Raw genomic sequence first — 116,024 nt, 5'->3', positions numbered from 1 at the left:
TGAAGGTGCAAGCAAAACCCCGAGCGCAAACAAGCAGTCAAGGGCAGGCACATTCATAGAGCATATGGCAGTAGGGGGAAAAGTATGCGACAAAAATCAAAGACTTGTAGCCGAGTGGTGGTGGCACACGCCTTTCATCCCAGTACTCGGGAGGCAGAGGCAGGCGGATCTATGTGGTTTCGAGGCCAGCCTGGTCTACAGAGTGAGTTCAGGACAGCCAGGATTGTTACACAAAGAAATGCCTTAGAAAAAAAACAAAACAAAACAGCAACAGGAGACTTTTTTCCCAGGGTGGTTTCTCAGAACAGGGGAGATCTGTGACCAGCTCTGAAGAATGAGTAGAAGAATTTAAGATAAAGAAAGTCTTGGGCCAGCAGGAGGGCTCAGCCAATGAGTACTGGCCACCAAGCCAGATGACCTGGGTCAGATCTGAGACTCACGTGGTAGAAGGGGAGAAATGACTCTCTGACCTCCACATGCATACGGAGACATGGATACACGCACACACTACACACACACAATTTTTAAAAACAAACCAGCAAACTAAAGAAAGTGTGAGAGACCATCAGAAACGACATCTTGCCTTTGGGGTCACTGGCAGAAGGGTTCTAGAGGGAGCGTGGGGAGTGATATCATATAGGCAGCTCCCAAGGTAGCTAGGAACGCTGGGTGGCCTGGTTTTCTGAATCGCTGTCTGCTGATGCCTGTATGTTCTGGGTTCCATTCCTGGTTGTGGAGGCATCAGGGCGTGGCAGAGTGGGGCTGCTCGTTCAGTGGTTCCAGGAAGCAGAGAGAATGCCTGCACCAGGGAAAGGCAGTGTTAAAGCAGTGTGTGCGGTAGTCATCTCTGAGTCACACGGAATTTCAAATTACCTAGTAGCCTCAAGGCACGTACCCCACTGTTGGTTTCCTAAGCAGATATAGGCAGAACACTGCCTTTTTATTGTTGTTGTTTTGTTTTTCAAGGCAGGGTTTCTCTGGGTAGCTCTGGCTGTCCTGAAACTCATTCTGTAGCCCAGGCTGGCCTCGAACTCACAGAGATCCGCCTGCCTCTGCCTCCCGAGTGCTGGGATTAAAGGAGTGCGCCACCACTGCACCACATACTTCTTAGTATGTCACCAACATAATGATTACTAGAAATCAACATAAATGATTACTAGAAAAACCTTGTTCACATTTTTAACTAAGTCTCCCACATTCCGTGCATATAGTATAATATCATTCTGTCACTAAAATTTTGGCCAGAAACTTAAATTGTATTTAGACTTCATAAAAACTAAGATTGAGCCGGGCAGTGGACAAACAAAAAACAAGACTGAGCGAAGCAAGAGATTTGCCTACTAAAGTTGTTTTCAGAATAATTCTCTAATAATTAAATTGAAAATTTTTAAGTTTGATTAGTTTCACCAATCAGTTAGCACTGTGAATTCAGTTCTTTCAGTTGCCCAGTGGTCATTTTTGAAGTGCTCAGTAGTCACTTGTGGCTGGCCAGCGATCGTTACCATGGCCATCAGAGTTCACTATGTAGACCAGGCTGGCCTTGAACTCACAAAGATCTGTCTGCCTCTGCTTCCAAGTGCTGGGATTAAAGACATGTCCCCCCATACCTGGCATCAACAACAGAGTTCTATACAGAGGGAACGGTGTGCTCAAATGCCCTGTGGCAGAAAGGGGGCTGGTGTTCAAGGACCTGAAAGGAAGCCAGATGGCTAGAAAGCCCAGGGCACAAGTGAAGTGATTCTGCGGAGAGTCTCTGAGCTGGGCTTGCTTTAATTCTGCAAACCCGAGTCACAAGTAGCACACTCTGGGACTGTATTGCAGTTTGCAGAGCTCCTGATGTCTACTGTGTGACTGGAGAGGCTGCTCAGGAGGTTGTCACAGTCATCCAGGAGAGAGAGAGAGAGAGAGAGAGAGAGAGAGAGAGAGAGAGAGCACTCAGAGGGGCTTGGACCAGGAAAATGGTGTTGCAAATGGAGAGAAATGAGGAAATGAGCAAAGTCAAAGGCATTTTGACAATAAAGGGGGGTTTGGTGATGCTGTAGGGTGTGGTGTGAGGAGAGTGCTGTCAATGTTTAGTTCAGACACCAGATAGACGTGGGACAGCATGCTGAGAGGGAAGCCTAGGAAGGAGACCAGTGTGAGAGGAGGAGGAATATACCTCTGACTTTAACTGTGCTGAGTTTGAAGTGGGAGCAGGCACTGCCTGACTTAAACACGGGTCCCATGAGGTTCTGACTAGAGAAGATCACCAAGGCTGTGGGTTTGGAAGAAGCTAAGTAAACAGTGGCATACAGGGTGAAGAGGGGGCTCGAGACGCAGCTGTGATGATCTGAGGTCAGGTGCGGAGGACCAGCTGACAAAGAAGCTGGATCGGGGCAGGTGGGAGCAAGCCAGAGGGATGGCTGCTGCCGGGAGACAAAAATAACAATAGGGCCAGGAATGGGGGCTTGATGCCCACCACTGACCTCCTAGCCAGGGCTGTTTGAAGTGTGGGCGGATCTCCAGCTAGGAAAGGGAAGGAGGGTAATACCACAGGGGTGTGACTTGGGTCCAAAAGGTCTTGTTTGTTTGCTTGTTTTTGAAATAGGGTCTTACTATATAGCCCTGACTGTCCTGGAACTTACAGAGATCTGCCTGCCTCTGCCTTCTGAGGACTGGGATTAAAGGTGTGCACCACAACTCCAGTCTTAAAAACAAAACGGAATAGACTAGAACATATTTAAGGTCTTCCAGAAGAGTCCAGGGAAGGGAAAGGTTGAATGCACAGGAAAAAGGAGGAAGTGGGTAATAATAGGTTTGGGAGAGAGGCGTATTCTTCCTGGGACTGGATGTGGGGAGGCTAGGGTGCAGGTTTGTGCTCCGGTTTCCTCGCCATCATTTCGCTCAGGGCCACCATCCCTTTACTGCTGGCTGAGACTGGGAGCCTGTGTCAGCACACGGCTGGTCCCCAGCTGTCCATAGCAAGCTGTAGCTTCTCCCCTCTTACATCTTGCCTCCTTTCCCAGTCTTTCTGGACTGGTCAGTTTTCCATGTTTTTGTCTCCCAGCTCCTCTTAACTGTCTCCTTAGGTCTTTTTGTTTCATTTTTGTTTTGTTTTGCTTTTATTACCCTGTCTTTCTGTATTTTCATCCTGGTCTCTGACTCCATTTACACATCATCAATTTCCCTTGGTTTAGCGCTCTTCTAGATTGATGTCTTGGCTGCTTCTACTTGGCATTAGTCAGTCTCCCAGATCCTCAGGTATTTCCATGTGTGGCCATTAGCCTGCAATTGTGGCCTCACCTGGGAACTTAATAAAAACACAGAGTCTCAGACCATACATAGATATAAGGAACTCAAATTTGCTTTATTCCAAGTAGCCCCTGGGGAACTTCAGTACATATTCCAAGCTGACATTTATATTCTCTCTCTCTCTCTCTCTCTCTCTCTCTCTCTCTCTCTCTCTCTCCCCCCCCCACAAGACAGGGTTTCTCTGTAGCTTTGGAGCCTGTCCTGTAGGCCAGGCTGGCCTCAAACTCACAGAGATCTGCCTACTTCTGCCTCCTGAATGCTGGGATTTAAAGCATGCGCCACCACTGCCTGGCCGTTAGCTTTCTTCTAAAACTACATCCAAACAAGTCCCAGAATAAGGGGGGCTGTGTCTCCTGTTGCCTGTGTCACCCTGACGATGCCCTGGGGAGGGGCTCGGCTTCTTTTTATCACCTCACCCATCCCCTCACACTCCCAGAAGCTGCTCCTGGAGTCTGAACGGCTCAGGGAAGGAGTGTGTGGCTCCCCAGAAGTCCTGAGTACATAGATGCATAACTCAAGCCTCAGCTCCCACAACTGGTCAGGGGACATTCTCATTCTGATACCTCGTGAACTTCTAGATTCAACCCTAGCATGATGTGAATGCAGTGAACCCTGGGCCTGCTCTTGTCTGTTTCTGAACTGCATGGTGAAGTCGGTTTAAAAGTGACGACCGGTTATCTGCTCGCAGCCCTAAAACACCCACCTGAGACTGAAACCCTAGGGCTACCAAGAGCCATGGGTGGTCCCGAAATGGTCCTTGGTGCTTTGGAGGCTGATGGGTGCTGAAGGGACCATCTATCTGTGTCGAGATGCCTTTCCCTGCCCCAGGTTTACATAATGAAAACACATAGTTCTATGTGGTCATTCGCCCACGTGGGTTGGAAAATGTTAGCTCTCTGCCCTATGGGGTCACGCACTTAACAGACCAGCACACTCTGGTCATCTTTCCCACCCCCAGCTCTGGTGTGTTTCCCATCCAATTGTTTGGGGTGATGAAGTTGTATATTTTCTGGATTTTTTAAAGTAGGGATTTCCCCTTCTTCTCTGGTTTGTTTGATTTGGTCTAAGAGGACTGGGTGAGAGCTCGGGGTCAGGGCCAGCTCTAAGGCCCTGCTCCATGTCCCTGACTCAGGGCCAGGGCCCCCGTGCCGGCTTTCAGCCTCAGATCCCTCCAGCTAAGGGTCTGCTCTTCATTCACTGGGTAGCTGGTGGAAACCCTCACTGTGGTGGGGAAGGGGAAACAGGCTGCGAGAACAGGTTCTATCTGGCAGGACTGAGTGGGCTCACTGGAAAGGGAGGCTGGTCTGTACCACAGGTGGAAGTTCTCAAGAACAAAAGCCTTATTATAGGAGAAGGAGGCGATCTGGAGATTGATCACCTTGGGGGATGCTAAGACGCAAGCATACCAGGGTTGGGTGCACCTGCTTTGGTGTGGCCTACCTCCATGCTCTTCCAGAGAAAGAACCAGCAGAGTGAAGAATAAACACCTGGCAAGGTGCGGGGTGGAACCCCCCACAGTGGAGTCAGTGACCTGCTCTGACTGGAATGGATTCTCATTGGTGGGGTGCGGGAGGACTAGCATGGTGAGCCCCTTCCTACCTCCAGCGGGCATTGCCTACCAGGTTGGTGCCTGGCCAGTGGCTGGAGAAGGTAGCTTGGGTCAATGCCCTAGAGCCTTCCAGAACTTGAGTAGGAAATTGCGAAACAGGGCTGCATTTTGAAAGAGAAAGTATGTGAAAAATGGTTCCTCCCTCGCCTGCCCTCCCCGGGGCTCGGTGCAGGGAGGTGGGTGAGATGGATTCCTGACTGCGCCTACTCATGTGGGAAAGAGGGCAGGGGCAAACTCCCAGCAGCTGCCAGCCTCTGATTATTGATTATTGATGGCATGGTGCACTTTCCCCAGCTGGTGAGCCTGGTCTATGGACAGGGCCAGCTGCTTCCTCCAGCTGAGTTTTGTGTCTTCAAAGGATGGCTTCTAAGGGTTCCCTTTCCGACCTCATATGGACCATGGCTGTTGACTGAGTATTTGGAATGTCTTCAGGTTGAGCCAGGCCTGTCCATAAAATGGGAGGCATTTGGCGGTTCCACTGCCTCTGGCTCCCAGTCTTGGCCCTGGCCGGGCTGTCTTCTTCAAGGAGCTGTGTGGGCCTCCTGCCAGCATGCTTCCCTGGGAAACATTGAAGTGAGTTAAAGTCAACAATGAGTTCATCTCCAAAAAGAATAAGCCAAGAGCCCCAGGGCATGGAGACAGGAGAAGGCCTACTGGAGACTGGGGACAGAAGAGGGGCTAGGTGATGCTAGGGCAGCCGGACCCAATCCAAGTCTGACAAGGGAGTTGGTGTCGCAAGGGACAGCAGAAGCACTTTCTGACACCAGCCCTGGAAGACAAACTTGGCACAAGTGGTGGTGATGAGGATGTCACATCCCCAAAGAACATGCAAAGTGCTCTTTAGTGGATTAGGGGAGGGGGGCTGAGGCAAGGCAGAGAGAAAGAAAGAGCCTGGGGTGATGGGTCAATGAGTTGTGACCCAGCTGTCCTCGGGCTGCCTGGAGGGATGGGGTGTGCACCAGGATAGACATTTGGACAGGGACAATGTCCTGCCGCCATCTCATCTCAAGTGTTGGAACTGGGGATAGTATGACGTCAAGGTCAAGGGCAGAGTGGCCTCATGCTTGTTGCAAAATCTGACATGTGTGTGCATGCCAGGTGCATGCGTCTGCAGATGTACATGCATGTGTGTAGGGTGTGTGTGCGTGGTATGTGTGTGTGTGGTGTATGTGATGTGATATGTGTGTGTGTGTGTGGCATGTGTATGTGTGGTGTATGTGGGGTGTGTGTGTGTGTGTGTATGTGTATAGGCTAGAGGACAACCTTGGTGTCATTCCTCAGGAGTATTTACCTTGTCTTTTCAGACTGTCTCCTCACTGGCCTGGAGTTAACTACTAACTCCACTCCTAACTACGTAGGTTAGGCTGACTAACCCCAGAAAGCCCCAGAGATCTGCCCATCTCAGCCTCCCCGGGGCTGGAATCACAAGTGCATGCCACTATGCCCAGAATTTAAAAGTGGTTCCAAGGGAGCAAACTCAGGTCTTTGTCCTTGCTAGGAAAGCAGCATTTTACTGACCCTGCTGTCTCCCCAGTGCAGGACCCGACATCTGAATCTGCACCTCTCTCCTTCTAGATATGTCCCTGAGGGCCCTACACAGGATCAGGGTGTCTGACTGCTTCTGATTGCTCTTCCTGAAGGGCACTGGACTGGTCTTGACTCACATGGCCAGACTCTCTGTAGCATTCAGAAGGCCCAGTGGAAACACTGGAGCCAGCTGAAGCTGGAGCCGTTCTCTGTGGGCACCAGAGTGGAATCCTACCTCACTCCACCAGCTCAGGGGCTGCTAGAGGAGGGCGTCCATGCCTCCCTGATAAAAGATGGTCGTGCCAGGTTGAAATATACATAAGAAACCTGGCTCAGACCTTCACTACGTGCCGGAGGCTTGGAGATTCTGGCAAGGATTGCCTTGAATATACACTTGGCCTCTCTCCCAAGGGCAGGATCGTTGCCGATAGACTGTGTTTGATTTCTCCCCTGCCCTCACATTCATTCTCCCAGATATTTTATTGTACGAGGTATTTGCCTGACACGCATATTTACAATTCTTTCCCTGCCACCAAACCAACAAAGTGTCCACAGACATTGAGTCTCGGTTTCTTCCAAACACATTCTCTCCAATTCCCATGGCTTACCCTTCTCCTATTTCTACCATTTCTTTTTCTTTTTTTTTTCAAACATATTTTCATCCTCTGATTTTTCTGAGCCCTCTCCATGCTGTCTGAGCTGGGCTTCCCTGCTCTTCTGGAGAGCCATTGCTGTCACACGCACCAGAAGCCTTAGTCTGCTTTTTTAATTTTTTTTTTAATGTGCACTTGAAAGTTCTTCAGGTTATGGTTATGACTTACCTTCTCCATATGTCTCCCGGATATTTAACTAATGACGTTTGCCTTCTGCTATCATGAACTAAATAGTGGATGAATGGGAAAAAGAGAATTGACAAAAAGGTTCCACTTGAATTGTCTTCCTGTGTACATGGTGTGTACAGGCGTGCACACCAGCATGTGCACATGCATGTGGAAGGCAGAGGTCAGCCTTGTGTGTCATCCTTCAGGGCCATCCTCTTGTTTTTAGAGATGAGGTCTCTCATTGGCTTCGGCACTCGCTAATTAAGCTAGGCTAGCAGACCACACCCTCCCAGTGCCGGGACGTCATGCACAAGCCACCGCACCCAGACTTTTTAGTTAGGTCTTGGGGATTGCTTGAGATGATAATCGTTGATGGTTCTGACTCCTTTTCCTTTCTAGGAGTAAAGGGGTGGGGGATAGGGTCAGCCTGAAGATAGTTGGAACCCTGGACCCAAAGCAGTCTGACTTCCCATCTCCCTGTCATTTGCCAGTACTAGTCCTGACAAGCCAACTTTTCAGGGGTATGGCCTGCTGCTCCCACCCCCTGCCCCATTGTCTCTTCTTATTACTCACTGGTGCCCAGTCCAAGGGGACTGTACTGGTTGGGTTTTGGTTAGTTGGTTGGCTTTTTGTCTACTTGACTGACACAAACTAGAATTACCTGGAAATAGGAACCTCAGTTAAGAGGTTCCACAGATTAGCCTGCAGGCAGGTCTGTGGGGGCATTCTCTTGATTACTGATTGACATGGGCAGGTCCAGTTCACTATGGGCAATGCCAGCCATAGTGTATGATAGGATGGTCCTGGGTATATAAGGAAGCAGGCAGAGCAAGCCATGGAGACTAAGGTGATATGCAACATCCCTCCGGGGCTTTTGCTTCAGTTCCTACTTCTAGGTTCCTGCCCTGTTTTGAGTTCCTGCCTTGACTTCCCTCAGGAGGGGACTGTGATCAGGACATGTAAGTCAAATAAACCCTTTCCTCCCCAGGCCGTTTTGGGTCGTGATGTTTATCACAGCAATAGAAAGTAAATTAAGACAGGGAACATCACACATCAATATACTGTACAACATGATCCGCCCCAGACACACCTGTAGCTAGCCCACTCCTGTTTAACACCGAACAAATGACCATCCTCTGTGAAGCACCCCTGCCCTAGGGAGTAGCAGCCCCCTCTGCATTGCTGTGGACCGTCCATCCACTGTCAACTTATCTACGACTGCACCCTCTAATTGAATGTCCCCTCCAGAAATCAGGGCTTGAGCCCATTCCTGTTTACAGTGGCTTGAGTGGTGATCCCAGACACCCGATCTCTTTCTTGCTTTCATGGCACAGACACCTCTACTGCAAAGATGGTCAACGTACCTAAAACCCGAAGGACTTTATGTAAGAAACGTGGGAAGCATCAGTCTCATAACATGGCCCAGGATGAGAAGGACTCGGGCTCCTTGTATGCCCCAGGAAAGCAGCGCTACCATTGGAAGCAGAGTGTGGTTATCATGGGCAAACAAAGCCAATTTTTTCAAAAGGAGGCCAAAATCGCAAAGAAGATGGTGCTCAGAGTGAGTGTGTCTAACCTAACTAAAGATTCAAGGGGCTGCTGGCCCTTCAGAGGTAACAAGCAAGGGCTGGAGAGTTGGCTCAGACGTTAAGAACGTTGTCTGCTCTTCCAGTGGTTGTGAGTACAGTTTTCATCAACCACATGGTGGCTCACAGCCATCTATAGTGAGATCTGGTGCCCTCTTCTGGTGTGCAGACATACATGCAGGAAGAACACTGTATACATACTAAATAAATAAAGGTTTATTTAAAAAAAAAAAAGAAGTGCAAGCATTTTGAACTTGGCAAAGAAAAGAAGAGAAATGGCTAAGTGTTGTCTGAGAGGAAAATACTAAAGCAGTAGAAAAATTACCTGTTAGAGAATAAAATCATTGTTAGTCATAAAAAAAAAAAAAGAAGAAAGAAAGAAAAACGGAGTGCTTGAGCTCCGTTGCGACCCAGGACTCCCAAGGATGCGCCACCCAAGTACCGTGAACATTTATACGGTGCTTATCCCTGCTCAGCCTTGGCTTTGGGTGTTTTACTTAACCCTCGACTCAGCCTTGTGTAGTGGACACAGAGGGCGGAAAGAATGGAGCCAAAGGCCCACCCACAGCTAATACAGCAGAGGACTGGTGCCCAGCTAGCTGGGCCCTGCTATCGCCTAAGCTGAGGCAATACACGTGCTATGCCTGGTTTCCTGTCTGCACGTGTTCGTGTCCTGCCGTCAGTCACACACTTCGACTGGAAGAGGGATGATGCACGCGCGTGCTCATAAACCGTGTCTACGGTTCGCAGGGCCTTCTACCAGCTCCACCTCTCTACTCCAGCCTACCTACAACCATTGGTCGCGACTGCTCAAGACTAGGGCTCACCACGGCTGGAGCTGGCAGAATGTATCCCAGTGCCATGTCCCAGTGGTTGACTTGGCCTAAAGACCCCAATGTGCCAGGACCATATTCGACAGAACAGGCTCTCAACCTCATCCTTCGACTCAAGGTCACCACAAGTCTCAGAGAATCCAGTTAAAAGGATTTTTTGAGTGGAGTCCCTTCTTGAAGTCTCCTTCTCTGAGATCAGAGTGGAAAATCCTGAGTCTCCTTGGGGCCACGGGGAGGGGGCCCACACCTGATAGACCCTATTTGGCCTCAGACAGCTTCTCTGCCCCTCCCCATGAAATCTAAACTTCTGCAAAGAGCCCTCTGCTGGCCCACAAAAGCATCAGCTACACTCAGATGTACAAGGGATGCCTGGTTTGAATTTCCAGCGCCTGCGGGGGAGCGGGGGGGGGGGGGGGGGAGCATATTCCCTATTGGGATGGGGAACACTCTCGGAGAACAATGGCAGCTGCATCATCTGCCTGTCGTATGCCTAGTCAGCTCAGGAAATGCACACCAGTGTCCTTGGATAGGGATGTGGGCAAGCCATCTTGTAAAGGGGCTGAGGAGCAAAAATATTTTTAGGCTCTGTGGACCATATGTTGTCTGCTGCAGCCGCTCATCTCCCCCTTGTAGGGCCGAAGCAGTCAAAGGCCATGTGTAAACAAGTGGTGTGGCTGTCTTCCAGTAAAACTGTATTTATGAACCCTGAAATTTGAATTTCATATCACTTTCATGCGTCATAAAACGTTATTTTTATTTTGACTTTTTCAGTCATTTAAGAAACTAAAATCCATTCTTAGCTTTAGGGCCATATAAAAATAGGCGGTGGGTGGGATTTGGCCAGTGGGTTGTAAGTCTGCCTACCCCTGTGCTGGGAAATCGGCTAAATGGTTTGGTTCATGGTTTGTTTGGTTTTTTTGTTTTATTTTGTTTTGTTTTTTATGGGCACTGATGGTGTGGGAGGTGGGAAGCATGGTGGAAATCCAAAGCCCCAGTCCTGGATAGAGTGGAGAGGCATCCTAGGATCCCAGACAACTCTCAATCCTTCAAATTTATTAAAAGTTACTAGCAAGTTCCTTTATCCCGATTTGTAGGATATATTAGTATATTAGAAGGATAGCTTTTCCCCAAAGACATGATCAGTTTCTTTTCTTTTTCTTTCTTTCATTTTCTTTTTTCTTTTCTTTTCTTTTTTTTTTTTTTTTTGATTTTTTAAGATAGGATTTCTCTGTGTAACAGTCCTAGCTGTTCTAGAACTCACCTTGTAGACCAGGATGGCCTCAAACTCACAAAGATTCACCTCCCTCTGCCTCCTGAGTTCTGGGATTAAAGGCGTGTGACACCACCTCCAGCTATGACCATTTTCTAGTGAGGCTCTTTACACAAGTTACGCAAGGGCCAGATGTGGTGGTGCATTTTATTCCAGCTATTCTTAAAGTGTGGAGATTTTTATTGTAGATGTAATGGAGAAAGCAGGCAGAAGGAAGAGTCCAGGCTGAACATGGCCAGCAGACTAAACTGGACCATGGGAGGACAGAGGGGGAGGGAGACCAAGAGAGGTGGCTCAGGCTAAGAGACCGGCCAGAGACTGGTATAGCCAAAATGGCTGAGTTATACAGGAATCGTGCTGGGGTAAGGGAAACAGAAGCCCAGTCCTTGGAAAGGAGGTGGTTAAGGAAGGGGGTGCAGTGGGGAGTGCTGGGAGGGGTCACAGGTGATGGGCAGTGCATGCTGGGAGACCTGGTCAACATCATTTTGATATGTTAATAGACACCCCAGTTACCTCTTTCTCCTAAGGTCAACCTGGAGGTCTCCACAAAGCATGTGCACGCGTGTGCACAAACATCCACTGTTACATATGCAAACATCCCTCCCCATCCCCATACCACACATACACACAGAAAAAAAAAATAAGTGAAAACAATACAGATTAGGGTTGGACCACTTTCTCATCTGCCACTTGAGAAGTTGTTCACCTTAACGTTTTGCCTACAAATCTCTACTTTGCCGTTAAGGTTTCTGTTCCCCATCTAGACCAGAACTGACACAGCAGCAAAGGGATGCAGGAGGTCACAGAAATCTAGTGTCTTCTCAGGGAGGAGCTGTCCTAAAGGTAAAACTGACCATCTGATAGCGTTTCCTGGGGCACAATAGTTAAAGAATTGACGTCTCCGACTCTTCAGTGGGGCAATATTCAGGGAATGAGCCAAAGAACCTGGTGGTCACTTTTTAAAATGCATTTTCCTAAGAAAAATGGGGAAGGGGAAGAATTACACAGAGATTTAGTCTAACAGCTTAAAACTCAAAAGGATCACTGACTGGACAGATAGATATCAAATATAATAAGAAACACACTGATCCTGGAGAGATGACTTAATATGGGCCTCCAGCCTGCTTGGATCTTAACAGTTGTCTACAATTTGGAAGTAGACTTCCAATTCCCACATCAGTGTGCACTCTGGGTGTAGCGGCTCTCAGTTATCTAAACCAGGCTGGGAACGAAAGGCTGTTAAAGGCATCTTAGGTTAAGTGCATCTCAGGTTGTTCATGAGCAGCTGGGAAACACAGGAACCCAGCATAGGCTCCCAAAAGGCCTCTGTTTGTTTTTCCAAAGCTTAATCTAGGGACCTTTCTGAAGACCTTCTTAACCCTGAAATTTGAGCAATGCCAAGAGAGTATCAGTCTCTCTATCACTTCTCATAGGGAGACAGCTTGCCAGCTTGCTGTATCCTTGTCTAAAAGCTTCTTGGGCATTTTAAATTGAAAGTGGAGGCATGGGGCTGGAGAGATGGGCCAGCAGTTGGTTAATAAAAGCACTTGGTGCTCTGGCAGAGGACTGGGGCTTGGTTCCCAGCAGCCACATCAGATAGCACCCAACCATCTGTAATTTCAGTTCCAGGAGATCTGATGCCCCCATCTGGTCTCCATGGGTACTGCATACACTGGATGTGTTTGTGCACCTAAACTTCACGCAGGTCAGGCTGGCCTTGATCTCACAGAGATTCACCTGCCTCTGCCTCCCTCTACTGGGATTAAAGCCATGCGCCACCACGCCAAGCCAGAAATCCTATTCTTTAAAGGAAGAAATGGAAGATGATTTGACCAGTGAAGCCCTAACTTTAAGGTGATATTTTCTGGTTAGCAGTTCAGATTGTATATAAAGGAGTTTTGTTTGGTTGTTTGTTTTCTACAGATGAAACAAAGCAGCCAAACCCCACTGAAGCCACATGAAGAATCCTTTGCTTTGGCATCTCCTGCTTTGGCATTTGAACTGTTTTGCACTGAGTGGAGTCACTCTAGAGTCTGGCGTATTTGTTTGTTTGTTTTTAAACAGAGCCTTGCCAGGCTGGCCTCAAACTGGCTAAGAATGACCTTGAACCTCTGACTCTCCTTTTCCCCACCTCCTAAGTGTGAGATCACAGGCACACACAGTAACATGCCAGGCTTTATGTAGCGCTGAGGGTGAAACCTGGGGCTTTGCACGTGCTAAGCGAACATTCTACAGCTTGAACTGTGTCTCCATTTCTCTTTTCGTGTGTTTGCTTGAAGATAAGGTCTCTCTATGTAGCTCAGGCTGACCACGAATTCACAGCCATCTTCCTGCTTCAGTCCTCTGACTTCTGGGATTACAGGCCTGTGGCACCTGATCTCCCTAGGTAGCTCAGGCTGGCAGTGAATTCACAGCAATCTTCTTGCTTCAGCCCTCTCACTTCCGGGTTTCTGCCTGTGGCACCCCACCCTCCCAGGGTGCAATACTTGCTCCATCAGACGGGAATCTGCTGCTGGTGAAGAACCTAACAAGGACACGCGAGAAGTCTCTGTAGCAGTTCAACTGAGAATCATAAGCCAACAAGCTGGCACTAATTAAGAGATGATGGCCTTGTAATGGAGCATTTCCAAAGGATGAGGACCCTGGGCTGCAGCAGAAATACAGACACTTGGGGCAGAGCCAAGATGTGTTTTTCAGAGTGCAACAGAGCCCACTCCAGCCTTCCTCACCTTGGCTCTGCTGGAGAAAATGAAGAGGAAGCCAGGTCTTCATGAGCCAGCTTCTGGTCAGATCATCAGAGAGCCCCATGGTGATTTTTTTTTTAGGGAAGAGTTTAATTTTCAGGGCTAAAACTTCTGTGTGGGGTTGGGCATGTAGCTGTTGGTAGAGTGCTTGCCCAGCACACACAGAGTCCTGTATTTGATCCTTGGCACTGCATAACCAGGACTGCAGAAACCACTGCTTAATCACAGAGCTTGGGAGGTAGAGACAGGAGAACCAGAAGTTCCGGGTCATTCTCAGTTACATGCCAAATTTGAGGCCAGCCTGAGCTTTATGAAATCCAGTATCAGCAAAACAATAACAGCAAAAAGACTAAAATTTCTATGTATACAAAAATCACTAGGGGACCTGGGAATATCTCTTTGTAGTAGAGTGATTACCTAGCATAGGTGAGGCCCTAGATTCAATTCCTAGTGTCACCAAAGCAATCGCTAGGGTCACTAAGGCATGAGCATGTCACTTAGTGGTAGCGCACTTTCCTAGCATGTAGGTGACCTAGTTGATCCTAGTGCTGGAGAAAAAAAATAAATCATTAAAAAGCAGATTATTGCCGGGTGGTGGTGGTGCACACCTTTAATCCCAACACTTGGGAGGCAGAGGCAAACTGATCCTTGGGAGTTCAAGGCCAGCCTGGTCTACAAAGCAAGTTCCAGGACAGCCAGGGCAGTTACACAGAGAAACCCTGTCTCTAAACACCAAAAACAAAAGTAGACTATTTTACTTTTGAGCTCCTATTTCCAATCCTGTGGAGCAGGGAAGCTCTGGGGAGAGGCTCAGGAGGCTGCATTTCAAGCCCACTTCCCCAAGTGATTCTGATGCTGGTGGTCCACAGTGGAAAATTCTTCTTTAGAAGCAACTGCTGTTTACCCATCTGACACCCATGACAGGATGAAAATGAGGTCAGGATTCTCCACTTCCTGTGAAAACATCAGTTCGGTATACAGCGCAGGCTTCTTTCAAGGAGGCATTTCTAGCTGGCCAATGGGGGACTCTCCCCATGCACACAGACCCATGGCTATGAGCAACAGGATGGCCGAGGATACGGCACTAACCCTGGGTCTGGAGAGAGAGGGCTTTGCATCTGCACAGGATGAACTGTGTCTGCACTGTGCTCGTGGACCATAACTCATGGTGTCATCCTGAAAGTGTCCAGGGAAGTTAAACTATTCTGTCTGCTGCAAAGCTGAGGAATCGTAACTCCCGGAGGAGGAGGTGTCGTGCCTCCTCCGATTGCCATACATTAGGGGGAAGAAAAGAGTGAAGAAACAATCGCTGCCTTACAGTTGTGGGAAGGAGGATAAACAAAAGGCACCAGGAACTTGAGCTGAACTCACCTCCGTCATCAGGTTCTTCATCTGCTGGTAGAACCCAGGCTGGCTGTCAGGCTCCGCAAATAGCGCTTGGAGAGTCGATAGGTCAGACTGTAAAAGTAGATGGGAAACTGGTACCATCAACATAAGCAGGGTCGGAGAGTAGGGGAGAAACAACACACCGTATCATCTGGGAAAATAAAACTCTTTGGCAAGACTTCACAACAGCCTGATTCAAAATTTCATAATGAAATTATGTCTCTGATCAAAGCCTGCATGAGCTCATGGGCTGATTTTTGCCATTCGTGTTTATTCTGGTTTGCACCAAGTTGAGGCATCAGAAACACATTAATCTAATCATCTCTGTGGGAGGAGGCTCTTGTACCCTCATTTGGGGATCAAAGGGACCATCTTAAGCCCCTCACTGAATGTGCAGCTTTCTTTGATTGGTTCTCAGCGTTTCCTTAGGCACATATCAGGGGTATAACCTTCCTAGCAAGGTTGAGGTTTGTGACACTGGCCCGTGAGGTAAGAAAAGCAAAGCTTCAGGGAAAGGGAGCTGCACAGCAGTGGCACACACCTTTCTTCCAGCACTCGGGAGGCAGAGGCAAGCGGATCTCTGTGAGTTTGAGGCCAGCCTGATCTACAAGTGAGTTCCAGGACAGCCCAGGCTACACAGGGAAACTCTGTCTTGAAAAACAAACAAACAAATAAACAGACAGACAGACAAACAGACAAACAAGATAATGTCTCTTATATCCTGACTTGTACCTACCTCATTATATAGTCCAGGCTAGACTCAGGGCAATCCTACTGCTTTGGCCTTGCAAGTGCTGGATTACAGTCTCACGCCACCACCTCAGCTTTGTTTTAGGTTCTGAGGACGCAGAGGTGGAAATGTGTACAAGGCTTCTGCCTTCTGAAGCTTATGACCTAGATTCAGGCAAACAGCCAATCCTCTTGTGAGTGAGACCATTTCACTTAGCGGCGTGCGCTGAGAAGTATGGTGGGATGGAATAACAGGAAGGTTTGGTTGGTTTAAATCAATAAATCAGGAAAGACTTCCACCGATAGGATAAATTGCCAGATAAATCAAGGGCATGTAGCTCAATTAGAAAACGACAAGTGAACAGCTAAAAAAGTGTGATGTAGGCTCTCTGTGTGACTCAGGCTGGCTTTGAACTGTGACAGTCCTCCTGCCTTAGCCTCTCAGGTCTCAAGTGTATCATGTTTCCTTAGGGTTTTTTTCTTTTTTGACATAGACATCCTTAGATTCTTTAAGTTATCCCGAACAAGGCTTGAAATATAAACTAGAAAGTATGCCTATTTTTTTTTAATCTAAAGTTCAAATTTCAGTGTGTCCTGCATTTTTCTTGATAATCTCTCTCTCTCTCTCTCTCTCTCTCTCTCTCTCTCTGTCTTCCTTCCTTCCTTCCTTCCTTCCTTCCTTCCTTCCTTCCTTCCTTCCTTCCTTCCTTCCTTTCTCTTTTTGAGACAAGGTCTTGCTATATAATTTGGACTGGCCTGGAAGCAGTGGCAATCTTCCCTCCTCTGTCTCTGGAGTGTTGATATTACAGGTGTGTGCCACTATACTGATTTATTTGTTAGGTAGGGTCTGCAATTCCTATGGATAGATGATATTTGAGCAGGGAACTAACCAGAAGGAACCTGCTATGCAGATTCGGGGAAAGAGTGATTCAGTATAAACGTCAGAAGGAGGGACAAATGAGGTCAGAGGAAACGGAGACAGGTCACAAGTTTTGTCTGGATGGAAAGGAGTTTGGATCTGTCTTTCTCTTTGTGATAATAAGTCATTAGAGAATTAGAAGTGTTTGTTTACTTGTTTGATTTGGGCTGAGGCTTGAACTCAGAGCCTAGTGCGTATTAGATGCAAGCGCTACTGCGGCCTAAAATTTGAAGGAAGGGGATGGCCTGTTCTGGTATTTTCCTGCTGCTGATGGGCAGCTTTTGGAAGGGTTCGGAGGGTAAATTCCGATCAGTTTATGCATTGACCTGAGAAGAGGCTTTTTCCTTCGGGCGGGACTCACAAGGAGCCCAGCGCTGTTGGGCGACCCGGATGTTGCTATGGAGGAGACGCTTGGCGGTTGCTAGGCCAGGAGCAGAAGGGAGCCGGGCGGAGGCGGAGCTGGCCCAGCTCAAGGAAAACGCCGCTCGTTCTCAGGAAGTCGTTCTGGGCCGCGCGTGGCGCGAGCGGAAGTGACGTCACCCGCGTTCGGGGCCCAACGTGTTTCACGTAGGTCGCCTTTCCGGCAGGGAAGTTCTGAAGTGCTCACCCCGCGTGTAGCAGAGTGGGGTACTGTCGCCAGGATGGTGAAGCCCAAGTACAAAGGACGGAGCACCGTCAATCGGTCGTCAGCCAGCACCAACCCGGGTACGGCGGGCTGGGCGGATCTAGGCCACGGGAACCCGGGGGAGGAAGGCCCGGCCTGGGTGGCGAGCCCGGGGTGTGGGCACCCACTCCAGAGTCGGGGCACGCGTCATGCCAGCCTCTGGCAGGTCTGCGGCCTCTCAGGCTGAGGTATAGAGAAAGGCAGGTGAAAAGTGGACGAGGAGCCTGGAGTCCTGGCACACGCCTGTCATCCCAGCCCTCGGCAGGTGCATCGCGAGTTCGAGGGTGCCTGGGCTTCAGGGCACAGACTCTGAAAACACAAAGTGGAGTAGGTTGACCCAGGGGACCTTTTACCCTTGACCATTACATTCGTGCCACGTTGGCTTTGACTATTAAGTGATAGATGGTAGCATTGGCTCTTGATACAGATGTTTCATAGGCAGATGTTTCATAACCCTGCAGATAAATATGACGATGATTTTAGTACGGGTGTTTAACACTGGGAAGGCAGAGCAGGCATAGCTCAATGAGTTCCAAGTCAACCTGGTCTACATAGTGAAAGTCTGTCTCAAACTAAAAAAATAAATAAATAAAAAGTTTAGATATGCTCTTGTCTTCATGGAGCTGCAAGGATAGCTGATCTCAGTATTTTCTTTCAATTTGCATAATTAAGGCCTTAGAATTATAAAGGCACTCAACAAGGCTGGAAAGACCACTGGGAGATTAAGAGCTCACTCACGCTGTTCTTGCAGGAGGACCAGAGTTCAGTTCCCAGCACCTAGTTCAATTGGCTCTCAACTGCCTGTTACTTCAGCTCCAAGGGGTGTGTGATGCCTCAGGCCTTCAAGACATCTACACCAACATGCATATACTCACATACATACATATACTTTAAAAAAAAAACACAGACACACTGTTCATGTAGTAATACTAAATGGAAATATACAAAAGTTTAAAGTTGCTGCCTTATTTTGCTGTCTTTCATAAAGGTATTTAGTCATATAATACCATTTATTTGGAAAACATACTTAGGATTGGTTGGCCATTTGTTTGATGTTGTTTTTAAGGAGAGTTTAAGTTCATCAATAATTTTAAAATACAGATGTGAGCCTTAGGGATGAGTAGAAAGAGGTAGTCAGCAAAAGGGCCCAGAGCCAGGTGTGTGTGTGTGTGTGTGTGTGTGTGTGTGTGTGTGTGTGTATGTGTGTGTATACACACGCGCGTGTGCGTGCATGTACTTCTCAATAAAGAGTTCTAGTAATTTAGTTTTATTTTGGGTTTTCTCTTAAAATTTAGATGAGGGGCTGGAGAGATGGCTCAGGGGTTAAGAGCGCTGGCTGCTCCTGCAGAGAACCTGGGTGTGATTTCCAGCACCCGTGATACTGACAGCGTCTGTAATCCAGTTCTAAGGGATCTAACACCTGACACTGTGTACATTTGGGTGTGATTTCCAGCACCCGTGATACTGACAGCCGTCTGTAATCCAGTTCTAAGGGATCTAACACCTGACACTGTGTACATTTGTTACACAGATATTTGGGCAGGGCACTCATACATAAAGTATAAATGGATAGAATTATTAACAATTTAGAATAGGAGAGCTAACTATGTGTTCAAAAAGAGGGTTTCTAGATACACAGCTTCTAAACCCAGAAGCTTCAGATATCAGCATATAAACCATAATTTATGTGGAATATAACCCAATTTTTTTAAAAAAGCATCATTTCTTGACCTTTAAGACTACAAATAGTTCTTTGTCTTTTTAAAATTTATTTGTTTTTATTTTGCGCGCATTGGTGTTTAACCTGCTTGTAAGTCTGTGTGAGGGTATCAGATCTTAGAGTTACAGATAGTTGTGAACTGTTTTGTGGGTGCTAGCAATTGAACTTGGGTCCTCTAGAAAAGCAGTCAGTGCTGTTTTTCTAAACCCCCCCATGTCTCCAACTAGAATATTTCTTTTGAAAATATTTATTTACACAGGGCAGTGGTGGCGCACACCTTTAAACCCAGCACTTGGGAGGCAGAATCTCTGAGTTCTAGACTAGCCTGGTCTATAGAGTGAGTTTCAGGCCATCCAGAGCTATATTCTTTTCTTTAAAGAAATTTTTGATGTTTGATACTCCAAAGTCTGTTTTACCATAGATATTTTCTTTTTCTTTCTCCTTCCTTCCTTCCTTCCTTCCTTCCTTCCTTCCTTCCTTCCTTCCTTCCTTCCTTCCTTTCATCTATCCATCCATCCATCCATCCATCCTTTCTTTCTTTTTGGTTTTGTTTTTGTTTTTCAAGGTAGGGTTTTTCTGTGTAGCAGTCCTGGCTGTCCTGGAAATCGCTTTGTAGACCAGGCTGGCCTCGAACTGATAGATACCCACCTGCCTCTACTTTCCAAGTGCTGGGATTAAAGGCATGTACCACCACTGTCCGGTCACAGATACTTTTTTTATTCTGGGGCAAGGCAAGGTAAAATGGGAAGAATAAGTTCCCCAAATTGAAATATTGAGTTTAATGAAGTATTTAGATAAATGTGCCTCAGCGTGCTATGAAGTTGCCTTGTGAGGCTGCTCTATGCTGCTGCTCGGGTTGGTCTTCAAAGTCCTTATTTAAGAGAGGGTAGCTGGGCGGTGGTGACGCACACCTTTAATCCCAGCAGAGGAGGCAGAGGCAGGTGGATCTCTGAGTTTGATGCCAGCCTGGTCTACAGAGTGAGTTCAAGGGAAAACAGAAAAATCTTGTCTTGGAGAACAAAAAAGGGGGGGGGGCGCCGGGTGTGTGTGTGTGCAGACTGGTAATTCACTTCGTTAATTCCTGTACTTGAGAGGCAGAGGCAGACTGATCTCTGTTAGTCTGAGGCCAGTGAGGCTACATTGAGAGACCCTGTCTCAAACAATCAAAAAGACAGGGTCTGGAGAATGCATGCTGGCTGCAGGATGATTCTTTGAAGATTGGCTCTGTGTAGTTTTTTTTTTCTTTTCTCAGTTTTGCCAATACTCCAACTATACTTTTAAAGATTATTTTATGTGTATTTGTGTTTTGCCTGCTTGCACGCGCACGCACACACACGCACACACACATCATTGTGTGTGCCTGGGGCCTGCAGAGGTCTGAAAAGGGTGTTGAGTCCCCTAGACCTGGGTTGTCAGCTGTCACATGGGTGTTGGGAACTAAACCTTTGTCCTCTATAAGAAAAACCAGTGCTTTAAATACTGAGCCATCACCCCAGTCCCTATTGTTTTGTTGTTGTTGTTTTATTTTATTTATTTGTTAACTGAGACCTAGACCTATCCTTTGTGGTTGAGAGCACAGGCTGATCAGATGCTTGTGTTTAAATTCTGGCTGTGCTGATTAGCAACCGTATGACTCTGGCACAGCATGACCACTCACTGTGTCTCACTTTCTTAGTCTGTAGCACATAACGTCAGTATGACATCTCCTTATATGGCTGTTGTGTGGATTGAGATGAGGCCAGTAGTGGGGACAGCAAGGAGCCAGTGCCAAAATGAAAACTGGTGATAACTGCATCCCATTCTTTCAGAAGTCTATAGCCTTGTCTTACCACATTCTCATAGTCATTTATTGGAGCAGCATGCAGAGAGAGACATTCTTTGACGAAGTTAGCTTGGCTAGTTGAGTAAGCTGTTCGGTGTGTTTTAAACAATGACTATACTTAACCAATTGTTGGTTATCAAATGGTTTATTGTCTGTTTCTAGATCGAGTACAGGGAGCTGGAGGCCAAAACATGAGGGACCGTGCCACAATTCGGCGCCTGAATATGTACAGGCAAAAGGAGCGCAGGTGAGCGTTGGGCATGGCCAACCTTTCCTTTTGTTTATGCCCTGGATTTAAAACTGAGACTTAATCACCGCTTGTTCCCACCCCTACTTTCTCCAAATAGGAGCAGGACGTCATTTCCTATGGGGATGGCTTTGATAGCACAGTTAAAGGCGGGGTAGTAGATGGTGAAGCGGTGGTTGTTTCCTAACACTTCCCGGCAAGTGGTCATCCTGTTCCTCACATGCTGATCTCCAACAGTGCCGTGTCAAATCTCAATTAAATACCCATCAGATACAAGTACAGAGTGTATAGACTACTTTGAAAACTGCCAGGAAACTCGACTTTTAGAGCCAGACTTCAGATCACAGCATTGTGGCACTGGGATGCTCTTGACAGCCCAGAGTTCTGCTGAGGCAGCCTCCACTCCAGGGACTTGCTGAGAGTGGCATTTTGCTAGCTGGTTTTAATTTGTTTGGTAATTAGATTCATTTCTTCTAAAAGTTGTGTGTAAAACACAAACGTCAGTAACCTAACCTGCCTTTGTCGCCTACTTTGCAGTTTGTTTTAGAATTTTGAGTTCCAGGATAAATCATCCTCTACTTAAAATTCATTTAAACCAGCCTTTAAATAATTACCAAAAAAACTCAAGTATGTGATTTTTTTTTTAAAAAAGCAAACAAACAGTAAATGGATTTTTAAACATCGGCATTGTTACTCATCTAGCAGAAATCATTACGTGCTCTGTTGCAAGAGGTTAAACGGCTTTTGGGCAATCTGTTTCAAATGTAGAAAGACTTTTTGTTTACTGAGTCTGTATTTCATGATCATCTAAACCCCCCCCCCCCAGTCCTCTGGATGGAAAGCATGTTCTGTACGCCAGCCTGTGCTGTTGCTGCCTTTCTTCTGTCGTCAACCCAAATCTGTTATTTCCTCAATTTAGGAACAATCGTGGTAAAGTGATTAAGCCACTGCAGTATCAGTCAACTGTGGCTTCTGGCACAGTGGCACGAGTGGAGCCAAATATTAAATGGTTTGGTAAGTATCATCCCGTATCTCTGCTCTACAAATGTATGTCGCATGAAAAAGTCTCAAACGCTGAAATGTCCAAAAGAAGTTTTCGGTGAGTGAGACTGCCAAGGGCTCTAAAAGGGAAATAAAGAATACCCATAGTGGGAAGAGAGCTGAGAGAGTGGTGGGCTCCTCACCTGTTCCTTTGGAAGAGCACTCATTCTTAGTCAGAAGTGGGCCCTCGAGACCACAGAGGCAGATAACACCTTCCTCATAGCATCTGCAGAGCTGGGCCGCAGTGGCGCACACCTTTAATCCTAGCACTCAGGAGGCAGAGGCAGGCAGATCTCTGTGAGTTCAAGGCCAGCCTGTTCTACAAGAGCTAGTTCCAGGACAGGCTCCAAAGCTACAGAGAAACCCTGTCTTGAAAAACAAAACAAAACAAAACAAAAAGTGTCTGCAGACCTGGGACCATTCACCTCTTCGTTTCTAGTTACCTGGGAGATGGTTGCACAAGAAGTGGCTTTGCAGGTGCTCTGCTCCATTTGCCTTGCAGCAGGGTGATGCCTTTATTGGTCCTTGAAGTAGTGAAGAGAGTTTCTCCAGTCACGGGGATTGAAGCTTCTTTAGGAATTCCTGCTCTCCACTGTAATGTGGAGATAGTCATTGTTTGCCTGGCCTCTGACCCCTGTGCTAGGTGCAGGTGACCCTTGCCTGTTACACTCTGTTTAATGCCTTTTGATGGGCTGTCCCCCCTAAGAACTGAAACAGAAAGAGTCCAAAGAGTCAGGAGGAGCTCAGGGGAGAGTGCTTACCTGGAATACACAGTCCTAGGGGCTACCCTCATCACCACCAAGGAAGTAAATATTGATGTATATGAATGCCAGAGAAGGCTGTGGAGGGGTTGTTTATCATGGAGCTGAGTACTGGGACTCCAGGTCCAGAGTATCTGAATTTGGAATCAAATTGTGTGTGTGACTGGAGGCAAGTTATTAAGTCTCGGTCTCTTAATTTCCTAATTTCTAAAATGGGGATAAGAAAGGTACCATCTCAAGATGGTTGTAGTGGAGCACATCTATAATTCTAACACTTGGGAGATGGAGGCAGGAGAATCAGAAATTCAAGGCTAGCCTGAACTACATGAAATCTTCGCTCAAGAAAAGCGGGAGTGGCTAGTGAGATAGCTCAGTGGTAAAGATGGTTACCCTCGAACTTACCTGAGTTGTCTCTGGAAGCCACATAATGGAAGGAGGAAAGGACATCAGTAACTCTTGCAAGTTGTCCTCTTATCACACCAGGGCTGTGATCCTCCCCATCATAAATCAATATAAGAAGAAATCCATGTGACGTGCTTACATAGTGCCTGGCAAATAGTGTGAGTGCTTGACGCTTGTGTCTGCATGTGCTGTATGGACCTGAATGCTTTCTTTAACCGCAGAAGTCTGGCGTTCTCCAGACGCCATTGTCTCCTTGTAGATGTCCTGAATATCTTAGCAGTCCCTTCGAGCTCTCTTAACTCCTGAGTTTTGGGGTTTCTTCTCTGTCTCTGTGAATGATCAGCTGCGATTGGCTCCAGATTTCTTTGCCAGGACTGGCAGGAACTAAGACATTTGTCAGATCTCAGTTCCATTCAGTTGTTTAATTTTTGGTTTCATCCAATCAGGAAGTTGGGCTTGGGAAACTGTTGAAACCCGTTATGTGTCTGAGTTGGTGGGTGAATTCCTAGTGTGCGAGTACAAGAGAGGCCCATTACCCCCTTTTCATAAGTGGCAAAGAAGTGGCTGGATGTGCAGGCGCTTGAGTAGTTCAGAATGACCTATCATCTTGCCTTCTCCACGTCATTGAGAAGATGAGGGCAGAGGCAAAACCAATTCCTTATTAAATGGCAATATTTTTATCTGTGAAATAGGAAACACTCGTGTGATCAAGCAGGCATCATTACAAAAATTTCAAGAAGAAATGGATAAAGTTATGAAGGATCCATACAAAGTTGTCATGAAACAAAGCAAGTTACCGATGTCTCTTCTGCGTGATCGAATCCAGCCTCATGTAAGATGAAGCGCCGTGTTGGTGGTAGGGTTTTGTGGACCAGCTCTGAGCAGATACCTCTGTTTGTCTTCGGCTTTCATGGGCAGCAGAGGAAACTATGAGACTTGGCTCTCTCCTTAGCCACTCTCTGTATGGATTGAGTCTGGCCCAGGAGGTGCAGTGCTGCGTGACTCCAAACGAGACTTTGCAACCAGACTTGAGTTTCGGTCTTCACTCATCCCCTTCTCTATCCTGTTACCTTTCTCCATGAATCTTAACTTCCCTGCCATAAAGAGAATGTGCCTCTTTTCATGTTTGGATACACCTGAAGCACCTGTGGATGGCCCAGTGAGCATGCAGCACCCTGCTAATAAGGCTAAAGAAGTGATTGCTGTTAGGAATGTTACCTGTGTGTATGCATGCATGCCTTCGCATGTGCTTGTAGAGACCGGAGACAGCCTGAGCACTACCTGCCTTCCCTTTTTTGCTTTTTGAGGCAGGTTTTTTCACCAGCCTGGAACCTACTAAGTTGGCCAGACTGGCTAGGAGGCCCCTGGGATTGGCAGTGATAGCTCATCATCTCTGGGGAGATGTAGAATGAAGGCTGAGATGGAAGGAGTCCTTCAGTGTTTTATGCTTCTCGGCCTTTGTGAAATCTTGGAGGTGGTTTCAGCTGAAGCAAAGGTTGTTGTTCACTGGAGTTTTGTACAGTAAGGGCTGAGTCTGGCCTGAGCAGAATGAGTTCGCACAGAACAAAGAAGTGGCCTAATGTTTGCCTGCACATTTTAACTTGCGTTGAATAATTCCCAGAAACAGCCAATGCACATGCTTCAGTGCCAGTCTGAGGAGGGGAGGAAAACACTGACATGCATACAAGGATTAAACAGTTCAAAGAAAAGTGTTTACTTAGAGAACAGAAATCAAAAGCAAAGCTGCCTATTGCCTCAGGTTTTGTCAATTATGTTCTGTTTTATGACGGGCTAGAAGAATGGCACCTATTAGTGGAGTGACTGTTTTCTTTCAGGGAAACATATGAGCGTAATTCATGAACCACAGACAAGTTGCTCATTTCCCTTGTTCTCTTTGTCTCTTCTCCCTAAAGCCATCTTCTAACCAACTATTGAATCCCATTTCTGGGAAGAACAGAGATTCTATTGTGAATTTATTGCTTTGTTGCTTGTTCCAGTTGTTCCTAGCTCAGATATCTGATGTGTGGAACGAAGGAACCTTCAGTCATAGGAGGCAGCTTGCTTGTGTTTTTGTTGTTATTGTTGGTTTTTGTTGTTGTTGTTGTTATTTTGGGTTTGTTTTGTTTTGTTTTAGTTTTTCAAGACGTGGTTTCATAGGTATAAGATTGTGTGTGTGATGTGTGTGTGCATGTGAATACAGGTGCCCTCGGGGGCTAGAGGTTTCACATCCCTTGGTATTAGAGTTAGGAGCCATGTGATGTGGGTGCTGGAAATTGAACTCGGGTCCTCTGGAAGAGTAGTATGTGTTCTAAATTGCTAAGCCATCTCTCCAGCCTAGTTAGGAGTTCCCTAAGGATATTTTTGCTCATACTTGTTTTAAAAATTGATATTGATTTTGTATGTACTCGTGCGTGTGCTGTTAGGCAACTTTCAGAACTGGATTCTCACCTTTATTCAGTCTTGTGAGGCAGGGTTGCTATTGTTTCTGATGTACTGTGTACTCTTCCTGCAATTACAAATTCACACCACTGCGTCTTTTTTTTCTTTTATAATTTTTTTTTTGCAGGAATTTATTTTTATTTTATTTACTGGTGTTTTGCCTGCAAGTTTGTCAGATCCCTTGGAACAGGAGTTACAGACAGTTGCTAGTACCTTGTGAATGCTGGGAATTGAACCCAGGTGCTATGGAAGAGGGCTCTTACCCACTGAGCCATCTCTCCACCCCTACAATGCATCTTCTACATAGTTTTTTACATGCCTTCCAGAGGTAAACTGGCTTTACTGAGTGAGCCCTCTCCCCAGCCCACGCATACTGACTTTAGAACACATCGCCACAGAAAGTGCTGTTTTCCTTGTGGGTGGTCCCTCAGGTAGAAAGTAAATGTGGCCACTGAAAGACCAGAGAAAGTTGGGGGTTGGTGGATGTTAGGAAGGCATGGGCTGCTGCATCACTCTGGACTTTCCTAGCTGGTCCTTACCAGGGCTTTGTACTAAGGGGAAGAAGGTGTGTTTTTGTTTTGTTTTAAAGAAGTCTCTGCAGGCTCTTAACATTCTGATATGTGGGAGATCCTAACTCAATCTTGGACTTTTATCCTGCTTCAAGAATTCCTATGCCTGTAACTTCTTTACAGGCGCATCAAGTTCTAGTTAGTATCAGATTCCTTTATCACATCTAACCTATTATTTTGGACTTTTGCTAGATGTTTTTCATCTGAAGAGTTTCCATGTGCATTTAATAAAAACGTTACCTAAATTAGGGAGAATGTTATCTGAAACTAAAATGCATCTTCTAAAACAAGCAATTCCTTTTAGCCATGAGAGAAATTAATTTCCAAGAAAAAGTTGACATTTACAGTTAGTTTAAAAAAGAAAAAAACACAAATTTGACTGATTGTCCTTGACAAAACCTGTGAATTTGACGAATTTTATGCACCTTGTTTGAAAGCTCCAAAGAAGGGTCAGAAAAGATGGGTTAATTTTCATCTTTGTAGCCCTGATTACGTTTGACTGGAGGCTGTGATGGGGAAGGAAAGCAGAGTTTGGCAAGTCTCACTTGGCTGTTCATACTCGGTGTCTGTATTGCCTTTAGATTCCTGCGGGGAAACTCATAGCATTGCAGAAAAGAAGAAGCCCTTGTGCAATTTAAACAAGCATTGCAGATTTAAATACATACTGGGTCTTTGCTCTCCTGGGTTTTGGTGTGGTCTGGAAAAAATAAGTGCAGACACCTTTCCCTTTCCCCGGGTGGTTTTAGCTTTGTGCTCAGTGTTTTCCTACATCTTACCTGTGCTTCTTCTTTGTCTTCAGAATGCAAAGGTTCACATTCTTGATACTGAAAGTTTTGAAAGTACATTTGGTCCAAAGTCACAGAGAAAGCGGCCAAACTTGTTTGCAAGTGATATGCAGTCCCTTCTAGAAAATGCTGAAATGTCCACTGAGAGCTATGACCAGGGCAAGGACCGTGATTTGGTGACGGAGGACACTGGTGTAAGGTACGCATTTGATCCTTGCTGCTGTGCTAGCTACAGGATATCTTCTCTGGGCCCTTTGTGCTGCTGTGGGGCGTGGTAGTGGCGCTCACAAGTAGTTTCCTCAGACTAGAGGCGTCAGTACAGTGGAGGCCAGACCAAAAATAATTCCACATGGCTTCATCACCGCATACTGCTCTTCACTCCCAAGGAAAAAGGAATGATGTTTTCTTCTTCTGTAAGTCAGTGGTGTACACTGCCATTCGAAAATTACAGAATGTAGTTAAGTTGGAGATTGACTCTGGTTTCCTGGGTCTCTAGACCACTGCGGCTATATGGTTGATCTTTTTCTATGACCTTTCAAAGATAATATGAAAATGTGATGAACCTATATAAAGGTTTCGGGGTTTACTCGTTTGTTAAAATTTGTTTCTTTTTATTTTGTGTATGCCTGTGTTGGTGTATGAGTGCCACAATAAGGAGGTCAGAGGAGTTGATTCCCTCCTTCTCCATGTGGGCCCTAGGGATCCGACTCGGGTTGTTGGGCTTACAGCGACCATTTTTACACACTAAGCCATCTTGCCGTCCTCAGCTTATTTTTAAATTGTCACACACAGTAATGGTTTTCTTTATGGCATTTTCATATGTATGTGTCCTACTTTGTGTAGTGAGTTTTTATTTTCATTTTATATTGTTTGGGAGAGGAAGAGGGAAAGGAGAGGAAGGATCGTAAGCTTTCTTCAGTCTTGTGGGGAGTCATATGCTAAAGATGGCAAATCACCCATCAGGATTCCCCGCAACACCTCTTTCATGAGATAGAGTCCGCTATTTAGCCTTGACTGACCTGGAACTCACTATGTAGAGTTATTACATAGCCTCAAACTCACAGAGATCCTCCTACTCTGCCTCCCAAGTGCTAGTCTTAAAAGCGTGAGCCACCACATCTAGCTATAGTAATTTTTTATTTACAAATATACCTTTTTCAGTCGACTTTCACTGTGGCACGCTTTGTTAATTGGATAGTTGTACTGTTTCTAGGTTCTCCAATGGTCATCAGTGACACTGAGACTTCCTCATTCCTAAGGATTATTGAGAGACAAACAAGGCATAGTGGCACACACATTTAATCCCCCAGCACCTAGGAGGCAGAGGCAGGTGGATCTCTGTGAGTTTGAGACTACCTGGTCTACATAGCGAGTTCCAGAACAGCCAGAGCTACATAGTGAGTCCCTACCTCACAAAACAAATGAAGAAACAAAACAAAACCAAAAAGGATTACTGATTGACAAGTCATGATATCAAATCAAAGGGTGTGCGTACTTTTGATAGGCAGCTGCCACCTTGTCCTGTAGACAGCCTTAGTTTCTCTTAGGCAGTGCTAGAGGACTCTTGTTCTCCCCACATCCCTGTAACGATGTGCGGACAGGTTTGGCTGTCTCACAGAAATGTGAAGATTATGATGGTGTCACCTCATTGCTCTTGCCATCCCATCTCAGTAGAGAAAAGAGCAGGCCATCTGAGACCAAACAGAGAGAAGTAGCATATTCGTTTATTAGAATTACTTGACTCTTTATGTTCATGTGGAGGGGTGTGCCTGTGCACTTGGACAGAGAGAGGTCAACTTGAAAGGTCAACCTTTTAAAAAAATTTTATGTGTGTATGGTATTTTGCATGTCCGTATGTGTGCACCAAGTATGTTCTTGGTACCCATAGAGGCCAGAAGAGGGCATTGGAGCCCCTGGAACTAGAATTTAAAGACAGTTGTGAGCTACCATGTGGATACTAGGAATTGAACCTGGGTCCTCTGGAAGAGCAGCCAGTGCTCTTCTTTCCTGAGCCATCTCTCCAGCCCGCAGGTATCTTCTATTGCCCTTCACCTTGTTTTTTTTGTTGTTGTGGGGTTCTTTTTTTTTTTGAGACAGTTTCCCTTGTACCTGGAACTTGCTGGTTGCTTAGACTAGCTGACTAGCAAGCTTCAGAGATCTTCCTGCCTATGCCTTTCCCTGTGCTGAGATTACAGGCACATTCCACCATGCCTAGCTTTTTTCTTGTTGTTATTGGTGTTTTTTGGTCTGTTTTTTTTTTGTTGTTTGTTTGTTTGTTTCAAGACAGAGTTTCTCTGTGTAACAGTTTTGCATGACCTTGAACTTGCTCTGTAGACCAGGCTAGCCTCAAACTCACAGAGATCCACCTGCCTCTGTTTCCTGAGTGCTGGGATTAAAGACATGTGCCACCACTGCCTGACTTAACTTTTTTATTTAATTATTATTTGTTTGTATGTACATATACATGTGTGCCACAGTATACATGTGTGGTCAGAGGACAACTTGTGAGAGTCGGTTCTTCCACCAGGGATCAGACTCAGATTGTCAGACTTAACAGCAAGCATCTTTACTCAGACATCTCACTGGCCAATATTTGAACTTTTTTGTTGGCTTTGCTGTTGTCTTCCTTTAAAGGGTAGAGTAGATAATTGGGGAGGACAGACTATTTTTGTTTCATTTTTCTTAAATAAATGTCCTTGAGGCTAGTAAGTAAGCAATTAGAAACTTTATCCAAAAAAGTGCCTCTTTCGAGAGCTGTGAAGTGTAGGTTGTGACACAGGTCCTGCTGTGCCCTTCTTAATTCCTGGTGACAGTGTCTAACTACAGCTGTGCCCTTTCCCTTTTTATTTACTTATTTTTTTATTGTAGTAACATACATGTGGCATAGAATTTGCATTGGTGCCCAGCCATATCACTGTCAGCTCTGAATTCTCATCACCCTAGTTTGACAAGACTATGTATGGATGAAGGAAATCACACATTGTTTATCCTTTTGTTTGGCTTATTTCCTGTGGCATGATACCATCAAGGGTCACTCAGTCTCGTGACAGTATGGCATAATGTCCTTCTTTTTATTTATTTTTTAGTAGCATTCTTTTTGTGGTTTTTAATTTTTATTATTTCTTTAATTATGTGTGTTTATTTTTTAAATATGTGTGTTTAATGTTTTGGGGGGAGTTGTTTGTTTTGATTGATTGATTTTATTATCTTAGTGTGTTTTGCTGGCACATAAGTGTATGGACCACGTGTGTGCAGAGGCCAGGAAAAGGTTTCAGATCTTTCAGGACTGGAGTAACAGACAGTTGTGAGCCAGCCATATGTGTGCTAGGAAATGAACTCAGGTCCTCAGCGAGAGCAGTAAGCGGTTTTAACTGTTGAGTCATCTTCAGCCCCTACCTTTACCAACCTTTTTTTTTTTTTTTTTTTTTTTTTTGATTTTTCGAGACAGGGTTTCTCTGTTGTTTTTGGTGCCTGTCCTGGAACTCTTGTAGACCAGGCTGGCCTCGAACTCACAAGGATTCGCCTGCCTCTGCCTCCCGAGTGCTGGGATTAAAGGTGTGCACTACCACCGCCCGGCTTTTTACCAACCTTTTGATACAGGGTCTCACTGTGTAACCCTGGCTGGCCTGAAATTCACAGAGCTTGTCCTGCCTCTGCTTTCATGGTGCTAGAATTAAAGGTGTGCGCACCACTCCTGGCACCGTCCTTCCTTCTTAAAGCCGACTGTGCATCATCTTAGGTATTCTTTCCTTTGGTATATTTTGGGCTTTTTTGTGTTTTGGTTGTTGTTGTGTATGTGTGTATATTTGCATTTTTGAGGCAGAGTCTTATGCATTCCTTGCTGGCTTGGAATTAACCGTGCAGACCAAGTTGTCAGACCACAGAGCTCCTCTTCTGCCTCTTGAGTGCTGGGATTATAGATATGAACCACCACCGTTTCCTTTTAATCTTGATAATGCTTCAGTTGCTCATTTCCGGTCCTTTCTTCCCTAGAAATGAAGCTCAAGAAGAGATATATAAAAAGGGACAGTCGAAAAGAATATGGGGAGAGCTCTACAAGGTAAGACTCGTGATATTCCCTGGGTGACTCCTTCCAATTTATGAGTTTGCAGGCATTGACTGACAGCTGAAGCTCTCAAAGGAAACACCGCTCTGCTGCTGGCTTCATCCTCTTCACTCTGTGAAGAAGTGTGATGGCCTCCGGCATATGATCACAGTGCTTGAAAGGAAGAGCACTTGTGTTCTGTGTTGCCTGTGAGTCTTCTGTAGATTACCTGTTAGGGTGATGCCCCACGTGGTTAGTGCAACATAAGAATTGTAGGATATTCAGCCTCACTGTCTAGTCTGCAAGGGAGAGCACACGTCTGGAAGGGAAGAAAGGAGCATACTCCTGAGTGCTGACCTAGTGCTTTTGAACTGGCTGAATAGTGTTATTAGGAGTTCCGAGCACGGCCGTGTAATTAGACATCCATAATAGAAAACTAGTACCATAAAGGTAAACTAAGCAGATTTAATTTTCTGTAAAATACCCAAACTCATACCTACCTCGTATACCTAGTACTTGTGAGTCAGGTGGATTTGCTCTAAGTTATCTTTCCTGTTTGAAATCTGACAAGTTTTGTATATTCTTAGAAAGAAAAACTTTGGAATTCTGCTCATTGGGCATTGAGACTGGATGTCACACACCCACTCTCCTCAGTAGACTATTTGCAGTTGCCTCTAAATGCCATTTTCTTCCTTTGGGTTCCCTCAAATGTCCCCCTTCATTTTGTATTACTGTAACCAACCATTTCTGCCTCTTTGATTTATAGGTGATTGACTCATCAGATGTTGTAGTTCAAGTGCTTGACGCTAGAGATCCAATGGGTACTCGTTCCCCTCACATCGAAGCTTACCTGAAAAAGGAAAAACCCTGGAAACATCTCATTTTTGTACTCAATAAGTGTGATCTTGTTCCAACTTGGGCAACAGTAAGTTTAACTTATAACATAAAACCCACTGCAGAGGCAGCTAGGACAAACCTTTCACTGCACATCAGTGCATGGTTCTTGACACAGCTCTGAAAGGTCGCATTCTTGGGATTGTAGTCATTGGCACGTTCTTATGAAAAGAGGGCTGATATGTACACTCATGGTGGGCAAAGCCACCTTTTGTCCTCGAACTGGGGGCAGCCTTGCAGGAATTTCTGTCCCCTCTGTGGAGGCAATTGCCAGTCACTAGCTGCTTCCCCATTGTGTTCCATTAATTGCATTTGGTAGTCATGATAGCTTTTCTGGAATATTGTTTTGCAGTCAGTTGTTAGACGAAAGACAAAGCACTAACTGTCATACTTGAAAGAACATCTCAAAGAATTACAGCTGTTGTTCCCTTAGGCAACACTATTTGAAGCCATCCAGTAATTCCAGCTCAGATTCTTCCAAATATTGTAAACAAACAAACTGTAATTTACCAGCATATTTTCTTTTCCCTTAGAAACGATGGGTCGCTGTGCTTTCCCAGGACTACCCAACACTTGCTTTCCATGCGAGTCTCACCAACCCCTTTGGAAAAGGAGCATTCATTCAGCTTCTGCGGCAGTTTGGGAAGGTAGGGGGCTACTTCTGCTGTAGTTGTATAGCTGAGTTTATTTGAGGGGCTGGCTTGGGTGTCCAAAGTTGCTAACTTCAGGTCAGCATCTGGGAGGTTAAGGCAGGAGGATCAAAAACTTGAAGCCAGGCCAGGCGTGGTTAGGTGATGACGCATGCCTTTAATCCCAACACACAGAGGCAGGCGGATCTCTGTGAGTTCAAGGCCAGCCTGGCCTACAGAGTGAGTTCCAGGACAGGTTCCAAAGCTATAGAGAAACCCTGTCTCAAACAAACAGACAAAAAGTTTGAAGCTGGTATGGGCTTCATAATGAAATCTGTCTCAAAACTGCAAGTTGTTGGCTCTTACTGTTTAGAGGTATAAAAATTCACAGGCCATGTGGAGTCTGAGGGGTCTGAGATGATTCCTCATTTCTCTCTTGTCCTTTGTGCCGTATCCCTGATGCCTAGTGATTCAGCCTTTGCCAGAGGATAGGTGCCTAACCTCATATTCTATGATCCCCATCACTTCAGGAATATCCTGGAACCAGATCCCTCCTTTCTGCCTGGTGCTAACAAAAGGCAAGGCTCTTGTCCCACCCTTCCTCATTTCCCAGAAGCAATTTTTGAGTCTTAGCCATCATTTCTGGTATTTCCTATGTGCCATTAGTGCATGCTTATGATTTATTTCTTATTTTCCCAACTCTTCCCCATGGTTTTACATACTTATTAAATGTTTCCTGCCTTAAACATTTAGGACTAGGGTTTTTTTGTTGTTGTTGTTGAGTGTGTGTTTTTATTTTGGTTGGTTGGTTCATTGGTTTCTTGGGGTGTGTGGGTGTGTTGGGGGGGTGGCATTGAATCCAGAGCCGTGGACATGCTAATAAGAACTTGTTACTACTGAGCTACAAGTCCAGTTCGAAGTGGTGCTCGTGCATATTCCCTGTCTCTTTCGAACTCATTGTTTTATGGGGAGGGTTTTATTTTGTGGCGTTTTGAGACCAGTTCTCACTGTGATCCAGGCTGGCTTCATATTCACTGTGTAGCCAAGACTGGCCTGGAATTTGCAGCAGTCTTTCTGCCTTGGCCTCCTGTTGTCTGCTGATGCTGAGCACAATTAGGTTTCTTCTGTCAATCTTCCCTGCACATGTCTTCCGCTCCCCCTGCTTCCCCTGTGCTGCGGACAGCAGTGTTGGGCTGGTTGCTCCTTGGTGTTCACTGTTGCGGTTGAAATGCCGCCCACTCGGTGCTGTCCCTGCAGCTCTCTGGTAGAGGTCTTTGTCTCCTCTGCTGTTTGTGTCTCTTTGCTGTTGTTTCTTCGTATGTTTAATATTCGGGCAGATACCGTGATAGAAAGATAGATAGTGGCAGGCAGGTAATCCACTTTGCAGCTATTCTTCTCCCATGGGAACTGGCTCCTCCCAGCCTGGGTCTGCCTTCAAATACTGTGCTGGGCTAGTGGCACAAGCTTCTAATCTCAGCTACTCAAAGACAGGGAACCTCCTCCCCCTAAAAAAATCTCTTTAGCTCAGGAGTTTGAAACAAACCTGGACAACATAGAACTGGTATCAAATTGAAAGCTAAAGCTCCTACAACCTTGGTAGACTCTTGGTGTCTCTTTTGGTGTGGGGATTGTTGGGTGATAGATATCACTGAAGGCTGATATTAATTAGGGACATGGGCATTTTCCTTGGGTTTGTATCTCCAGAAGGGAATCTTGCAGTTTGTAGATTTAGGTCTGGGAGCCCTGGGGGAGCAGGGTGCTAGAGGGCTGATCTCATTGTCTGGTGGTTAGAGTTGGGTGGGACTGAACACTTGCCTTTTGCTGCTGCTGCAGCCGAGGCTGCGATCAGACATGCATGTCCTGGGTGGGGATCTGTTAGTCTCTCTAGTACCTGGTGTTGCACCAAGATGAGGGGATGCACAAGCTCCCTCTTCCTGTTTTTGATCTATATGTTGTTAACCTAAAACAAGGATGCTTTCCATGGATACCTGAGGACGTGGCTTCTCTCAGTTTCACATCAAGTTGTGTTGTGCTCTGCACTGTAGTAAGCAGTCTTCCATTAGCCAAGTAACACAGCCTGACCTAATGGAATTCTATGACTGCATATTATGTGATGGGAAGTCTTTTCTTTCCACAGTTGCACACAGACAAGAAACAAATCAGCGTTGGGTTCATTGGCTATCCAAATGTAGGCAAGAGCTCTGTGATAAACACATTACGATCCAAGAAAGTCTGCAATGTGGCCCCCATTGCAGGAGAAACAAAGGTGCGTATGAATTCTGCTCTGCGTTGTATGTCTATGGAGATGCGACTGTTTAAGATACGGAGAACTTCCTTCGGTCTCCCCTTCCTCCTGTCCTCTTCCTTTCTCTGACAGCACTAGGGATCAAACTCAGGACACCACACACATGCAAGGCAGGTGTTCTGTAGTGTACCTAGCACCTAGTCCCCATCTGCTTCTCAAGATTGAGCATACCTTGTATGCTAGTCGGTGACTGTGGTGGAATTTGGTTGGTGTCCTCCATATTTAAGTCTTATGTAAATTGCCACTCCAACTTTTTTTTTTAAGATTTATTTTATGTATTTAAGTGTTTGGCCTGGCATACATGTTCACTGCATGCGTATGTCTGTTGCCAACAGAGGCCAGAGAGGGCACCAGATCCCCAAGAACTAGAGTTAACTGACAGTTGTGAACTGCCATGTGGATGCTGGGAACTGAACCTGGGTCCTCTATGAGAGCAGCAAGTGCTCCAAACCAGAGCCATCCTTCCAGCTCCTAACTCTAACCTTTTGCTTTGATAAAATCAACCCAAGAATATTTGGCATCCTGGTTAAAAAGGAACAAAAACTTAGTCTTTAGGTAGATTCTGGTATTTGGAAGTCAGTGGCAAAAAGGCTAACAGCTTCTGAGCACTTTGAAGACTTGGAGAGGGTCACTGGTGGGTTTGCACAATATTGAATGGAAATCCTGTCTCTGCCTTATACTTAGACTCTTAGCGTTAGAATTCTAGTTTGTGCTTGGTGGGAGTGTGTCATGCTTGGCTTAAGTGAAAGGTAGAATCTGGCCCGATGGTTCAGCGTGTTGCTTTTCTTCAGCCCTCCCTTCTCCCCTTTCTAACTTTATATTGTAACATCATAGATGGGTGAAGTTAAGCTTTTGTGTTTGACTCTGGCAACACTTAGAATTTTCTGTCTGCAGGTCTGGCAGTATATTACCTTGATGCGTCGTATATTCCTGATTGACTGTCCTGGCGTGGTTTACCCCTCTGAGGACTCAGAGACCGACATAGTGCTCAAAGGAGTGGTGTGTATCTTCACAATTCTGTTTTCATTTTGGGGGAGCCCTGAGAGCTTTTGCCACTCCTCGTTCAGAAGGCAGTTTGGGGTCAGCCTGTGTAACCAGATGCAGGAACATGATGCTGAACAGAGCGGCCTCTTTTCCACTCAGCCTGCCTCAGGAGGTCGAGAGGCTGTGGGCATATCTGGTCAGTGTCATCCTACAGCAGTATGTAGTTTCCACATGGGATCCAGAGGGAAGCAGGGCTTGTTTATGCTTGGTGATAATTCATGTGTGGGTTTCTGGATTGAGTCATCTTGGAACCCAGGCATTTCTCACTTGTTTCTGAATGTGACTGAACACTTTAAGTGATCCCCTTAACTGCAACCATGCTTCTAGCATACATCCTTGGCACATTCCTCCCCTTCCTTCGGAAATTCTTGGATTCCTTTTTGTGTTCTGGGTTGTGGAATTTGCAGACATTTTTACCATTCCTGCCAGTGAGTAACACAAAGCATTCCAACTTTAAGTTGCTTGTGGCGGCCACAGTCAGTTTGCGGTAAGGTTGGATTAGAGTTGATCTCTGGGCTTCATGACTGTGGTCAGCTCTCAGTGGTGCTCCTTGCTCCTGCCTAGCTATCTCAGACACAGACTCTAGCAAGGCCCCACTAACCTTATGATACCGAAATCTGTTTTGCTTAATAAAGATCACTGAGTTTTTCTGTCTGTGCTAAGAGTCGAACAAAGCATTTCCATTACCTTCTAGGTTCAAGTTGAAAAAATTAAGGCTCCTCAGGACCACATTGGTGCTGTCCTTGAACGAGCAAAGCCAGAATATATCAGCAAAACATACAGGATTGACTCCTGGGAGAATGCTGAGGACTTCCTTGAGAAACTAGCTTTCCGTACTGGGAAGTTACTGAAGGTGAGCCAGTATGTTTGGGGGTTGGCACTGGGACATACAGACTTGCCATCGTCAGAGCAGTAGGAACTGTGTCAGCTAGATGCTGATGAGCAGCCAGGATGACTGAAATGACTCTCGTGGGGAAGTACTTTGCTCTTTGGGTTTAACTGGGAGTCTATCCTGTCTTTGCAGGGCGGAGAGCCTGACTTGCAGACTGTGGGTAAGATGGTTCTCAATGACTGGCAGAGAGGTCGGATCCCTTTCTTTGTCAAGCCACCCAATGCAGAGCCACCAACAGCTCCCCAGGTAAGAACAGGGTGAACACAGCTCCTGAAGGAAAGTGGGCTCAAATGACCCCGATGCAGTGTACCTTTCGGTTGTCTCCCTTCTTGGTGTGTTGTAGGAGGCTGCTTGTTAGTTCCCAGCTGCTCAGCCCCAAAATAATCACACAGAAACCATATTATTTGCAATACTGTTTGGGCAATAGCTTAAGCGTATTTCTGGCTAACTCATATCTTAAATTAACCTATCTCCATTATTCTGTGTATCACCATGGGTAAAGTTCCAGTCTCCAGCAGGGTTCCATGGCTTCTTTTTGACTCCGCCCTCTTTATCCCAGCATTCAGCCTAGCTTTCCCGTCTAGTTCTGTTCTGCTCTGCCATAGGCTCAAAGAAGTTCTTATTAATCAATGGTAATCACAGCATATAGAGGGGAATCCCACATCAGAAAGGGGGAAATGATGTGGGAGGCCCTTATGTTTATGTGTTGCTTTTATTCGTTAAACAATAAACTGCCTTGGTCTGCTGATAGGGCAGAGTAGAACTAGGTGGGGAAAACTAGACTGAATGCTGGATGCTGGGAGAAAGGAGGCAAAGTAAAAGAGGAGCCTCATAGCCCCACCGGATGGAACTTTATCCAGTAAGCCACAGCTACACGGTGATGCGCAGATTAATAGAAATGGGTTAAATTAAGATGTAAGAGTTAGCCAATAAGAAACTAGAGCTAATAGGCCAAGCAGTGATTTAATTAATACAGTTTCTGTGTGGTTATTTGAGGAGTCTGCATGGCTGGGAAACAAGCTAGCAGCCTCTTACAACAGTGGGGCATCATCTTCATTTCTGCTATGTGTGTGTCATTCCAGAGAGGGTAGACTTTGAAGAGCCTTAGAAACAAATAAGCAGAAACAGGACAGAAGAACAGTGCATATACCAGCCTTTGGGGTGGAAGAAGAAGACGTTGATATTTGTTAAATGTCTCTTTTCTCTGGGAGCATAGGTGTTGCCTAAGTTCGTTCATGAAGAAACTTTTATTCATACTAACCACAGCCTCAGGAACAAGGGAGTGAATAGGAGCCCTTGCTTTAAAGAAAGCTGAGAGTACATGGAAGAAGCTGATGTTCTGGCTGGGAGGTGCTGGGCCTGGGGACTGAGCTGAGACACGAACAGGAAGCTCCCTGCTTCCACATGGATCTTACCTGGACAGTGACTTGGCCTAAGGCTCAATATTAACACTTGACTTTCGTGTTTCTAGGGTACCAGAGGGCTTCAGTAAGAAGCAGGCAGGTCCCTGCTCTGATGGACTTAGTTAGATTCTAGTGGTGGGGCTGGAGTTGGTATGTGAGTGCATGTACACGTGTGTAGTGGATACGTTCTGGTTTTCCACTTCATTTCTGAAGTTCTCTGACTATTGAGGTTCTGGTTTTAATTTCCAGAGTTAGTGGAGACCCCACAAGTCAAGGACTTGGAGTCCCACAGCCTACTGTGAAACTATAGCACCACAGTTATCCTCAGCCAGCTACAAATTCAGGGCTCTGGAGTGTGGTTTGCTAGAGGAATAGCATGACTCAGGAGAGTCCTTCATCTGTGGTTACTGGTTTCTTACAGAGGCTAAAGGTCAGAAGAGTCCAATGAAAACCGTGCCTAAGCCATGTAGAAAGAGGCAGCACCTTGTGTTCTTGAGCTGGATGGGCACATCAGTTTCTTTACCATTGTAGAGGAGTTTTTCATTATGTAGATGAGCCAGTGGCTATAGGTGATTCAGCTCAATCTCCAGCCCTTCTTCTCTCCCCAGAGGTTGGAGGTGGGACATGAGTGTTGCCTGATTCTTTATGCTGACTAGGTCCTACCTGAAACCAGCTGGTTTCCATTAAAGTGGGAAAGGTGTTCCTCGGGGATACCAGGCGGCACACATTCCTCAAAAGCATCCAGAGGGTTTAGGGCCTCTGTGCCAAGAACATACATTTTTTTTATGCTTGAATGCAGCCAAGTATTCATAGTTGTCGGTATTGTGAGGACATAGCCAGGATAAGTGTTGACGGAGTCGGAGGAAGACTTGTGAGTGAGGTTAGGGAAAGCTTCCGAGGAGCTGGCCCCTCAGCAGAGATCTGACTCCTAAGCATGACCCCTACTCCGTGTTTTTCCCTTTTATTTTTCTTTGGTTCGTCCTCCTTTTCCTGTGGGTGAAGTAGTGATTTCTTGAAGATCTGAAGGCTAGAATTGCCAGATGTGTGGTGGCGCACACCTTTCATCCCAGCACTCAGGAGGCAGGGGCAACCTGGTCTATAGAGCAAGTTCCAAGACAGCCAAAACTACACAAAGAAACCCTGTCTTGAAAGAAAAAAGGACGTTTAGAAATCACTTCACTGCTAAATGTACAAACTTTTCAAATTTGTGATTTGAATATGTTTGTGTACACACATGCGTGCTATGGTATACCTGTGGGAATCCAAGAACAACTTTGGGGAGTTGGTTCTTGCTTTTTTCCCCATGTATTCTGCTGCGTATTGAACTCAGATTGTAAGGTTGGGCAGTAAGTCCCTTCACCAGCTGAGCCAACTTGCCAGCTCAAAGCATACAAACTTTTGTATAATTTCCTCCATTTCATGGGTTCTGGACTTGTTTAACATTTTATCCAGCCACTCTTTGGAGAGTCATTATTTGAGTCTAGGTCACAGAGATAAGACAATCACATGAGAAATGCTGTGGAAAGCTTGGCACATGCTGTCTGTGCATGGATACCCAAAATAAGCCATTCATTGTTTCTAGGCTCAGTGCTCATTCTGAATTCTGGCCTGGGACAACTCTTTGGAAAGAGGTCTCCTTATATTTCTACTTATACTTCCTGGTCCTCGTTTGACGTGGCTTCTGCTTCCTTGGACTTGTGTCTATTTTTCTATGTTCCTCCTCTGCTCCCTGTTCCTGATAGCCAAGGAAGACACTCTGATCAGCTGGTTTCATTGCCTTGGTACCTTTCCTCCGGAACCACAGTTCTGTCACTTTGGTCCTTTACAGTACTGGCTGCTGTGCTGATATCCGTTGGCTCAGAGTAGATGAGCGATGCAGTTCAAATTTGAGGGTCTTCCCTTCTTTGCTTAGATCTGAGAGGAGGATTGCTCACCTGAGAGCCAGGTAGGAATTCAAGCATGGGTTTCCTTTTCTGGTTCTGCTTGTCTCTTCATGCCTCTTTTGGTCCTCTCTAGCTTCCACCTTCCTCACCACTGGAAGTTCCCGCAGAAAAAACCCAGAACAACCCAGAAGAAGAGATCTCAGAAACCCTAGCTGAAAAGTCAGATTCTGTCATTGAAAAGGAACCAGAAGCAGGCCATTCCCAGGACTCAAACTCGGAGATGCAACAGATCCTCGCACGCGTTCGCCAGAACTTCGGCAAAATCAATGTGGGACCTCAGTTTTCTGAGGAGGACCTGGTTCCTGTGGAGCTGTCAGACATGGAAGACGATCTGGAAAGCCTTTCTGCAGAAGAAGAGGAGGAACAGGAGCAGTCAGGAGCAGGATCAGTGAATGCTGTGGAAGAGCCTTCCCAGGACTCTCAGGAAGAACCAGTGGAAAAGGACACCAAAACAGTGATTAGAGCCTTAGATGAAAAGATTGCCAAGTACCAGAGGTTTCTAAATAAAGCCAAAGCTAGAAAGTTCTCAGCCATCAGGTAAAATCTTCTTTCTTCTACTCCTCCTCCTCTTTTCCTCCCTCTCTTCCTCCTCCTCTTCCTCCTCTTCCTCCTCCTATGCTTCCCCTCTTCCTTCTTCCTCCTCTTTCTTCTTCCTCCTCCTTTTTCTCTTTTCTTCCCTCCCTCCCTTCTTCCTTCTTTCTTTTTCTTTGTTCTCTCTTCTTTTTCTTCCTTCTTTCTTCTCTCTTTCTTCCTAATTAGCTTACGTGGTTTTTCCTCACTTGCCATGAACATTGACTTTGATGTTAGAATTTTAAAGGGCGTAGGATGGAAGCCAGGGCCTGTGTCTACCAGGCAAGTGCTCTACCACTTAGCTGCAATCCCAATCTGAGTAGTATTTTACTAGGAGTGATTGCTTTAAAAAAAACAAAACAAAACAAAAAACCGGGTTTTGTAACACATACCTTTAATCCCAGCACTCTGGAGGCAGAGGCAGGTGGATCTCTGTGAGTTCAAAGCCAGCCTGGTCTACAGGAACTAGTTTCAGGACAGGCTCCAAAGCTACAGAGAAACTCTGTCTGACATTTCCAGCCACCTGAAGCCAAGGACCTGGTTATCTATATTTAGCTCGAGCAATAAAAGCTGATGGACACTGGCCGTATCACCTGCAGTCACCACAAACATGGAGTTTCCTTTTCACCTCTCCACATCAGCCTGTTGAGGGCAGTTAAAAGGGAGTGCTGGGCAACTTTGTGACCTCACTTTTATTTTTCAGAATATCCAAGGGCTTAAGTGAAAAGGTTTTTGCAAAATATGAAGAAGAAAAGAAAATGTCTTCAAAAGTCAGGGATGCAGGTAAGGTCGATTCTTTGAACCTTTTAGACTTGTATTGTAGTTTTAGGATAATTTCCTCCATTCAGGCAGATGCTAGGCATCTGGTTCCACATCCTACTTCCATGCAAATTGGATTCTCCAATTGGAATTCTGCACATTTGTTAAGATCAAAGTTGATAGCTCGGGAATATTGCTTTTCAGAAGTGCATTTTGCAGGTGGTGGTGGCGCATGGGTTTAATCTCAGCAGGCTAGAGGCGGGTGGATCTCTGTGATTTCGAGGCCAGCCTGGTCTACAGAATGAGTTCCAGGACACCCAGGGCTACACAGAGAAACCCTGTCTCGAAAAACAAAAAGAGAAAGCCTCATTTTTGCCAGACAATGCTGGCACACACATTTAATGCCTTCAGTTGGGAAACAGAGACAAGCGGATCTCTGTGAGTTGAAGGCCAACCTGATCTACAATGTGAGTTCCAGGACAGCCACGGCAACACAGAGAAACCCTTCTCACAAAAACAAAAGTGCATTTTAATAATTCACAGTTGAAGAGAAGGGTCTTTAGCCAAATTGGGGCAAGAGGTCTGTCTTAGCTACTTTTCTATTGCTGTGATAAAGCACATGACCAGAGCAGCTAATAGAAGGAAGGGCTTCATTGGGGCTTACAGTTCCAGAGGGGTAGGAATCCATCATTGGAAGGGAGCGTGCAGCAGGCAGGCAGACATGGCACTTGCCAGGCAATTCATACCCCATTCCACAAACAGGAAGCAGGTCGCACATTGAGGATGGCTGAAGGCTTTTTTAGCCTCGGAGCCCACCTCTGTGACACATGTCACCTTTTCCAAGCTGTTCCACCACGTAGGGACCAAGTATTCAAACTTTATGAGCCATTGGGACCATTCCCTCCAGACCAGCACAGATGTCATATAAACTTACTGATAATGTCTGAGTGCTGCAGCTCAGATCCCACTGTGGCCCTGGCCTGCTGCTGTAGCCCTGCTTCTCTCTGCCTCCTTACCCAGGGCTTATACCGCTGTAGTCTTCCAAACAGATTTTGAAATACTGTTTCTATTTTTAATCTCCTTCTGTTTTATGTATCATTTATACCCAGCACCCACCAAAAAGGGAAGGAAGCGGAATGCAGAGATGGAAGAAGAACCGTCAAATAAATCTCAGAGGATGCTGACCTGTAAGGAAGTAAGTATTCTGCTTCTTTTAATGAAAGTAGAAATCCAGCTAGGCATGGTGGCGTATCCTCACCATGCTCACCATGCCTTTAGTCCCAGCATTAGGAGGCAGAGGCAAGCAGATCTCTTGAGTTTGAGGTCAATCTGGCTTACATAGTGAGTCCTTACCTTAGACAGCCAGAGCTGCATAGTGAAACCCTGTCAGGGGAAGACAACAACAACAATAACAACAACAAAAACAGTAGAAGTTTATTTTGAGGTTTGTTTTTTACATTTATTATGTGCACAGGCATCTCATGACATGGTACGCTCCTGGAGATCAGAAGACAACTTGTTGGTTCTCTCTATCATATAAGTTTTTGGACCCTTGAGCCATCCCTTCAGCTTTTTGTTTGTTTGTTCGTTCTTTTCTTTGGTATGCAGTCCCCTTATCTTGGTCTCTCAAATGCCCAGTTTACAGGTATAAGCTATCCTACCGAACTAGAAGTCCGGTTCCCAAGACCCATTCTATCAGAAACAAGAATTTAGAGCTGAGAGTTCTAGGAACCCCACTAACCAACACAGAGGCTTAATTTTACTTATAAATGCTTGGCCAATAGCTCAGGCTTGTTGCAATCTAACTCTTACACTTAAATTAGCCCATATTTCTCATCTATGCTTTGCTTTGTGGGACATGGCTTGTTAACCTCATTTTCTATACGTTCTGCTTCCTTGGCAGCTAGCTGATGTCTCTCCTGATTCTGCCCTTCTTCATCCCAGTATCCTCAGTTTGATTGTCCCGCCTAACATTATCCTGCCTTGCTATAGGCCAGTCAGCTTCTTTATTAACCAGTGAGAGTCATACATATTCATAGTGTACAGACATATTATTCCACAACAGACCTGATGTAATTTAATTTCGGTCAAGAAGTGGCCCACTAAATAAAGGTCCTTGAGTCTGAGTCTTAGTTTCAGGAATTCTAGGTTACCATCTTCAAACCTGTGCCCTGTTGACCAAAAGAGTTGGATAGTTTTGTCTGGGTCCAGGGAGGTGATAGTCAAAGAGTACAGCTGGTGAGGCAGGTAGATAACTGACCCCTGGGAACACAGCTTTGCATAACGGAAGCAGACCCCCTGGGGAGAGGATGAGGGCTGGACCAGTGAGAGTCTGCTGGGGGTCATCAGGTCTCAGGTGGACACTCCCCAGCTTTGCTTCCATTGTTGTGGTGGCTGCACAGCCGTGGAGAGGGCTGGGAACCAGGCTTCTCTCCATGACCTTCAGTGTTTAACTGATTTTATTTGTCATTTTTTACAGCGGAGAAGAGCGGCACGTCAGCAACAATCCAAAAAAGTTGGTGTGCGCTACTATGACACACACAATGTGAAAAATAGAAACAGGAACAAAAAGAAGGAGAATGACTCAGAGGGACAGAAACACAAACACAAGAAATTCAGACAGAAGCAATAACATCTAGAAAGTTGTTTATTAAATTATACAAAAATATGCTAGTAGGAATTGTGTTCATTCTTTCATGCCCAGTTGGCATCTATAAGACAACACACTTGGGGAGCTCAGCAGTTGAGGCTGTGCCCCAGTGCTAGGAACAACAGTAAATCCTCAGCCCCAGAGTTTTTCAAACACTTGTCCTGGCCCTTGGTTCTTCCAGAGTGTGACCCTGTGTGTGTGAGAGAGAGACTGTCTGTTTCTTTACTGAGCAGTGCTGGGGATGGGAGCCTACAAAGGAAGCTGTAGGAGCACGAGGGCCTCGGAGATACTCGTGATGAGACTGGAGGAGCAAGGATGCTCCAGCAACTGCCTTGAGCCTGCTTGGTTAGGGTACAAATGCTTTTCTGTCTGGGCAGCAAAGCCATCACACCACAAGGAATGGGCTCTTCCAGGAAGGTGGCAGACTTAGTTCCTCAGGATCCTGGGGTGACAAAGACGTGACTCTGATATAAGGTCAGAGTGTGTGGGGTATATTCAACTAAGAAGAGCTCTTGGGATCATACTGCAATACGCCTTGACTAGGATGGAGGGCAAAGCTGCTAAGAAGTGAGTCCTTTCTGGCACTCCTTCGGGCATTCCTACCAATGGCAAGGAAATGATAGTGCCACCTGAAGAACAGGACTTCTGACACTTGCCTGAATGATGGGTGTCACCAAACTCACTGTCCTCTCCCACCCTGGGTTTCCCTGAATGGAAATCAATCTGTAATTTAAGTCTTCTGGAGGCCATAACCTGAGTAGAACTGCAGTGACATGTGGCTACCTGCTTAGCTGTTCACTGATGGCTATTAGGGAGTGTAGAGTCAGGCTTTGATGTCCTTCCTGCAGAAGCTGAGTAGTGGGGAGGGCCTGGCATGGAGGCATCTCTCAAGATACTGGGATTTTGCCTCTCAGCGAGCATGGGTTTGCCTGCTGTTTTTTGCAGAACCAGGCAGACTGAGGATAGGCTGCTGACTTGGGTGGGGATGAGACTAACAGCGAACTCTGAAATAAGTTGCTAAGAGTTACACTAAAGTGAGGAAGTGGAAGGATGGGGCCAGGGAAACCCAAGCTACAAGGTGAACTGTGAACTGAACTTGGTACAAAAGTCATTTATCCAGGGAAACATTTGCTACCTGTTATTGAGATGGCAAATCCCCAGGCCAGTCTATAAACTGTACATGGGCGTGGGGTTACACCACCTTCCACAGCCCAACCAGGAGCCTGGCTGCCAGACCTTAGGTGTTTCACAGCACTGGGCAACAGTTCTAACAATTACATGAGTGGTGATCAGGGGAGGGGATGGCTTGTTCACTCAGGAAACTGGCTTTTTATTACAATGGGCTTATGATGCAGCGTAGTGCCTGCCGAGACTCATGGAAATTATCACTTCTTTGGTGCGATAATGCCTTCCAGTTGGGCCTGAAAAACAAAACAAAAAACTCCATTAATATTTGCACCTTGCACCCTAACAACACATAGCTGAGCCCCGGAGGAATAGCCCAAAGGCTGGCACTCTGAGCAACACCCCCTTCTGACTCAGCTCCATACTTTCTAGATTAGCGGGATTCAAGCTTGGCATGGTTTTGTTACATGAGCAGAAACCAGAGCTGTCCTGGTTTCCATACAATAATTGCTCAGTGTATAATAGAAAGCACAGAGAGGGAAATGGGATGAAAGTTGTTGAAATAGTGGTTTCCCATCACTCCTGCTTTAAGCCTGAGTATGTCCACTAAGCTAAACATTGGGCTCTCTGGCTTAGTACCATGGAGCTCTGGTTGGACCAGAGGTCTGGGAAATGGCCACTGAGACAGCTTGACACTCAATTAGAAGAAATGGCTCCCAGTGGGGAGGGAAAGCTTAAGACACTAGGGGGTTATTTGCTCGGTTCCTCTAGCAGCCAGCAGTGATTTACTGCAGTGATGTGTGAACAGACCTTTAAGAAGGTCTATCCAGGGAACTGAAAACACTGCTTTCTTTTTAGTGCAGCTTTGAGCCAATAAAAAGCTTTCTTGTAAAGAATCCTTCGCCCTGGGGATTTCAAGGCTGCCTTTGGATGTTAGAAGGATGCTAAGGTATTCAGCTTTGGTATTGTTGGAACTAAGGAACCAGCTTTGGAATCTGCTGAGTCAACATTTACATCTGGCTGGGGAACTCTCCAGCTTTTCTTCTAATAAACTCTGGAGCAACTAGCAAAATCTCTCATCCTCTGCTGAAGGCTCATACAAAGCCTTCCTTATCTCAAGGGCAGACCTTTTGGCTTTAAGTAAGGGAGGTAGGAGAGAGCTGCTTATAGGCACCATATTTTGAAGAGGGATGCTTAAACCTCAGCAAGCCCCGGAGCCTTTCAAGGCCTTTAAGCTGCGCTGTTGGGCACCAGTCCCATAGCTTCTGTTTAGCACATCTGGGGATGACCAATAATTATTTATAAAAGTTGCCCTGTGATAAGGGTAATGCTTGTCTGGGGTTCAGCCTTTGCAGCCTGAGGCCCAGCCTCCTTCCCATTCAGCCCTCTTTCTCAGCACCACAGCTGGGCTGAGGAAAACCACCTCCAGCTGACCTCCTCTGCCATGCACCTAGCGGGGCTTCCCACATGTCTTTATTTCAAGAGCCTTCTCTGCTTTTGTCACGGTGTATGAAGATGCCAGGGTGGCTGGCACTCCTGTTAGAGCCTGCTGAGGAGACCTGGTCCACAGAGGTGGTCTCCAGCGACCAGCTTGAGGGGACAGAAGCTGTTGTCATCCTCTCTGACTATGAGCATGTCTCCCAGGAGGGAAAGAGATCAGCAAGCATGATGCTGTCCACTGGAGGGGCAGGCTGGAGTGTTGACTAGTGACTAGACTTCCTACACAGCCTAAGGGATACAGAACATAGAAAAGGAGCCCCACACCACCCCAGTTAGCTTCCCGTACTCCTTGGCAGTATGAGTGGGCCAGCATTTAAAGGTGATGGGCACAGGCCTGTAATCCCAGCTACTGGAGAGGCAGAGGCAGGAGAATTCCAAGTTCACAGCCTCCCTGGGTTACAGTGAGTTCAAGGCTAGCCTAGGAAATGCAGGTCCTGTTTCCAACTGAAAACTAAAAGGAGAGCAGGAAAATGGACCTGGGTTCGTTTCCCAGCACCCACAAAGTGGCTTACAACTATCCATAACCCCAGTCCTAGGGGAGCCAACAGACACACATGTGGTGTACGTATGTGCATGCAGGCAAAACATTCATACACAGAAAGAAAAGTAAAGTTTTTAATAAACTCTTTACAGCCAGGGATGATACACAGAGAAACCCTGTCTTGAAAAGCAAAAACCAAAAAAAAAAAAAACAAAAACCAAACAACTCTTTAAAAGAAAATTAAAAAGAGCTGGTCATGGTGGCACATGCCTGTAATCCCAGCAGTACAGAGACTATGAAGAGTGTGAGTTTGAGGCTAACCTGGGCTACATGAGAGACCCTGTCTCAAAAATCCAAACAAGAAAAAGAAAAGTAGAAAGGAGGGCTGAAGTTAGAATTTCAGGTATAATGACTGCCTAGTGTTCTTCACGACACCGAATCTCCACTACTCCACAAAAAGGAAGCCACAAATGCGCTCTTTTACCTTCAGCTGCTGGTTGGTCCTCTTCAGGAACTGGATCTCCTCATTGTGCTTCTTCTCCTCCACCTGTCGCCTCTCACTCTCCCGCTTCTCGGTGGCCTCGCATTTTGCCTTCTGTTCATTCACTTGCCTCTCCAAATCTCTCTTTTCTGTCTCCAAGTCTGCAATCTGAAGATAGAATGGCCGTCATCCTGGGACATCCCCCACATGGATGAGTGCTGGGAGAGCCTGGCTGGGGAGGCTTAGGACATTATTGTCCAGCCTAAGACAATGCTAGGGTATGTGCTGCCATCCAGTGGGAAGTCCGCGATTGACATGGAGCGTCCTCAGACAACACCACCTCCTCATTGAGGCCTTGCACCCTCAGGACCAGAATCCAGGGCTGCAATGACAACTGCATGTCTGGGAGCCATGAGGGCATAGTGAACCCCACTCACTTTCCTCTCCATATCTGACTTCCCCTGTTCGGCTTGCAGTGCTTTCCTCATGCCGAACGCCACGCTGCTCTCATACAGAGTCTGGTAGGCGGCGATGGTCATGCGGATCTCATCCCGGACGCGCAGCAGCAGCAGCCCTCTCTCTGCGCAGTTGATGGTGACCTCCCGGATCAGCTCATCTTCCGCGCGCACACAGGGAGAGAAGAGGCAGTGGTGAGGGGGCGTGCCCTTTGCCTATGACAAACCACCCTTCCTCTTCTTGAGAGGCATGGATCTGGGAAAATGACGGCTGGTAAAAGGAAGAGCCCCAGCCCAACAGTGGTGGCGCAATGCCTTTAATCCCAGCACTCAGGAGGCAGAGGCAGGCAGATCTCTGTGAGTTCGAGGTCAGTCTGATCTATGAAGCAAGTTCCAGGACAATCAGAGCTAACACAGAGAAACCCTGTCTTGAAAAACAAAGTAGGATTTCCAACAGTCATATAAGAAGCCAGGCACAGCGGCACCCATGTAATTCTAGCCCTGGACAAGTGGAGACAGGAACCCCCATAGAGCTTGGGGGACAGTTAGTCTTGCTAAATCAAAGAACTCCAGGCTCAGTGAAAAACTATGTTTCAAAAACAAGGTAGAGGGGCTGCAGGGATGAGTCAGCAGTTACAGAAGATCACTGGTTTCTTTTCCAGAAAAATCCATGTTTGGTAACTAAGAATTATCTGTAACTCTAGTTCCAAGGGATCCAATACTCTCTTCCGGCCTCCTTGGATGCTACATAGATAGACATACATACAGGTGAAATACCCACATACAAAGTCTTTTGAAAGATTCCCCCCACCCAAAAAAAAATGGAGAATGATAGAAGACATTTGACATCGACTTTTGGACTTCACCCATGTACACACACATTCATATACAACCATACATATGTACACACATATACATGCATACAGCACACACAAAAACTAAAACTATGGCCTATAAGAAGGCGCTGTGAGAGAGTGTATTCCATGACCCAGTGAACTGGCCATAAAGTCACTCCTCTCAACCCAACACTTGGAAGGAGCATGCGGTCAGCAAGCTTAGCGTGGAGAGAGAGAGAGAGAGAGAGAGGTTAGAGCCCCAGGTTTTTTGTGGGTGTTGGTTCCCTTGCTTCCATGTTCAGGCACAAAGTGGGTATAAGAAGAACTGTCCTTCCCAAACGGTGCTGTTTAAAAGCACACCTGCTAAACCAGGTAGCAGTGGCACACATCATTAATCCCAGCACTCAGGAGGCAGAGGCCGGTGGATCTCTGAGTTCAAGGCCAGCCTGGTCTACGGACCAGGTATTCCAGGTCCTGGTATTCCAGGACCACAAAGACTACACAAAGAAACCCTGACTCTGTAAACAAAAACCAAAAATCAAAACAAAAATGCACTCCTGTTGGCTAGACTGGTTTGTGATTAAGAACAGCAGGGCTGCCGGACGGCGATGGCACACACCTTTAGTCCCAGCACTTGGGTGGCAGAGGCAGGCAGTGAATTTGAGGCCGGCTTGGTCTACAAACCAAGTTCCAAGTCAGTCAGGACTATTACACAGAGAAACCCTGTCTCAAAAAACCAAAAAACAAAAGAAGAAAACAAAACAAACAAATACACACACACACACACACACACACACACACAAAAAACCCAGCAGGATCTAGAACTTTCTTCTCTCCTGTAAGTACCCAAATTGGAGGGCAAACCACACTCATACTAAGCAGGCTAAGGCCCAAGGCCGCTCACTGAATCTGCAGCTCCTGAGAGTGGAGGGAGTTTGCAGTGGAGAGCCCACAGCGCCAGGATGACTGAACAGAGGGCAGAGGTTGACATCAGTACTCAGTGGGCACATCTTAAATCCCTGTGTCATGCTAACAATAAATGACCGAAGTGTCTTTCTGGAATGTGGGCAGAGAGTAGCTGGATAGACATAAAGGAAGATATTAATTTTCTGATTAAAATATTAGTGTATTGAGCTGAGAGCTAGCTCAGTGGTTAAGAGTACTTGCTTTTCCAAAGGACCAGAGTTCAGTTCCTAACTCCCATGTCTGGTGTTCACAACTGCCTATAACTCCAGCTCAGAGCATCCAATGCCCTCTTCTGTCTTTCATGGGCACCTTCACACACATACCACACACACACACACACACACACACATACCACACACACACACACACACACACAAATAAAATAAATGTTGTGTTAAACTTATTATTATAATTAATTCAGTTATTTATTTATTTTGGTTTTTTTTGAGACAGGGTTTCTCTGTATAGTCTGAAGCCTGTCCTGGAACTCACTCTGTAGACCAGGCTGGCCTTGAACTCACAGAGATCCACCTACCTCTACCTCCTGAGTGCTGGAGTTAAAGGCATCACCACCACTATCCAGCTTAAAAATTATTTTATTTTAAAAATTATCAAGAGATGACTCGATAGTTAAGAGCACTGACTGCTCTTCCAGAGGAGGTGGGCTCAGTTCCCAGTACCCACATGACAGTTCACACATGTCTGTAATTCCAGTCCCTGAGTGCTGGGATTAAAGGTGTGAGCCACCACTGTTCAGCTGCTATATTCTGAAATATATAAATATAATCTGTCCACTCCATACAATGTAAGTTGTGTGTATATGTTTCCAGGGATGATCATTTGGTATCGAAAAATAAATTTAAAAAAAATTTATAAAGCGAGGAGTAGTGACGTATACCTTTAACTCGAATACTAAGGAGGCAGAGGCAGGCGGACCTGAGTCCAGGCCAAAGGGCTAGATATTGAGACCCTGTCAAAAAAAAAAGTACAGCCTCATTATGGAAATCCTTGGGGGGGAACATCAACAAAGACTCAAAATAAGAAGTCTTTTTTCTCTTATTTTCTTCTTTTTTAATGGAGCCTTGGCTAGCCTGGAACTCACTATGTAGACCAGGTTGGCCTCAAACCAGAGAACTGCCTGCCTCTGCCTTCCAAGGCCTGTATTAAAGGCATGTGCCCCCACACCTGGCTAAAATAGAAGCTCTTACCTTATTCCAAATACCTAGTAAGGGGGCCAGTGAGATGATTTAGTGGGTAAAAGCACCTGCCACCACGCCTGATGACCTGAGCCAATCACCAGAACCCACACAGTAGAAGGAGAGAGTTATCTTTTGACCTCTATACTCAATGCTTGACACATGTGTGCCCTCATAAAAACATGCATGCATACATGTGTGCACCCACACCCAAAATAAATCTCAATCTACATGAAAATCAAACCAACATCCGTGTGGGATACGGCACCCAGGTGCCTAGCTGAGGTGGAGACTGGAGGGGGAAGGGAATGTACCCAGCAGCTGTGGCGAATCAGGAAAAAGGAGAAGAGAGGATCCCTAAATCGGGGGAGGTGTGTAGTTTGGGGGTAACCAGGGCTTGGTTTGGTGCTGGAAGGAGGCAGACGGTGTACAGCGCTCACCCCACCAAGCCTCCTCACCGAAACACTGCGAATAGAGTTCCCTGCGCACGGGGCAGATGCCCGTCTCCCTGGCCTGTCTCTGCTGCAGCTTCAGGTCCAGCTGCTCCTGGAGATGCACCACATCCATTCTGGTGCTGGGTGTGCTGGACACCTGCTGGATCCATAGCTGCGTGTCTTCCACCCACTCCCTATGATACAGATACAAGTCACCCGATGTGAGCAAAGGGCCTGAGCAGGAGTGACAGGCAGCATAGTCATCAAGCCACCAGAATCCACTTCCCTCTCCTTCCCAAGCCATACCCACTATGCAGCCTCCACAGGACACCTCCCTCAGGGTTGGGTAGATGATGGGTAATCTCTGTAGTCCATGAGATCACGACTCTGTTCCAGGTCATACCTGCCTAGCATGTTGAGGACAGGTGTATGGTCCTGCTGCTTGATTTGAACAGAAGATGCAGTGGGAAATCCCCACACTAGCTTGCGGTGGAGACACGGAATACCATTAAACTCATGCAAGCCCATAAGAAGTATTTATGTACGGTGGGAGCATGTGTGTTCTTGAAGGGCTGTGTTTGCAATGGCTGCCCATAATGAATTCTGTGCTGGAGGCACAGCCAATTCCTGCAGTGACAAAGGCAGAATGGCAAGGGAGGGAGGACGTCTATGTGGGTGGGAGAAAATCCGCTGTTAAATGACACCTGTCTCCTGATCTCCATCTCTGGAGAAGATCACAGGTTCTGTGTGGTTCCTTTATTCTCTGAGAAAGAGCTTTCTTGCCTTGGGTATAAAAATGTCCATTAGGTTGAGGCTTTTGAGAATTCTAGCCAGGCTATGTAGCCCGGGTTGACCTCAAATTCTTATCCTCCTGCCTCTGCCTCCTGTATTCTGGGATTAAAGGCGAGATTCAGCCGGCATTGCCTTATTGGACATTTGTGAGTTTTGTTTTTTTTTTTTTGAGACACAACCTTGCTATGCAGCACTAGCTGGCCTGGCACTCCTTTTGCAGTGGCTCAGGTTGGCCTTGCCTTTGAGGCAATTCTCCTGTCTAGCAGAGTGCCACCACACCAGACTCTCTATGGGGATTTATTCCCCCCCCAGAGAAAGGGTTTCTCTGTGTAATATTCCTAACTTTCCTGTAACTCTCTCTGTAGACCAGGCTGGCCTTGAAATCATGGAGATCCACCTGCCTCTGTCTCCCAAGTGCTGGGATTAAAGGTGTGGGCCACCACCTCCCAGCTTCTACAGGAAATCTTGATGGCACTACCAAGAAAGCAGAATATTGGGAATGGGGTTTAGGAGGCACAGGGCTGGACTAGAGACCTATATTTGAAAGCTGATTGAGTAGCTGGCATATAAAGTCATGAGACTGCTCAGAATATGGATGGTATGAGGATGCATTTAGAGATTTCCTGCTTGGCTGTGAGCTCCAGTCGTAGTCAGACTCCATGAAATCCAGAAAGCTGAGAGAAAACCCAAGGCAGAACACAGGTGAACTTTCTGGCCCCACACAGGTACACTTCCTGGCCTGACACACCTAAGTTCTGGGGCCAAGAGTTTGGACCTTAGTCCAGCCACTGCATCCCCCAACCCTTTTATTTATTTATTTATTTATTTATTTATTTATTTATTTATTTTTTACCTTGGTGGCAAGATGGCATTCAAGATTTCTTCTGCCTGTTTCGCAGGATCTGGGACACAGGAAGTTGAGGGTAGTTTGCCCTTGGGTGGCTGTGGGACTGGACCTGAGGGCCCAGGCTGCTGGGGGCTGACTTTCAGTGACCGAGCCTAAGAGACAGGTGAGACAGGACATCCAGTTTGCTCCAGATTTCTTGTACAGGTTTCTCAATTTCCAGACGACTTCCCTCATCTATGGTCTCAACAGAAGTATGAGCTGAAGAGACCAAGAGGGCTATCTGGCTCTGGCCCTGTGTTTGAACTGGTGTCTCTAGAGATGGAGAAGTCACTACCTGGCCCATATTTGGACCTGCCTACCACAAACCCCATCCATTTCCCGGAGACTTCTTTCTCATCATAAATCTGCCCTTTGGGGTCACAGTTAGGCTTGTCTTATTCCTTTCCCAATCTCCGTCGTCCCTGTCCCAATTCCCTTGGCTGTCAGTCCCAGCAGCCCCTGTCTCCTGAAATTCCAGAGATTCTCAAAGCTGGGATGTCTTCCTCCACGAGAATCTGTAGGATCTCGCACCCCGTGAGACCTGTTCATACCTTGGGGCTCCGTTTTTCTGTGTTCCGGCTCACCAACACCGGGGTGTCATATTTGAGCAGAGAGTCTGCGGGGGGTATCATAGTGGCAGCTGGGCTGGTAACTCTGTAGTGGTCCCTCCAGAAGGGGCCTTGTTTGCGGTCACCATGGAAACTCCTCCTCGCCTGGCCTCAAGGATGGGGCGGGGCTTCGTAGGGAGGCGGAGCTGGCCGCGTGCAAATTTTATTCTACTGAGCTAGCTCCGCAAGCCCCTGGCTACTTGGTGAACAAGACTGGATGGAGCCCTAGCGCTAGATCCGATAAGGGATGTGATGAATGGGCAGACCACCTTTGCTGAGCCCAGCGTTTGAGAGGCAAAGTCAGGCAGATCTCCGGGTTCGAGGTCAGCCTGTATACAGAGTAAATTCTAGGACAGCCAGGGATACATATAGAAACCCTGTCTGGAAAAACAAAACAAAAAGGATTTTTTAAAAAATTAGTTTGATCATTTTTGAGATTCTGGGGGTTGCCCCCAGGGCTTGGCACACTCGAGGCAAACGCTCACTGTACAGCTAAGCCACATCCCCAGGCTTTCCGCCCCTTTTAACTTCAATCATTTCTATTAGGCGGCGCTGCGGACGGAATCCAGGGCTTTGGGTTCGGCTACGCAATCGCTCTACCTGAGACAACTTTTTCAAATTTTAAGATAGAGTTGTCACTGAATTGCCCAGGCTGGCCTCGAATTTACAGCGATCCTCCTGTTTCAGTCTTCCGAGGTCTGGCCCTGACTTTCCAGCCCTCCAGTCCCACTTGCTAGCAGCCCAGATCCCTCTGCCGCCAGTCGGGGTATACCCAGCGTGCGAACCCTATCACCTGCGGCCCCGCCCACCAGGGCCTCGCCGTGAGGGCTTCTGGGATAGCTCGCTGCCCGGAAGCGGAAGTGCAAAGGTCGGCCCGTCACTTCCTTTGGCTCGAGTGGCTCAACGGACCGTGCAAGTGGCTCTCGGCCGGGCCGCAGGATGAAGGAGGGGAAGAGCGAACGGGAGCGAAGCGGCCGACGGCGACACCGGACGGACGACGCGCTGGCGACCGTAGTGGTGAAACAGGAGCGTCTGAGCCCCGAACCTGTCGCGCACCGCCGACCCGACGCCCCAGCCGCTAACCCGTCCCCGCCCGCCGCTGAGCCAGGCCGCGGCGGCCACCGCGGGAGTCGAGGCCGGGGAGCGAGCCGGTGAGCGGGCCGCGGCCGGGATGGCGCGGGTTCCGGGCGGTGCGAGCGACTCGGGATGCAGAGCACCTGTTGAGTTGCAATGAGATTCCCCCGCCTGCCCACGGTGGACGGTGGGAATGTCTTTCCACTCGTCTGCCGTCAAAGAGTGTCTCACGTTGGGTCTTGGCGACTTCTTCGCAGCACTCATTCGCCGATGCCTCCGTACAGCATCGATTTACTGAGTGCATAGTGTGGGGCTAAAGATCAATTGAGGTACTGGGCCACAGGGTGAGGAGAGATGGTTTGATCCTGGCGAAACTGGGCGTACTCTAACCCTAAGAAAGAAAATAAAATAACAAGTAGATAGGTTCGATTAGTGTTAATGATGGATTAAAACAGTAATGTGGCCGGGCGGTGGTGGCGCACGCCTTTAATCAAAGCACGCGAGCGTGATCACCACAGAGAAAAATATATACAAAGAACCTGAAGTAGAACTGTGTTTGTTTTAAAAGTTGGGACAAAACATCCAGTGTATCTGGACTTGAGTGATGGAGGAGCATTATAGGCTGGTAGGAATAACGTGGGATGGAGGACAGGGTGGGTCCCTAGGTCTTGCCACGGGATTGGATGTGGTTGCTGGAGAAAGGAGTGTGTTAGGAAAAAAAAAACACAGTCAGGATTGACTTCCTGGATAGTGGTGCCAATTAGTAGGATGACAGACTACTGGAGAAAGAAAGGTGTTTGAGCTTTGGGGTTCAAGAATTAGATTGTGTAAGTGAGCGGGCCTCAGCAGGCAGTCGTGTACGTGTGTTTGCTCCGAGCGAAGGCCTGACTGTGGGTTCACAAACGTGTGGTGTCTAGTGGGCGAGCCTGATACTTGAAGCTAATTTCTTTGGGGGAAGGGATATTGAGGTAAAATCCTGTGTACCATGCTCTGAAAAGGTCCCCAGCCAAAAAGAAAAACAAGTCCTCAGGGAGAAGAAGCAAGTCTCCTCGGACTAAGAGAAGCCGGAGTCCCCACCACGCCACGGTTAAAGTGAAGCAGGTGAGTGAGGGGGCAAGCGCCCTTGATAGGAAGTTCACAGCTAGAGCTGTTGCTGACGAGGGTCTGCACCTATGTGTGTCCCTGTGTCCTTGTCCTGGCAGTGGACTCTCCAAAAAAACTGGCTGTGTGTTTGCAGTTGTTTTACACGAGTATTTACATTTGGAGGAAATGATTGGTTTGATTCTGATAACTCTTTGTCAGAAATACTGCAGAGAGATGTACATTTCCGTTTCTCTCAATGGTAACTTGTCACACGTCCGTGGGCAGCATCATAGGATACCAGCGTCTCACTGCTGTGGGAGCTTCAGACTGTTCTTCAGTCCCATTCCTTTCCACCTTTATCCTTGCTGCCTCCCGGCTGCTGTCTCTGTCTCATTTTCTGGATGACAGACGTTGTTTATGGTGCTGTTTAAACCAGCACGGATGGGCCAGGTTTGACCTGTGGCTGCCCGCATGCTCCAATACGTTCTTTCAAAGGACACTGTTATTTTACTGCACATTGAAAGTCCGTCAGGCATATGTCTGTGATTCTGCCAATACCATGCTGTCTCACTTACCACACTTAATGTAAGTCTTGAAACCAAGTGTCCTGATTTCTTCTGCTTTAGTCTTTCAAAAATTAGCTGTTCCGAGTTGGGTGGTGGTGGTGGTGTATGCCTTTAATCCCAGCACCCGGGGAAACAGAGACAGGTGGATCTTTGTGAGTTCGAGGCCATCCTGGGCTACAAGAGCTAGTTCCAGGACAGGCTCCAAAGCTACAGAGAAACCCTGTCTTGAAAAACCAAAAGAAAAAAAAACAGCTGTTCTGATTTCTTTGTCCACATCTCTGTAAATGTTAGAACAGTCTTGAATGTGTGTGTGCTTAAAAATAATTTTTTTGCATGTTTTTATGTCTGCCTGCATATTATGTATATACACCGTGTATGTGTCTGGTGCCCACAGGCCGGAAGAATACCAGATTCCCTAGAACTTGAGCTAAGGATGGCTGTAATACACCATGAGGGTGCTGGGAACTGATCCAGGTCTTCTGGAGAGCAAAAAGGGCTTTTAACTGCCGAGTTATCTTCCAGGTTTTCTAGTAATGTCTTGCTTGAGGTAGGTGTAGTGGTGTGTGCATATAATTCTACACAGAGACAGGAGGATCACGAGTTCAAGACTGGCTAAGAGCTTAGTGAGAGACACTGTCTCAGAAGTAAGGACTGGGGCTAAAGTTTAGGAGTGTTTGCCTTGTCTGAATCCTAGTCCCATTACCATTATGTTTGTTTTTATATTAATGGATTATTACTCAGCCTTAAAAGGAAGAAAATCCTGATACATGTTACAAGATGTTTGGATCCTGATGACTTGCTTAATAAACCAAGGGAAAAAGACAAAAATTGTATGATTTCACATCTTTGTAGATGAAGCAGTTGATCTCCCTCTAATTGGGCCCAGATTGGCCTGAAACTTGTTTGGTAGGCAGCATAGGTAAACCTAGAACTCTTTGGCTTTTCAGGACTATTTCTTTGTATAGCCTTGACTGTGCTGGAACTCACTCTGTAGACCAGGCTGACTTCAGACCCACAGAGATCTGACTGGCTCTGCCTTCTGAGTACTATAAAGCCAAGAGCCACCATCACCTGGCTAGGCCTAGAACACTTGATTCCCCACCCCTCGCCCACCATGGAGATAGGTTCTTATTCTCACTATGTCACTTGACTGGCCTGGAACCCCACCTCTGCTCCCTGAGTGTTGGGATTAAAGGTGTGCCACCCCAGTTTCTTCTCTTGATAGTAGCGGTTCCTGACCTTTTTAGTTTTGCTGATCTGAGAAAATTTTTATTTATTTATTTTTGGCATTAGTATTCTGGTTCCTAGTGAGATGGGGGTTACTAAGTGTTAGCTTCTGGAGACTGCTGTTGATACCAACCTGCAGACTGGTTGCCTTACTGATTGATTTCTTACTGGCCTATTTCTGTCATTTTTTTTTTTTCACACACAGGGTTTCTTTGTGTAATAGCCTTGCTGTGTAATAACCTGCTGGAACTCTGTAGACCAGGCTGGCCTCAAGCTCACAGAGGCCTGCCTGCCTCTGCCTTCTGATTGCTGGGTTCAAAAGCATGGGCCACTGCCAGGCTCTGATTGGTGTGTGATGTGTAGTGTGGTTTCTGCCAGACTGATTTTTAGTATGTATTTCCATTTTGTCAGAAGTTTGGAAACTACTAAGTAATACTTTCTTATAGGTTTCTTGAGGCTTTCATGTTTTTTAGGATTATTCCTAGCTGTCTGAATAATCTTTGTAGTTGTTGAAGTTGGAGCTTTTGAAATTATTTCAATTTCCCTTGTGGCTTATGAGAAAGTTGGCTTTTTCCTTTACATAGCTTAAATGTGACTATTCTGTTTTCTTTCTTTAATTCCTTTTTTGGTGGGGGGCGGGTTTCAGGTAGCCTTGGCTGTCCTGGAACTTACTCTGTAGACCAGGCTGGCCTCACAGTGATGCTGGGATTAATGGTGTTGGCCACCACCTGGCTACTCCGTGCTGTTTTCTGCACATGCTGCCCTGTGAGTTTGCCTGCAGATGACTGAAGGGAATAATCTCCTCCCCTCTGTTTCAACCTCTTGTTTTGAGGGTTCTGGATGTGGACTTGGGCTATCAGACCCGTATTTTAGGAGCAGCATGGACTATAGAGTCTTCATGGCCCGCCAGGGGAGCAGAATTACACAGATAGCCTTGTGGGAATAAGACTTTGTTCTGAATTCCAGCACCCAGGTCACAAATGTGTTGTTTTTTCGAGATTTAATTATTTTATGTGTGTAGGTGTTTTCCCTGCGTGGATGTCTGTGCATCATATAGATGCAGTGCCCACACTTGTCACAAGAGGGCATTGGATTCCCTTGGAACTGTAGTTACAGATGGTTACCAACAACTGTGTGGGTTAAGAACTGAACCTGTGTTCTCTGGAACAGCGGTTTGTGCTCTTAACTGCTAAGCCATCTCCCCAGCCCTGGCAGCTTATTCATAGAGTAGAAGCCATCTTCCCTTTACTGAATGCATCTTAATTTCAGGAACGCGAGGACCATCCACGGAGAGGACGAGAGGATCGGCAGCACCGGGAGCCATCGGAACAGGAACAAAGGAGAGCTCGTAACAGTGAGCGAGACCGGCACCGGGGCCATTCCCGCCAAAGGAGGAGCTCTGGTGAGAGGCCTGTCAGTGGGCAGGGTCGGGACCGAGACAGCCAGATTCTGCAGGCCCAGGAAGAAGAGAGGGACTTTCATAATGCCAGGCGCCGGGAGCATCGCCAGCAGAATGAAGGTGCTGGCAATGAGGCTCAGGAGGTGATCCCTCGCCCTGCCGGTAACAGGAGCAAAGAGGTGCCTGTTAAAGAAAAACCAAGCTTTGAACTTTCTGGGGCACTTCTTGAGGACACCAATACCTTCCGGGGTGTGGTTATTAAGTACAGTGAGCCCCCAGAAGCCCGGATCCCCAAAAAACGGTGGCGTCTCTACCCCTTTAAAAATGATGAGGTACTTCCAGTCATGTACATCCATCGGCAGAGTGCTTACCTTCTGGGTAGACATCGCCGCATCGCCGACATTCCCATCGACCATCCCTCTTGCTCCAAGCAGCATGCAGTCTTCCAGTACCGGTAGGTAGACCAGGGGAGAACTGGAGAGGGAGCTGGGGTGAGTGTCTCACTGGGGATGCCTATGGCTGTCTGTGTGAGGATGCAGAAGAGCCCATTGCCCTTGTATCTAATGAGCTGGGCTGAAACTCTAGCAGCCCTTAAGTAATCTCTTAACATTTATATGAGAGTCTTGAACTTGATATCAGAAACCCAGATATTAAGCTCTACTGTTGTGAAGGAGCAGGCCTGTAATACTAATCCCAGGTCTCTGGAGGCCAAGCAGAAACGATTGGTATACCCGCTAAGCGTGACCTATGTACCAACATCCTTCTCAAAAAGAAAGAAAAGAAAAAAATTTAGAAGGTCCTGCCCCACTCTGGACCTATTTCCATATGCCCCCAAGGCTGTAATGAGGACCAAATAGAAGTGGAAGCCAGAGTCAGAATGCCAGGTATACACTGGCTGAATCTTTTGCTTGGATCATAGACCCTTACCATCTGGTCCTTGACACTCCTGTGGGGAAAAAAGGACCAGGGTTAGCATCCTCATTTGACAGCTGAGAAAACTGTAGCTCAGCACAGTCAGCTGATGGTACAAATGACCTTCAGAGCAGAACTCCATCTCATATCTAGCCCTTGACTCTCAAGTTCTAATTCTAATGTTTTTTCCTCATTTGGACTGGTGCTAAAATAGATGTACGGTATATGTGTAGCCATAGCAAAAAGTCTTGAGTTCTACATTGGGATTTTTCATGGCCCTCCACCCCCACCTACCACTCACAGCCCTCTAGCTTTTCTCTCGGGTAAATGTAAACTGCTCCCAGTTCCCCTAGCCAGGGCAGTACTTCTCCGTGACCTCCCATAGTTTGCATTTGATCCACGTTCAAGCCAAGTCGGTGACATCTAGATCTGTAGTAGCGAGCTTCAGAGTATTTGCTCTCTGGCAGGACATGGCTCACAGGCTTCTCTCCCTGGTCTCTTCTAGGCTTGTGGAGTACACGCGTGCTGATGGCACAGTTGGTCGGAGGGTGAAACCCTACATCATTGACCTCGGCTCAGGCAATGGAACCTTCTTGAACAACAAGCGTATTGAGCCACAGAGATACTACGAACTGAAAGAAAAAGATGTCCTTAAATTTGGGTTCAGTAGCAGAGAATATGTCTTGCTCCATGAGTCTTCAGACACCTCTGAACTAGACAGGAAGGAAGATGAGGATGATGAGGAGGAGGAAATGGTGTCTGACAGCTAGCAACTGAGAAGCACCCCCACTATTAGAAACTGTTCCTGCTGGAGGCCGTGGGCTTGACTCTCCAGCGCCTCTTCTTGCCTTAAGTCTTTCCTCTGTTGCTGCCCAGCTTGTGTTGCAGTATGAGAACTCTCACTTCGTATTTTGTTGAACTTGACACAGCAGCTGCCTGCCTGTGGGCACTTGTTTTCAGAACAGTCTCACCAATTACAGCATGTCGAGTTTTGGTCAAAGTGTGTGGCTGTAGTGGGTGCCTTCCGAACTGCTGCACAGGAAACTAAGCCCTTGGATGGGATTGTGGCTTGTTTGTTCTCTTTGTACAGTTTCTTATTTATATGTCGTTGAGCTTTGTGGACCAGGAGTTTTGTTTTGGGGACAAATCCTAGAGCAGGGAATCTTAGTAAGCTTTGGTTGTCACCAAAACAACCTCCAGCATATACCAAAGCTTTGACCTGGATCAGCTCTTGAGTCATAGAGGTTGATTTTGCGCTTCGTTTTTTGGAAGTGACAGTTTACCACATGGCCTCATTATTGACTGTCTAAGCTAAACAGACACTTTGAGACGCCTGTATAGACATGACTGTGTGGGGAGGTCACGGCTTCTACCATCGGGTGCTGGTGTCTGTCCTGCACTGGGTTGTGGAGCTGCGTCCTACGAGGGTTCCCGATTTCCCCAGGAAACAGACATAACCATTTTTGGTTTTTTTTGAGGCAGGGTTTCTCTGTAACAGCCCTAGCTGTCCTGGAACTAGGAACCCACAGAGATCCGCCTGCCCCTGCCAGCATTAAAGCCGAGGTGTGCGCCACCACCGCTCAGCAGTATAACTGTTTTGATCATCTGTTCTTTTTCTTCAGCTTTGCATTTTTATTCAAATGTTATCTCTTTCCTCTCTTTGAGAAACACCCTGGCGTTGACTTTGTAGCAAGGCCTTGCTGTGGCCTCAGGGCGCGTGTGTGTGTATGTGTGTGTGTGTGTGTAGTGTGTCTAAAGGAGCTTGTGTAGCTTCCACATCTTGGTTCCATCTTTGACATGGGTTTGTATTTACTTCCCAAAGATGGAAAGCAAGGGCAGCCCAGCTTCTGAACTTCCCACCTGCAGTCTGTGTAAGTAGAAAGGAGCTCATTACAGTATGTGTGCCTGTAAATGGTGTGTTTCGGAGTTGTGTGCTGATTTTCATATGACAGTGTTTGTGATAGAGATAATACCATATGATAGGTAAAGGCCTGTCACATTTGGAGAGCAGCTTTTCATTTATATGTATTTTTGAGATAAAAAAATAAAATTTGTAAATATAGCCCCATTTTAGAGGGTGATACTTTCCTAGCATAAAGGATTTTTGCTCATAGGTGTTTGCTCTAAAAGACTCTTTGTATCAGTGTTTTGAAGTAAAAGTAGTACCTGTGTCGGAGGTGTGGGGCGTGACCTGGAGGTTCTGAGGACAGAACCTCACCTCATTGGCAAGGAGGAATCACCTTAGTGGATTCACCGTGCTCTTTTGAACTGTTGGAAGGTTTGTGTAGATGGCCCTTTATCAGGACCCCTTCCTCCTCAGGTGGTGATGAGGGCACTAGGCCTGAGCTGCTCTCAGATCTCGGGGTTAGAATTTAGGACACTGATAAATAGCCTGTCTTTTCTTTCTGGAGTCATTGTCTCACTGTACAAAGGGCTGAATGCTGCCTTGTTCAGTAGGGGCAGCTCAGGAATGTGCATCCAGAAGAGATCAGCACTGTGTCCAGAAAGCAGATTATGTTTTGATGGACTTTTTTCTTAATCCAGACAAGATTTTCTGTCTAGGATTCCACAAAATAACCATCCTACCTCAGGGCCTCCCTCTATGTCCAATGATAGTTTGGGGGTTTGCCTTGATAAACGCTGGAAGATAACCACTTTGAGTAAAGAGGTTCCAGTAACCAGAAGTGGTGACTCATGCCTATAATCATGACTGTTTGATGTTTTACTCTTTTGTCTTTTTGAGGGGCTCACCACCCAGCCCTCAAATAAATCACACAGGTTTATTAGTTACAAATGCCCAGCCTCAGCGTGGCTTGTTTTGCCAGCTTTTCTTAAATTATCCTGTCTACCTTTTGCCTCTGGACTTTTTATCTTTTTGAACTTCTGTATTTCTTTCCTTCTTTCTCCATGACTGGCTGGGTGGCTGACCCTGATGTCCACTTCTTATTCTGTTGTTGCTCTTCTTCTATTTCTGCTGCTCTCTGCCTGCCAGCCCCACCTATCCCTGCACCTTCCTGGCTATCGGCCACTCGGTACTTTAGTAGCCCATCAGGTGTTTTAGACGGGCAAAGAATCACAGCTTCACAGAGTTAAATGCAGCATAAACAAAAGTCACACACCTTAAAATAATATTCCCCAACACAAGGGCCTGGAGAGGCTGATTTAAGAGGATTGCTGCAAATGTTAGGGGACATGGACTATGAGGCAGCCTGTTGATTTCAACAACAAAAATGTCCCAATTCTGTTGATTGTGAATGTTTGCTTTAGTGTAGCGAGGTGTGTTAGGTTTGAGAACTTCATGTCAGACATCTGGGAAGATGTACTTGTTCATCTATCTGTTTGCAAGCTCTTCACTGTCTTTCCTTGCCCTGTTGAAGTATAGTTGTGTGCGAAGCAGCTCTTGGCTGCTAGACTCCTGCACCAAATTCTCTCTGGTGGTTCCTAGTTCTGCAGAGGTGGGAAAAAGTCTTTAGATGTGGGCCACTGAGATGGCTCAGCTCGTTAAGGTGCTGGCCACCAGGTCTGATGACCTGACTTGATTCCCAAAACACATGGTGGATGGACAAGCAACTCCCACAAGCTGCCCTCAGACCTCCACATCTGTGTGTGCACACAAGATAAATAATATCAAGGCTCTCAGTTACAGTCGTTTCCTTGCTCTGACTTTATCAAAGATAGTTCATTAAGTGCAAATGCTGATGACTCTTCCAGATACTTGAACTGTGTACTTTGTGATGGTTGGACAATAGGAATAATCAGTTGAGATAATAGTATTTGAAACAGGGTGCTACAGCTCAGGTTGGCCTGGAGGTCACCTTGTAGTTCAGGCTATCATCAAACTACTGACAGTCCTGTCTCAGCAAGTTTCTAGCCATCCGCTGTCCCTTCCAGGTCTTCACTGTGCTCTTCCAGCATCAACCTAGCACCCAAAGCAACCTACAAACCAGCATCTACAAGGTCCTGCATTTTACGAACAAATACCTGACATCCTATGAGTGCTTGGTGCTGCAAACCCACAGGAGTCTGTTAAAGGGTCTCAGGAATTTATTTAGGTATAAGATAGGGAGAAACACTGATACAGAACAGATTAGATGATGATGCAATCCAGCTTCTGTGTTCTGCCTGCTGTTCAATCCAGAGATGGGGACCAACCACTCCTGGCTTCTGTCATAAGAGAGCGTGCGAGCGACCCCTCTCCCACAGCCGTAGGGCTTGCCCCAAAAGTCTGGTTAAATGGATCGGAATCCCACAACACTGCATAATGAGGACAGCTACCTGGCCCATATCCAAGGAAAGAAACAACAGACCCACTTGGCCCTGAGAGTTGCCAAGGAGGCTTGTACCCTACCTAGGTCAGGGTGGAGGTAATGTTTACAAAGGTTGCCCAGGACCACCATTGATCAAGCAAAGGGACGTGGAAATGGACCAGCAGATACTGCTGTTTCAGATCAGCCTCCCGAGACTACAGAGAACGTGTCACACAACTGCTTCGTGTTCGCCTAGGAGCAGAGGATCGAGGACCATGGAGCCAAGCCCTATGAGACCACAGCTTGGCTGGGAGATTAATAAGGCCAAGAACATATCTAAACCCACTGCAACCTTCCAAGACTAAGCAGTTCTTCCTCCGGTTGTACGTTAAGGTGAAGTTGCCCCTATCCTACCCAATCAAGCAGTTCCCACTGTTGCTCATGAATTGCCTCTTAGCCCCCATCCCCACCCTGTCCAGTGGTCTTTTCCTGCCCCTTCTGCATCTTCCTTTGCACCCCCCTGGGCCTCCCCAGATGTTGCAACTAGTTCCAGGTCCACCCACCCATCAAAGCTAGGAGGCTCCTCACTAACCCCAGGTGTTCACCCTCGTCAGCTGGGATTCACTCCCAGGCTCCAGGAGTACAACTACATGCTCATGAGTCCCTTCTCATGCCCCTGGAGTATACTCTCTAGCCCCTGGATTCCATCTACAGCTGCTAGGGATATGTTCCCAGCCTGCTGGGGTTCACCCCTTGAATCCCAGGATCTGCCCAACTCTGTCCCCCAGGATAAGGCCCCCACTTGCATCAACAGTCCTGGAAACATTCTCCGCAGCGGTCCTGGCTATACGCCACGTTTTCCTGTGGCCAGTCCTGAGGAAATTTTGCATTTTGTCCTGAGCCTGTGTGAGAGTAGTGTTTGCCTGGCATGAGTTTAGTTTCTAGCATGTTAAAGACTTAAAAAAGGAGGCGAGACAGCTGGGTGTGGTGGGCACACCTTTACTTGGGATGCAGAGGCAGGCAGATCTGTGAGTTAGAGATCAGTATGGTCTACATAGAGTTGGAAGCCAGAGTAAGACCCTAAGTAAAAACTCAGTGTAAGTGGAGTTTTCTGTCTAGACTGCTGACAGCTGTCCCACCAGCTGCTCCCCAAATCACCACATAGAGACTTAATAATTACAAATACTCAGCTGATAGCTTAGCTTAGCTTTTTTGTTGTTGTTGTTTTGCTAGCTCTTAAAACTTAAGTAACCCATTTCTATTAATCTGTGTGTTGCCCCGAGGCTCATTTACCTCATGTGCGTAATTCCCATCCTGCTCGCTCTGAGTCTCATGGCGTCTCTGACCCCACCCTCATTTTCCCCAGCACTCTCTCTGCCCTGAAAATCCTGCCTAGCCATGGGCCAATCAGCTTTTTATTAACAATGAGAGGGGGCTGGAGAGATGGCTCAGTGGTTAAGAGCATCGCCTGCTCTTCCAAAGGTTCTGAGTTCAATTCCCGGCAACCACATGGTGGCTCACAACCATCTGTAATGAGGCCTGGTGCCCTCTTCTGGCCTGCAGGCATAAACACAAACAGAATATTGTATACATAATAAAAATAAATATTTAAAAAAAAAAACAATGAGAGCCACACATCTTCACTGTGCAGAAGGATTATTCCACAGCAATACAGTTTACAAAGTGACAACAGTTGTTCACTTAGAAAAGCAGGAGTGACTCGACTGTGTGAGCACAGCATGCTAGGCATTGGCTGGCGGCACTGAAGCAGTGTGCTCCTAGAAGGGGCTGTTGGTTGATGCATGTCTTAAAGCAGAGGGGGACGTTGAATTAGGAGAGGGCCCTATAACAGTGGGGACAGTCGAGTGGGACTACCGAGGGGTGCATGGAAGGAGTTTATAAGTCATGCTCTGCAGTTCCATGGTGGTGAATGGCACTGAGGTCACAGTCACCTGCAGAGTGGGGTGGATGGAGTGGAGGAGGCAAAAGAACTGAGTAGGCTGCTCACATGGGAGTCGGGAGTTACACTGGGTGGGACAGAGACACACTCAGGTAAATCTTTGTCTCAGTAATGTCTGCTATTCAGAGGTCTAGCGTTCAGTTCCTAGCAACCACATGGTATCTCACAACCATCTGCAATGATATCTGTACCCTTTTCCTACGTGCAGGCATAGATGCAGGCATAACGTTGTATGCATAATAAAATAAAAAAAAAGAAAAGAAGGTTTGCAATCATGAAAACCTGTATTTGGTTCCTCAGCACCCATGTAAAAGGCCAAGCACAGAAGTGAAGTGTTTGTCCCCAGTGTTAGAATGTGGAGACAGGTGGGTCCTTGGGGTTCACCGGCCAGTCAGTTGAGCTTCAGGTTCTGTCAGAGTCTGTTTAAAAAAAAAAAACATAGGTGGGGAGTGACAAAAACCATAGGTGATGTTGACCTCTGGCCCCACATGCACTCACATGCATGTACACACGTGCATGTCCTATTGTGTGACACAAAACTGTATCCGAGGAGATGCAACACAGCAAAGTATGGATACCACCAAAGTCCAATTTGATTAACCAAGTTTATTTATTTATTATGTATACAGTGTTCTGCCTGCTTGTGTGCCTGCAGGGCGGGAGAGGGCACCAGATCTCATTATAGATGGTTTTGAGCAACCATGTGGTTCCTGGGAATTGAACTCAGGACCTCTGGAAGAGAAACCAGTGCTCTAACCTGTGAGCCATTTCTCCAGCCCTGCCACGTTTCTTTTAATTTTTTTTTTTTTTTTTTTTGAGATGGTTTCTCTGTGGCTGTCCTGGAACTCATTCTAGACCAGGCTGGCCTTGAACTCCCAGAGATCTGACTGTCCCCGCATCCCAAGTGCTGGGATGGTGAACCAAGCTTTATTGGGATTACTTAAAGAATATGGGTGAGAGGTTACTTACAGGAATGGTAATGGATCAGACAGCTGCATTTCCAAAACTCACCCCAACATGGGTGAGAGTTCACAAAAGCTGGGAACCTGGAGCACACTGCACAGCCTGCAGGCAGCTCAGCAGGTTGGAGAGTGTTCTTTCCAGGTACCTCAGTTGGTCTAAAACTCTTCCTGGCAGCTGGACTGGTCCCAGAGTCTCTGCAGCTCAGTTTCCCTTCCTTTCAGAGGAACTGTCACTTTTTATGGTTTACTTGAACAGGGAGGGGTTGAGTGAGTCTGATCAGTTTCAGGGACTTCCTAAAGCTATTTTGATTTGTTTACCTTTTGCTTGATCTTCTCAGCAGAATGGAATGATTCAATCTGTTTGAATTTCCTTAAAGACTTAGACAACATATTTATACCAATATAAAATGTTGGTATATAGGAGCACGGTCTAGGAAAGTAAAACTCTAAGCCCTTTGAACAGTACTAGCTCATACTAGGGCTCTCCGTCCTCAGTCAAGCAGGATTTAACTTTTGCAAATGAGAGGGCTGAGCACAGAAAAAGCCCCAATTTTTGTGTGTGGGCCTCTTGCCTACGTGTTTGGCTGTGCACCCTGTGTATGCCTGGTACCTGTGGAGGCCAGAACATGGGACCAGATACACTGGAAGTGGAGTTATAAACAATTGTGACCCACCATATGGGTGCAAGGAATCAACTCAGGCCCTCTGCAAGAACCACAAGCACCCTTGCTGCTGAGCCATTTCTCCGGCTCCATAGACCACATTCTTGTTGGTTTGACACAGGGTTTCTCTGTGTAACAGCTCTGGCTGTCCTGGAACTCACTCTGTAGACCAGGTTAGCCTCCAGCTCACAGAAACCCGCCTGTCTCTGCCTCTTGAGTATACCCCATTCTTCTTAATTAAATTAATTTGTGTGTATAGGTGTTTTGCCTAGTATGTGTCTGCATCTCTTGTATCCCGGGAAGAGGGAGACAGGTCCCCTGTAACTGGAGTTAAAGAAAATTGTGAGCCACCGTGTGGGTACTGAGAATTGAACCAGGGACCTCTGGAAGATCAGCCAGTGCTCTTTAACTACTGAGCCATCTCTCCAAGTCCCAGTTTGTAGGGTTTTTGGTTTTTTTCCTTGATTCTGGGAATCAAACTTTGTAAAAAAAAAAAAAAAAAATCAAAACCTCTGTTAACTCCGGTTCCAGGGGATTCAATGCCCTCTTCTGACCTCCAAGGGCTCTGCAAGCATGTGCACAGACGTAAAGGCAAAACACCTATACACTCAAAAATTAATAAAGCTTCAAAATAACAAGAGCTCCACAAGTCATTATCACTTATGAACTTAGATGCAGAAATCAGTAAAATGTTAGCAAGGAGGTCAGGGAACACAGTTTATTTAGCAGGTAAAGTACTTGATGTGAAGCCCGATAGCCTGAGGTCAATCCCCAGAACCCAGAAGATAGGAGGAACGAACTGACTCCTGCAAATTATCCTCTGACCTTTACACCTGTGTCCCGGCACATCAATCATGCACACAAACAAGTGATAAAAAATACATTTTAAAATGAGCAAATCCAAGAAATTAGAGAAAATATAGGGAGGTATCCATTGACTTCAACAATATGCAAAAATAATTAACAAGATGGCCAAAAATTTATTCCTGACATTCATGGCTGCTACAACATTTGAAAATCCATGTAATGCATTCTCTTAAGAAGTAGATGGCTAGCCGGGCAGTGGTGGCGCACGCCTTTAGTCCCAGCACTCAGGAGGCAGAGGCAGGAGAGTCTCTGAGTTCAAGGCCAGCCTGGTCTACAAGAGCTAGTTCCAGAACAGGCTCCAAAGCCACAGAGAAACCCTGTCTCGAAAAACAAAACAACAAAAGTAGATGGTTGAGCAGTTAAGAGCCTTTGCTATGTTTGCAGGGCACATGGTTTTGATTCCCAGCACCCACATGTTGGCTCACAACTGTAACTCCAGTTCCAGGAGGATCAGGTGGCCTGTCTGGTTTCCACAGGTACAAGGTATGGACATGGTGTACAGATACACATGCAGACAATCATAAAATAAATCTGAAAAAAGGTATATTTTTTAAAAAGCTAAGGGTGCTGAGCCACAAACTCTCCATCTGTGCCACCACCCACCACCCAAAGGCTCAGAGACCATTTCAGACTGGAAGAGCAAGAGGTCAGGGAGGGTTAATAATGCCTTCTGCACATGAGAGGACTGCTGTATCTGTGAGCCAGCAGCCGTGGCTGCCTACAAAAGACTGGCATAGATCAGGGCAGTCAACATTCCAACCTGGAGGAGTGAGAGGCTCACAAGCCCCCATCACTAGCTTAAGAGCTATTAACAGCGGATGACTTCTGTGGGAAAGAATCGGTTTTATTTTAGGTGTGACACCTGATAGATTGGTCACGTTCCATCAGATGACCCCATACCCATAAGTATATGGGCACCGAATTGGGACTTAGTTATTAAATTGGGGGAGGGGTTGCTCTTCTAGAGGACCTTGATTCAATCCCTAGCACTGACATGGCAACTCACAACTGTTACTCCAGTCCCAGGGGATCTGGTGGTTTCTTCTGGCCTCTTTGGGAATTGTGTGCTTGTGGTATAGACATTCATATACATAAAAATAAGCTAGACAGTGGTTGTGCATGCCTTTACTTCTAGCACTTGAGAGACAGAGGCAGATGGATCTCTGTGAGTTCCAGGACTGCCAGAACTACATAGTGAGACCCTGTCTTAAAACAAAACAAAACAAAACAAAACAAAACCTCCAAATAAATTAATAAAACTCCTTTTTAACTCCTTTTCAAGTTTTGATTGTTATTCTTTTGAGCCTAGGATAGCCTCAAATTATGTAGTTAATTTGAGGCTGGCCTTGAACTTCTTTACTTCTCTTTCTTGTTTTTTTTTTCTTTTGTTTTGAGACAGGGTTTCACTATATCCTGTCTGTTCTGGTACTCACTATTAGACCAGGCTGGCTTTAAGCTCACAGAGATCCACCTGCCTCTTCTGAGTGCTGGGACTAAAGATGTGTGTCACCATGCCTGGTTTTGAGAAGTTCTTTCCAGTCTGGCAGGAAGAGAAAAGGGTGCTGGGCTCAAAAAGCTGTGCACGCTTAGGCACACATTCTGCCAGTTGAGTTCTGCCTCCAGCCCTTCACTTGTTTTTTTGAGACCCCCCCTCCCCAATACTGCGCAGCATCTTCTTGACCTTCCTGTTTCTTACTGCCCTGACTCAGATGATAGGATTGTAGTCATGTACCTTTGGAGGGGAACATGAGAGAAGCCGGGAGGTTTATGTTTCAGTTCCGGGAAAGAGGATTTGAAGAAAATTGAGAATTTCGTAGACCTGTTGAACAATATCCACTTAGAGCATAGCAACTCAAGGACGCACACACACACACACACACACACACACACACACACACACACACACGGGGGTGGAGGAGAGAATAATGCCACCTAGACTCACTGTGAAGTTGCAGAGCACTGAGAAATGCAGAGCTGGACTGGGGGTGTAGGCTTGCTTAGTCTGTTCTGTTCTGGTTCCCATTCCCAGCACCAGTTAGCAATGTACATGGTGTCTTAGACTTGCCATCCCAGCATTGGGAAGGCAAAGGCAGTACAATAAATTCAAAGTCTGTGTGTTCTTTTCAATACCAGCCTTGGATACAGTACTGAACCCAAAGCTAAAAGCTAATTCTTTCATAATTGTCTCTCTGGCAAACCATGTACAATAACGCCTGCCTGCTTCTGCCCTCCAGAGTCCTGGGATTAAGGACACCATATCCAAGTAAGTAATGCACTCTTGCAGCACCTGTTTTCAGTAGGATCTCTTACGATGACGTAACTGAGAAGTAAATCTCATTACATGCCGCTGGCATAGATAAGAATATGGAGATATATTTATTAATTGAACTTATTTTCTGAGACAGGGTCTCACTATGTAGCTCTGGGTGGCCTGGAACTTAGTATGTAGACCAAGTTGGCCTCAAGCAGAGATAAAGATCCATCTGTCCATCTGCCATTGGGCAGTGGTGACACACACCTTCCTTCCTTCCTTCCTTCCTTTTTTTCTTTTTTTCAAGACAGGGTTTCTCTGTAGCTTTGGAGCCTGTCCTGGAACTAGCTCTTGTAGATCAGGCTGGCCTCGAACTCACAGAGATCCGCCTGCCTCTGCCTTCAGAGTGCTGGGATTAAAGGCGTGTGCTTCCGCCACCCAATACACACCTTTAATTCTAGCACTCGGAAGCAGAGGCAGGTGGATCTCTGTGAGTCTGAGGCCAGCCTGGTCTAGAGAGTGAGTTCCAGGACAGCCAGGATTGTTTCACAGAGGAAACCCTGCCTCGAGAAAACAAAACAAAAAGACAACAACCAAAGAATACGTCTTCCTCTATCTCCAGAGTGCTGGGATTAAAGGTGTGAGTCACTAAGCCTGGTCTTAACTTGTTTTTGAGACAGGGTCTCTGTAAACATTCAAACTTAGTTGGAAAAGATTCTGGCATTTGGGAGACAAAGAATACTACGTGTTACAGCTTGAATGGAAAGTACTCTGACAGTCGGAGTCACCTGAATATCACAGATCACAGTAAACATAGCAGTTTTTAGCCGTGCTCCAGGGAAAGGTTTCCCCAATGTAACATCTCTGCTCCAGCCAGAGAGGGTTTCCCTGACGGAAGTTGTTAAAGTTCTGCTCTTCAGAATGTAACAACTACTCAACTAGGGAAAGGTTTCCCCAGCAAAACTGTTACAGCCCTGCTCTACACCACTCCAGTGAAAGAAAGTCTCACCAAATCTCACTCAACAGATTTATTAGGAGAGAAGAATCCAAGAGAGTGGCTGCGTCTGCCAGGGTGGAAAAAGCAGCAGCAAATGGAACAGGTGCATGGCTTATATAGGACTTCTTAGGGGTGGTGTCTTTCCAGGGAGATTTTCAGGTTGGGAATTGTTCAGATTTCAGTCTCTTGCGCTCAGATTGGCTACATCTCATGCTCAGGGATTGGTTGGTTTTCCTGCTCAGAGACTGGTTAGTTTTTGCTTAGATGGTCAGGGATATATTTGGCTCTGGTTTCAAGGCCAAGGTATGTTTCTTTCACTGCCCATTTTAGCCTTTTGGTTCTAATTTCAGAATCAAGGCTTATTTCTTTCTTCTTGAACTCATGAACCCGTGCCTTCATCTCCTGAATTGCTGCGACTATAGGCTTGAGCTACTAGGCTCTGCCGCTTCACAATTCTTAAAATGATTACCTTTTGAGACAGAGTCTCACAGTATATCTCTCTGGCTGGCCTGGAACTCTCTATGTAGACCAGGCTGACTTTAAATTTAAGGGATGAGCCTGCTTCTGCCTCCGAGAGCTGAGATTAAAGGCGAGCTGAGATTAAAGGCTTGTGCCACCATCCAGGAAAGGGTTGGGGTTAGGGTTAGGGTCTGCTCTCCAGTCAGGATAGTGGGGCCAGACCTTGCTCAGGTTTCCCACCAGCAGTTGGGCATTGTCTGAGGCGAGACACATGGGCTACTTAATAGGCTTATGTTGCAGCTGAGCTTTGGATGCAGTGAACGTCCGTGGGTGTCTGGAAAGCTCAGAGGCTCATGGTGGAGCCAGGGAAGCAAGACCAACGGCACACGATCCAGCACTACTCCAGTGCCTGCTTTCGCGCCCGGAGCACGCCAGCGTCCCGGAAGCCGCGCGCGCAGGCGCAGTGGCGGCGCGCCCCCTGGCGGCCCGCGGCGGTAGCGCGCAGGGTCCGCCTACCGGTCGCGCGCCGCCGCCTCCGCCGCCGCTGGAGCCCAACATGGCGATGCACAACAAGACGGCGCCGCCGCAGATCCCAGACACCCGGCGGGAGCTGGCCGAGCTGGTGAAGCGGAAGCAGGAGCTGGCGGTGAGTGGCCGGGGCCGGGCCGCCGTCCCTGCCTGGCCTCGCAGGCCGCTCCGGAGGCGAGCGGCCGGGGTCCGGGCGCTCTGGGCGGCCGGGCGCGGCACGGTTCCCTGCGGCGGCGCGGCTCCCGGCCTGCGCTCGGCGGGGCGGGGCGGGGCGGCGAGGGCGCGGGAAGGGCGAGAGGCGGGAGGCGGGGACGACGCTCCAGCCGGGCTTAGCGGGTGGGAAGGAGGCTGCTAGACCCCAGCCCTGAGAGGATTCGGGAGCGTGTCGAGTGGGTACCCACGGCATATTGCACGCGCGGCGCGTTTCAGTGGCCGGAGAATGTGGTGTATTTGAGGATGCCTGGAGGGGGCTGGCGGCAGACGCAGGACGCAGTCTAGGGAATTTGGAATGGTGACGCGCACCCGCAGCCGCCGGCACCCTGGTGGCTCACTCCTCCAGGCTCCCGCCTTTTGCGTCGAGCATCCGGGAGGCTAAGCTCACCTGAAGCTGCCCTTCCAGGTTTCCATAGCAACCGGCATCCGCTGCGAGCGGCCCTTCCAGAGCTTGCTGGGAGGGAGCTGCTGATGTAGAAAAGATGGTTTTGAAAAGCTCTTCACCCTTCTGCTAGAAAGCGAGACGTTTAGTGAGTGAGAATAGAGACAGATCACACTCTGTCTCATCCCTCTCATGACAGCTAGGGTTCCCTCTGAAGTAGATATAAAATCTTGCATGTGTGCGCATTTTCTGAGGACTTTATTTATAAAAGGGTCCATCACCTCTACTCTTTCACAAAAATGGCACGGTGTGGGTAAGCTTAGCTTTACAAGTCTGTATCCAGATCTCAGTTTGCTCATGCTTAATGCTCGCCTCTCCATTACCCTCTTCTCATCACTTAGGAAACACTTGCAAACTTGGAGCGACAGATCTATGCTTTTGAAGGAAGCTATCTGGAAGACACTCAGATGTATGGCAATATTATTCGTGGCTGGGATCGGTATCTGACCAATCAAAAGTGAGTGCCAGAATCTAGTAGTATCTGTTCTGTCCCCTACTAATAGGGTTTTTGTTTTGTTTTTTGAAAACATGGCCTTACCATGTAGTCCTGGCTAGCCTGGAACTCATTATGTAAGCCAGGTGACCTCAAACTCACTTATGTAGCTCCTCCCGCTGACTCCCATTTGCTGGATTTAAAGGTATGGACTGCTACTGTACATCTTGGGGTGTTTGTTTTTGCTACCCTCTCTGTAGGGAGCCACTAACAGTCGTAGTGTGAAATGAGGTGTAAGCTTGAGCTTGTCCTCTGACATTGCCATTGCTTCCCTGAGTAACATTGGACAAAGCCCGCATTTGTGCCGAGGGAAAGTCGGGCCCGTGGTGCAGGAGTGTGTAGGTGTAAATGAAATACAGCACGTAACTTAACTGTCTTCCACATTTTAATCAGTCATGGTATACAATTACGTTTTTTGCCATAACTGTATGCTAATTGTACTGTTATTGATTTGACAATATGATTCTATAAAAATTTCAAAACTTGTGAGAATTTTTCAAACTGAGATGATGTAATGCATGATCAATTTGTATTTTTCCCATAAATTTATCAGTTGCTAACTTACTATGGGTGTAAGCTCTAATATATGAAACCATCTATGTATGCTTAAGATTGTTTTGAAATAATTTCAGATTCATACAGGAAGTTGCAGAAACAACGGAGAGGTCTTCTATGTTCTTCACACAGTTTTCTCTGATGGTTCCATTTTATGTAACTATAGTAGTACATTATCAAAACCAGGGAACAGAGATTGGCATGATGTGTGTGTATAGTCGTATGGCATCTTGCCATGTGTGTATAAGCACAAGATGTAAAACTAGGCTCAGGAGACATGGCTCGGTGGGTAAAAGCACTTCATGAGTAGGCCCGATGACCCGAGTTCAGTACCCAGAACCTATGTTTAGAGGATGTGGCGAGAGATGACGCAGCAGTTACAAGTCCACACTGCTCTGTCAGAGGGCAGGAGTTCGATTCCCAGCACCCATGCCAGGTGCCTTGCAACTACCAATCTCTCCAGCTCCAGGGGATCAGACTCTCTGTACTGCCCTCATGGATACATAACCCCCAACACATTAAACACAAATATGGTATAATATTTAAAAAATGCACATCTGGCATTTTTGAACATTGAGATGGGAGGTGGGGACAGGAGACTCTCATGGAAACTTGTAAGCCAGCTAGCCTGGAATATGCAGTGCTGTCAAAATAACAAGATCAACTCTGGCTCAACAAGGTAGAAGGCAAGGGCCAACACGGGAAAGTTGTCCTCTCATTTTAGTATGTGTTCAAAGATGCCGAGCTAGCTTGGCGCTGGTGGCGCACACCTTTAATCCCAGCACTCAGGAGGCAGAGGCAGGCGGATCTCTGTGAGTTCAAGGCCTAGCTGGTCTACAAAGCGAGTTCCAGGACAGCCAGAGCAACATAGAAACCCTGTCTTGAAAAGCTGAAAAGAAAAGATGCAGACCTGTTGTGTTGTCAGGAAGCTCGCCTTTATGAACTCCTTTCGTCACGCTTCTGTTTCCCCGTGCTCACTGAGAACTGAGACACTTGGACCATGAATCTTTGCACTTAAGCGTATTAGCAGTTACCTCCTGAGAAGAGCAGGACAGTTCTTCTTATAGCTCTGACGCTTATAGCTTAAAACACTAATTCACAGATTGCTTCTACTTCCCTCAGTTGGCCCCAAAGCACTATCCTGGGTCTAATTGCTTTTAACAGTTATGTCAGTAATATTTTTTGTTGGTTTGTTTTTGTTTTTTTGAGACAGGGTTTCTCTACAGAGATCAGGTTGGCTTCTGGTTCACAGAGATCCACTTGCCACTGCCTCCTGAGTGCTGGGATTATAGTTGTACGCCACTGCCTGTAAGGGCCTATTTTCAGATTTTTCTTCCTTTTCTTTTCTTTTCTTTTCTTTTCTTTTCTTTTCTTTTCTTTTCTTTTCTTTTCTTTTCCTTTCTTTCTTTCTTTCTTTCTTTCTTTCTTTCCTTCCTTCCTTTCTTCTTTCTTTCTTTCTTTCTTTTTTCTCTCTTTCTTTCTTTCTTTGGTTTCTTTCTCTCTTTTCTTTCTTTTTTTTTTGTGTAGGGATAGTACCCAAGGTGTAGCGCATGAGTGTTCTGCCACAGTGCTGAGCCCTATGGTTTTAGTTCTGTGACCTCATGAGCAATCCTTTAAGCATATTTGGCAAAAGTGTAAGCGGTTTGTGAGCCTTTGGTTCTGCACCTCTGTCTTACTGGGTGATGTGATGTCAGATGGTCCTGCTTCTCTGCTGTAAAGGCAGCTTTCTTCATGCTAACATGATGGCCTAGTGGGCTAAGATGCTTGCCGGCCAGTCTGATGACCCACGGTCCACGTGGTGGTAGGAGAGAACTGACTTGTGCCACTTGTCTCTACCTCTTACATGCACATAGACATATGTGTGCTAAATAAAAAGCAAAATATTTAAAATTTCTTTTTATGAGATTATACTTTTAGATACTGTGAATATACTGTTCTCATCATGATATTTTTTCCTTTCCTTTTTTTCTCTTTCTTTCATTCTTTTTTTTTTTTTGAGACAGGGTCACACTATACACTATATAGTGCTAGCTGGCCTGGAACTAGCTATGTAGATGAGGCTTGCTTCGAACTCACAGAGCTACACCTGCCTTTGCCTCTTGAGTGCTGGGGTTAAAGGGCTGTGCCACCACATCCAGCATCTCCCCAAGTATTTATTCAGTATACTGACCTTTGCCCTATGTATTTCTAAAAGGAATCCTGGTATAAAATTAAGTTTATTTAAAAGAAACACTTTCTATCACTTGTCTGTACTAGTCATTTTATATATTTCCTTATTGAGACTGGGCTTTACCATATAGCCTAGGCCAGTCTGGAACTTCCTGTATAGACCAGGCTAAACTGTAACTCACAGAGCTCCATATGCTTCTGATTCCTAAATGCTGGTATTAAAAACATCTACTATAATGCCCATCTATAGTCCCCTGTTTTTATTTTTGGTTCTTTTGGTTTATTTTTTGAGACAGGGTTTCTTTGTGTAACAGCCCTGGCTGTCCTAGAACTTGCTTTGTAGACCAGGCTTGTCTTGAACTCACAGAGATCCACCTGCCTCTGCCTCCCAAGTGCTGGGATTAAAGGTAAGCGTCACTACCACGCTGCTATAGTCACTTGAAAACACTGTTCATTTATTTTATGTAGATGGGTGTTATGTCTGCATGTATGTTTGTATACCACACGTGACCTAGAGCCCTCGGAGGCCGGAAGATCGCATCTGACCTCCAGGGCCTGGAGCTCCAGGCGTTTGTGAGCTGCTGTGTGAGAAGTAAAGAGTGGGGCTGGGGAGAGGACACAGCCGGGGAGAGAACCGACCGCGAAGTCGTCCTCTGACCTCCATACACATACTGCGGCACACACACGGCATCACAAACACAATAGTCATCCGTCGTTCCGCATCTGCCCCAGGCACCCCAGTTTGAGTTGAACTCATACCTTGGTACTCGCTTCTGTGTTTTAGAAACTCCAATAGCAAAAACGATCGGAGGAACCGGAAGTTCAAGGAGGCCGAACGGCTCTTCAGCAAATCCTCAGTCACATCAGCCGCTGTAAGTGGTGGTGGCAGCGACGGGTGTGCCTGCCTGTGGCCCTTTATTGAGCAGTGTGGACTGTCCCTTCCTCCCTGTGTGGGTTGGTGTCTTGGGGTCTGTGATCATTTGTCTGGTAACCGATGACTTCTCTTTTAGGCAGTAAGTGCCTTGGCGGGAGTTCAGGACCAGCTCATCGAAAAGAGTGAGTCTCTTTTTACCTTCAGTTTATTTTAAAGCAACCACAGGCCCTAAGTTAACTCTGGTTTACCCAGTTGGGTACCTAAGGACTGCGTCTTCTATGGTTTTCTCTTGCTTCTTGAAGTTGGGAGCCTTTGGGCTTCTTCCCCAAGTCTTTTGTTGTTGTTTTGTTTTGAAGGTAGGAGATCTTGCTATATAGTCTGTCTGGCTGTGTAGATCGTACTTGTCCCAATCAGACACACACCTGCCTCTGCCTCCCGATTAAAGGCCTGAGCCACTATGCCATTTACCGTGTCTTTCTCCAAGGAAAGACCTCCTGGCCCCCTGCCACTTCTTTCCCATGAGGCTGGGCTGGAGATACCGAAAGACCCCAAACTCTGACACTGCTACTGCAGGGCTTATATTCCTAGGAATTTTGTTGGTTTTTATTAAGATAGTCCCTTCTAACCCATGCTGACCTGGAGCCTGCTAATAACTGAGGCTGGCCTCAACTAACTGACCCTGCTTCTGCTGTTTTCTAATGCTGGCCTCATAAGCCTGTGTCAGTGACTTCAGTTATTAACTCTGTGTAGATTTCTATCCCAGCCAGGCTCTCCTGTGCCTTAGTCCTGCCTATTTCAGAGTTGTTTCCACTCAGAGTCAAATCCCAACTTTTGTCTAAACAGATTTGTTCTTTGTCCTTCAGAAATTTTCAGTCCAACTTCGTGTTTTGTTACTCCTGTCCTTCCCCACCCCAGAACCCTGGGTGCCTGTCTGACTATCTCAGATGCTACAAATCCTTTAAATTTGAGACAGGCCCTCACTGTGTAGCCCAGGCTAGCCTTGAACTTAGGCATTAAATATTTTCTAAAGTGTATACTGGCCAGCTATTTGAAATCTTCCTGTAGTAGTACATGGGTTGGTTTTGCTTTTGCTTTACTATGTGTCAAGTTAGCTTTGACTGAATGGTTACATACCTTGGTGGTCTTGTCAAACATTTTTTTTTTAAATATTTATTTTATTATGTATACAATATTCTTTCTGCCTGAAGTATGCCTGAAGGCCAGAAGAGGGCACCAGACCTCATTACAGATTTTTGTGAGCCAGCATGTGGTTGCTGGGAATTGAACTCAGGACCTTTGGAAGAGCAGGCAATGCTCTTGACCACTGAGCCATCTCTCCAGCCCTATTGTCAAACATTTTTAATTTATGTGTATGTGTAAGTGAATGCATCCGATCCCTTGGAGCTGAGGTTACTAATGTTGTAAGCTACTATGTGGGTGCTGGGAACCAAACTCTGGTCCTCTGGAAGAGCAGCCAGTGCTCTTTACCATGGAGCCATCTCTCCAGCCTTTGTCCCATGTTTTGCAAGAGGATGTTGCAGATGCTTTTCATCACTGCTGACCGCTAGCCTCCTTCAGGGCTGGTTTTCCCCTGACGACTCAGTGTTTTGGTTATTTGAGTCTCCATCTCACTGACCTGGAACTCAGAGACCCACCTGCTCTGCCTTCTGGATGCTGGGAGTTCTGGGACCAGATGTAAGCCAGCACACCTGGCTTTGCTTTTATTTAGTTGTTATGGTATGGGGGCTTGAACCTAGGGTCATGAACATGCTAGGCCAGTGCTCTGTCACTGAGTTACTTACAGGAACATGGGTGGGAGATTATTCACATGACCTTGGGCAACTTACCAGTGGCTGCTCCACTGAAAAAATGTCCTTGAGAAACCATTATATGCTTATAGATCAGGGAGGGCTAGGGACTTATGAGTAGTTCAGATCCATGATGACGTGGTGACAGACTCAGTCTTTTTTTTTTTTTTTTATAATCTTGAAGGATGGGATAAGGTTTTCTTTTTTTTTCTTTTTTTTTTTTTATTAAATTATAAAAGTTTCCATTTCAGCCCCTCCTCCCAACACCCTCCCACTCCCCCCACTCCCTCTCCTCCTCCCTCTCCATCCCCTAGAGCAGTCAGGGTTTCCTGCCCTGTGGGAAGTTCAAGTTCCTCCCCCCTCCCTCCAGGTCCAGGAAAGGTGAGAGTCCAAACAGACTGGAGCGCCAAAATCCAGTATATGCAGAGGAAGCAAGTCCCAGTGTCATTGTCAATGGCTTTTCAAAAAGGCTCCGGGCCAGCCACATTCAGAGAATCTGGTTGGATCACGACCTCGTTCAGTCCCAGTCCAACAGGCCTTGGTGAACTCTCATTATATCAGTTCCCTTGTATCAGTGGGTGCTCGCATCCCTCGCAGTCCTGGTTACTTTTTTTATTTTCTTCATCTTTCTGTTCCTCATTTGGACCGTGGAGTGCTCAGTTCGGTGTTCCAATATGGGTCTCCATCTGTATCGCCATCCAACGTCGGATGAAGGTTTCCTCTGCCCTTGCCTTCTTTGCTCACGTTCTCTTTCCTTCTGCCTCTTATTTGGACCTAGGGAGCTAGGTCCCGTGTTCCAACGTGGTTCTCCGCCTCCATCTCCATCCATCGCCAGATGAGGGTTCTGGGTAAAGGCTGGGAAGGGATTCAGGAGAGCTCCCCAGACTCAGTCTTGTATAGGTCATTGTAGGTGTTGTGAGTCTGTGAGTTCAAGGCCCTGTCATGCCCAGAAGACAGGGTTTCCTAACATTCTGCCCCTTCCTCCCGTAAGAACATCCTTCCTGCCCTGTTGTTCGCCACGTTCCTTGAACCTTTAGAGGGAGCGATGTTGATGTCCCAGTCAGGACTGATTGTTCAGTGGTCACTTGTTCTCAGCACTGGACTGACTGGTTGTGAGTCACAGCCCACTACAGAAAGAAGCTTCACCTACCAAGGCTGACAGCAGCACCAGTCTATGGACGTAAACATAAACATCTAGGTGGCAGTTTCCCAGGTTCTTAGTAAATCCACAGCCGTGGCTTCTCCACTAGGGCCTGGGACCTCCCCTACCACAGGCTTTTGGCCAGGGTTACAGTGGCTCCTATGGAGTGGGCATCATATCCAGCCAGTGAATGGTTGATTATCCCCTTGACACTCAAGCCGTTTTTGTGTGTGGGGTCCCTTCCCCAGTGTGTTGATAGTGTTATACACAAGTTCCATAGCGGAGTAAGATTGCCGATGATGTCTCACCCAGCAGCCAGCATAGAATCTTATGGTATTATGGAAGTCAGCCAAAAGGGAGGGAGCTTCTAGCTCTGTTCTGGTTTGATTTTTCCATGTACTGTAACCAAAACCTATGGTGTTTTCAATATTTTTTTTTAAATATCTATTCATTTATTATGTATACAATATCCTGCAGGCCAGAAGAGGGCACCAGATCTCATTACAGATGGTTGTGAGCCACCATGTGGTTGCCGGGAATTGAACTCAGGACCTTTGGAAGAGCAGGCAATGCTCTTAACCACTGAGCCATCTCTCCAGCCCCTTTCAATGTTTTTTAAAAAATTTCTATTAATATTATTTTGTCTTTGAGATAGGGTCTTACTATGTAGCCCAGGCTGTCCTTGAAGGTGATTCTCCTTAGCCTCCCCTCCTGGGACTGTAAGTTTAAAACATCTTGCTCTTATAAAACTTTTAATTTTTTTCTTTCTTTCTTTCTTTTTTTTTTTTTTTTTTATAAGACTAAGTCTTTCTGTGTAGTCCTGGAGAGCTGGAACTCATTATGTAGACCAGGCTGGCTTCAAACTCACAGGAGTCCTGCCTCTGCCTCCCAAGTGCCGGGATCAAAGGTCTGCGGCATCGTACCTGGCTCACCTTGATTCTTTTTTTTTTTCCAACTAATGAGATTTAGTAAAAGTTCTTTATCTGAATCTGTGTGTCTGAGTTTCCTTAGATTCCTTTTCTTTTTAGTTCTGTCTATTTTTATTCACTTCCCTCTTTCATTTTTTAATATCAATTTTTCTATTTACTTATTACTGCTTGTATCCACACCTGTGCCACAGTGCACATCTGGAGGTCATAGGGCACATTGTGGGAGCTGGTGCTCCCCTTTCACCGAGGGACGCGGGGATCAAGCTCAGGTCATAAGGCTCCGTCGCAGGAGCCTCTGCCCGTGGAGCCAGCTGAAGGAGGCCTCTGCTTGGACGTCATCTGTAAAGCAGATGGGGACCTGAGGGATCCCATGATTGTGTCCCACGAGAGGAGCAGTGTGCTTGGCCTGCACTCCTTTCCTCTGTGTGGACTCTCCTGGGCTGCAGACTTTCTGAAAAACAAGACTGTGGACCAAGTCCTGTGTGGATGATGCCTGTAATCTCCAAGAAGGAAAAGGCAGAACATTACTTTATATCTTCTTTAACTTGAGGATTTCAGACTTTTCTACTCTGAGCATTTTATTTTCAAACCATTCACAGAAATTACCTCTCTAAATGCATTATTTCTGCTTCCTTTGGCTTTGTATTTTTATTTAGCTAGAAAGAGGGTGGATTTGCATGGCCTCTGCAGAGGACTTTTGTGTAAATTGCAAAGCTCAGACATTTTAGTGTAAAGAATATAGTTAAAGAAACAGCAAGCAAGTGGCTTTTCACCTCGCGGCCTTGGCAGGTCCAGCAGGCGCTGCTGCATGCTCTTAAGTTTCCTGCATAGTTGCTGCTGTAGGGCTTCCCTTTCTCCTGGAAACCTGCCCGCCATCAGCAGTCACAGGCCGCAGTCGCCCTTGCTCTTATACGGTGTGTAGACGTCCTCATCTTGGCTCTACAGCCGTGCTGCTCCTTCTGTCGGTGAGAAACATCCTCAGTGCGGCGCTGTCAGTGGGACATTGGCTTGACGCACCGGCCTTGAGCTTCCCTGGGCTTGGGAAGGGAGGTCTTGTCTGTACTGTAATAGCATCTGGTCCCCATGGTTCCTTGTCTGTCATGTATCTTCAACAGGCTCATAATTCTGCAACACAAGTCTTGGGTTGGGACTGGAGTTCTGTGGTAGAGCATTTTCGTAGCATGTGTGAAGCCTGGAGTTTGATCCCCAGCACTGCAAGTCAGCAACTAAAATGCAGTTCCTGAAAGAGAGCCCATCATTTTTTGTGTGGGTTTTTGTGTGTGTATGTGTTTGTTTTACTTTTTTTTTTTTTTCCTTTTGAGTCTGTTGAGATGGGGGTCTCACAACCCAAGCTGCCCTCAAACTCACTATGCAGCCAAGGATGACCTTAAACGTATTACTTTCTTGAGTGTTGGATCGATATATGCACACATACATGCATATGTGCCACTTAGACTGGTTCATGTGGTGCTGGGGATTGAACCCAGGGCTTTGAGCACTTTTCTAACTGAGCTACATCCCATCCAGTTCTCTTGATTTTTGATGTCATGTCAGCCCTTTGGGACAAGAGTTGTTGCTTTGGATAACTGTTTATCAGAGAGGAGACCTAGGTGAGTTCTGTGGTCCTAGGCTTTGAGCAGTTGGACATTGAGTCAGTTTCTAGAGCACGACCTGCTGTCTATTTGCATGGGACTTCTGTAGCAGAGACTGCAGATGGACAGCCAGCCGCACTTCCTGCCCCTGCCTACTCAGTCCTTGTCTAGCCTATCACCAGCTGTGTCCAAGGCTTTGTGGTCTCCTGCCCTGCTCTCCCTGTGACTCCCAGCAGTGTTTCCAACACTTAGAAAAGATCATTAGGGGCTAGAGAGATGGCTCAGTGGTTAAGAGCATTGGTTTCTCTTCCAGAGGACCTGGGTTCAGTTTCCACCACCTACGTGGCAGCTCACAACTGTCTGTAACTCCAGTTCCAGGGGATCTGACACCCTCACACAGACATATATGCAGGCAAAACACCAATGTACATAAAATTAAAAAATAGATAATTTTTTTTTTAAAAAAAGAAAAGAGCCAGGCGCGGTGGTGGTGTACACCTTTAATCCTAGCACTTTGAGAGGGAGAAGCAAGCAGATTTTTGTGAGTTTGAGGCCAGCCTGGTCTTCAAAGCAAGTTCCAGGACAGCCAGGGAAACCTGTCTCAAAAAACCAAAAAGAAAAAAGGCAAGATCTTTTATATATATCTAGTATATTCTGTCTGTTATCAGCAGAGACCTGTTAGTACATTTGAAACCACACTGTAACCAAAGCAGACTTTGAGTTTGCAATCCTTCTGCATCCCAAGTAGCTGGGATTTCGGTCCTAACTAGGCCCCTATATTTTACTCTGTGCTTCCAGTTTAAGGAAAGAACTTCACCTCATTCATGTGAGGCCTTGTAGTGTGTCTGAAGTGTGGGCCTGGACCGTGTTCTCTTGGTATGAATCTTTTCCCTGTCTAGCTGTATTATGGGATGTCGTTATAGGATATATAACCACATTTCATCCGGGAATCCAAGTGGGCCTTGTCCGTCTCACTCACCTCCACTCCACTGTCAAGTGTGTGCACGCCCCCCCCCCCATGTCTAAAACAGTTCTTGGTAGTTGGGAGAGGGAGCGACTTCTTTCAGTGACTGAGTCCCTCGCAAGCTACCTATGGGCCTGTAATACCCCTCCCCACCACTGCCCTTTAACTCCAGTAAGCTCCTGGGAATACCAACAATTTAAAAGACAACAATAGTATCAAAAAGGAAATGGTCTGAGGGTTGGCGTTGGAAGTACTGATTTTCATGCCTGTGCATTGCTGTGATGCTGTGTCTTCTTTTGTCCCTCCCCATGTGCCCCCTCCTCTGGTGTCTCTTCCCCCCAGCACCTAATTCTGCTTTCTTGGCACTGTTTTCTAGCCCCTCCTGTAGTCCCACCCCCTTGAAGATGCCTTCTTCCTCTCATGGTCCCTTTTCTAGTTTCCTGGCCTGTACGTACACATATATAAACTTGTCCACATGTTTACAGAGCCTTAGGTTTAGGCTCCTCACGGTGGTGTCTGTCTGAGTCTGGCTTCCTTAACTCAGTGTGATGACATCCAGTCGCAATCAATTTCCTACAGATGTCATTCATACCCTGCTCTTTATCCAGCCACGTGCTGATGGACGTCTAGGCTGACTCAGCTCCCAGCTATTGTGAGCAGTTTGGCTGTAAGCACGAACGTGCAAATATCTGGGTGGTGTGTGGAGTTAGAGTCCTTCAAGAGGGGTTTCACTGGGGCATGTGGTAGGTCTGTTTTCACTGATTTGAGAACCATCCACCCTTAACTTCTTTCTGTAGTGACTGTACACAGCCCGCCCCCCACGTAAAGGTTCTTCTTCCCCACATTGTCACCTGCATTTGTTGTTGAGTCAGAGTCTCACTATATAACCTGTCCTGGAACTTGCTGTGTAGACCAGGCTGGTCCACTGCCTCTGCCTCCTAAGTGTTGGGATCAAAGGTGTGCCCCCCCCCATTCCCTACTAATGCCTAGTTCCTTGGACAACTGCCTTCAGTTCATTAGCCTATTTTTTTTAAAAAAGATTTATTTATTTATTATGTATACAGTGTTCTGCCTGCATATGTACCTGCACCCCAGAAGAGGGCATTAGATCTCATCACAGATGGTTACGAGCCACCATGTGGTTGCTGGGAATTGAACTCAGGACCTCTGGAAGAACAGTCAGTGCTCTTAACCACTGAGCCATCTCTTCAACCCTAGCCCATTTTTTGATCAGATGACTTGGGTTTTTATGTGTAATTTTTGCAGTTAAAAAATGCATAAATGCACATGTATATGTGTGCATGTGTGTTTGTGTATAGTTTTTTGAGGCAGGGTCTCTCCCTAAACCCAAGGCTTGTATTTTCTCTGCTTGGCTGGAAAGTATCAAACGCCAGGATCTTCTATCTCCACCTGCAGAGCTGGGTTAAAGAGGGTATGCAGGAGGTCTGACCTGTGTGGTTCTGGAATCTTCTATCTCCACCTGCAGAGCTGGGTTAGAGAGGGTGTGCAGGAGGGCTGCCCTGTGTGGTTCTGGAGTCTGAGCTCTGTCCTCATGATTACATAGCAAGCGCTCTTAACCACTCGCTTATTTCCTTCAGTTACTCCCCCCCCCCCAGTTAAAAAACAATACAAAACTAAAACATCCTGGATACCTAATTTTATATGTAAAGATGGTAAAGACCCCACCCCCTTCTGTAACCTTGTCTTTCATTCTGCTGTTTCCTTTGCTATGCGGGCCTCTTCATTCCTTATAATCCCGCTTTTCAGTGTCTGGAATTCGTTCCTGTGCTGTTGGAGTCCTGTGCAGAAACCTCTTGCATTTGCCTTATCTTAAATATATATGTGTATGCATATATATTGTTTTTATGTGTATAGTGTGTGTGGCAGGTAGGGTGGGGGTCTCCTTGAGTACATTGCCCCTGGAGAGAGTATTGGGTTCTCTGGAGCTGGAGTTACATGTGATTGTGGAGCCTTACATAGGTGCTAGGAGCTCAGTCCTCTACAAGAGCAGTACAGCTCAACCTCCGAGTGGTCTCCAGCCCAGGTGAGCGCCCCTGTCTGTGTCGTCAGGGCTTCTCCCCAAGCAGTTTCAAAGCTTCTGGTCCTCTGTGACCGGCTGTGATCTGTGATGACTGGGTGTCTGCTGAGTGGGAGCTACAGATCTAGCTTCAGTCTCTGTGTGTGCTATGGATGTTGTTCTCTAGTGTGTGCCGATGACAGCTTTGTCGAGTGGGCTTCTTGCTGGGTCCTCTGTTCTAGTCCATGGGGCTATGTATCTGTCTCTGCCTGTACTATGCTGGTTTTGTTACTATGGCTTTATAATTTGAGATCAGGTACTTTCAGCATTATTCTTTCTACTGAAGATTGCTCTAGCTATTTGGGGCCTTTTGTACTTACATATGAATTTTAGGATTTTTTAAAAAAATAATTATGTGGAACATGTCAAGAATTTTGATGGGGTTACACTGAGTTTGCAGATCGCTTTTAGTAGCAGTCACATGTTAGTCACCATGAATTCTTCCTGTCCACTTATTTCTTCAGTATTTTAAAGGTTTCTTGTTTGGCCAGGCGGAGGTGATGCACACCTTTAATCCCAGCACTCGGGAGGCAGAGGTAGGTGAATCTCAGTGAGTTCAAGGCCAGCCTTGTCTACAAGAGCTAGTTCCAGGACAGCCTCTAAAGTTACAGAGAAACCCTGTCTCGAAAAACAAAAAAACCCAAACCAAACAAAACAAAAAAAAGGTTTCTTGTTTATTTTTATTTTTTGAGATGGAAGGGTTTTACTGTGTGCCCCTGCCTGGCTTGGAACTCCACATAGATCTGGCTAGCATTGAACAGGGAGATTTGCCTGCCCTGCCTCCTGACTGTTGGGGTTAAAGGCATGCACCACCACTACCAGCATAGTGTCTTAAAATTTTAAGTTGTAGGCGTCTTTCAGATCCTAGGTTAGGTTTGTTTATTTAATTTTTTTTTGGGGGGGGTAGAGTTTCTCTGCATAACTTGTCCTTGAACTTGCTCTGTAGACCAGGCTGACCTCAGACTCACAGGAGACCCACCTGCCTCTGCCTCCTGAGGGCTGGGACTAAAGGCATGTGCTGCCACACCTCATTTTATCTTTTTTATTTATGTTTTGGTATTTTGTCTACAAGTGTGTGCACCACAGCACAAGCCCTAGAGGTCAGGTCCCCTGGTTGTGAGCTGCCACTCGGTGCTGGAAACCAAACCCAGGTCCTCCACAAGAGCAGACAGTGTTCTTCTTTTTTCCTTAAAGATTTATTTACTTATTATGTATACAGTGTCTGCATGTCAGAGAGGGCACCAGATCTCATTACAGATGGCTGTGAGCCATCTGTAATATGTGGGTGCTGGGAATTGAATTCAGGACCTCTGGAAGAGCAGCCAGTGTTCTTAACCTTTGAGCCATCTCTCAAGCCCAGCAGCTAGTGTTCTTAAGTGCTGAGCCGTCCCTCTGGCCCGGTTCATCTCTCTGAGGTGAGGTCTCGCTGTGTTGCTCAGGCTGGTCTTGCACTGACAGAACTTCTCTCTGCACTGAATTGTCTTATTAGCCTTGCTTGTCAGGGATCAGCAGACCTTAACATTAGACGTCATGCTGGACTGTTCTCTTGATCTCTGTTTATCCGTCCACCATGAGCAGCACAATGCTGGTTGTGGCAACTTTGTGAAGGTAAGTTTTGAAGCCCTTCTAGCCTTTTCTGTTGGTTCATTTGTTTTGACAGAGGGTCCTCCTGTAGTCCAGGCTGGCCCTGAATTCATGATCTTCCTTCCTCAGCCTCCTGAGTGTGTGATGGCGGGTGTGTGCCAACACTCTGCTCTTTTGGTAAATTTTATGTGAAATCAGATGCTTTGCCAGTCCTGTGCAGCTCCGTGGCTCTGGAGCTCCCTCTCCTGGTGCTTTCCTGTATCGTATTGGTCCCTCATTTCTGAGATCTGGTTGTTTCTTTGCTCTTTTGCCGGGGAGCGGGGAGAAGTGTGAGTTGGAGGTCTGTGTATATGTGTTCCATGGCATGCATGTGAACAACTTTGGGGAGTTGATTCTCTTTCTTCCAAGGCTTTAGGGATCGCTCACAGGCTGTCAGGAAACACTTTAGGGATCGCTCACAGACTTGTACAGGGAAACACTTTCACTGCTAAGCCATCTTGGTGGGGTCTTCTGCTTTAAAATTTTTTTTAAATGTGTTTTTGAAGTAAGCTCTCTTAAGTAGTTCAGGCAGGCCTTGAACTCCTGATCTTCCTTCTTCAGGTTTCTTAGCTCTGGGATTACAGGTATATGCTATTATGCCATAACTTTCTGTTTTACTTTGTTTTAATCCCTCCGTGTGTGTGTGTGTGTGTGTGTGTGTGTGCGCGCGCGCATGCGCACGCGCTCACTCGCACGCACCCCCACACTCATGGAGGTTGGAGGACAACCTCAGATATTATCACTTACCCTCCGTATCATATGAGACCGGGTCTCTTCTTGTTCTGCATACATATTCCAAGCATGTTGGCTTGGGGGCTTCCAGGAATTCTCCCGGCTCAGTCCCCCATCTCCCTGTAGGAGCTGGAGTTACAGATGCACACTCCTGTGTCCAGCTTTATGTAGGTTCTAGGAATCCAGACGTAGGTGCTGGCTCTCACCTGTAAAGTGCTTTACCCGTTGAGCCATCTATTCAGTCCTTCCTGCTTTTGACTTTTCTAAAATAATTTATTTTTATTTTATGTGCGTTAGTGTTTTGCCTGCATGTATGTCTTTGTGAGGGCATCAGATACCCTGGAACTGGAGTTACAGACAATTGTGAGTGCTGGGTGCCTGGAATTGAACCTGTGTCCTCTAGAAGAGCAGCCAGTGCTCTTAGCCTCTGAGCCATCTCTCCAGTCCCAACACAGAATCTCTTGATTAGCCCACACTGGCCTTGAAGCTGAGATTTCTTGCCTCACCTTCCCAGGTGGCAGGATTATAGGCTTGTGCCACGTTCTTCTTTTTTTAAATTTATTCTTCTCTCATATATTACATCCCGACTGCAGTTTCCCCCTCCCTCCTCTTATCCCAATCCCTCTCCCCTACCTTTCCTGTCCCCCAGATCATCTACTCCTCAGTTTCCCTTCAGAAAAGGGCCGACTTCCCAGGGATATCACCCAAGCATGGCACCTCCCTCATGTTAAGGCTGGACAAAGCAACCCAGTGGGAGGAAGAGGGTCTGAAAAGCAGGCAAGAGTCAGAGACAGCCCTGCTCCCCCTTTGAGGAGTCCACAGAGGACCTAGGTCAGACCTATACAGGCTGTCTGTTGCTTCAGTCTCTGTTAGCCCCTATGAGCCCTGGTTAATTGATTCTATGGCCTGTGTTCTTGTGGTATCCTTGACCCCTCTGGCTCCTATAGTCCCTTGTCCTCCTCTGTCTACACACTAGCAGAGTATCATTAGGAACAATTTCACCAGGTGGTGGTGGTGCACACCTTTAATCCCAGCATTTGGGAGGCAGAGGCAGGTGGATCTCAGAGAGTTCAAGGCCAGCAACTATGTCTTGAAAAATCAAAAGAAAAAAAAGGGGGAGGGAATTATTTCATGACTTTTTTTTTTCCAGTCATGCTTGGTTCTATCCTAGACCTCGGGGCTATCAGCTTCTGGTTCCTGGCCCTCCAGGTGTGTCTGGCATGGGCTCCCATTCGTGGCATAGGACCAGTCATTGGTTGGCCACCCCTACAAGTTCTATGCTACCTTTACCCCAGCACATCTTACAGGCAGGGAAAATTGTAGGTCAAACAATTTGTGGCTGGATTGGTGTCTCAGTGGCTCCATTGGAAGCCTTGCCTCATTACAGAAGATGACCCAAATAAACTTGGCTTTTGAACTGCTATTTTAAAATTGGTGATTTAGGGCTGAAGAGCTGGCTCAGCCATTAAAGGCCAGGTTTCCCGGCATTGGTGGCACACACCCTTAATCCCAGCACTCGGGATACAGAGGCAGGTGGATCTCAGTGAATTTGAGATGGCACCCTCAAAACTGGTGGTACCCCCCGAGCATACACACTAATCAGTAAAACGTGATTTTAAAAAAGGAGGGGGAGCTAGAGAGGTACAGTTGTTAAGAACGTTTATTGCTTCTGCAGTTGACCCTGGGTCAGTTCCCAGCACCCATGTCTGATGGCATGCAATACCTACTCCAGGAGATGGGATGTTTTCTTGCCTCCACAGGCACGGGTATTCCACTGCCCATAACTCTGCCTGCACACACATACATAGAATTTAAAAGTGGACTAAGTAACTGCTTTTGAAAAAAGTTCAGTTATCCTCTGAGCTAGGAGGTTCAAGGCCTGAGTGACATATCCCTCTTCCCCCCACCCCAGAAAGATCCAAAACCTCAGTAATTCAGGGATTTGACTGGACTCTTCTCCCAGTGGATACCTTTCTTTCCTTTTTTAAATTTATTTTTAATCACATGTATGTGTCTGTATGGGGTACATGCATTTGAGTGCAGGTACCCAAGGAGAGGTGTTGGCTATCTTAGAGCCTCATGATATGGGCTGTGGGGCTCTGAAGAGCAAGCAGTACCTACTCTTAACCTTGGAGTCATTTCTCTAGCTCTCCCCACCCCCACCACCCTTTAAAGAAACAAGGCTTCTCTGCTGGTTTGTCAGTTTTGCCAGGGTCACTGTCTCCCATCCTCTGGGTGTAAGTCTCGCTGAACATTGTCCACGCAGTTCATCCTAGGGGTAGCGCTCTGTGCCTAGAAAGGTTTAGCCCCGCACTCTTGTTACAGTGTTGCAAATGGCATGCTTTCCAGGAGTTCCTAGCTTTAATGCTTTGAATGGATGTTCCTTGTATCTTCTCTGTAAAGTGGCCTGTGCGCTCACAAGCAAACATTTGCTGATGACGGGAATTCTGATCAGACTTTTGGGACCTGTTTTCTTTCGTCTAGGGGAACCAGGAAGTGGGACAGAAAGCGATACTTCTCCAGACTTCCACAATCAGGAGAACGAGCCTGCCCAGGAGGACCCTGAGGACCTGGACGGTTCTGTACAGGGAGTGAAGCCCCAGAAGGCTGCCTCTTCTACCTCCTCAGGGAGTCACCACAGCAGCCACAAAAAACGGAAGAATAAAAACAGGCACAGGTTAGTGACAAGGTCCCACCCAGTCCCAGCGTTGTTGTGACTTCTGGGAGGGACTTGGTTGGAATGAAAATACCTGGGACAGTGGCAGAGCCCTTATGCTTCGGGTGGCAGAAAATCTTTTGGTGCAGGTCAAGTGGGCTGGTGTTCTCTGAGGGAGGAGTGGGTGGCAATAGAGAGGCCCTGAGGGATCAATGGGGGTCGGTAGGATGGAATGTGACTCCTTTAAGCCACCCGCCATGGTGAGCTTTGGGTCCTTGCTAAGAGGAAAACGGAAATAGAAATGAGTCCTTGCAAGGTGACTCTGGTTATTGGGAACCTGTGGCCTGGGAGAGAGCGGTCTTTGATTTCTGGGCCCTGTCTGCTGCTGAGAGAGCCCAATTGACATGCCTTTCTCTGACTTTTTAAATATGGGTTTGGTTTTGATTGTTATGACTTTTCTATTTTGTAGTTCTCTGAGTATGCTGCCTTCAGATACGGGGAAACACTTAGAGCCCCTAAACGCGAACGTTCCTTCGTAGGAACCATCTGTGCACTGCTGCTTTTGCAGTGGGAAATGAGATGGGAATGACAGCAGTGGACAGAGAGGTCAGGTGTTGCAGGGATTTTAGTGGTCACTCTGCCTGGGTTTGTATGCTAATGCCGGGCCTAACTTAGAGGGGAATGAGTCTGTAGAGCAAGGGAGGGGCTCTCCCTCCTTTTGGTCTTGGAAGCCTGAATACTGTGGGGGTGAAGGGAGTGTACAGGGCTGCGTGGGACGCCCATCCTCTGGTTAGCTAATGAGTTACGTTGCGTTAGAAACCTGTGGGTGTCCCTTCTTGCACCTAAGGTGATCACACTGAACTCACAGGCCTGGCACTGGCTGATTTAGGGTAAAATTGAACTGGTTTAAACCTCTTTTCATCAACAGATTTTTGAATCCTTTTAAGTTTTTCTTGTTCTTTTTTAAATCGCAGAAATAGAGCTTCCTCCCACTAAATAGGGCTGAAGGACCGCTTTGTTACATTTTTCTGCAAACAAAAAAACCACTGTGCTAATCTCAAACTATAGTAAGAAACAGCAAAGAATTGCTCCCTACCGGCTTGGTAAGGTTATTGGAGCTTTGTGGTAAACTTGGGGCTGCCTTATCACAGATAGCAGAGACTCATACTCTTTTTTATTTATTTTTAAGATTTATTTATTTATTCATTATGTATACAGTGTTCTGCCTACATATATGCCTGCCGGCCAGAAGAGGGCACCAGATCTCATTACAGATAGTTGTGAGCCAGCCAGCTTGTGGTTGCTGGGAATTGAATTCAGAACCTCTGGAAGAATAGCCTCTTAACCTCTGAGCCATCTCTCCAGCCCAAGATCCATACTCTTAAAAAGAGTTTTTATGGGCTGGGGAGATGGCTCAGTTTGTAAAGTGCTTGCTCTGCAGGTGTGAGGACCTGAGTTCTAATCCCAGCACCCACGTCAAAGCACTTAGTCAGGTATATGTGTCTGTAACTTCAGCACTGGCGACATTGAGATCCTGGGGGCTTGCTGGCCAGCCAGTCTAATAGAAGTGATGGGACCCTTTCTCAAAAACTGTGTAGAGAAACACCCAGCATTGACCTCTGGCCTCCATACGCACATATGCGTTTATACACATATATATCACATACACACAAATTGACATGATAATTCAGTATTTTCTTCTGTGTTGTTTTTATTACATTTATTTTGTTGCCATTTTGGCAATTCTTTTCCTGTTTCACAGAAATAGAGCAGGAGAACATTCTTGAAAGTCCCTGGGCTGTGCATCACTCACCAGTGTCCTCTTTAGGTCCTCTGGCTGTGTGTGACACCACTGTGTGCCAGTGATGTGGTTAGCTCTAGACTGGCGAAAGGCACTGGAGGAGCGCCCCGTCTAACTGTACCCTTTCAGGTTTCTAGAGCACCTCCATGGGAATAACACTTTGTCCCTGTCCCTCCCAGTCCTGACCCCAGGAATGAATTCCTTCCAGAAGCACACCAGCGTTAAGAAAAACCGTTGTTGGGCACTGCTTTCCTAAGGGGCTAGTCCTGCCCAGAAGGTGGACTGAGTTCTGTCTCCAGGATCCTGTCTGTCTGGTGTCCTCCCAGGGCCTCCCGTGCTCATTTGCCCCCGGAGGCTAGTGGCACTGAGCTGGTTTATTTCTTAGGAATCTGGGGTCAGGACTGCCCTAAGTGGCACCTCAGTGGGCTAAGGCAGTTGGGTGAGTCCTGCTACCTTTGCACACTTGAGGTTTGGGGTGGAGCTCAGTATCTGGATATGCTGATGAGTTGGCACCCAGAGCAGTGAGTGCTTCCTTCTCCACTGTGCAGTGGTCCATGTAGTCAATCAGGCCATGGTGACAGGATGTCTGAGGACTTGTCACATGCCGGACACTGTAGGAGGAAGTACTTGAGCTTACCCCTCTTCTGGGATATGAAAATTCCTCAAGGACCCCCCCCACCCCCAAGGCTGGGGATTGAACACAAAACTTCATGCATGCTAGTCAAATGAAAGTCACCAGCTTTCTGAGTTCTTATATTTTGCGTCTGAACAGTAGTTCAGTCCCACTGTCTGTAAAGAGAAAACAACACTAGGTGCTCTTAGAGGTTATTACTATTCCATCGCACCCAAGATTTGTTTTTGTAAAAATTGTTGCTTGTTTCTTTTAAGATGGGTTTTATTATGTAGCCCTGACTGGCCTCAAACTAATTTCTTCTGCCTTAACCTCCCGAATGCTGGGGTTGACAGGGATTACCAAGTTTGGTGAAATAGTTACTCTTTTATTTGTGTATGTATTTATTTCCACTACTAGGGATTGAACCCAGCATGCACCTACCAGTAAGCCATGCCCCCAGCTGATACCATCTATTTTCATTTGTGAAGGTTGAATCAGTTTGAGAGGAAAACATTTTAAAAAGTCCTGCTTGTCCGCTGGTGTGTGTGTCCAGGATGGTCCTAAGTGAGATGGTTGTGTAAGTGGTGCTGAAACTCAGCTCTCGGACAATGCTCACAGACATGGTCTAGCAGAACAGCCATTGGAGCATCATCTTCCTGCCTGACTCCAGTCTGAAAGGTGTCAGAGCAGCGAGGAGCTGGAGTCAGAGCCCAGGCTGGCGCTTGCTCTGGAGAGCTGTGCAGACCATGGCCTGTCAGCCATGACAGCGCAGAGTTGCGTCCTCTCCTCTGTGTTCATGGGTCCCAGTTACCTTTGTTTTGCTGAGGGGAGGGTCTTTAGACCTTGGTATTCCTTAGCTACTACACCGAAGTAAACAAGTAGATGCCGTACTAGGCAAGGTGTCATGTACCTGCATTTGCAATAGCTGGAGGCTGAGGCAGGACAGCAAGTTCGAGGCCAGTGTGGGCTTATTGTGAGACACCCCGCCCCCCCAATCTCATTAAAAAAAAGAAAAAAGAAAAAAAAGAAAAAGACCAGTGAGGTGCTGTCAGAAGTTTAGGAGGCAGAGCTTGTGAAAGAGAACCATCACTGAGGTTCGGGCCTCAGCATCTGGCTTCCAGGAGGAACCCTGGGTGGCACTGGGCATGCTCACAACGTGAACTTGAACAGAAAGTTACATGCTTTGCTGTTTTCAAAGTGCGAAGTGTTTTGTCGCCTTTTGCTTCAATGACAATATGTAATGCCTACTTCTAGCACCTTCTGCTGTGTAACTAAACTAAAAATTACGGCTTTGTGTAACTTTCTCTCCCCCTCTCTCTCCTCTGGCTGCCCACTCTTCCCCCCCTCCCTCCCAAGTCTGCCCTCTCTGTCTCCCCCACCCCCTCTCTTCTAATGCCCCAATTGTGTTTTCAGTACCGATATCTTAGCAGTTCTAACCCCGAGTCTGGCAGCTAACACCAGGGTTGTGGCCTCTGCGTGCTCAAATGCAGTCCCTTGCCCTCCCGGTCAGCTCTCTGCCCTGAGAAGGGAGTCCCTCTGACCACACAGTCTGTGGTGCTCTGATGTTCGAAACCTTATGGCTTAAGATTCTTAAAACTGACTTTGTTTCCACAAATCTTGCTAGGGTGGCTAATCGACTAATTTTTTTCAATTAGTATATTAATTTCTATTGCTTTCTTCCTCTCCCATGCTGCCCCTCAGCCCGTCTGGCATGTTTGATTATGACTTTGAGTAAGTGTGATTTGCGTTAGTGTCTGTGCTGTGTTGTGTAGTGTGTAGACCCGGGATGCCGTTCTGAGACCTTTCTAACCCATAGTTTGTCTGTTTGATTGTAGGTATGTATATTAGGTTAGGCTGGGAAGTTTTTTTTAAAAACAGAAAAACGTGATGGAGGTAACATTTTATTTAATAACTTAAGCAAAATTAAGTAAACTTCACTTTCATGCATTTTAATTTCTTTTAAAATAGATAACCTGTACTTTTAATTCATATTTAAATTGATTTTCTGGCTTTGCTTCTTAAGGAGATTAGTAGCTTAAGATTTTGATATTTTGCTTTTAAAAGACTTAAAAATTGAAATTCTTAAAATTTCTTTTGTGTTTCATATCCAGAAACACAAACTCCTAGTCTGTTTGCTGTTGGTCACTGCGTGTGTCAGAACCTGTCAGTGACATAGTCACAGAGCTAACACATCGGCCTGAGCATGCCCTCTTAACCCAGTTTCTCTAATTTTGCTGTAGTTTTTATTTAAAAATTATGGCCTTTGTAACTGCTGTATATTTCCTTTTTTAGTCACCTCAGTTTGCCTTACGGCAAAAATATCTGCTCATATTTTTTTAATACTTGCTTAATATCTGAGGAAACAGCTAAATTGTGCCGTAGTCTAATGAAGAATGTGGACTTTAATTGAGTAGCTTCTGTTATAGCTGTGCCCTGTGCAGTAGCTGCTTGTTGCTCTGTTTCTGAAGTTAAAGTGCAAATCTCTTTTATTTTTCCTACCACAGGATTGATCTGAAGTTAAACAAAAAGCCCCGAGCTGTAAGTATCAGCCAGAAATCTCAAAGACTGGCAGTGTTTTGTTTTGTTTTTTTAAAAAATGGTTTTGGTGGGTTCTTAAAGGGTTCATCATCCGTGCTAGACAAGGGCCCAGTCAGGGGCTGACGAGCTTGTGGATAGTTTTGGTTTTCAGAGTCTGTATGACCCTAATCTAGGGTCACATTCTAGACTCTGAGGGTCCATCTGTATACTCCAGCTACCAGCTGTTCTTTACTAAAATGTTTTAGAATAGACATGGTGCATGCCCTTAATCCCAACACTTGGGAGGGAGAGGCAGGTGGATCTCTGAGTTCGTGGCCAGCCTGGTCTACAGAGTGAGTTCCAGGACAGCCAGAACTGATACACAGAGAAACCCTGTCTTGAAAAATCAAACCAAACCAAAAAAAAAAAAAATTTATTTTAGTGTGTGTGTGTGTGTGTGTGTGTGTGTGCGGATGTGTGTTTGTCACACACACGCACATTTGCTCGCACCAGGCTCTGAGTGCCCTGACTTCTGTCCTTCTCTCTTTAGGACTATTAGAAGACTTGTTAGCAGCAGCTTCCAGCTGTGGAGCCCTGCTTCCCCTCTGACCTCACAGCGACAAATGTCCCTCACCTGACTGGCCATCCGCCTCTGCTCCCCCAGACCCAGTGCCTGTAACTGGCTAGTCTGTCCTAACTGTAGTGACGAGTCCTTTCTATAAGACTGGGTCATTCGCCATTGTCATCGGTAGTAGCAGTTCAGCGGGAAGATCTGTCCTTGGTCCCAGTCCCAGTGGGTGGCTAACTGTGCATTTCTCCCTTAGTAGAATGAATGTCTCCCCCCAAACTGGCTGGCACCAGCTTCATCTGTGACCCCCTCCAATTGAGAAGTGCACATCTCTGATTTTGTGTTCCGCTGAAAGTAGAACCCAGGTTCCATTGCAGATGGAGGCTGTAAATATCTGCCATTCTTTGGTTTTGTTTTGTGTTGTATTATTTTTTTATTGTTGTTTTTATCATCTGATTTTCTTTTGGGACATTTTGTGATGCCTGTACCTTCCTGATGACGCGTCCGATGGTCTGTTTCATGTGGTGTCAATATTCATAACTGAAACTAAAGTGGTTTTCAGAAGTAAATGGGCAGTTTGGCTCTTTGACTTTTTGACTTCTGTAGGGGGAAGGTAGAGAGTGTTTAATGGTGGCGTGTTGGAAGCAGTCTCATGTTCGAGGAACAAGAAAGCTGGAAAATGTCATCCTCCTAGAACAGACACTTGGATTCCTTTGTAGAAATAAAATTTCCTTGCCTTCCGTCTGTCATGCTTTCCTTCTCAGCCTGAGATTTTCTTTTCCATCTCTTTACACACTCTCTTTCTCTCCCCTCTCTCCCCTCTCCTCCCTCTCTTTTCTCTCTCCTCTCCTCTTTTCTCTCTCCTTCCCTCCCTTCTTCCCTCCCTCCCTTACCCTCTCTCCAGGGTTTCTTCTCTCTGTGTAGCTCTGGCTGTCCTGGAACACACTCTGTAAACCAGGCCGGCCTCAAACTCAGAGATCCGCCTGCCTCTGCCTCCCGAGTGCTGGGATTAAAGTCATGCTTCACCACCGCCCGACTTCCATCTTTTCTCTTTTTGCTGACATTCACTTGGTTAGATATTGCTCTAAAAATCACCAAGCCCATGGGAGAGCCCAGAATTACTGAAAAGTCAGCTTCCACTGAGTGGAGTGAGAGCCTCACAAGAGCCAGCACTGCCCACAGACAGTCCTGCCTGCAGAGTCCCTGACGATTTTGCTGTCTTCAGTGCAGTGGCCTTGGCTGCACATTGTGGTCACCTGGGAAGCTCAGCCCAATGCCAATGCTGAGATCCCAATCCCAAAGGGATTCTTTCACAGAGTCCAGGCTGCTGATTAGGAGACTGCTTGAGATCATTGTGTTAGAAACTGAGCCATACAGCCTGGGTCGGGCTGAGCTGTGAGATTCAGGGCCTTGCCTGTCCTTTGACTGTCTAGTCACAGTTCTTTCTGATGCCTGAGCCTTTGTAGGAGACTTGGGCCATCATGACCATACTTTGGGCTGAACATAGATGGCCTGTTACCAGAACCACCCTCTGATGTGCAAAAGCCTTGCCTTTTGTTCTTGTTTGTTTTTTGTCTTTATTTTTTATTTTAATTATTATTTTATTATTATTTTTTCCTTTTTTGGTTTTTTGAGACAGGGTTTCTCTGTGTAACAGTTCTGGCTGTCCTGGAACTTCCTTTGTAGACCAGGCTGTCCTCTAACTCACAGAGATCGCCTGCCTCTGCCTTGCCTGTGCTGGGATTAAGGTGTGTGTCACCACCGTCCGGCTCCTTTTGTTGTTAAACTCCATTTCCTTTGATGATTTCCCAATCGTTAGCCATGCCTTTGACAGCAGAACTCCCGCTCTTAAGGAAGTTGTTTAAAATACTTAGATTGTTCCTTGAAAACAAAAACTCGGAAGCGTTTGGTATCATTCCTTCTTGGTTTGTCGCCTTATCCTAAACTCTGGGGAAAGCAAATGGCCAACTTTAAAACATCTGAGCCTCCGTAGTTGGCTGTATGTAGAGGAATAGTGGTCCTGCTCAGTAGAAGGTGTAGTATTTATTTCTTGCATCGTAGAGAGTTGGGTAAAAGACATCAACCATGCTAGGCACGTGATCTACTACTGAGTACCCTCCCAGGCCCTAAGCGCGTGTTATGTAGCAGCATGTCTGTGTATGTGACTGTCCCTGTGTGTGTGTAGAAGATTGTGGCTTGTGAGCTGTTTTATTGCCTCCCCCACCCCATAAGGTTTACCCATTGATTGGGCCCTTCCAGTTTTCCTGTCAACTGGCCAGTGTTACTTAGGCTCCGAGAGACTTCTTGCTTTTCCCGATCTGGGGTGGCTTAGGCATCTGTGGTGGAGCGATTATCTGGCATGCAGAGTGCTAGGAATTGATCCTCAGCACTGTATAAGTGTGGGCATGGTGGTGCCTGCCTGTCTGTAATCCTAGCTCGCAGAAGGATCGGGAGTCAGGGGAGTTAGAGGGCAGCCTGAGCTACAAGAAACCTTACTTTAAAAAAAAAAAAAAAGGACCAACTCCAATAGGTTCCTCTCTGCACCATGCTGTGATCCTAACTTTATCCACCAAGTTTGCTTACAAATCATCAATGGAAAGAATGGATGTGTTTACACAAGAGAACATTAATCTCAGTGGTTAGGATAGTCTTTCATTGCAACCAGCCAGCCAGCAGTCCCTAAAGTGACAACCAGGGCCCTATGTGTCGTGAGAGGGACTGGTTTAAAGGAGTAAGCCAGCTCCTAGGTCAGGCGTGACTGCACACATACCTGTAATCCTAGTGCTTGAGAGGCGTTCAGGGTCAGCCCAGGCTGCAGCTAGCCGGCCTGTGTTGGAGGATGGGGTGGGACGCACCAGCTGGCTCCAGCTGTCCTTTGGAAGGACCAAGGAAAGGAATGGAGGGTGGCATGTGCCACCAGGTAGCCTTGTTGCTCTGTGCGTCTCTCGGCACAGGAAGAGCTTGCCCTTGGCCTCTGGTAGTTAAAAGACAAGGCCTGGCCTTTTGTGGTAACATATCTGTCAGCTGCTTGGAGGACAGTCCAGCGCAAAGCTTCATCAGAGTGCCAAGCCCACAGTTCCAAGGACGGAGGAAGGCGCCATTCTGTTTAAAGTCAGTGTCCTGGGATACATGAGGAGAATGTGGGAAGCAAGACCGGCCCACAGAGTTGGGGCCTGAGGAGGGACTTTAGGAAGCTTGGGAATTGGGATAAGGCCAGTGGGGACCAGGAACAATGCTTTCAAGCCCACCGTGCTGATCCAGAGACCCCAGGTCCCAGCAGCCCTGGCACTGTAAGAAATGGATCTGCCATTGCACGGCTTAAACTGTGAACCTCCACTTGAGTCTGTGCCGCTCGCTTTCAGGAAAATCCTTTGTTCCAAGAGTAGGAAGCAAGCAGTGGGGTCTTCACCTCGAGGCTTTTGGTCCTGGGTGCAGGAAGTAGAGAGTGATGCTCCTGTCTCCACCCTCACAGTAAAAACCATGCTCTAAGGAGCCTTCGCTCATATGGAGTCAGCGTGTGTTTCCAAAATGCTCTCTGGCTTAATTTTTGCACTTATTTTGGTCTTTCCCACCCTCAGCTTTATTCCAAGTCACTGAGGCATTTGCACACTGGAAAATTCTTTTCAGAAGCTCTGACTTGATGGAAGTGGTGAATGGTATTCTGTATGCACAACTTCCTCCCAGCATGGGACTGTGTATAGTGCCTAGGAAGACTCGTGTGTGTGTGTGTGTGTGTGTGTGTGTGTGTGTGAGAGAGAGAGAGAGAGAGAGAGAGAGAGAGAGAGAGAGACAGCAGAGAATGCGAGCGCATGTCAGTCTATCCCTATATTCCCAGGGTTTGGTCTTCAGGGCTAGCCTCAGGATTTGAAGCACAGGTTTCATTTTGAACACTGCTCTGTGGGGTCAGCCATGCCGCAGGTGGCATGGGTGCTGGCCTTTGCTTATGTGTCCATGGGAAAGGGAGTGGGTGTGGGTGACGGCTTGGGGTGTGGGAGGGAAAGACCAGATCTTGGATGTGTTTTCTCTTTGGACCTCAGCCTTGTGTAGTTCTTCACCTGGAATATGTTGTGTAATATGCCTAAATATTAGTTCATTAATATATGTGGATAATTTATCAATAAATATTAGGTTGAAACACAAGAAACTGCTGACAGTGACATTGTTTTCATCAATGAAAGTGACTGCCGTCAGGTTTACTAGCATGTGTTGGAGGTGTGTGCACTCCAAATCTTTGTTGTTTATGCACAAGAACACACGGTAGGCCCCTGGTCAGTGTTCTCCCGGCTCCACACCTTCATCCCAGATATGTCATCTGAATGCGTGTGTCAGTCTGTTGAGGCTACTGTAACAGTGACATAAACTTGATGGCTTGCAGATAACTGTTCTAGAGGCAAAAAAAAAGTCGAAGGTCAGGTCACCAGTAGATGTATGTGCTTGGTAAAGGGTCTGGATTCTGGTTCCCAGAGGCCTTTGCTGTCTCCTTAAGTGGTGAGGAGGGAGCTCCTTCAAGCCTCTTTGATTTATTTTAAATTAATTAACTTTACTTTAAATACATTGTGTCTTGCCTGCAAGTATGTCTGCGTGGGAGAATCTGATCCCCTGGCACTGGAGTTACAGACAGTTGTGAGCTGTCATGTGGTTGCTGGGAATTGAATCCGAGTCCTCTGGAAGAGCAGCCAGTGCTCTTAACCACTGAGCCACTAAGCCACCTCTCTAGCCCCCTCTTTTTTTTGTTTTTTAAATTAGTTTTGAATGTTCACTTTTTTAAAAAATTTATTTATTTTTATTTGAGACAGGGTTTCTCTATAGCTTTGGGGCCTGTCCTGGAACTAGCTTTTTCTAAAAAATATTTATTTATTTATTTATTATGTATACAATATTCTGTGTGTTTGCCTGCATTACAGATGGTTGTGAGCCACCATGTGGTTGCTGGGAATTAAACTCAGGACCTTTGAAAGAGCATGCAATACTCTTAACCACTGAACCATCTCTCTAGCCCCCTGGAACTAGCTCTTGTAGACCAGGATGACCTCGAACTCACAGAGATCTGCCTGTCTCTGCCTCCCGAGTGCTGGGATTAAAGGCATGCGCCACCACCCGGCTTCAGGCCTCTTTGAGATCCGTTTGTAATTCTGCTCTAGAGAGCTTCACCCATTGGAGTTCACCATCTGTAAACCTTCCCTCTTGATATCTTCACCCTGGCGATTAGAATTACCACCAGGTTTTTGGGAGAACTTTTGGCTATACCCATGTGCAAATGTCTACCTTCAGATGGTGCTGGAGTGCATTCAGCGGGAACTTGGGTCTCAGTTGTTGTCTCTAGAGACAACAGTGCTGAGTCTTTTTTTTATATATATATTTATTTATTTACTATGTATACAATATTCTGTCTGTGTGTATGCCTGCAGGCCAGAAGAGGGCACCAGACCCCATTACAGATGGTTGTGAGCCACCATGTGGTTGCTGGGAATTGAACTCAGGACCTTTGGAAGAGCAGGCAATGCTCTTAACCTCTGAGCCATCTCTCCAGCCCCAACAGTGCTGAGTCTTGCAGGAACTTGGTGGGGTCTGAGGAGTGTGGAAAACACTGTTTGCAAAGACGGTAAAGTGCTCGCTCTGCTCCACCCTTCCTTTTCAAGTCACTCGTTAGATTAGAAGGCAGCCCAGAGGCAGCCTCGGGCTGGCAGGATAGCTCAGCAGGCTAAACCATTTGCCCTAAGCCTCATGATTTGAGTTTGATCCTTAGGACCCACCCCGTGGACCTAAACTGTCCACTCTCATGCACTGCACACACAAATGCAAAAACACACAGAGTGTGCTTGGCGGTGCACACCTGTATCCCAACCAGCAAGCGAGAAGCCGAGGCAGCAGCTTTCCTATGCCAAACTACCCACAAAACAAAAAAAAGCAAAACCAAATTCCAAATACACAGCTGCCTCATTTTCACTGGCTTTACTGTTCCACTGCTGCGTGCCAGTTTCTGTAGCCTGTGCTCCAGTGCTGGTATTGGTGCTTCCCAGCGTCTGCTGCTGCAGTAAATGCATTCTGTCATTTTTGCAGATGAGGGCTCGGGATAAATCAGTAGGATTGCTGTGTCAAGAGGCGTGTGTTTCTTAGGTAAGCCTGAGTACCAGGCCCTGCCAGAGTCGACACTAGGACGCTAGCGATAGGATTATTGCTTATTTTCCCACATCCTGCCCAAATGACAGCACTGTCAACTTTTAAATTCATTCTTTTTTTTTTTTTTAAAGACAGGGTTCTCTGTGTAGTAGCTTTGGCTGTCCCAGAACTCACTTTGTAGACCAGGCTGACCTTGAACTTAGAGAGATCCGCCTGCCTCTGCCTCCGGAGTGCTGGCATTAAAGGCTTGCGCCACCACACCAGGCCCTTTCACTTCTTTTGAACTAGCAGCTTGTGGTGATTTTATTATATATAATTGTAATTTTTCTCCTTGATTATTCTTCCAGCTTGTGTGTGTGTCTGCAACATGTGGCTGAGGGTTGAACCAGGGGATTGGTACCTGTTGAGCAAGCACTTAGTTATACCTCCTGCCCAAGAATTTTCTTGGCTAATTCATTGCCGGGACTGTGAGAACTCTATGCACATGCCTTTGAAAATTTACTGCTTAAACAAAAAGCACACAGCTGTGTTGGAAGGACTTGAGAGGATTGTGAGGTTGATACAATCCTGCACTATGTACTGAGACCCTGTCCAGAAACGAAAGCCAACAGGAGTTCCCTATACGGGTCAACGCTCTGCTTTGAATATTCTCCCAGACAGAGCCACCTCTCCCAAGCACACTAGTTCAGACCTCATGTGGCCACTCTTACCCTCACCTTCAGAAAGACACCAGCAGTTTGGGCTTTTAGCAGTTCCAGGTGGGCAAGCCACTCACTCCAAGCAGTAGTAGTAGTACTGAGAGCTACCAGAAGGTGGCAGCAGGGTGCCGCATGCCTGGCATATTGCAGGCTTGGGTGCCTAAGCCGTTCCTCCCACGGAGTCTCCTTGCTGTTTCTTAAATTGGTAAGCAGTTTAGGATCACCAGCCTTGATAGCAGCTTCAGGCGGCACACCCTAGGTTACAGCGTGGGCCTCCTCCCCCTCCAGGAACTGGCTGGAAGGGTTTACATGCCACGGCCTAGCATAGCTTGGGCTTCCTTAATTACAGGGCTCTACTTCCTGCCTCTTTCAGCCAAATCTCCCACACTCTTCCCATGAACTAGGAGGTCCCCAGGACAGGTTCTTGTCACCCTGTTGGCTATGAGCCAATGACAGAGAAGATTAACCAGGAGTTGAAGCTTGGGACAAAGGTCCCGGCGTCCTTGGGGCCATCTTCCCTCTGACAGGGCTTATCTGATGACCCAGCCCCCAAGTTCTGTCTCCTCAACACCTCCTTGAGACAGGGGTTACCCTTCTGTGCAGGCTGTTCCTGGGGAGAGTGGGAGGAAAGGAAAAGAAATGGGGGTTGCAGAGATGGGTGCTGGCCTTGTCCCAGCCGCTGGCTTCCCTCATCCCCTGAAAGATCAGCAGCTTGGGACATTAGTAGCTCCAGGTGGGCTTTGCATAGTGGCTCTTCTTTGGGGACTGCCAAATATTCCCATATCCTGAAGAAGCTGCTGGAGACTTGAGTAGACAGTGACATCCAGAGCAGGGCTGCTTCATTTCATTTTGGGCTGGCTCAATCTGGCAGGGAATGCAGATTTCCTATATCAGACTACAGTCATTTTGGCTTCTGAGCAGGCTAGGGTCGGGGGTAGAGGTTGAAGGAGTTAAATCTGTGGCACAGAACTTGCTGAAGCACCTAGGGGCTAGCACCTGCTGGTGCAAGTGGGAGGGGCCTGTGGGAAGGCCCGGCGTCTAGGGATCATTTCCCAACAGTGGGAATTTGCATACACACCAGTTTCCCCATCAGCCTCTTGGCTCAAGTAACCAGGAAAAGCAGGAGGAAAGAGCAACTGGGGCAGCTACTTGGAATTTGATCCCTTGCAGCATGCCTGGTGACTTGAGCTTTGGTCTCAGGAGTCACATTCCATCCTTGCCACCCTCTTCCGTTAAGCTCACACGTGGATCACTGTGGGCCAGGCAGCTGAGGCCCCGTAAGGAGGGTAGTGAGTCGCCCAGGGCGGCCTCTCTAGTGAGTGGGGCTTGAACTGGTCCCTGGCTGCCTCTAGCTGCCACGAGCTGTGGCATCCTCTTGTATATCTGGAGAGGTGGTCTGTCTTTGTGTCCTGTTCACAGCTGGGAGGCAAAGGCCCCCCCGTGACTCAGCACTACCCTTCAAGGCCGCCTTAGTGGGCCAGAGGAAAAGAGGTGGTTGAGAACCTCGGAGTTAAGCTGAAGCAAGTCACGGAGAAGCAACAGCCTTGGCTTTGAGCCTGGCTGCCTGCGTAGCCCTGCCCGGAAGCTAGATTGAGAAAGAGGCCTGGAGGCATGGCTATGTGGCCGGCTAGTCCAGCTGAGCTGGCTTCCTCGTCAGGAAGCATGGGTGCCAGGGCAGGAATCACAGAAGGCCTGAGCTGACCCTCTCTTCCCCAGGGCCCAGCCCCAGGTCGCACCTTTTGTGTGGCTCTGTAGTCCTTGTTGGTCCCTGTCAGTGCCTCCTGACAGCCAGAGCCAGCTGACACTAATGCCGCTGCCTGTCGGCCTGTGGGATCCACTCATATGTCACCCTCCTAGAACAGCCAGCAAATGACGTCAGCTCTGGCGAGGGACCGGGCCGAAGAGTTTCCCACTTCCCCTTCCAGGGGACTTTCAAGTTCCATTATATCGTATAGAGCCTGGGCCCTCCTTGGCAGCTGAAGAGGGTGGGCGTTATAGTTGTCTCTCTGGGAGGACATTTCCTCCCATTTCTGCAAGGGCTTGAGTCCCAGTAGACTGGTGTCAGATTTTGGGATCAGGGACAAGTACTGAACGCCCTGCCCCAGCCTGCCTTCTTCCTCCGTGGGACCTTGGGCAAGTCACTCAGCCTCGCCAGGCAAGCTGATAATGAACTAGACGGTCCGGTATTTTAGCTTCCTATCCCGTAAAGACAAACAGATGCCCATTTAACCTGAGAGCACACTGGAGTGTTTGTGTGTCTTGTGTGTTTTGTTTCCCGTTTGAGATAGGGTCTCGGGCAGGCCAAGTTGGCTGGGAACTTGCTTTGTAACCAAAGATGGCCTTGAACTTCTGTTCCTCCCACAGCTTCGTGGAAGCTGGGAGTGCCAGTGACTGTCCCAGCACCAGGTGCTGAGGAGAGAACGCCGCACACGGCTGGCTGCATTCCCAGCTCCTTAAACGGCAAAATGTAGTTGGATTATAAAGTATAAGTAAGGCTTTGCCATCTCCTCGTGCTGATAAAACCTCCTGAGGAGGCTGGGAGCAACGAGCTTGGGACAGACACCTTGAATGTCTGTGGGAGAGAGGCTCCCAGCTCATGCATGGCGAGGTACCCTGATCCCTACCTCAAGCAGAGATCTCTGACAGGGTGGCCAGGCGCTGGTGGGCAGGGCCCCGGGCGCTGGTGGGCAGGGCCCCGGGGGTGACATTTTCTTCCACAGCACCGCAGCTGTGTTGTGCTGAAGTTGTTTTTAAAGCAGAAAATTCGGCTGCACCGGCCAGTTAAGTACAAACCAGAGGACTTGCTCAAAAAGGTAGGGTTATTAAAGCTGTAATTTCTTCCATTTCCCCCAGCTGATAGTATTTGTTCAGGGACTGTGTGATAGCCTAGCCTTTCATTTGAAATACTTAATACGTGCATTCACTTTTGAGGTTGGAGCAGGGAGGAGGAGGGAGGGAAGATCTTCTTGCCTGGGCTTGTCTAGGCTGGGGTGCAGTTTGACGTGGATGGGGTCAGTCCTGTGAAGCCACCCACAGGAGTCACACTTCTGGAGGCCTCTAATGAGCAGTGCTTGTGTGGCAGGAGGCAGGTCACACACCCAGCACGTTATTATCTCACTGAATCCTCGTGACAAACCTGTAAGGTGGCTGCCATTAGTATTCCTATTTCAGAGGATGAGGAAACTGAGGTCTGAGAGGGACAGTCCCTTTGCTCCAGGTGGCAGAGTCGGTGGCAGGGCCTCTCCATGCTGCTAGCCCTACCCCAGCTCTCCCCAACCCTCATTCTTCAGACACAGCCGATCTGGGAGGAGGGCCCGGAGTGTAGCACCCAAGAGCTCCCTCACACCCATCCAGATGCCCCGCCCTCTAGGGCTATAATGTGGTAGATCAGTTCCCTATTTCCTACCCTCAGTTCTACAGCATAGAAAAGGGGAACAGCTCCACCCGCCACCACTACCCCGCTGAAGCCTCAGGGCTCTCTGTTATCACTTCTGCTTCCGCACCTGTCACCCGCTGTGTCCAGGGACATCCCACCTCCCATCCGGGCTCAGCTCCTAGGGACCAACCAATTCTGGAAACCTCCTGAGGACAGGGAATGACGTCAGATGGCTCCCCCAGGGTGAAACCCCTTACCCGTCCCCCCAGCATATCAGAGACAGCTAGCTCCTCAAGGACTCACAATATCCTTTATTTTTGTCATTCTTTCCACTTAAAATATTTCAATTTTGTATCTGTACACAGCATACATGTGTCCTCCCACCCATGGGGAAAGGTAACAGGTATAGGGACAGAGGGCCTTAGGGCCCTGGTGGGGTGACGGGGTAGGTGGACAGAGCGGGCGGGTGGGTTATAAGAAGCATCTTGCTTACTAACATGAAGCCTCATGCCCTGTGAAAAGGGATGAAGCCGCATTGGCTTGAGGGGGGCCTCGGAGGGCAGGCACATGGTGCCCAACTTGCCGGCGGTGCCGGCGTCCCAGGGACAGGGTGGAGGGTGGGGTCTAGTTCAGGCCTCTGCTCCCCTAGGCCTCCCTCCCCGCCCTCTGAGAAAAAAGAGGGTTTGGGCATCAGCCACGGATGGACGGCCTGACCGGCAACGTCTCCTTAAATGACAGAGATACAATGTGTATCAACAGGGTGATCGCTTCTGACCCATGCGGGATAGATAGAGGTGCCACAGGGCCAGAACCAATCCTATGGGATCTTTGGTTTGAGGATTCTCTTGCCAGCTCCATTCGTCCCTCTTCCAAGGTAGGCCAGGGGCTGGGGACCGATCTATGATGCCTGACAGCCCCTTGAGCCACCTCCTGGCTTACTTACTGAGGTGCTGGGACTTGTAAGAAAGGATCTCAGCGGCCAGCTGCTGGGGGTCCAGGAGCTGTGGGAAGCGCCCCATTACAGCTTCTACCAGGTGTGGGGGGAAGACGCCACACAACTTGGTGTACACACCAGCCCTTTCTTTGGCCCTTTCGCTCACCCTGCCCCAGGGGGCCCCACTAGCCCCTGGGCTGGGCCTCTGGGGCTCTGGAAGGACTGGGGTAGGTGAGGGCAAAGGGTACGGTTCAGACCAGTACTCTCTGGCTGGAAAGGTGGGTAGCTGGGGCACATAGTCGGTGGGCACACTGAAATGGCCAGCACCCATGGGCTGTCTAAAGGGAGCAAAGGCAGATGCTGCTGGGAGCTCAGACCCATAGGCGTGATACCCAGCATAAGGACCCCGAGTAGAGCCCGACTCCCCAGGGCTGCCTCCTCGCACCCCCCACAGTTCCGACATCTGGCTCTCCAGGGAGCCAATGCCTGAATCAAGGCACTCCTGGGAGGTGTATGGCAGTGAATCCAGGGTGTGCGGGAGCCACTCCGTGGGCCCAAAGCTGCCCCCACTAACAGGGAGGCTCCTGCCAGCCGTAGTAAAGGTCTGTGTGGAGCCTTCTTGGTGGGGGCCCGGGGATGATCTGGCCCCCAGTTTTTTCCCATCTAGGCTTCTCTGCTCAGCTTCTGGAGAAACAGAGCGGGGCTGAGAGGCAGGGGAAGGCCTCTGGCCACTTTTGTCCTTCACTGGGGTCCTGGGGGGTGAGAGGAGGGCATTAGCACGGAGCTCATCAGCCACGGAGCGCTGGGGGCGGCTCGGCCGCTCAGGGTGGAAGAACCGGCACTTGATTCCATAGGTACACTTCCTCCCTGCAAGAAGGACAAAGAGTGTCTCGAAATGGGGCCAGAGAGAAGAGGAGGCTCAGGGACTTGGGGTGTAGGTGGTCTCCACAAGGAAGCCACCAGGATACAGGCCTAGGTGGATGGGCAGACAAGAGGCAAGGTACAGAAGGCTACTGAAGACGGAGCTGGGTCTCACCATAGGGACATGGCTGCTTCCTGTGTTCAGAAGGCAGTGACCTCTTACGCAGGAAGTTGTCCAGGCTAGGCCCATGCCGTCCCAAAGGGTCATCAGGGGGCATGAACCTGTGGTAAATAAAAGGAACTCTCAGGAGAAGGAAGCCATGAAGAGGGCCCAAGGAAAGGGCTGGATAGCCAGGCTTCCTGGGGAGAGATCAGCCCCCAAACTGCCTGTCTGCAGCAGGATGCCCCAATTCTGAGTCTGCAGTTGGCTCACCCCAAAAGGAAAAGTTCAGAGGGGTATAGCTCAGGGTTATCTTCCGGGCACTCCCCAGGCTGTGGGGAGCCACAAGCTAACTGCATCTTGGGATGTATGCTACCTTAGACTTACTGGAGAGAGCCATGGAGGAATGCACTGGGTCTGTCTTAAGCTAGCTTCAACCCCTAGCCCCCAGTCAAAAGCTCTGCTGGCCCCAGCTTTTTCTCCATTACTCATGTCACTGCCTAAGCTGCAACCCAGACCATGGGCCCACAGGGTCCACCCCCAGCATTTCTCCCAGTCCTCCAGCAGTGACGTACTTGTCATTGACGAAAGAGTACATGAGTAGCCGCTCCTCGATGAAGCGCTTCCACTCCTGCCTCTCGCCTTGGAGGTCCCGGTATGTGTCATTGGAGACTACCACCCCGTCGGATTCATAGGCCAGCTTCACAATGAAGCGGTCGTCATAGCACACCACACGCTTGCCACCTACACGCCGAGATGGTGTGAACACCAGGATCTTCTTTTTCTCTAGTTCCCGCAGAATGTGCTGGTCTGGGGATGACAGAGGTGCAGGTCAGGGGCCCCTGGGGACCCTGAGACACCCGACAGGGCTCCATGGCTCACAGTGGCTGGGCTCAGAGGCTGTTCACGCCAGTTTCGAGAGGACAGAAACCAGGCAGCCATGTGGAAACCAAGTGCACCTGTGTGCAGGAACATCCCATTCAGCAGGAGCGCTGAGCCCAGAGTGGCTCTTCCTGCTTCCCCTCTGGCCTGTGCCCCCTGCCTGTGCCCCCTACCACAGGGGTCCAGGAAGAAGTGTACTGGCCATGTCCCTCACACACTCAGAACAACGCTCCCATCCTTGTTCAGAAGAGGCTCAGGAGTCCCCAGCCTGGCCCAGACTTCTAAAGAAGCCGTCTCTCGTGGGGGGGGAGGGGCTGCGCAGCCTGAACACACCATGCATTCACGCTGTGCTGGGTTAAGCACTTCTATACCGTCTCAATTGCTCCTCTGGCAGTGTTTGGTGGGTGTTGTCAGCACACCTCCACCCTGCCCCATTTCACAGCCGAAGAGCTCATGGCTCAGAGCACAGCTACGTAAGACCCTTGTCTGGGTTACTCAGGGCCAAGCCTCTCACCTTGTCTTCTTGGCCCAGCACCCACAATCTCAATCATGAGGCTATATTTATATTGCCCCTCTGCCACTGGGGATGCTGAACGAGGAATCCCTCTCCAATAGGATGAGAGAGATACCCCAAGACTACACAAGGTGACTCCCAGCCATTCTCAGCTGAGCTGGACTGCTGAAGGCAGCAGGCATTGGAAAAAGACAGGCTGGTCCTTGTTTATAATCTAGAAGGTGCTGGCCCTATTCAAGTACTCTTTTGGGGAGCACCAGGGTCGCTGGTACAGTGAGGCCATCCCACTTCCAGCACACATACCTGTGATGGGCACATCTGGCCGAGGCTGTTCCTTCCTCCATGATGGTACAAACACGGTGATGTCTGTGTGGCCCCGCTCCAGAAACCAGTTCACAGCCAGCAGAATGCCCCGACAAGAGAAGACTTCCTTGTTCCCGTGACTGGAAGAGGAGGGATAAGTTAGCTCACAGAGTAGCCTGTCTGTGGTCACCCAGGCCGGAGCAGAAGTGGGAAGTAGGCCACGCTCTAGCACTGCTTGGCCTTGCTGGGTAGCTGCAGGACTCAGTCCCTGGCTCTCTGCCTATAGGGCCTAAAGCCTTGTCCCTGGGCCCATTCCCACAGCGCCTGGTGGCCAGCCCCAGATGGGACTTTCCCTAAGATTCCATCTCCTCAAAGTGTGGATCCACCCAGGAATCTAGCCACACTGGCTCCCCACGTAGAGGGGGGAGGGTCGGGCCACTTGCAACATATCTGGGGGTGGGTAAAGGTGATGGGAGACTTGGGGATCCTGCCCTACCCAGAAGCCACAGGGTCCACGGGGACACAGATTTGCACATGTAGGCTGAGTCACTCAACACTACACAGCAAGGAGGCACCAGCGGAGGAGGAGGGGGCGGGGGAGGCACCAGCCATGTTAAGCAGGAGAGAAATCAGACTGTTCCGGATTAAAGTTCAGTCTATACACAAGGTCTCAGCTGGCTTGGGTCCCCAAAGGGTGCAGGGAAGGAGCATGGGGAGTCACCCTTCTACAGGGGTCAGGAAATAACAGCCAGGAGGCACTCCAGGAAATTTTCAGGGTGAAAGTGAAAGGCCACTGCTTTTCCTCTCAAGAGGCCAGTTCCCTGCAAGCCTGCCCCTCCCTGCATGTCTGCGTGGGGGGGGGCAGTGCCGCCGCCCCAGGGAGGGTGTGACTCCTGGCAGAAAGATGGGCAGGAAATTGCTGGAGAACTCTGCTTGCTCACAAGAAGGGCTGGGGCATCAGGCCTTGGCCTTGTTCTATCTAAACATGGCTTTCCTCAGAAGCAACCTAGCTGGCTCCTAGGCTGCCCTAGCCTGTGTCTCTCTCTGCCCGCAAGCTTGGTGGAGGGCACCTTTCTTAGACAAGCCATTTCACAGCAGGGGGCTTGAGGCTAAAGACAGCTGGTAAGGTGGAGTTCCTGGAAGTGCTGAAGGGGACTCCCTCCCCAGCAATCCCAGCCTCCGGTTAGCCCCATAGCGAGCAACTCAGACTCATATTTGGCAAATAAAACAGAATAAATGTTACGCAAAAGAGGCAAGTCCATGGCAGACCACATCCTGTGGGTAGCTTTGGGGAGAGGGGGGTGATAGCTGGAGTCCCAAGAGAACAGAGTGGGGAGTGGGGCAGCTGGAGGCATGGAGGTTATCTGGTGGGGGGGGGTAGGCTGGGGTGAGACTCCAGAGTCTCTAAGTCTCTGAACTGTAGAGGAAACAAAGTCATCTCCAAGGCAACACTTCCAACCCCCTCCTTCCCCGCCTCCTAAGTAGCCTGCTCACAGTGGAGTCAAAACTCACAGGGAGCCGCAAACCTGGCGCTCTGTGTTCTCCCTGAAATCATCAAGCCCACAAGAAGTGTGCTGCTATTACCCTCCCCTTCCCCTCTGTTCAGAGGGTCCAGAGAGGGTAACTTAGTCACCAAGGGTCACACAGCAACCAATGTGATCAGAACCACTCCCGTTGGCATTCAGGTACCAACAGCCCTGATGGCTGCGAGGGCACCGGGTCCACCTAGACCATCTCAGTGCTGGGAAGGAGACTCCACGACACACACACAAGTACACACAGTGGGGCTACTGGATCACTGTCCTTTCCCTTACAGAAGATGCGGAGACAAGATGCGACAGGAGTTTCAGAACTCAAGCATCAATGGCGTACATTCTGCATATGGAGAGGAAGGGACACCCTGGAGCCAGAGAAATGATGGGCTCAGCAAATCCTTACACTTCCTTTCGGAAGCCAGGTGACATGTCAAAACCTCTGAGGAACATCCCCGTCTGTGGTGGCCCCATCAGACTGTCTCCTTCCCTGGGCCATCTGTTGTCTCCCCCAGATGTGAGGTAGTCTTCTGAGTGTGCATATCCACATGTCCCCTGACCTCTCTGTGGATTCACGGCCCCTCCTGGACCAGCTAAGTCAAATTTGAGGATCTCCCGATGTACTGCCTCTGGGCATTTAACCCCCTGGCTGGGGACAAGTCTCCTCTCAGCAGTGCTGGTACCGGAATGTTCCCTCAGCAGGTAGTCAGAGCCCTATTCTTGGCAGCAAGAGCACTTGAGGCCTGAGGCCCAGAACACCCGCCCGGACAACTCATTCAGCTCACTGCACTGCAGGAAGCTTGGTTGGCCCAGGAAAACCAACTTCCTCCCATCATCAGAGTCCCGCAGGCCCCTGGGTCGGGGCCCCTACCCAGGCTTATGGGCTGGGCATATGGAAGACTCCAGCTCCTGCCCAAGGACAGGGCAGGGTTAGCCTCCCCAGGTAAAAAGAACAGCATGGGCTGGGTCTAATGAGCGCAGGAAAATTCCCTTAGAAGGAAACAGAGGTGAATTTCCCCACGATTTGCATATGGTGGGGGCTAGCCCTTGTGTGTGTGGGGAGCAGCAGGGTAGGAACCAGGCAGCTGCTGAGACAGGAAGTGTGAGGCTGGAATTCCCCTTCCGTGGCCACCCCAGCTCAGAAACCCCCAGCAGATAGGCAGGCGGGCAGGCAGGCCGGCAGACAGTAGCAGTCTGTCTCTTTGGTATCAGCTCTCCTGAACCCCTCCACTACTGCCCCTCCTCCCGCCCTGGCCCCTCCTTCTCCTGCCCAGGATACAAATACACGTAGCACATGGCTGCCCACAAGACACCCAGCCCACGATTCCTAGGGGAGGTCTCCAAATTCCTCCCCTATCTCAGAACCTCTGAGAACGGCAGCCTCGGAAGGGACAAGTTGGACCAGCTGCCCTCTGGCATGGAAGCCAGCGTTTCTCAGCCTTCCACCCAAGATCAGTTCATTTTAAAGATGTGAAGACGGACCCAAAGGTGTTGAAGAGGGCTGCCCCCATGTACCAACTAAGTAGGGCCAGGGCCAGCCAGACAGCTCACTTGACCCAGCTGGGTTGAGAGTAGGTGGGGACCAAATGCCAGGTAGGGAAGAAGCTGGCATCGTGACAAGTCCACCTGGTACAGCCCTTGGGGCAACCGGGAAAGAGACTTCCCCTCTTCCTGTTCTCTTGCTGGGGTCTCCCCTGGTCCCTGCCAACAGGAACTTTTCCTTGTGTGTGATCCACCCAGGCCTGACTCACCCAGTTGTGCAGGCAACTGGGAGAAAGCAGGACTGGAGGGTGCGGCCTGGATGGAAGGGAGAAGCCAAGGGCTCCTTAAGGTCAGAGGCAGCCTGGCTCAATTTCTGCCTCCACCCCGCCTCCTTCCCTGAGCAATCTGCAAAGATCTGGGAACCCCCTGAGATGAGCCCAGCCCAAGCAATATCAGTTCGGCCAATATAGATCTCATCAGGGCTCACGTGAGTCCAGAGCATTGGGCCACCTGCACACACCCAGGGAGCCAGATCCGGCCAATAGATCACACCTGGTTAGGGCTAGGACGCTCGCAACAGTTAACAAAGTCTTGCTTCTGTGGGAGCCCAAGTCTAGGACAAGGAGGTCCCAGAGGGCTCAGCCACTGGAGGACAACTATTCGCTTAATACTTACAACTCTCCACGTTTTATGCATTTTCTTCCTGAGAGGAAAGACTGAGGACAGAGTGAAGAAACGGCTCTACTGGGTTAAGCGACTGGCTCCCAGAAAGCTCGAGCCCACAGGCCATTCCCCCTACATTGTCCTGCCTCATGTCAGAGGCAAGAAGAGGACTGGTCTCAGGAGAGACCACAGTACAAAGTACACTCTGGGCACAGAAGGCTGAGTTTGAATGCTTGCTGCTCATTTATCAAGGAGCGTGACTCTGGGCAAGGGTCTAAGCTCCTAGTTTCCTTCTTAGGACATTCATGAAATACTCCAAGAAGTCCTAAGGTTTTAGGGAGCCTCCTGGCACATGGCGGGACCTCACAGGAAGCGTTTGCAGTCCCTCACCAGTCCACGAGGAAAGCCAAGCTTTTTTTTTTTTTGTCCCAAAGGAAGAGCCACAGACACTTCCACAGGTCCTCTCCACAGAACTGACACATACCTCATGGCCACATTGCTTCCATCGATGACCACGGGCCTCAGGTCACTGCCCTCCTTGTCCTCCTCTGGGAGTGAAGGTTCTAGAGAGGAAGGTTTGGGGGTGCTTCCGCCCCTGGGCACCAGAGGGAGCTGGGGGCAGGGGTCTGTGGAGGCCTGGCACTCCCTCTCAGTAGCTGAACCATGCTTCACCAGCTCCCCCAGCACCGTGTTGGTATCTGCTTGGACCCCCAGCTTCTGCAGGACACTGTGGATCTCGGAGGATGAGTAGCCCAGCTTCCGAAAGAAGTCCACCTTCATCTGCAACTCAGCAGAGGCTTCTTTAGCCTCAGGGTCCTGGGCTGGCTGTGGGCGACCCCGGCAGCTATGGCTGTCCTCAAGATCCCACAGACTCATGGTGGGACTGGCTTCTCGGACAGGCTTCTTTCCCCAGGGGTCACTCATATCTCAGATTCTTGGAAGGCGTCCATCACAGTTCCTATTGATCAGACCACAGCGTTAGGGGCAAGGAATACCCACTGTGGCTCTTTCAGCCTCTCTCCCCCACAGGATAAGGTAACATGAACTGAGCTGTCACTAACCAAAGCCATCCTCCTATGTCAGCTCAGGCTGTGATCTCAAGAGCTCTCGGCAAGGAGTTATTCTTATATAGGGGAAACTGAGGCACAGGCAATAAGAATTTACTCAAGGTCATCAACTCAGAGTTTGTGACACAAAAACTTTCAACTTGTCTGACTCCACCCCCAAACTCGGCTTGTTCCACAAAGGGACCCAGGAGGCAGGGGCGGGGCTCTCAGAAGGGAACTGGGGGCTGGAAGTGCGCAGGGGACCCAGGGGCTTCCCCGTTGTGGCCATCGCCTTCGTTCTAGAGTGCCTTACTAAGAGCCCAGGGCCGGAGTCCCATTCCGGGAAGGACAAGTTTCCGGGGTGACCCACAGGGAGAAAAGTTGCTGGGAGACTCTGGTTGGCTACCAGGCCCGATGACGCGAGGCGGCCCGG

The 116,024-nt window shown here is 47.6% G+C and overlaps 5 protein-coding genes and 1 long non-coding RNA gene across 10 annotated transcripts in view; 3 read left to right on the top strand and 3 right to left on the bottom strand.

Annotated features, from left to right (window-relative positions):
- Positions 1–3,350: 3,350 nt before the first annotated feature.
- On the bottom strand, positions 3,351–17,194 carry LOC125400408 (uncharacterized). Its single transcript, XR_007231937.3, has 4 exons — positions 17,042–17,194; positions 15,804–15,905; positions 15,053–15,139; positions 3,351–5,458 (listed from the first exon to the last, which is right to left on the bottom strand). It is a non-coding gene; the product is annotated as an uncharacterized LOC125400408 (long non-coding RNA).
- A 53-nt stretch (positions 17,195–17,247) lies between these two features.
- Gnl2 (G protein nucleolar 2) lies at positions 17,248–44,325 on the top strand. Its single transcript, XM_048434456.3, has 16 exons — positions 17,248–17,420; positions 21,084–21,168; positions 22,088–22,182; positions 24,065–24,204; positions 27,180–27,364; positions 31,159–31,225; positions 31,977–32,135; positions 32,638–32,751; positions 34,871–34,999; positions 35,933–36,037; positions 36,777–36,935; positions 37,107–37,220; positions 40,394–40,857; positions 41,594–41,673; positions 42,759–42,844; positions 44,129–44,325. Exons 1-16 carry the CDS (start codon positions 17,357–17,359, stop codon positions 44,279–44,281), a joined length of 2,199 nt encoding a protein of 732 aa, XP_048290413.3. The 5' UTR covers positions 17,248–17,356; the 3' UTR covers positions 44,282–44,325.
- Dnali1 (dynein axonemal light intermediate chain 1) lies at positions 44,279–54,851 on the bottom strand. The gene is made up of 6 exons (XM_048434457.3): positions 54,003–54,851; positions 53,419–53,564; positions 51,798–51,967; positions 48,324–48,502; positions 47,890–48,054; positions 44,279–45,720 (listed from the first exon to the last, which is right to left on the bottom strand). Exons 1-6 carry the CDS (start codon positions 54,081–54,083, stop codon positions 45,685–45,687), a joined length of 777 nt encoding a protein of 258 aa, XP_048290414.1. The 5' UTR covers positions 54,084–54,851; the 3' UTR covers positions 44,279–45,684.
- Positions 54,852–54,951: 100 nt separating this feature from the next.
- Snip1 (Smad nuclear interacting protein 1) lies at positions 54,952–62,433 on the top strand. Its single transcript, XM_087904616.1, has 4 exons — positions 54,952–55,210; positions 56,132–56,234; positions 59,279–59,862; positions 60,826–62,433. Exons 1-4 carry the CDS (start codon positions 54,999–55,001, stop codon positions 61,088–61,090), a joined length of 1,164 nt encoding a protein of 387 aa, XP_087760742.1. The 5' UTR covers positions 54,952–54,998; the 3' UTR covers positions 61,091–62,433.
- A 10,784-nt stretch (positions 62,434–73,217) lies between these two features.
- Meaf6 (MYST/Esa1 associated factor 6) lies at positions 73,218–97,760 on the top strand. Of its 5 annotated transcripts, XR_015000924.1 has the most exons (9): positions 73,218–73,371; positions 74,250–74,365; positions 77,910–77,997; positions 78,136–78,181; positions 91,350–91,542; positions 95,637–95,666; positions 95,771–95,828; positions 96,440–96,473; positions 97,003–97,760. XR_015000924.1 is itself a non-coding variant. In XM_085686568.1 (8 exons), the coding sequence occupies exons 1-8, from the start codon at positions 73,282–73,284 to the stop codon at positions 97,009–97,011; spliced, it is 606 nt and encodes a 201-aa protein (XP_085542694.1). In that variant the 5' UTR covers positions 73,218–73,281; the 3' UTR covers positions 97,012–97,760. The 5 variants fall into 5 exon arrangements, 3 of the variants coding, with proteins under 3 accessions (XP_085542694.1, XP_085542696.1, XP_085542695.1); XR_015000925.1 differs by lacking the exon at positions 95,637–95,666; XM_085686568.1 differs by lacking the exon at positions 95,771–95,828.
- Positions 97,761–107,505: 9,745 nt separating this feature from the next.
- Positions 107,506–116,024, bottom strand: part of Zc3h12a (zinc finger CCCH-type containing 12A) — an 8,821-nt gene continuing 302 nt past the window's right edge. The window contains exons 2-6 of the mRNA XM_048434451.3: positions 115,030–115,503; positions 110,869–111,008; positions 109,745–109,979; positions 109,185–109,291; positions 107,506–109,015 (exon numbers count right to left, since the gene is read on the bottom strand). Coding sequence (XP_048290408.1) covers positions 108,150–109,015; positions 109,185–109,291; positions 109,745–109,979; positions 110,869–111,008; positions 115,030–115,469 — 1,788 coding nt within the window. The 5' untranslated portion in view covers positions 115,470–115,503 and the 3' untranslated portion in view covers positions 107,506–108,149. The remainder of the gene's footprint in view (positions 109,016–109,184; positions 109,292–109,744; positions 109,980–110,868; positions 111,009–115,029; positions 115,504–116,024) is intronic.

Source organism: Myodes glareolus, chromosome 3, assembly GCF_982192425.1.
Source record: "Myodes glareolus chromosome 3, mMyoGla1.1, whole genome shotgun sequence".
Classification (NCBI taxonomy): Eukaryota; Metazoa; Chordata; class Mammalia; order Rodentia; family Cricetidae; genus Myodes; species Myodes glareolus.
This window is presented reverse-complemented; position numbering and strand designations above follow the sequence as displayed.

Coding starts and splice junctions, on each gene's coding strand:
- Gnl2 (XM_048434456.3), top strand. CDS start 17,357: ATGGTGAAGCCCAAGTACAAAGGACGGAGCACCGTCAATCGGTCGTCA. Junction 17,421..21,083: donor GTCAGCCAGCACCAACCCGG/GTACGGCGGGCT, acceptor GTCTGTTTCTAG/ATCGAGTACAGGGAGCTGGA. Junction 42,845..44,128: donor GGATGCTGACCTGTAAGGAA/GTAAGTATTCTG, acceptor CATTTTTTACAG/CGGAGAAGAGCGGCACGTCA.
- Dnali1 (XM_048434457.3), bottom strand. CDS start 54,083: ATGATACCCCCCGCAGACTCTCTGCTCAAATATGACACCCCGGTGTTG. Junction 48,055..48,323: donor AGTCAGATATGGAGAGGAAA/GTGAGTGGGGTT, acceptor TTCTATCTTCAG/ATTGCAGACTTGGAGACAGA. Junction 45,721..47,889: donor GGACCAACCAGCAGCTGAAG/GTAAAAGAGCGC, acceptor TTTGTTTTTCAG/GCCCAACTGGAAGGCATTAT.
- Snip1 (XM_087904616.1), top strand. CDS start 54,999: ATGAAGGAGGGGAAGAGCGAACGGGAGCGAAGCGGCCGACGGCGACAC. Junction 55,211..56,131: donor CGAGGCCGGGGAGCGAGCCG/GTGAGCGGGCCG, acceptor TGCTCTGAAAAG/GTCCCCAGCCAAAAAGAAAA. Junction 59,863..60,825: donor CATGCAGTCTTCCAGTACCG/GTAGGTAGACCA, acceptor GGTCTCTTCTAG/GCTTGTGGAGTACACGCGTG.
- Meaf6 (XM_085686568.1), top strand. CDS start 73,282: ATGGCGATGCACAACAAGACGGCGCCGCCGCAGATCCCAGACACCCGG. Junction 77,998..78,135: donor CCTCAGTCACATCAGCCGCT/GTAAGTGGTGGT, acceptor CTTCTCTTTTAG/GCAGTAAGTGCCTTGGCGGG. Junction 91,543..95,636: donor AAGAATAAAAACAGGCACAG/GTTAGTGACAAG, acceptor GCTGCCCCTCAG/CCCGTCTGGCATGTTTGATT.